The 144,179-nt window shown below is 42.6% G+C and overlaps 2 protein-coding genes across 7 annotated transcripts; one reads left to right on the top strand and one right to left on the bottom strand.

The window, feature by feature from the left end:
- Nucleotides 1-4,263: 4,263 nt before the first annotated feature.
- DNAL1 (dynein axonemal light chain 1) lies at nt 4,264-49,785 on the top strand. Of its 4 annotated transcripts, XR_008596581.1 has the most exons (10): nt 4,264-4,286; nt 5,414-5,509; nt 8,884-8,922; nt 11,837-11,946; nt 29,270-29,325; nt 31,657-31,712; nt 32,838-32,964; nt 40,980-41,126; nt 42,598-42,698; nt 48,744-49,785. XR_008596581.1 is itself a non-coding variant. In XM_054972685.1 (9 exons), exons 2-9 carry the CDS (start codon nt 5,507-5,509, stop codon nt 42,642-42,644), a joined length of 582 nt encoding a protein of 193 aa, XP_054828660.1. In that variant the 5' UTR covers nt 4,264-4,286; nt 5,414-5,506; the 3' UTR covers nt 42,645-44,009. The 4 variants fall into 4 exon arrangements, 3 of the variants coding, with proteins under 3 accessions (XP_054828660.1, XP_054828658.1, XP_054828659.1); XM_054972685.1 differs by lacking the exon at nt 48,744-49,785 and having other exon boundaries at nt 40,983-41,126; nt 42,598-44,009; XM_054972683.1 differs by lacking the exon at nt 48,744-49,785 and having other exon boundaries at nt 42,598-44,009.
- Nucleotides 49,786-55,051: 5,266 nt separating this feature from the next.
- MIDEAS (mitotic deacetylase associated SANT domain protein) lies at nt 55,052-133,842 on the bottom strand. Of its 3 annotated transcripts, none has more exons than XM_054970656.1 (13): nt 133,323-133,842; nt 91,011-92,675; nt 86,510-86,821; nt 84,667-85,006; nt 83,484-83,550; nt 79,081-79,223; nt 76,852-76,955; nt 75,136-75,211; nt 71,526-71,614; nt 68,495-68,644; nt 67,341-67,541; nt 64,477-64,694; nt 55,052-60,974 (listed from the first exon to the last, which is right to left on the bottom strand). In XM_054970656.1, the coding sequence occupies exons 2-13, from the start codon at nt 92,460-92,462 to the stop codon at nt 60,770-60,772; spliced, it is 3,357 nt and encodes a 1,118-aa protein (XP_054826631.1). In that variant the 5' UTR covers nt 92,463-92,675; nt 133,323-133,842; the 3' UTR covers nt 55,052-60,769. The 3 variants fall into 3 exon arrangements, with proteins under 3 accessions (XP_054826631.1, XP_054826629.1, XP_054826632.1); XM_054970654.1 differs by having other exon boundaries at nt 133,421-133,842; XM_054970657.1 differs by lacking the exon at nt 133,323-133,842 and adding an exon at nt 100,000-100,196.
- Nucleotides 133,843-144,179: the final 10,337 nt, after the last annotated feature.

Genomic DNA, 144,179 nt, shown 5'->3' with positions numbered 1-144,179 from the left:
CGACAATCACTAGAAGAAATTACACACATTAAAAACAACCATATGCAATTAATGTACTATCAAAGAATCAATGTACCATTGAAGAATCTTATCCCAAGTACTTACATAAATCACTATATCAAACAATTTTCACTTGATGTAGCTTTCAATGGACATTTGCTGTACCAAACATCTTACATCATCAACTTTTATATACTTGAGTTCAATTTCATTAAAGAGACAGAACATACATAGAAAGTATACCATACATAATCATAGGAAACAAGAATAATCAATGCTGCTATTCAAGCCATTTGGCATAAGTTAATTCATTGTATAAATCCATTCCATTTCCCTCTGAAGCAATTTACATTGGGGATCTATACCTTCATTGGGTTTGATACCTGATAAAACAGAAAATTTAAAGGTACAGCTTCCTAAGCGATTTCCCACAAAGTGGGAGACCAGGGGAGCGTCTAGAGATTTATTCTTTATTCTAGATCTATGCTCTTCCACACAGGTCTTCAGGGGTCAAATTGTACTTCCAATATACAATTTTAAACATGGGCACTGTATCACATAAATGACAGAACTAGTTTTATACGTGGAAAGAGGAGCATCTTGGAAAGGGATATTGGTAAGTGAATTCAATATATCAGAAGTTTTGACAGCAAACCTACACACGTTGCAATTACCACAAGGGAAATGCCCTTTCTGATTCAAGGTCATTGTATCTGTATCCTGATAGTTAGAATGCACCAAAATATTTTTCAAATTTTGTGTATGACAATACCCAATGGATGGCATTATATCGCAGCCAGGTAGGTCTCTGATAACATGCCAATATTTCTTAACAATTTTACTAATTTTAAAAGAAAGAAAGGTGTAATCAATAGCCCATTTAATATTATTACAATCCTCCTTATATTTTGGTTGCAATAAGGTGCAACAGTCCATTTGTATGGCTCTTTTATTTGCATTTAACACAACCCGCCTTGGATAACCCCTATCCAGAAATGACTCCATGAGTTCTCTACTGTCCTTAACAAAGTTGTTATGGTCAGTGGAGTTTCTTTTTATCCTTAACAGTTGCCCCAATGGAATGTTCCTTTTTAGGCGAGAAGAAGAAAAATGCAAGTATGACCTTCAATCCATTGGGTTTTTTATATGGATGTACCTCTAGTCTCCTTGCATCTCAGTCTTATATACAGTAATGTCCAGGAAATTAATGTAGTCAAAACTACCATCCCAAGAAAAGCGGATATTATCATCCACCTGATTTAACCACTAGGCAATACTACCAACTCTGTCTGCATTGCGCATGATCAAAAATGTCAACTATGTACCTTCTAAAGACAACTATATCCCCCTAAAAAGGGTTTTCTTGTCATTTAATATAAATTTTTGCTCTAAGTAAGTCATAAAAAGATTAGCAATGCTAGGTGCCGTTGAGGATCCCATGGCTACCCCTTTAACTTGAAAGTAAAATTGGTTATTGAATTTGAAGAAATTCTTTTCCATAATGATGTCTAACAAATCTAAAAGAAAAGAGGTAGCTGTGTTTCCCTATTTACTAATACAGATCTAATCACCTCCCTAGCTCCTTCATGTGGGATAGATGTATAGAGTGCGTTGACACTTAGGAAGCTGTACCTTTAAATTTTCTGTTTTATCAGTTATCAAACCCAATAAAGGTATAAATCCCCAAGGTAAATTGCTTCAAAGGGAATTCAGCACTAATCATACTAATTGTATGATTCAGCACTAATCATACTAATTCAGCACTAATCATACTAATTGTTTTCCAGGAACTATAGAATGTTGAGAGTGGGTTAAAAAGGGAAGGAAATTGGTCTGCTTAAGTCCTTAAAAATGTATTGTATTCTGGATAGAGAGAGGAGGGCTGAAGAATGTGTACAGTGAGGTGCACATTCTCTTACCCTGTATCTCCTTTCCCCCCTCCCTCCATTCCTTCAGAATCTCTGCCTTCCCAACTACCATCACTTCCGTGTGTCTGGGTTCAGTTTCAATTTGTTTGCTTTCAGCTACATGATCACAGCAGTCAGGCAGTTATTCAAGACCTCTACTGCATCACCAGAGAATTTGGATAGTGAGATACAGAGCTGGGTGTCATCAGCTATTAATGACATCCAATTCCATAGTTGCGAATGATTCCTCCTAAAGGCTTTAAATGCAAGTTGAATAACACGAGGAATAAGATTGCACTCCGTGGAACACTCAAGATAATTCCCACAATGAAGACAGCTGTTCTCCAACAGCAACCATTTGAGTCCTTTCCATGAGGAATCGTTTAAACCAGTCCAAGTCATATCCCGGGATACCTACTTCTGCTGCCAAACGCCTCAACAGAAGTACTGTAGCACAGACTCCAGGCGGAACAACAAAGAAGCTTAGTCTTTGTCTACATTCAGATGGAAGTCATCTACTAAAGCCACCACAGCTGCCTCAGTCCTAGAGCCCTGCCTGAAATCAGACTGCAAAGGGTCCAGAGCAGAAGAGTTTACCAAGAAAACCTGGAGTTTGCTTCCAAGTAGTCAGATTCTTTAAAATAATCATAGGATTATTTTTATTTATGTTATTTATAGTCTGCCTTTCTCAGTGGGACTCAAGTGTCCCTCCTTTGACACAGCTGATCCGACTGTCTGGATCCACACCATCAAGACCTGACTACTGTAATGCACTCTACACAGGTTTCCTCAAAGTCAGTTTGGAGACTCCAGTTGATACAGAACACCACAACTCAATTACCAGGAGACAGGCAGAACATACATACTCCTCTCATTCTGCAGTCACTCCACTGGCTACCCATTAGTTACCAGGTTCAATTCAGAGTTTTGACTATCACATATTACAGCTAGAGACAGTACATAGTAGTATAGTTTTCAGTCCCTATCCTTTTACCAAAGCATCTTATGGAACCATTTCCTTACATTACAGCCTTCATACCTAGTTAAAAAAACTCTCCTGTTTCGTCATTGCTTTCTCAGGGGAAATCATTACTTTCTGCAACACAAATTGCAGTTCATTGTCTGCCAGCAACTTTCTCAACCATGTCCTTCCTCTGGTCCAGTAGCTACATGGACATGGTTGAGAAAGTTGCTGGAGAGTAGCTAGCGTCCTGTCAGGAACTTTGGGATCTTTTGGACACACACAGTTCAACATCTGTGGTGGCAAGGGTCCCCTGTGGCAGCTATATTGGAAGGCAATTTGAGTCATACCCACTATGGACCAATGCAAAGCATGAAATAGATTTGATGAATGTATATATTGGGACATTACAGAACAGTACCACAGGAGAAGATTAATATTTACCCCTACCATCTCTATTTGGAATACTGACTCTACTTTCCTCTGTATTGTTATGACATGTAGTATTCACATACCTTTTAGTATTATTCTATTTATGTATGACTATTTATGGAAAATGTTAAATGACTGTTCATAGATCTTGAATGTGTTTCTACTCATCATGATATTTATGGATTATTATCAATGAATTTGTACATAAGTTGTTAGCATTTATTGTTATATGAACCGATAGTGTGGCCATTGTGCATTATTCCTTTAAATGATCTCTGATGGAGATTGTATATGTGTCATAGATGAATTTGTAAAACTCCTATTGTATAGCACTTGCACTTTACATGATTGGTAGTAATTATATTGGATGTATATATTTTGAATAGTGTAATTTGGTATATAGTAATCATTACGGGGACTCCTAGTGTCTGTTCGACTTAGCTCTTGCCCATAATTGCCATTTTGGTTTTCAGTACTTCTTCAGATACAGCTGAATGTTTATTCATGCTGGAATAAATATTATTAGTCTTTAAAGTGCCACGAGACTTCTGTTTATTTTTAAACAGAATTTCGTTTGCTCAACTATGGCAAAATTTCTTGATAAATTTCTGATAGGAATGTACTGAATTTCCATGAAAACGCAAGCCGCGTAGAACACACGCTCATTTTCAGCAAAAGCAAATCTATTGAAACTGTAATCTGTATTTCCTCTTTCGTATGCAGCGGTCTTACATTCCGCCAGAAGAAAGACCACGTAAGACCGGAAGTCAGGGGAGATGGATTTTTCTCGTTTCCCCCTCATCTCTATGGCTGTAGAGAAATTTCCGGCGTAGAGGCCCATCTATTTGCAGGTGAGCCTCTATGATCCGCAGCCGGTTGACTTTTCTTTCCCCCGCCCTCCTTTCCCTCAGGTGAGCATGCGCACGGGGCTTAGCGTGCCATAGCAACCAAAGCAGTAGACAATAGCAACCAGAATCATAATCATGGTAAGTCCGCTCGAAGGCTGTGGGAGAAAGGAAGCGACGGGAGGAGCGGCCTGGAGTTGGGCGAAGGCAGTAGGGACTTAGCGGCGGGAGAAGAAGCGCCGGTGGTTTGGGTGGGTAAGGAGATAGCGAAAGGAGAGGGAGGGGTTTTACCTGAGGGAGTTGTCTGGGGCGAAGAAGGGCCCGTTTGGAGCGGGAGAATAGACTCTGCTACTGGACGGAGCAGAGGGTCCTTTCAGTGAAGGCAAGAGCAAAAGAACTGGACCACGTCGCTTTTGTCCCATCTTTCTGTAACTGCGTTCAAGATGAGTTGAGGAGGAAACTGGCTGCGGAGAGGTGAGTTCGTGGAATAATTAAAGAAGGTGCTGCTTAGCATCAGGGCAAGTAAAAGTATGAGAAGCCGAAGGAAAGGTTCCCTTCGCCTCTTATTCTCTCCTTCCCGACTTGCAACGTGGATTCCTGTTTGCCCTCAACTTAAATTTCAAAAATTCTTCGGTCTACACCCACAGTAGCATTGCCACATTGATCTGATAATTTCCTAAGTAGTAGAGAAGCTGAGCCAACTAGCATTGTACGGTGGCTTTTCCTGACAGACAGCCCGAGCTCTGTGTGTGGTGTAGTTAAGACTTTGAGTGGCAGAGACCTAAATTCAAATGTCACTTCAGTTATGAGCTCTCCAAGTGGCTTTAAGGCAAGCCACTCTCTCAGTTTCAGTGTGGGGAAAATAATACTGACCTACTTTAGATGATGACATAAAGATTACTGAAGTAATGTTTAAGCACTGAAGAGCCTTGTGGTGCTTTAAAGACTAACAATTATATAGAGGCATAAGATTTTATAAACCAGAACTTATTTTTCCTGATGTACTCACCTAAGGGTATACACACACTGTGAGTACAGAGAGAATATAAAGGTCAAGCATTGCAAAAGATAGGAGTAGAACTCAATCTTGAATTAATACAAGTTCCTATTGGATTGGGTGTGAGATAATATATGTGAAATGCTTTGAACACTAAATTGCTGTCTGTAAGTGCTACACATTTGTTATTAAATGGCCTCTGAGGCAACATGAAATCTTTTCCTTTGATGCTTGAAACCTGATGTAATCCTAACATGTTATTGTTTCACAGGAGGGGCATTCATTTGAAGGAAGGCTTAAATAGTTTGTACAGACTATTCATTATCCAGGAATCATCTGAGTGTTGGGAGTCACCTTCAGTAGAATGGTAAATAGATACTTTGAAGGTTGCTTTAAAAAGAACCTGCATTAATAAGTGTGACTGAAATTCCCAGTTGTAGAAGAACTTTATTTAAGATGTGTCACAAGAATAAAAATTATAAAATCAAGGACTTAATGCTGCTGTGGTGTGTGGTTATGTTCTCCGTTCCATGTTCTGTGGAGGTTTTCATTATACTATAAGGCCGTAATAATTCTTTTTACCCAGGGCAGCAAACAGCCTGAATTTTTCCGGGTTTTAACTACTGCAGCTCATAGGAAGTGTAATGGCTAAAGCTACATCCAAATCAAAGCATAGAACTCTCTCCTTGTTGCACTTTAAAAGCCTTTAATGCACCAATTTCCTGTCACAAATATGCAGCAATACTGTTGGCAACTTACGTAGTTTTATTCAATTGACTGATAAACTAACAGTGCGATCCTAAGAGGAGTTACTCCAGTCTAAGGCCATTGAAGTCAATGGGCTTAGACTGGAGTAACTCTGCTTAGGATTGCACTGTAACAGTGTAGTATTTTGTATTAGCCGTGTCTTATCCTTTTTACTTATGAAGTTTTCAATAACACAGGTGATATATTTTGTGGGACTATTGTCTCCTTGTACATTCTTTTATGTAACATCTTATTTTCATCAGCAGCAAGTTTTCAGAAGTAATGGGCTGCAAATAGAAATATTTTTCATCCCTTTTGCTTGAAAGGACAAAGAATAAGAATCACCAGCTGAGGCTTCATAGGAAGCTTCTTATAAAAACCTTGGCATGATGATTATTTCATTCAAATGAGTTAGGTCAATGAGTCTCATGGCTTTTAGTGATTTGTGCAAGAATCTCCCATATATACTATAAATAAATATGCTTATCAACTACATCAAGCAATATAATTTGGTTTGTATTTTGGTTATCAATTGCTGTGTGTCACGGATTAAAATCAACTGAAATAATATATAAAGAACAGCAGTGGCCTCTTCATATATGTTAACATTTTAGGTTTATAGGGAAAAATTGGAACGTATCTGTTCTTATGTGTCCGTACATTGTTGATTGTTAGATCAGACTGATAAAGTCTGCAGATTTATTGAAATGATGTAGTAATGTTCTTAGACAAAAATGACACCTCACACTTTGATTCATGACACAGTTTACTTAGTATAAAAACAAATTATCTGATATTTCTGCATGACTGGGATGTGGATGCAAGTTATAGAGCAATCTAGATGGCATTGTTGTTGCTGTGAGGGAAATATCCAGACATTGCGGAGAGAACTTAATTCCTCTTAATGCCAAAAAATGGTTTTAAGCTCTAGAAAGCTAAAAAGAGTATGTATTTTTTATTTTGATGCTTAAGTTTTCTTTGTCCTGAGTATCAGTTTAATGCTGACTAAAACTGAATTGCAAATGCTATAGTACAATCCTAACAAAAGAGTTACACCGTTCTAAGCCCATTGACTTCAATGGATTTAGAAATGTGTAATTACTTTTTTCCTTTTTTATTATTTTATAGACATAAACAAACATGAACAATAACAGTAACTATCCAAAGTAAAATTACATAAAGTGTCTAAGGAGACTAAATAACAGGTGCTTTTTCCTGAAATCGCGTTTTATGCATAGCTTAATTTGAAGAGCAAAGATCTTATATATATAGGTTGATAATATCTCAATGAGGTAAGTTAGATGCCAATAACTCGTTGTTTGTAAGAAACTCAAAAAAAGGATTCCATTTTGTATATAAGTTTGATAATAATGACAGGTTAGTAGACATTAGTATATTTTCCGATATTTTCTCCATTATCAGTTGTTCCCAAATTTTAGAATACCACAAATTAAGAGCTGGTGGATATTGTGACTTCCATTTTATTGCGATTGCCATCTTTGCTGCCACAAATAATATTGAGGTTAGGTCACGTCTAATTTGCGGTACGGCCATGTCTTCCCAATAATTAAGGAAGATCAATTCTGGTTTAAAAGCTATATTGTAAGATGTCATAAGGGATATTTGGTTAATGACTTTATCCCAGAACTCTCTTATATATTTACATCCCCACTAGCAATGGTAGAACATGCCCATTTCCCCACATTTTTTCCAACAACATAGAGATTTTTTGGATGAGATGATTGCTAATTTTTTTAGTGTTAAGTACCAGTAGTGTATGATCTTATATGTCTGAAGTTTTGTGCTGATTACTGATGAGTTAATTAGTTTGGAGCGCCGTATTCGAGCCCAAATATCATCTATTAATATTGTTTCACAATCATTTTGCCAATTAGATTGAATTTTCAATGCCTGTTGTTTTTCTGAATTTAATAGTACATTATAGATTTTGGAGATAAGACCCTTATGGGAACCATTAGACTTATCTATAAGGTGCTGTAGATCTTACTGGATGTGACAAATATAATATGTCATCAGCAAAAAGGCTTGCTTTGTAATCTATATGTTTGAGTGTAATGCCTTGAATTGATTTATTATTCCCTATTGTTTCTGCCAGAGGTTCTAGGGCCAGTACAAATAAAATTGGGGAGAGGGGACACCCTTGGCGTGTTCCTCTGAATAACTTAAAAGTATTGGATGTTACTCCATTGGAGCTAATTTTTGCTAATGATTGCATGTATATTGCCTTAATTGCATTTAGGAATTTATTTCCGAAATTCATATATTGAAGTAAAGTCTGTAAGTAGTTTATTTCAAGAGAATTGAAAGCTTTCTCTGTATCTAGAGATAAGATCAGTGATTTCAGCCTTTGATTTTTACAAAAAAAATATTTAGTGTTTTGTAAAGAAATGTGTAATTACTTGAGCTTGCACACTAATAGTATGATTAATCAAAGCTACTGTATAGTTGCAGAGTGAAATGTGTTCTGCATTGGAGAGTGTGTTATCCATTGCATGTAACTTACAGCAAGCAAAGCCTTTGGAACTCAAACCTCTAAAAGAGTTTCTACTATACAATTACATCATTTCTTTCCTCCATGTGCTAAATGTGATGATAAAACCAGCAGAGTAAAACTGCCATTACTGTCCTTTTAAGACTAAGAACTGCAGGCATCTGAAGCTCTCAGCATTCAGCTGAAGTTTATACCTTTTTATACCCAGATCTCCCATGTTAGCTGTGATGTATTTACGTTATAAAAATATTCCCTATTCCCAAATTTGATGAAAAAGGTTTTTAAAATGAACTTCGTAATTTTCTAACATTTTACATTACCACACATTTCAGTAAAACTGGTCTTTCTTTGACTAGAGTATCTTGATATTGCAGTATGTGCATTTATTTAAATATGATTATTTAATCAGTTCAGACTTTGATTTAATTGATAGGACTGCTGCTATTTAATTGTATAATACTTGTTTTTATGTATTTGTTTAGGCAAAAGCAACAACTATTAAGGAAGCTCTAGCTAAATGGGTAAGTAGAAATGGGATTATATAGTTGTATGAACATTCTAGGTGAAGAATAGGGCTCCAGTCAGTTTTATAAAACTCTTTGCAATGACATAGAGAGAGTAGTTTGTAAGAAATGCATGCCTGAAAAAATATATACATGATATAGAGCTGTATTGATTCCATCAGCTTGCACTGTTGATAAGAAAGATGCACTTTTTCTTTGCATCTCAGTGAGAAAGCAGGGTATAAATATGGGAAATAAATATATAAAATAAACCAATTAACTGTTCTGTTAAAGGTGGCACAGTCTCTTGAAGTAAGAGGCTCCTCTAGCAATGGAAGAGCCTCTTGTATCTGCAGAATATACCAAAGGAACATGCTTAGCTGAACAGAGTAATAGGCTGTAACCCCAAACTCTTACATCATTAATTCACTGAAGTTTTAGATTTGAACTGCTGTGGTGTTCAGTGATATTTATAAAGCATCTATAATGTTATACTATTACATACATAGATATTACATGGTCAGTACTCAAGTACTCAGACAGGTAAGACAAAAAAGGAGTAAAAATCAAGGTTTTATAGGGTTGTACTCTGTCACTCTGCTCAGCTAAGGAGGTTAATTCCATGGGTGCTAAGCACATCCCACCAGTAGATGAACCTCTTGGATCAGCTGGACATGCCTTGCACCAATGGAAAATAACAATTTAGCAAAGCAAAACAGGAAGATGCAGCCTATTATGAGTAGTGAGGATGAGTAAAGGGAGAATCTGATGGCAGCAGAGGAGGCTAAGCTGAGACTAGGCAAACTTTAAATAGGCTCTGATACAGAAGTGTGTTATAGAAAGAGAAATGATAGATGTTATACAGAAGATGTATATCCACATATAGCACAGTAGGATCAACCAATCATTTATTACAGAGGGAACAGCAAGATAGAAATATTCAAAGACAGCAGTGGGATAAGGAGGTGAAGGAGGCTCTGGGATAAGGGCTTTGGTGGAATAGCAGAGGAGAATAGAAGAGACACATGAGAACTAGAGTATTAGAGAGGTAAAGGTTTTAAAGTAGGGATTAGAAAATTGTAGGAGTAGTAAGGAGCCAGAGTATTGATGAATATAGTTAGGGGAAATGTATTTGCGGCAACCTCCTGCCTAGATGGTTGAGACTGCTTGTTTGTCACATCTTTTGCCAGCTGTCCTGCCTTTCTCATATAATTATCTTTTGTAATCTTATCGCCACGAACTCAGTCGCTTTTTCAAGAAAATAAAATAGGAGAAACAAACCAGTGTCCATGAATTGAAAATGTTCCCATCCTGCAGGTTAAGCTTAAATTACTTACTTTAGTAACTTCCCTAATTATCTTAATTTAGAAATAACCAGTTAACCTTTTGCACTTTGGCTGTGTTTACTAGTACTATTTAATGTAGTACTGATTAGATGATATGCTAAAACTGAGTTGGATCAGGGGAACTCAACGTTTAACACATAACACAATTCTCACCTTTGAAATAGTAAGTTGGCTCCTGAGCACACACAGAGGCATGAGGAGCTTAATCATTTCCCCCCTTCCACTCCATGTGCTTTCAGTAGCAGAAAGGGCCATAGAAGGTAGGCTGCCTGTTCCATGTGTCTCCTGGGCCTACCTTTTCTAGCACAGGGTGGAAGCAAGGGAATGGTGAAGTTCCTCCTGCCTCTGTGCACGCTCGGAAGCTGATTTGTGCATGCTCCTCCCCCACCCCACCCCCATTACAAAGGTGAGTGTCAGGTCACATAGTAAACGCAAGTTTTATTTTATTTTACTGCATTTATACCCTACCTTTCTCCCCAGTGGGAAGTTAAAGAGGGTGTACATCATTCTTCTCTCCACCATTTTTTTCCTTACAACGAACTTTGTGAGGCCTGTTAGGCTGAGAGTTTGTGACAAGCCCAAGGCCACCCAGTAAGCTTCCATGAGAGAGGGAGGAATCCGATCTGGGCTGCCCAGATCCAAGTCCATCATGCTAGTCACTGCACTACACCAGCTCTCCCTCAACCCAACGTGCGTTTAACCGATCATCTAACCAGACCCTTAGTCAGTGCAGAGTTGTGATCTTTATATTTTTTCTGTCTACAGATGTTTTAACTTAGGTATTTTAGTTAGATTTTTTTAAAGGACTAGATAAAACCAGGCACTACAACGTATGCTATTTGTTTTGGTTTTCCGGGCATCCATTTTAATGTTTGAATTTTTCTTTATTATCTTAGAAGCTGGAAATGAATGCTAGGAACTAGAGTACTCTGTTAGCATCCTATGCTGTTATAATAGAATTTGGCACTGATATGACCTACCACATGTGTAGTTATGAAGCTGTATTGGTATAAAAACATATTTAAATGGTTGGTAGAAGAAAGAAGGCAAAAGAAAAAACACCTAATCTGGGTTGTGAGATGAAATAACAATACTGGTGGAATGCAAGAGTTCTCCCTGTATGTTTTTTTAGAAGAAAGTAACTAATTTCTGTATGAAGAAAACGCTTTTTGTGGAATGCTACTGCAAATTTAGAGTTCAGTTGAGGTCCGTTCATACAATCTAGATGTTTTTCATTTTAGTGTGCATTGTAGTTTACTTCTAGCAAACAGGTGAGGTTATTATGAGGGCCCTGATTGAATTGTAGAACAAATTTTCCAGTAGTAGGTTGCTTGACTGTGTGGCCATCCAAAGTTTTGGTCTGCTGTGACCCAACTAAATGCATCAAATTTGTCATATGAACTTCTTTCCAGCCACATGCTGAATGGTCATTTTCTCAGGCAAATTAGTTGGAGTTAATGTGCAGCTGAGTAACCATGATAGGAAATATCGACAAGAAAGACTTCATTCTTATTTTCTATTCGCCTAGGTTGAATGTTTTAGTGGTAGAACAAAGAAGTGTTTTCTTTCTTTCTCTTTTTCATCAGGAAGAAAAAAATGGCCAGAAACCATCAGAGGCTAAGGAAGTAAAACTTTATGCACAGATTCCTCCTATAGAGAAGATGGATGCATCTCTTTCTTCTCTTGTTAACTGCGAGTATGTTCTGTGTATTGAAAGAAAGGGGGGGGGATAATTTCCTTAGTGTAGAAATCAGCTATCCGTGCTTGCTGTTGTAAATTATCTTTTATTGGGTAAGCCGCTCCTCTCAAACTCAGCTCCTCAGCTGTATTGTGGAGAAAATAATAACACTAACTTGTTCGCCGCTCTAGATGAGTAACTAATCTGTCTAGAAGAGCAGTATATAGCACAGTTATTATTATTTAGAATTATTTTTGTATTTATCTCTATTTCTGGAGATAAACTTCTTTGTTCAGACCTCTTTGTTCCAGCACCTAGCTTCTTCATAAACTTTTCTTCAGCAACATAGTTTCAACTCAGACATCTTTATTTATTTATTTAGAATATTTATGAGCTGCCTTTTTATCCCACTAGATCATCAGGGCAGCTATCATGTCACGGTTTGTGCAAACCATGTTATAGCACCCAAATTATGGTTTAAGCTTCCAAATATACAGACCCACACAGTTTAAAGTTTTCCTTTTCCATTTGTTCAGCATTCCAAGCCCTGTTCAGCTGTTACAGTGTATACATATGCACACCTGTTTGTAAGAAAGAGCAAATGCATTTCACTTTACAAATGAAACTGGAAACCAATACCCAGATAAACACGGGGGTTTAATTCATTTGCTCAGCTGTACGTGAGTAGAATGTAACATGAGTTACTCAATGCACATATAAAAGAAAATAAAGTGTACACTGTATACACACTGTACATGTATTCATTGTAATTTATGAACATGTCGTCCAGTGTCTAGGTGTAGTGGTCTTTGGGCATGGAGCAATGTTTAGCAAATTTTGGTGTGCCAAACCATTATTAGTATAAACTATAGATTGCAAACCATGATTTCAGATTTGTGTTTGACAGCTAACCATTGTTAATTAATTCAGCCAAACTAAACTGTAATTTAGCTTTTTCAACCATAGTTCAGCATGACGTCTTAACTGAGCAATAACCAATATTTTTCTGTTTCTTATTGATTTCACTTACCTTAAAGGCAACTCACCCACAGATCTTTGTTGTTATGGGATTATGGCTGCTCACTGGACCCTATATCATGGCCCAAAAGAATAGAAAAAGCATACATAACGAACAAAAGAAAGCATATTATCAGAAAACTTAACCACTGTAAATAATTGTTAGTGAAAAGAAAGAAGACAAGTATGTGCAAACTCTTCTCCGTTGGATTCTTTCCCCGGATTCCTGAGATTTGATGAGTTTTACTTACAGTGTAGCAGAGCAAATTGCTCCTAATTCTGCTGCTGTTCCAAGTTGCAGTAGCCAATTAGATACTGACTGATTGAATATTTCCTTTCTGGAAAGCTGATATATACAGAATAAACTGAAATATTGCCTTGTAGCCCATGGAAACTCTCTGCTGACATAAGGAATTTCTATCAACAGAACAGACCTTGTTTGCCTCCCACTGCTGCCCAGAATGCTTCCAGGAGCACCATAGGGGAGTGGGTCTGCAGCAGAAGGGGGAATCAGTAAAAACAAATCACTCACCTTCTGTCTGCAACAATTTTCACTGGATCCAAGTTCCTTGCTGGAGTCCAGACAATCAGAAATCCCTTGCTCATTCTCCATGACTGTAGATGTTTTCTCCTGTCCCCCATCCCAGCTCAGACAAATGGTTCTTAACTTAGGTGAAAGACTAAAAACAGTAGCCTTCTACCTGTAGAAAGAAGGTTACAAATCCATAAATTAGGTACAAGCCAAAACAGGTGAAGGAGGGAGAATAGATGTAGATGAGTCTGCAGGACCCTGCATGAATGGTTAACTGGGCACTCCACAATCTTTCAGGGTGGGCAGAGCTCTAGCAGTGGTAGTGGATGCTTATTTTCCAAGTTTTGTCTTATAACACCTATAACTCTCCTAATAAACATTGTGGAGAAACTGTAGATAAATATTTCCATCCAGGAAGTGTCTGAGGACAGGCTGTTTCATCCAGTGTTTGCTCTAAGAAGCTGCCTGTGTGGAATTTGTGGACTTGCAGATATTAGAAACATCAACAGGTCTATTAGTAAGGCTTTCTGAAAACAACTAGGGGAGAGCTTGGCATCAAATCCAAAAGAATAGAAATCCGGCTTGTGCTTAGAAATCTGGTGCTTCTCCAGCTTCAGTTCTTTTCTTGCTTGCCGCTTGAACTTGATTACAAAGAGTTAGCTTCAGATTTCAAGGCTAATATTGCTTCAGAATGAGGATAGAACCTCAAAACAGCCGTGTTGTCTGGTTTTCCAAGTAACTTCCAGAGAGTTCTGGTGGTATATTATGGGAGAAGCCGTTGTTTTTTACACATTCTGGTTTTCCAAGTAAGCTGTTTGCACTGTTTTTATTATCTTTTCACCCTTCTCTAACAGTGCTGCATTTAGAAATAAAGCATGTGAAGTGATGGGGGTTCGAAAGTGCCTGCATGGGCTGGGTGACTTAATCTCTCCCCTCCCCCACCCCTGCTTCCAAGCAAAGCAAGATTGGATACTTCTTTACTTCTCTCAACTTCCTCACATATACATTTCTACTTCAAACCATTTTGCAGCTTTATCTACCAGCTCTGAGGCCTCCCAGAGCGAGACTTGCTTGCAGATCAATGTGGAGACCCTGCCCCCTCATAAGGGAAGATACAGGAAGTACTGGACTTGCAGGCAACATGATAAGCAAACTTTTTTTCCTAACTGCTAAAACAGTGGAAAGTATTTTTGAGCAGCTACAACTGGTGCTCTCAAAGCTTGACTCCTTAATCCACATAATAACTAAGATCTACAACATCAGCTCCTTAAAACCCAAGAGTACTGAGTGGACAACAGCTGAACTGACACTCCAGGGGGAAGAACATGGGAGCCATTCCAGCTGTTCCCTGACTGATAGTGAGGGAGGTTTCTCACATTTAGTTCTCCTTCAATGGGGAAGGCATCTGCACTCGTTAGGTCATGCCTCCTCTCACTTCTGGGTGGGCTATGCAACTTTTTGTGTATACCTTCCTGGGATTGTGCATGTGTGTCCCTCCAGTTTGAATAGCCCTGCCACTCCAGGAGAACACTACAGCTTAGTTCTAACTACCTAGAGGAAAAAAAGTGGGAAGAAACCTGGATGGACAGCGATGGAGAGTAATCCCTCCCAAAGGATCCAGGACCCTGGGTCTGTGGGGAAGAGAGAACGTGTGAAGGATAAACCCTCCCGATCAGAGGCCTTGGGCAAAGAGGATGGGCAAATGAGAGAAGCTAGTTCCACAGCAGTGCAAGCTGACTGATCAGGAGTTTCAGAGGCCTCAGATCTCTCCTTGATCTGATCTTCCTTACCCTCGCCAATGGCATCAGCATGACCACATGGGAAAGGCGAGGCAGGTCAGCTTCTCGGCAATGTGAAGGCTGCTGGGCCGAGCCAAAATACCTTCACACTGGGCGTTAACAGCCTCATGAGTAGTGAGTCGATATCTCATCTGATGGTTCAAGACCCTCGGTCCCTTCCTGGTGGGCCAAGACCCCAGAACTGAAACATTCCCAGCAAACCTTCTCCCCTTCTGGCAAGCTCAGACAGCCATTTCAGGGACCCCAGCTACAATGGGAGCCACAAATATGGTGACTGCACCATTTTTTCCTACTCTTTTCAGACTGCCCCTATGGAGTGGATGATGCAGGCTTGGAAATTGGCTTGGCTAAACTCACAAGTTGCAGGCCCCAGCATAAACCCCTTTTCTCCTGAAGTGGAAGGGAGAACTGGGTTTGATCAAGAGGGAACAAGGGGCAGCGGGTGAACGTACAGAGACAAGAAAATGCCTCCGAGCACACAGCCCCACTCCACAGCTCCGGAGTCTTCAGACTCTTGTCAACCCTGGAAAGAGTGCAACTCAGATGTGTTTCAAGGCTTAAAATAAAAGTGCTAAGAGGGTCAGATCAGACAGAGCCAGATTCCCCATCCCCTCATCAGTCCGCAAAGATTCGCATACACGCTCAGACAGGGAGTTCTCTCTCTCTAAGACAGGACTCCCATCACGGAGGACTCTTTATCTATTATCTATTAACCCTTCTACCATGACATCTGATAGGGAGGAGGGAGAGTGGTCAGGGGCAGAGTTGGAGACGAAGGAAAATTCAGCCAGGCTGTTTCAGCCAGAGCAGTTTCAGAGGCTACTTCAAAAGGTGGTTACCACTTTAAATTATCCCAGCCAGGAAAAAACTCCAGAAACCACCCCACCCTCCCTGAACGCTACAAGGTTTAAGAAGCCACCCCAAAAGATGTTAAGCTGTCCTTTTCCTGGGAACTTTGATGGTTATACATTCAGAATGGTCCATACCAGGCTATGGATCTACTCTGCAATCAATTGCAAAGAAGTTTTACACATTGCCTGATGAGATTATGGAGGATCTTAAAGTCCACTACAGATCGATAGGTCTTGTCCGTGGTGAAAGTCGGATACAAGCCAAGATAAACACTCTAGTAGTGAAGGTTTACTTGCCCCTGGAAAGACAGACAAAAATCAAAGAACTAATTACAACCTTACTATGTCACAAGAGAACTGACGTAATGACGCTGTCTTCTCATATCTATGATACACTTAGTGACATGGGCCAAGTTCTCCCTCTGAGGCGGAGGACATCTCGGGTGATTCCCACCGTCCAATCAGGGAGGCAGGAACTAATTTTCTTCCTCTTCCTGTCTGGTGTGTGGGACACCGTCTCTTCAGTTCTGTTCCTGCCTCCAGGGAGAGCAGTTCTTCAGTAGACTAGCTCTGCTGTCTTTTTTCTCTTATTTACCTTTCTTCTTCCTCAAACCATTTTTTACCTTACTCCTTAGCCTTCTCCTCCCATTTCTTCTTCTTTTACTCCTCTTGCCAAAGAAAGAAGAGGATGATATGGTCTCTAGAGAGTCATCGGACTCTGAGGAAAGCTTCATGGAGGAGAATATGGGCTGTTCCCACGGAGCCGTCCTACCGGCGGCAGGAACAGGCCCAGCCAGCACCAGCATGCCTCTTAGGCTGCGTGGTTCCCTGGCAAGGAGAATATAGACTGTTCCCATGGAGCCATCCTACTGGTGGCGGGAACAAGCCCAGCCAGCACCAGCATGCCTCTTAGGCTGCATGGTTCCCTGGTGAGGAGAATATGGACTGTTCCCACGGAGCCGTCCTACTGGCGGCGGGGACAAGCCCAGCCGGCACCAGCATGCCTCTTAGGCTGCGTGGTTCCCCGGCGAGGAAATGGCCTCAGAAGAGATGCAGGCCTCTAAACGGCCCCATCTTTCACAGAGGGAGCTTGTTAAAACAGTGCGCCTCTGTCAGCCAGCTAAGAACAGCACCACCTGGCGGAGCTCAATTTTGGCGGGAAACATCAACACGATGAGTGATTTCCCACCTAATCTCAGATGCGCTTGCCAATCTCCTGGCGGGAGAGACATGGCAGAAACATAATCCAGACACCCGGAGCTTTAGCTGACAAGCCCAGGAGGGCCATATAAGTGTTCCCCCAAGCATGTTACCTCCAGAATTCCTGTCAGAAATTAGACTGACTGTGGAAGAGATAAATGTGAATTAATAAGCAGTCAGATTAATAGATTGACATATATATAGATATATATAGGTTAACAAACAGAACATAGAGAAAATAATTAATTATAAGGACTAAATATAAGGAGCGATTAACTAACAATATTTTCTTTTTTTTTCTGACAAGTTTTGTACCAAACTGAATGTCTGAAGATATAGATGGGTCAAATTGATTGACTACGTGAGGAGAGATATATAGAACTATTATAAAAAGATAGAATGAGTAATATATATAGAGAATAAGTCAAATTGTTTGATATAAACGAATGTATGATCTATATGGTTTATGATATATAGAAATACCTGAAATTGAAAAATTGGGATAAATTGTTTATCTAAGATGGAAACAAAGGCTTACAGTTTGGGCATATAATGTTAAAAATAGTTAAGGATGTACTGCTTAGAATAATGGAGAATATATATTTGTTTTAGATAGAGGAAGCTAATAAAAGTAAGGGAAAGGGGACAAAGGGTTGGAAAGCTGTTGGAAGTCAACAAAAAGGGGGGGGAAAGGGAGGGGGTTAGAGATGAAAAAATTGGGGAAAATTGAATGTAAATGTGGAAATAATGGATTCTAACCCAATAAAAATTTTTCAAAAAAAAAAAGAAATTAGACTGACTGTGAGGGAGGAAATCCTGTCACTTTGCCAGTTAGAAGCACCTTGGCCCAGTAAAGATGCCAAGAATCTCCTCAGCTCTGGCGCCATGTGAATGTGCCCATGCCAACCTCCTGGCTGGAGATTTTACAGCAGGCTTTTTTCTCTTTGGATCTAGCCCTACCTTTACAACAGGATCTAGCCCTGCCTTTCCCTGTCAGATAGGTAATGTATAAAGGGCACAAACTTGCCGGTGTCTTTGAACCTTTTAACTTCTTAAGACTAACCAGGAGGGAGGAAATATATAATCTCTGCCAGGCTGAAACCTCTGTTAATAGTGGTGTGGTGCCTACCTCCTCCTCCCTCCATGAGTAAGCCTGTAGCTCTGTGGAAGAGCTTCTGTTTTGTATACAAAGGATCCAGGATTGTTCCCCATTAACTCCAGTTAAAAAACATCAGGTAGATGATGGGAAAAACCTCTTCCTGAGACCCTGGTGACCAGCTGCCAGTCTGAGGAGATAACACTGACAGATGGTCTGAGTCAGAATAAGGCAGTTTGTAATGTTTATCAGTCAGAGATCCCCACAGAGCAGGGGGATCGCCCTCAGATAGAGTCTGTAGTGACGAGGAGAAGGATAAATTCCTTCAGATGTGGAGCAGGAGGAAATATCTCTACCAGAACAGTCAACCCAGCTGTCTGAATCTGAGGTCTACCAGTATTTACTACCTAAGACATTCTCACCCTTAGAGCTGTAGAAATTACCCTTGGGGGAGTAGGACCCTTAAACTAGGAATACCAAATCCAACCCAGGGAAACAAGAGTCTCTTCCTAGTGAAGATTCCTCAGAAAAGGTCCTCCCATTTCCCGAATATTTGGGGAGAAGGTTCAAGGCTGAGTGGTCTAACCATAAGCCAATTAACAATCCCTGAACTTGGTTAAAAAAAACAAAAACACCTCACTAACTTTCTTTGCTATGAGTTGTTGCAGGTACCTGCGATCGAAACTCCAGTGGCTACAGTATATTGTCCAGTGGCTACACTTCAGTCATCTGGGCTCCAGTCAGAGGATGGGCAAAGATCAGTCAGAGACCACTTAGACAAGAGGAGAGAGGCCATGCTAACAAGAGTTCTCAAGGCCGTGGCCATGGCTGTTAAGGCTACAGCTATTGCTTCAATTGCCTCCAGAGTGTCAGGTGTATGGATATGAAAACTGATCCAACTCCTCCAGTACAACAGTAGCTGCCCCTACTGAAGGGGCAAACAGAAATGTAAAGGCCAATACCTTCAAGACAGACACCATCCTGGATACATTTACCTTTTTCTTCCAGGATTATGGTCTCGACAGCAGTAACAAGTCAGCACTGTTGGCTAAGAGCATGGCCAGCAGATTCACACTCTAAAAATATCATCCTTGCTTACGTCTTTCAGAGAGACAAGCTATTTGGGGATGCCCTGGGAAAGATCTGGGTTGAGACCTAGGACAGAAGAATGTGTTGCCAAAAACACTCAAACAGTCTGAGAGGCGATCCATTGACCCTCAGCCTTTTTATTCACAACACACACTACTAAGGTCCAGACAAGATTCCAAATGGCCATCCTGGGGTTAATCTAGGCAGCCCTTTAATACAGGGGGTCCTTTCAAGACCCCACTTGTAGTATAGTGGTTAAGTAACTGAACAGTGATGCAGTACTCTGCAGGTTCAAATCTCACTGCTGCCATGAACTTGCCACATGGCCTTGGGTAAACCAGTCCTCTCAGTCCCAGCTCCCCAGCTGTATTGTGGGGATAACGCTTACCTTGTCCCAAGATCAAACAGACAGTTCTCCACATGTGGAAAGAGATCCAACCTTAATACCCAGATCTCTAAAACAGGACTCGCTAGCTGTCCCTGTGAGAGGCCAACTACTCTTTACCATTAAGCCTGGGTTGACACACAGGCAGACCTTAGAAATAGTCTCACAAGGCTATTCCATACAATTCAAAAGCTACCCACCAGAAAGTTTTTGTCATTTCTCCCCTACGCAAAATCTTAACCCAAAATGTACTCCAACACCTTCTGGGCATTCAAGCAGCGGAGCATGTTCCCCACAATGAAAGAGGATGTGGGGGGGGGGGTCTACTCAATCTTCTTCACAGTCCCCAAAAAGAATAGGGACTGAAGGGTGTTATTAGACCTCGAGTTTTTTGAACAAGTTTATCAAATTGCATCACTTCTGAATGGAGACTCTGCGCTCAGTCGCAGTGACCAATCAATCAGAAGAACACATGACGTCTACAGATCTCACAGAAGCATACCTCCATGTACCAATTCTGACAGCCCATCAACAATACCTAAGGTTTTATGTAAAAAAAAAAAATCAGTTGGCAGTTCTGAGCCATCCCCTTTCGGCCTGTCCACCATGCCAAGAGTATTCACAAAACTCATGATCAACCCCATCATATGTCTCAGAGACAAGGGTATTCATGTTCACTTGTACCTAGACGATCTCCTGATCAATTCAAGCTCAAGAGAAAATCTCACCACAACACTCAATTCACCATTCAGTTCCTACAAGCTTGAACACCTGGGTTTGATCACAGTCGCCAAAAGGGCTTTATCTATCCCTCACCAAAGAAAAGGTGAGAAAGACCAAACCGCTGACTGAGACTGTCATCAGAGTGCAAAATCACTTCTTACGACACTACTGAAACTGTTGGGTTTGCTAGTGGCCAACTACAATGCAATACCTTTGGGGTCTATAGGCAAGACCACTTCAAACCTTTCTCAGATCTCATTAACAACAGATCATGGAGAAGACAGATCTTCCCATTCAGGTACCACTTCAGATCAAAACCAATCTGAGCCAAGGTCACCAACCAAATGCAAAGCAAAAGATTCATGATGCCTCGAGAACAACAAATATTTACAGATGTAAGAATCACAGGTTAGGCATGTCTTCCTATCAATGTCTTAGAAATGTGAGCAATTTGTCTGGTCCTGTTCCAGTTCAGAGATCTGTATAGACGAGGTTGCAGACAAAACATATATAAACAGCAGGAGGAAGACCTCAAGGCGGCATAAGGAGACAGCAAGGATACTTACCTGGGAGGAAGGTCACCTAGCCTCGATCAGAACTGAACACACCAAAGGCATATCCAATGTCCAGGCAGACTGGCTGAGGGGACAACAGGGAAATAGTCCCTTAAGAAAGATCTCATCCATTGGATAACATCGCACTTTGCAACACCTCATGGACCTGTTTGTGTCCCAACACAGCCATCAACTAGCTGGGTACATGACAAGGTTTGTTCCACCCACAAGCAGATGCCCTGACATTGCAGTGGCCATTACCACCCTTACCAGTAACAGACCATGCCTTTCCACCCTCCTCTCATCCTACTGACCTCTCTGGTCAAGTTACAGCAGGGACTGATTTGGCCCTCTCATTTAGACTTACTTTGCTTAACCGTGTGGAAATAGAAAGGAACACCTTCCTAAGATGGGGATATTCCTGAGAGGTAACCAACACTCTCCTAGCATTCAGAAAACAGTTAACGCTCAGAATTTACAACTCCTATTGGAAAGCCCTCACTCAGTGGACATTTTACACAGCCCTGACTAAACATCCATTTGAACCGGTCAAAGGCATTCCCCTGAGAAGGTTGAGAATGAAGACCATCTTCCTCATTATGTTCGTGTCTGCCAGAAGAATTAGTCAGACTTGAACTCTGTATATTTCACAATGGTAAGTTGATACCTCATACTGTCTTCCAAAAGCATATTCCAAATTCCATAGGTTGCAAGAGATAAGGCTACCATATTTCTACCTGTACCCTAAATAGACTAGGGAGAGGCTCTGACACAACCTAGACATCAGAAGGATGCTCAAGGCCTATCTGCTCCAAACAGTGCAAATCAGAAAGTCAGACTTACTGTTCTTAAATATATCTCTCCTCAATTTGGGGAAGAAAATGCCTTCAGCAGCTGTAGGTGCCAATAGCAAAACGCACTATCGAAACTCTTAAAAACTCTCTTTGTAGAGGTTCCTTGTAGAATACCAGCTCACTCTTTGAGGAGTGTTACTACCCGTGCAGCATTACACAGGAACACTTCTGTAGAAGAAGTCTGCAAGGCAGCAACAAGGTTGTCAGCCTCAACCTTGGTAAGATGCTACAAATCAGATCTATATGATTCAGCAGACATTGACTGTAGTAGAAAAGTACTACAGCGCATGATTGTGGACGAAGACCACATCCTACCCAGAAACTGGAAACTGCTTTGGGAGCACCCAAGATGTCCTCCGCCTCAGAGGGAGAACGGACCTTTGGACACTTACCATGAAGGGTCCTTCTCCTCTGAGGAAAGGAGAACATCTTTCCCTCCCTGGGTCTTCATCATCCCTGATTGGACGGTGGGAATCACCGAAAATGTCCTCCTTTCCTCAGAGAAGAAGGACCCTTCACAGTAAGTGTCCAAAGGTCCGTTCTATGCGAGAACACTGCAGTGGACACTGATCCCTTATCGAAGAGACAGAGGAAAAAAGACACAAAGGCACCACACTTAAAGAACTCTCTAGAATGGTGGACATCGCTATCCAATCTATCACAGGGAGTCCCCCTTTGCCAGACCTGTCAGATCATAGTAATGATGGATGCTAGCCTGAGAGGTTGGGGAGCCCCCTGCCTAGACAAGGTAGTTCAAGGGAAGTGGTCCCCAACAGAGAGACTGAACAGCATAAATTGGCTGGAGCTCAGAGCAATAAAACTGGTGTTGCTAGCCTTCTGGAAACAAGTTCAAGAGAAGTCTGTGCTGGGAAGGATGGACAATATAACTGCCAAAACACACACAAACCATCAAGGAGGAACAAGAGCCCTTCCTCTGCACCAGGAAGCTATCCAGCTCTTCTAGTGGGCAAAGAAACACCAAAAAGGCTTTGGGCTCAACATATCCAAAGAATGTTAAACACATGGCTGATTGGTTGAGTTGGCAAGACATGAACCAAGCAGAGTGGCCTCTGAACGACCAAGTATTCGAAGACATCACCAAATGTTTCGGAACACCAGTGATGGGCCTGTTAGCGTCTGCTAAAACAGGGAAGTACCAAGTTTCCTGTCCAGGTTGGATGAGAGGGAGGCCGAAGGGATAGATGCCCTGTATTGGACCTAGTCAAAAGGCCTACTTTATGCCTTTCCCCCACTGCCGATCATTACCAGAGTGTTAGCAAAGATAAGGCAGGAAAAAGCAGACATCATACTGCTGACCCCATACTATCTGAGGAGAATGTGGTTTTCCGAACTGATACAGATGTCGATCAGGAAAACTATGGAGACTTCTGATCAGGCATGATCTGCTGTCCCAAGGACCAGTTCTATCATCCAGATCCAATCTGGGTAAAATTGATGGGATGGAGACTGAACGGAATGCCCTTGAATAAGAAGGACTGCCTAGAGAAATCACAGACATTATATTCCAGGCCAGATGACCAGCCACTAGGAAAATATACAACTACACATGGGCAACTTTCTATTCTTGGTCTACTAGCCAAAATAAGGATCAGTGGAACCCATCTAGACCCAATACATTAAAGAGACAAGTAGCGGCCATTGCTGCTGTACTTAGCAACAGGGGATTAGGTAACTTAGCCTCTGATAAGCAAATAAGACATTACATAAAGAGGATGACACAACTAGCACCCCCTGTTCAACACAGGTTTTGCAGGCCCTCATAAAACCACCTTTCGAACCCTTACTATCTGCAGAATTAAACATTATGTTTAATTAAACATAACAGCTCATTCCCCCAGGGCAGCAGCCATGTCTGCTGCTTTTTCTACCAGGGCTCCCGTGGAGATTTGAAGAGCAGCAACATGATCATCTTTTAACACCTTTATTAAGCACTATAGAATTGATCAGCAGAATTCTGTAGAGGCTGCATTTGGGAGAAGGGTGCTCCAAAGGATGCTGGAACAGTAAATTAAATTTCTCTCACCCGAGCTATTCTTGGTTACGTAACCAGTTTGGATGCTTTCCCCCACTGAAGGAAAACGAAACATTGGGAAGAACTTACCTGAAGGTTTATTCTCTTCAGTGAGGCAAAGGCATCCAATTCTTCCACCCACGTTTCAGGACTGCAATTGTTGCAGTTAAGAAATAGCATTAAGGAAAAAAATATAACGTTTGTTTTTGGAGTTCTTTTAAAAAAATGTTATAATAAAAGGTTGAAATGACCATCCTGATCTAGGCTATTTTATGTCTGGAGGGACGCACATGCATGATCCCAGGAAGACATATATAAAAATTTGCATAGCCCTGCCTGGAGTGAGAGGAGGCATGACCTAACCAGTTTGGATGTCTTTCCCCACTGAAGAGAACAAACCATCAGGTAAGTTTCATTCTCCAGCCTCACAAGATTTGCTTGAATATCTGCTAATTCAATGACTACATCCCTCTTTGGAATACAAATGCCATGCCCAGCAACACCTGAGAACTTTGTTTAGCAGCAGGATGAACTGTTCTAAGTTAAAATCAAGTTGAGCTCCTTAATCACTCTCACCAGGCTTGTAGTTCAGCTGTCCTCTCATTATTAATTTGACAAAGTCTTCATAAAATCAAAGGGAATTTTCCTAGCACGGATTTTTATGCTCACATCTCCACTTTTCAGATAGAAAACTCCACACCTCTTCAGCTCTACAGCTGAAGGTAAGCACCTGAAGGAAGGACTGTTTAGCATTTTATCCTATGACCTAATCAGTTGAGATGAACCCTTCTCCACTTGCTCAGAGAACAGCACAGAAACTAACACAGAGAGCTCTCCTCTTAAAGTTCTGGAGGAGGATTTAATAAATTCTTTTACTGCTCTCCCAGTTTCAGAGCAGACGGCAATCATTGACAGATTGGAACAACTGAGGTCCAGACTTCTGGAAGTCAAGGACGAATGCCCATTACCAATACCTCAGACCTCCTTCATCAGAGTGATAAATGCTGAGGGGTGGTTCTGCTAAAGTCAACTGTAGTCCAACCTTCCTCTGATTCACCCAACCCAATAGAGGTACCCCTTGCAGACAGGCTGTTTCCGCTGCCTAAAGAATACATCTATACCCAACCCCCCAACAGAAGTAAGGGAATGGAGATGATGCCTAACCGTTTCCTTGAAGACTTTAAGTTGGGAACAACAAGTCTCTGGCTCAGATTGCAGTGGTCAAATCCCCTGACCCATGTCAGGTGTCTTTCCTCAAAAATGGTTGCATTTTTGTAGACTCTTCACGGGTGTAGAATAGAGAGCTTCAATTGACAATTACAGCAGCTGTCTTGGAACCTCTTGGGGTGGGAGGGAATAAACTCCATGACCCTGAATTCTTCTTGTCCCTGTGACATTTTGATATACTATGTCTGCAGGAAACATGGTCCCAGGTGTCCAATCACCCCACTCTTCAGGGTTACCGTGCCTTTGCAGTACCAGCTGTCAAAATTTGTGTCAAGAGAGTGGGGAGTCTGGCAGTAACGGTATCTGTCGATCTTAATGTTGATGTATATTCAGGTTCTATTGATCCAAGACCAACATCTTGGCTCTCTCCTTTGCGTTAATGTCTACATTCCACCTAAACTCTTAAAACCCAAGAGCACTGAAAATTTTGGGGATCTTCTGTCCATTACCCTTGACACTCTAGCCCTTCCATTACCCAACTCTCACCTCATGCTATGTGGAGATTTCAGTGCCAGAATAGGCCCTGGCATGAGCCCAGATTAACAACCAGGCTTTCAAACAAGCCTGTTTCCTGGACCAGACATTACAAGACGCAAGTATAAACAAGCTAGACCTAAGATTATTAGAACTATTATCACTCCATCAGTTACATATTCTCCATGGCACAAGATTTGATATCTCTGGCGGTATGTTTACATTCTTATCTACCCAAAGAGCCAGCACAATAGATTACGCAGCAGTATCATCCTCACTCCTGCTTCAGACCCTTTATTTTGAGGTTGGCAACAGAACCAAGAGTGATCAGTGCCTGTTAAGCCTTTTGTTTCAATTTTGGAGCAATATCTTGCTTAGTCCTGCCCATGAGGCCCTAAAGGGATCTCAGTCTTGTGTAAAGAGAATCAAGGAGTCCACATAGCTATATTCCAGTTTAGCTCCATCTCTGGTGAAGGCCGACCTCTGGTCTCTGAGCCAAGAATTAATGCAGGATGGTTCTGATGCCATCAAGTGTTTTGAAGGCATAACCCAACTCCTCAAACCTGTGCTCTCTATTAACAGACCCTACCTAACAGACACCCCCCCCCCAAAAAAATCTCAATTCATCTTTGCAAAGGATGGTTCGATCAGGAGTGCAGAACATTACAGGAAAGAGCTAGTACATTATATTTGACAGATTTGTCATCAGAAGAAAGGAACATCTGTCAGTCATCTCCTTAAGGTCAATTTATAAGAAGCTTGACATTGCTAAATTGTAAGGAGATGATCTCAAAGAGATGCTTCATTAATAAGTTAGGGACTGTAGACTTCACCACAGTGTTGCCTTGTGTACAATCTATTGCTTAGGTATGTGCTCCTATGTATTACCTGTTGCTTTAAATATGACCCTACTGGGTAGTTCTATGTTGTCTAATGTCAGCCCTAGAATTGTTTGTGCTCTTTTTCAGCATTTCTTCAACTCTGTATTGTAATTTTGCTAATGTTATGTCTTTGTAAACTTGCATTTATTTGCCCTATGGCATTGTTTATTGAAATGTCCTTAATATTGACTGTGCTAATCTCACACTATGTAATCCGCCTTGAGTCTCATTGAGAAAGGCAGGCAATAAATATAATAAAATATTGCAATGGCAGGAACTTGGCCTGGCAGCCCAAGAAAAGAGAGAGTCCCAGTTCTGGGAACTTGTTTCCTTTGGTCCAAGCAGATCCTTCCCTTTATTGGAGGCTCAAATCTCAGCAAAAGATTGGCATGCTCACTACAGCCAGGTATTTAGCTCCACAGCCCCCCATTCAGGAGAATGAGGCAGTGGTGGAGACACCACTTTTAAGTCTGTCCACCTCACCACAATGGTCTCCCATTGCAGCATCTGAAATAAGAGGCCTCATCTCCTCTCTTTCTGGTAAGCCCTCTAGTGAGGACCTGATCCCTCCTGAGTTGTTTAAATCCTTCCCTGACTGGTGGGTGCCCAATCTTTGCAAAGTTGTTTACCCAGATTAATCTAAATGGTGTTTTTCCCTTAGGGTGAAAACAAAGCATTGTAGTCCTGATATTTAAAAAGGGCTGCAAATCTGTTCCCCAAATTATCAACCAATTGGAACTGACTGTAGGTAAAATTAGCAGGCACTAATATTAATAAACACCTATTGTTCCTGATTCAAGAATTTCATTCCAATATATCTGCTAAGTTAAAGTAGGCCCCACAGGCTTTTTAACAGAAGAGACTCTAATTACTTGGGGGGTTCAAACAGGGATGTATTTTGGCCCCCTTGCTCTTCAGTCTCTGCTTAAATGACATAGTTCCAACCTTGTCATACCCTGACTTCTTTCCACCATCTTTAGGGGGTCCAAAAGTATTGATTCTCCTATATGCCAAATGACATGGTGTTGGTGTCCCTAACTTGTATTGGTTTAAGGAGGATGCTAAGCAAACTGGGCAATTTCTGTAAGGGGGAGGCCTTAAACATCAATTTTGCCAAGACCAAAGTAATGGTCTTTGGGAGGAGACCTCAGTGATTTAAATGGTCGATAGATGGCAATCCCATTGAACAATGCAGCACCTTTAGGTATCTTGGGGTGACATTTAGTGAAACACTCTCATGGAAAGCCCACCTAACCATAACAAAAGCCTCAGTGAAAAACACTGGGGCCATCTTTAAATTTAATACCTTGAAAGCAGGGTTTTTAGTTGAGCCAGCCTTGAAACTGTTCCAGTGTAAGGCCATCCCTCAGCTTCTATATGGTGCAGAGATGTGGGGTTGGAATAAACATCTGACCTTGAATCTGGAACCAATTCAAAACTTCTTTTTAAAGAGGATTCTAGCTTTGCCTTGGGACACTCCAGAGGCTTTAGTACCGGCTGAACTTGGGTTACCTTCTATCATTGCCCATTTGCACTTGGTCTTATTTAGATTCTGGAGAAAGCAAAGGAATCTCTGCAAATCCACTCTTAAGGCAAAGCAATGCACTGCTGCATTCAGACACTGTTCACTGCACTGGCTTTAACAATATCCTTTGTTGTTATTTCCTGATGGATGACTTTCAGGGTGTCTCCTTGCCCAGTCTCAGTATATGAGACTTGATCTTTTAGATGGATGCTGCATTGGACAGAAGTACATCTCTCTGTTCCAAATTTTCTCACTGGTACAAGTTATTCAAGAGGGACCATGGCAGAACCTCTTATTTGACCAAAATCTTTCCTAGTCCACTCCTCTGGCTTTAACTCCTCTGAGGTTTCAAACCATGCCCTCAGCCATTCTAGACGATCATCACACACAAATACCAATTGATGTCCGTTTTTGTATTTGTGGAGCTTCAGTCCCCAAAGACCTTCCGTATTATCTTTTGTTCTTCCCTTTATATACAGAGCCCAGAAATAAGTTTCTTGAAGTCTTTAAAAACACTGATTCTTCCCCTGTGGTGGAAAAATTAATCCTCCTTTCCAACCTGGATCTACACATCTCTGATAGAGCAGCACAGTTTGCCCTGGCAGCTAAGAAAATCAGGACTTGAGCTGTGCTTAATGATTGAGACTCCTTCATCAATGGATAATGAGGGTGCTTATGTATTTTAAGTAATTTTTATATGTTGTTAACATCATAGTTTTATTGTTTGGTGTTTATATTTTGCTTATGTGTTTTACTTGTTTCATTTTCTTGATTGTGATGACTTTTGGCCACATGCAATAATATTCTATGTCAGAAGCTTTCAGTGCTTGGTAGAATGAGTAACTGCTTGTTCAGATCTCCAAGAAACATGATGAAATATTTGTTCTGTGCATTTGTAAGTGGCTGGAGCTCACAGTGCAGTAATCAGGCAAACCCTTTGTAAAAGTTACTGAAAACTTACTGCAAACCCAAATCACTACCAGTTCCTAGATAGGTTGTATGATGAAAGATTTTAAGCAAATGTTACTTGTAAGGAAACATCTTATTGCTTCAGTATTTTTACATTCCAGTTAACATACAGTTCTTTGCCTTCCATGTAAAGAAAGCTGTCCTTATCTACAAACTGCATTGAAAAAATCGCCAACCTGAATGCGCTGAGTAAGTGATAAATGAAAATCAGTATGTATATTATAGCTGCTTTTTAATATGTATCTTCATTGATTCTCATTTGCTGCCATCAGACCCTCCAAACCTTTATGAGCAGTGAATTATCTGGCATCAGTTATTCTCACTGGCTGCAGTAGAAAACAGAGAAACAATCCAAAATCAAGACTTCATTAAAAAAAACAAAAACGAATGCCTCTGAAGTAATAGAATTTTAAGATGATGTTTAACTATTAATACTTTGCTGCTGGTTGTGTAGATACTGAAGTTCTGGGGGCACACACAGTCTGATGTGGTCTTGAGTGACTCTTGCTACTTTCCCAAACCGGTGGCATAGGAACCATGTCCCCATGGGACAATCCTGTGTCATTGAAGAGAGAATAAATATTCTAACAAAATAGCTGAGAATTATTGCATTGATCTAATCTCTTCTGAGGAAAGCTGCTACCATGTCTATGTTGAAATTATATTTTTTTATTTTTAATATCTAAAACAAGTTTGATCAAAGCAGCTTAGAACTAAAATATCAAGTATGTTTTATTCAGGCAGCAAGCTTCTTAACAAGAAGTATCTGGGCTTTGTTTACTGCTTCTGATTAAAGAAACATGTCCTTATAATCCACTTGTTGGTAATTGAAACAGACAGTGAGGCCAACTGTCATACCACAGATGACATACTATATTTTCAGTTTCAGGTTATGAATATTGAACATTTTTAGAATTATTGTCGAAGGCTTTCACGGCTGGAGAACGATGGTTGTTGTGGGTTTTCCGGGCTGTATTGCTGTGGTCTTGGCATTGTAGTTCCTGACGTTTCGCCAGCAGCTGTGGCTGGCATCTTCAGAGGTGTAGCACCAAAAGACAGAGATCTCTCAGTGTCACAGTGTCACAGTCTGTGACACTGAGAGATCTGTCTTTTGGTGCTACACTTCTGAAGATGCCAGCCACAGCTGCTGGCGAAACGTCAGGAACTACAATGCCAAGACCATGGCAGTACAGCCCGGAAAACCCACAACAACCATGTTTAGAATTATCTTGGTATAACTAGGGAATGTCTGATTGCGCCATTAGTTGGATTGCAAATACTCTAGCTCACAGGCAAATTTATCTGATGTCTTTCATTCTAAGTAATTATCAGAGATATTCATGGTAAAACTGTAAGATCTGTCAGCTACCAGTGATTCTGTTGTGTGAGAGAAGACGATTGGTAAACAGCAAATGATTTTTGGATAGACTTGCTCCTAGGTAGATAGACTGGCTCCTGAGAGCCAGTTTGGTGTAGTGCTTAAGAGTATGGGACTCTAATCTGGAGAGCCAGGTTTGATTCTCCACTCCTCCACTAGAAGCCAGCTGGGTGACCTTGGGTCAGTCACAGCTCTCTGGAGCTCTCTCAGCCCCACCTACCTCACAGGGTGTTTTGTTGTGGGGATAATAATGACATACTTTGTAGACCGTTCTGAGTGGGCATTAAGTTGTCCTGAAGGGCCGTATATAAATCGAATGTTATTATTATTAGGTGGTTCTGTTCTTCCCTTATTTAGCTGCTTCTCATCTCTGATTTGAACTAGTTGATCTCCTCAATGGTTTACAGTGCAATTTTCAGAGGAATTACTCTAGTCTAAGCCAATTGAAATCAGTGGATCTAGACTGGATGTAACTCTCTATAGAATTACATTGTTACTCCTCTTCCCCCCTTCTTAAGAAGAAAAGGGGAAAACCTTGTGATTTGCTGGCCAGTAATGTAAAGCAGTGTTTCTTCCAGATTCATATTATGTCTGTATGCTACTTCTTTTGACATCTGTAACCAAAATGTGTCATATGAGTAGTATCCATTAGTATCAGACTATGAAATGCTGGCTGAAACACTAATTTCATCTGGCAACACTGAGAAGATGCTATTATTAAACTATTTGTTATCAAGGTATTCAGGTCCCCCCATTTATTACAGTATTTTGGGCAGAAACAGATGACTACTGCTTGTATGGTTGCTTAGAAAAGATCCTACAAAGCAGTTCTAACCAAATGGGAATTTACTAATCTGAAATGTTGCCTGCTTCTGTAACTGTAGAGATGCTCACTTGATGGCCAGAACTTATGAGTGACTGACTAGCCACATAGCTGGAGCAATTACGAGGGACAATTTTATGCAGCATCTACATGCTGGGGGCCATTTAATTCCATTTTTTGTCTTCACTGTATCCTTTCCATTTTGCACAGCTGGAGCAATATAAATCACGCTGGCTTTTTCTGTCTTGGACTTGTGTTGTTTCCACATTGCTTAAATAACCAGTGCTGTAAATAAATACCAGTTTTGTTTCTGTTGCAGAAAACTTGCGGATTTTGTCTTTGGGAAGAAATAACATAAAGAATCTTAACGGTCTGGTATGTAATATATTACGTAGCCCAGTTCTATAATCTCTTTAAGGTGGTACATACTGGTCGGTGCAGGAACATCGTAAACACTGGAATAGCTGTACATATTCCTCACTAATGACATCACCTTCAGAAAATTATCCTAACAACTGTGCAGGTAGAACACCAGTCCATACATTTATTTGGAATTAGGACTGCTTTCACACAGATATACAAAAAAGAACCCCTGCTCTGTGGGGTGGAGTGGGCATAGATGACATCAGCATGCACTACCTCTATGCCTTGTGTTGCTGTCCCCACCTCTCCATTGCATGAGTACAGAAGTGCCAAGACACCAACAATCACACCCAAGCCCCTTTGCTGCTTGCGACCCCCTGCCCCCGTTTTTCTTCAAAGCTGAGCCATAGTGCTCAGAACTAGAAAGAAAAGTCATATAGAGCTGGGGGAGAGTACAGAGCTGAATTCCATCATTTTGAACGTGGAGCTGAATTGCACCCCCTTCCCTGTATTGGCTGCAGGCAGAGATTCCACGTGGAAGCTCCAATGCATCCACCCTGCAATTCCCCTTTAAGTCAGAACAAAGGAGGTTTTTTCCTTTGCTGCAGATTAAAGGCAAAGGTCCCGTGAGTCATGCTCAGAATTACTAATCTTTGACTGGAAGGCGGGGAGAGGCACAAGAAAATGCTAACTGCAGTACCTCTTGAAGCATCCAATAGGTCATCTTCCCTAGTTTCTTACCTCTCTGGTCACTGGACTATGTTGTCCTCATTGAGAGAAAGACAAAAGGCTAAACTCATTAGCTCAGCACATAATAGTCTCTCATGCAACAATGTGGAGTTCTTTGAGTTGATTAAGAAATTAGAGTCATCTACTATGTATATCTCCTTTTTTGTTTCTCTGTCTTGAATCAATCATGTTAATGAGTCCTGTATTAGGGTCTTGGTTTTCTTAGAAATGTGTTATCCTTCTCTCTTTTAGGCTTTTCTTAGTGTGTAGCCTGGTAGAAAGTGTAGCATGGACTTTGGAGGAGTAGTTTTTTGTTTTGTTGATGTAGTCTTAAGAGGTCATGAAGACAGTATGCATAATAATATAAACATTTAGGGCATTTTTTTGAGATGTATTATTGTCTTTTAGGAGGCAGTTGGAGATACGTTAGAGGAGTTATGGATATCTTACAACCTGATTGAAAAATTGAAAGGACTTCATGTGATGAAGAAGTTGAAGATTCTCTATATGTCCAATAATCTAGTAAAAGATTGGGGTAAGGCAGAGTCATTGTTCTGAAATATTTTGATGATTTATGGTGACGTTATGAATTCATATTTTGGTGAGTTAGTATTAGCTTATGTAGGTGAGGAAATGTGTTCCTGAAGTGGTAAAGCTATGCAATTCCATTTTAAGATTTTGGTGCTGCTGGTCAGCATCTTATAATCACTCTACAGGGGGAAATAAAAACATAATAGGCCGCCCACATCAAGGTTCTCAGAGCATAGCAATTGCGCTGGAATTTCTAGCAACCCTACTGCAACCCACCCATCATTACATGATACCGCTGTGATAGGCTGATGGAGCCATGCCCCATAAGTCCACTAGCACCGACATGCAGAACACCATGTGGTAGGGCATTCCAGGCCCATCTGAGTTTTAGCATCACCATAATTGATTACATAGGAATGGTTTGTTCACACTGACTGCCCCAGAAGCCAATCACTTTAGGTAGGCAGATGCCTCCTCAATCCCCTGCTTCACTTACAGGGTTTAGTACTGCCAGTGACCTGTTTATCTTAGTGACACTTGTGTGCCACTCCACCCTCCTTTCATTTAGATCACATGGCATATTAGCTGCTAGCAGCTATTAGAGAACCGTGCAACCATGCACAGAGACCATAGAGTCTTTGTCTCTGTGGCACTCTCTGCAGAGTTGATGGGAGGGGAAATAGTTTCAGTGGCCACAACTTGGGGAAGGAGATCCTCCTCTCTTGCTTACCTGAAAAAGATGCATTGTCCTTGCACCCCTAACTGAAGGGATGGAGGTTCGTGTTGTGTGTTTGTGTCCTGAGGTATAATAACTGTATGATTTCTGAGCACAGAATTGTTGCGAGCATGTTACAAGCAATGTTTGTTCTCATACTTGACTGTGCAAGTGCCCTTTATAGAGTACCCACACAAACATATGAGCCAGGGCTTGAAAAGCAGTATTTTATCATCGCCATCTGAAGAGAAGCTGTATTGTATAAAGTTGTTTTAATGTTATTTGAATACTGTTTTATCTGTTTTTAACTGTTATTTATGTAAATTGAAATGTTGTACTCCGCCCTAAGCCAGCCTGACGGGTAGGGCGGACTAAAAATCTAATCTAATCAAACAAACAAACAAACAAACAAACAAACAAACAAACAAACAAACAAACAAACAAACAAACGCTCTTGGTGAGTGTTCTAAGTCTTATGCAACATGAAGCTAGACAGATATAGCCCCATGCCCTATCATCTGTGCTGCGGGTGTCCTCACTGGCTGCAAGCTTAGTGGACATCCAAAAGTGTGCTATGCCTTCATGGTGTTGCTGGAGGGTGAGGGGAAGTTGCATATCCACTCCCTATAGGATCTCTGAGACTTCAAAAAGGTTTGCTAGGGGTGTTGCCACTGTACTGTTGCACCAGGGCTAGAAATGTGACAACAACTGGGTGTGTGTAACCAGATCTACTCCTCTCCAGTACCTTCTTTTTGTATACCATGCTGGCATGGTGCTGGAATAGCTTTATTCATCTTCGTTCTTCTGTGCCTCCACACATGGGACTGCGCAGGCGCAGGCCAGCCGCCGGAGAATTTTCTATAGCTTCTATGGCTCCGAAGGGGGCCGTTTGTCGCGCGCCTCAGCGACCGTTTTCCCGCCCAAACGGTCACATGCTCCTCCAGCGACCAACGGCCCCTTCCCTCAGTTCTCTTCTTGCTGCCGCTTGGAGAGAACGTGAGCTTCGTTGCTCTGTGCTTTGTGTGTCTTTTGACTTCTGGATTGATCTTTGGCTTTTGACTTCGGACTTTGGACCTCGACTATTCTTCGGATACTGATTTGGACTTTGGATTGGACTCGGTAATTACAACCCGGACTGTTTGACCTCTCTCTCTAGCGTGCCCCCGAAGATGGCCTCAAAGGCTCTCTTCAAGCATTGCCTCCAGTGCCACACGAAAATGGCCAAGACCGATGGCCATGAACTGTGCCTGTTTTGTTTGGGGGAGACCCACAATGTTTCGGCCTGTAAAATTTGCCAGGGCTTCACCAACAAGGCCCGGCAGGAGCGCAAGGCCCGACTGAACTCCTCCCTGTGGCAGAAGGTCATGTCCGGAGGCACTCCGTTACCTTCCCCCAAGGCCGGCCCTAGCCCCTCTGCCGGAAGGCCATCAAGAGCTGGCTCAGTGGCCTCCGCGAGGTCAGGGTCGAAATCGCGTCCCCCGAGTGCCTCGGCGTCGAAAGCGGCCTCACCGGCTCAGGGTTCGGCACGACCGCCCCGAAGCGCGTCCTCCACCCGATCGGATCCGAGACCAGCTTCGGAACCAAGGATCGTGGTGCCGAGTCCACGTTCGGAACCGACGACCAGCTCGATTCCGATCAGAGCGAAGCGGTCGAAGCCGAGGTCCCCTTCGAAGTCGAGGAACGCATCGGTTCCGAGGTCTTCTTCGGAGCCACCGGCCAAGAAGAAGAAGAAGGCCAAGCATCACCACCGGTCGCCGCGTCCCGCCCCGCAGGAGGATGTCATTGTGCTTCCTCACACGCCTTCCCCTCATCTGGGTTCCCCGGAACCGGAGGGGGTCTCGAAACCGGTGCCAGAACCGATGGCATTCGAGGTGGTGCCGGGCGAGTTTTCCTCGGGGCCGGAGCCGAGCCCGCGGCCGCGTCTGAGTCGTCCATCACCTGCCCGTCGTTCCCCGGGGCCGGAACCGAGCCCGCCACCGAGTCGGAGTCGACCATCTCCTGTCCATCATTCCCCCTCTGTTACCGGCCGTGAGCGGCGTTGGTCCGGGGAGAGTGTCGGCTCCGACCGTTCCTTTGCGTCCCGACATCGCCAGGCTTCCTACCTCCCCCCGCCGTACCACTGCCAGTGGGAAGGGGCACCCGCCGGGTTCTCCGGATCGGAACCGAGGCCTTCGACGTCGAGGCAAGCGTGGTTCCCCCCACCAATCCAGGGTGAGGAGTCACGGCTCGGTTCCGAGGAGGAAGACGTGGAGAGCCTGGGGGACTACCGTTCCGAGTCCTGGTCCGAGCCTTCACCGGTCGACGACGTGGTGCCGAGCACCGGCTCACCATACGAGGACCTGAGGATTTACTCGGACCAGATGGCACGGATGGCTCAGGCGCTGGAGATGGACATCTCCTCAGCAGCCCCCCAGACCAAGGACAAGCTCCTGAAAAGGATCTACGGAGACAATCCGGCGTCCATCGGCTTCCCCATGCTTGAGGGTATTGAGGAAATCGTGGAAAGGGTGTGGAAGGTGCCCTGTGATCAGCCTCCGACATCCAAGCGGACCGAACAGCTCTATAAAATTAAGCAGGGCACCTGGCAAGCGTTGGTGAAACACCCTCCACCATCCTCTCTGGTCACGGAGGAATTCAACCCCCGGTGCTCAGGCCACACTTCTGTGCCGGCCGACAAGGAGAGCAGGAAGCTTGATGCGCTTGGCAGACGGCAATACACGGTTGCTTCGCTGGGCCTTCGGATCGCCAACTACCAGACCATCATGGCTGGTTATCAACTCTATCTCTGGGAGAAGTTGGCGTCCTATGTTAGAGACCTCCCACCTGAACAGAAGGCGGTGGTATCCCTGCTGCAGACTGAGGCTGTGAGGCTGTCTAAGCAGCAGATGAATGCGGGGAGTCACGCTGCCGACACTGCTGCATGGGGAATGGCTTCGGCGGTGGTCCTCAGGCGCCACTCCTGGTTGCGGTCGACCGCCCTGTCTCAGGAGGTGCGTTCCAGGGTGGAGAGCGTGCCCTTTGAGGGGGACTCGCTGTTCTCCAAATCCACCGACGAGACCCTGAAAAAGAAGAAGGAGGACAGGCAGACGGCGAGGTCCTTGGGGCTGGCTCCTGCGGACAAGCCCACCTCCAGGCCACGGTACACTCTCCGGTCCAGCCCTTACCACTTCCAGGGCAGATACCAGCAGCAGCGGCCAGGCTACCAGTATCCTGCCTACCCGCAGCAGACCTACCCTCCTGCACAGCAACAGAGGAGGCGTAGACCCTTCAAGCCTCGCCCATCACAGCCGCCGGCCCAGCAGAGAGATCAGCAGGGCGCCGGGAGGCAGTACTGACGGGTCGCGCCAGCCGTATCCCCAAATTTTTCGGACAGACTGAGTCCACTCCTCGCTGAGTGGGAGTCAATAACATCTGACTCATGGGTCTTAACAGTTGTTGAGAAGGGATACGGGCTGGAGTTCGTTGAGCTGCCTAGATGCAGTTCACCCCTGACAGCTGTCAATAATACTATGGCCGAGCTGGATGCGGAGATCGTGTCGCTCTTGGACAAGGGTGCTGTGGAAGAATTGGCCTATGAGGACTCTGTAAGGGGGTTCTTCTCTAGGTTCTTCCTGGTCCCCAAGAAGGATGGGGGCTTACGTCCCATTTTAGATCTGAGGGGCCTTAATGCCTTCCTCAAGGTGACCAAATTCAAGATGGTTACATTGGCGGCTGTGATCGCCTTGCTGAAACAGGGGGATTGGTTTGCGGTCCTTGACTTGAAGGATGCATATTTTCACGTGGGAATACGGGAGGAGCACAGGAAATACCTGAGCTTCGTTTACCGGCAAAGGGTTTTCCGGTATAAGGTGCTTCCCTTTGGCCTATCCACTGCCCCACAAGTGTTCACGAAATGTGTGGCCCCTGTGGTCTCCTTCCTTCGGGAAGAGGGCTGTACCATTTTTCCATACCTCGATGACTGGCTCATCGTGGCTGACTCAGAGTCTAGGCTGGTGCAGGACATTGGCTTAGTACTTAGCACTTGTCAACGCCTGGGGCTCCTGGTGAACTTTGAAAAATCCAAACTGGTGCCCAGCTGCAAGGTTTCCTACATTGGTGCGCTGTTGGACTCTGTGGAGGGTAAGGCTCTGCTCCCCTTGGAGAGAGCTAGGTCCCTAAGGGGTCTTGTGTCCATGTTTAAAAGGAACCGTTTCCAGTCCGTGCGCACTATCCAGTGCTTATTAGGGCATATGGCAGCGGCCACCTCTGTGGTGCCCTTCGCTAGGCTGCGTATGCGCCCTCTCCAGAACTGGTTCGTGCGGAGGTACGATGCTCAGCAGCACCCTCCATCCCTCAAACTCTCTGTCCCGAGGGTCATCCTATCCTCCTTGGACTGGTGGCTGTCTGATGACCATTTATTTAAAGGGACCCCTTTTGGCTATCAGCGTCCTGACGTCACGGTTACCACGGATGCCTCTCTATTGGGATGGGGGGCTTATTGTGGTGAGGTGTGTGTGCAAGATGTCTGGTCTGAGAGGGAAAAGACGCTCCATATTAATGTGCTTGAACTAAGAGCCATTTGTTTCGCACTTGTGTCCCTTACAGCACTGCTGAAAAATCGCCAGGTGTTGGTGCAGACGGACAACACGACTGCCATGTACTACGTAAATCAGCAGGGGGGCACAGTGTCCATGGCCCTGTGCCGGGAAGCCACGCTCACTTGGCAGTGGGCAATCAGGAATGGCGTGACAATTCGTGCTATACACGTGGCAGGGTCAGACAATGCCCGAGCGGATACCCTGAGCAGGGTCCTTCTGCTGGACCACGAGTGGGAACTGAACGTAGAGTACATTGGGCCGATCTTTCGGATGTGGGGTCATCCGGATATAGATGTGTTCGCAACTGCGGCGAATACCAAGGCCCAGACATTCTGTTCGAGGGCGGGGAGCGACCCCCTCTCTATTGGGGATGCCTTCCAGTGTATGTGGACTCAGGGATTGCACTATATGTTTCCCCCGTTCCCTTTGATTCTAAGGGTCCTATGCAAACTGGAGGCGGACGGCACAGACTGCATCCTGGTGGCCCCGTTTTAGCCCCGGCAGTTTTGGTTCCCGAAGCTCCTACGGATGTCCCAACGGACATATGTCAGTCTGCCCCCTCGTCAGGACCTCCTTCTGAACGGGGACTTAGTCCATCACGACCCCGGGAAGCTGCACCTGACGGCTTGGCGGATCCTTCCTCCCCTGTAGGTTTTTCGGATGAGGTACAGAGGGTCCTCTTGAATGCTCGCAGACCATCCACTAGGCGCTCTTATGCGGCCAAGTGGCACAGGTTCGAAATTTGGGCACTTGCTAAAGGGGTGGTGCCTGCCAGCAGTCCCTTAGAGGTTGTATTCGATTACTTGTGCCACCTGCGTGACCTGGGCTTGAAGGTTTCCTCTCTCAAGGTCCACCTTGCGGCTATCTCTGCTGCTCACACCAGAGTTGATGGTGGTACAGTTTTTTCTCACCCTCAATCCCGTCAATTCCTTAAGGGCATGTTCAACCTATACCCACCTGTGTCAGCACCGGTACCCCAGTGGTCGCTTTCCCTGGTGCTCTCACAGCTTATGTTGCCTCCGTTCGAACCTCTAGCAACCTGCCCCTTGGACATGTTATCGTACAAGGTGGCATTCCTGGTGGCCGTAACTTCGGCCAGAAGGGTCAGTGAGCTGTCTGCGTTGCGGTCTGACCCCCTCCCTTCCTTGTGTTTCATCCGAACAAGGTGGTCCTGCGTCCCTGCCTAGGTTTCCTACCTAAGGTGGTGTCCGCCTTCCATCTCTCGCAGGATATTGCATTACCTGCGTTTTTTCCTCACCCTTCCTCGAAAGGGGAGAAGGCCCTCCATTCCCTAGACTTGAAGAGGGCCATAGCCTATTACCTGGATAGGACGAAAGGATTCCGGTCGGGCCCTCACCTGTTTGTGTGCTTTGGGGCCAAGGACAAGGGTAACAGGGCTTCTTCACAGACCCTGTCTAGGTGGATTGCAACGGCCATTAGCAAGGCCTATTCCCTGGCAGGGGTAGCTTGCCCGCTTCATGTCAGGGCCCACTCCACGCGGTCCCAAGCATCCTCCTCGGCGCTACTCAGGGGTGTGCCCCTGGCTAACATTTGCAAAGCGGCCACATGGTCCTCTGCAGACACCTTTGTCAGGCATTATGCCATAGATGTCAATGCCGAGCAGGATGTTTCGGTGGCCAAAGCTGTTCTACACTCCCTTTTTTCCTAAGGGAGTCTTGGAGAGGGTTTCTTGGCGTACCTGCTAGGTACCCTTGAGTGAAAGAGTGTATATATGTATATTTATGTGTCTATATATATATATATATATGTAAATATTGGATACTTATTTATCACTACACAGTTTGTATAGATGTATGTATGTATATCTATGGTGTTGTTGTTCTTGTTCTTTAATAAAATTGTGTTGGATTTCACCCCACCTTCCTTATTGTGTGAAGCTTGGTACACTCCCATGTGTGGAGGCACAGAAGAACGAAGATGAAAACAGGGTTAACATACCTGTAACTTATGTTCATCGAGTTCTTCTGTGCTGACACACAACCCTCCCTCCTACCCCACTGTGAATTCCAATGCACGACACTGTGATGGCTGTAACGGGAATTGGTGTTTTTAAGGTGTTATGGCTAAGTGTATTGGTCAAGCGGCGGCAAAGGAGAACTGAGGGAAGGGGCCGTTGGTCGCTGGAGGAGCATGTGACCGTTTGGGCGGGAAAACGGTCGCTGAGGCGCGCGACAAACGGCCCCCTTCGGAGCCATAGAAGCTATAGAAAATTCTCCGGCGGCTGGCCTGTGCCTGCGCAGTCCCATGTGTGTCAGCACAGAAGAACTCGATGAACATAAGTTACAGGTATGTTAACCCTGTTTAATGATGTATGTGCAGATTCGCCAGGGCATCTTTATCATGTGCTGGTGTATCTTGAAGTTACTCAGACATAGGGATTAGTCAGTATCCTAAACTGTTCAGAGATGGGTTTCAAGATTGGCCCCCCTATCTTAGAAAGAAGCCTTCAGTATATAATATTGGTTTAGATATCTGCTCAAGCAAGATTTCTCAAATCTTTAGAAAATATTAACTGTGTTGAATGTGGTAGTATAGCAAAGTAGTCACCAGTGTATATTGTCCCACTTATGGTAGTAAAATACTGTACAGTGCATGTGCTGGCATTTGCTGGCTGGCCATGGTGGTCTTGAAGAGGGGTCTTAGTGCACCCCCCCTTGCTTCATAACATACTACTCCAGTTTTGACTGGATCTTTTTATGGTTGCAGCAGAATTTGTGAGACTGGCAGACTTACCATTACTGGAGGATCTGGTTTTTGTAGGCAATCCCTTGGAAGAGAAATACTCCGCTGACTCACAGAGTGCTTGGGTTGAGGAAGCAACCAAGCGAGTGCCCAGACTGAAGAAACTTGATGGTGAGAGCTCGCTGGCATTCAGCAGATGAGATGGGCAGAGTAGTTATAACTCCTCGTTTCCATACCTAGTTACTTTGGATCTCAATGAGAATTCTTCTTAGTCTAGACTCAAAGACTGAGAGCCAAAACACACGAGACACCTTGCACGTGGAGGACACTTGTCCGTTTTCCACAAGGATCCATGGGTAGTGAGAAAGAACCTTTGCCAGGGAGAAGAGGGAGAGCTCCCTCTTGCCACTGCCAGCTCCCCTTGCTCTCCTAAAAGCACTCAGCAGCCTCCTCGGCTGCGAGGAGCAGCCGAGCCCCTCTGGTGTTGCCTCAGCAGCTGGAGGCAGAGAAAGAGAAGTGTCTGGGGCTGCAGTTCAGCTGGGCTCGGAGGGGGTGCGCACTGCTCCCAATTGCTCCCCTTGTTCCTGTAAATGCACTCAGCAGCCAGAGGGAGCTGAGGGGAGTGGCCACAAGAGAGACAAGGTGGCAGCAGCTGGGGTGTGCCCTTACACTGAGGTACTAGGAGCCAAGCAGGAGCTGGAGAAAGATTCACAGGCACTGATTGGGGGAAGAGCTGAGTGTCTGCGTCCTGTCCTTGCTCTTCTGGGGCTGCTGGTGGCAGGAGAATGGATGGCGCAAGCTCAGGGAGCCAGCATGAGGCTTGTGCCTAGCGTGCCTGGCTGAAGCACTCCTGCCTCTGGGGCGCAGTTGGAATCAGCGCGTGCTGCGTTGGAGCCCAGCTGAGCTGCAGCCACCCCGCTTCCCTTTCTCTGCCTTGAGCCACTGAGGCCTCACCGAAGGGGCTCAGCTGCTCCTCGCAGGTGAGGAGGCTGCTGAGTGCTTTTAGGGGAGCAAGGGGAGCTGGCAGTGGCAAGAGGGAGCTCTCCCTCTTCTCCCTGGCAGAGGTTCTTTCTTACTACACTTCCCATGGATCCTTGTGGGAAACTGATGAGTGTCCTCCGCACATCAGGTGTCTCATGTGTTTTGGCTGTGAGTGAATTGTGATTAGTATATTGTGGAATTGCCCCACATCTTGTGCTCGTGGATCTTTTAGATGGGATCTGACCTATTAATGCAGATACTAAGGTCAGGTAACACTGTGCTCTAATTCTCGGAGGACTGCTGTCTCACAGATTATTAAGCTTTGCAGTTGAAGTACGGGGAAGATACAGAAAAAGGCTTTTACAAGTTGCTGGAGCAATTTATAGGCATCAGGAAAGGCAGCATCTAGTTAAATGTGCTGGAATCTTAATTTGTGTCCTCTATTAACTCTGATTAAATCTACTTCTAACTTTTTCCTGTATTCTTGCCCCTTAGTTCTAAACTGTACTGCCAAAATATCAGGAGATATTCAGCTTGTGCATTACATAGTCTACTTTCCTAAATTAAGTCAGAACTTAGCTAGAGGTTGGTTAGTTTTGCTACATATACTAATTTTTTTCGGAAGTTTTTTAAAAAAATTATGCCTCTCTAATTTTGATAGGTATCCCAGTTATTAAACAGGAGGAAGGTGAAGAAGGAGAAAACTAGCACAACTCTTCTTTCGTCTCTGTTAAATTATTGATGTATCTCCAGCATTCTCCAGTATGTGAAACTTTTGTATAAATTTGTCTTTGAAGAAGATCTAGGGCATCATTTTTAACTGGCTTATCCCCATGTTGTTCTTTTTCATCCAAAGAGTTATTTTCAAAACTGGGGCTACAAATGAATCTGCTGTCCTTCACTTTTTTTTTCCTTAGGAGATTTATCTTTTTGTTAATAAGCAATTCTTGCAAGAATGGATTTATTTTATTTTCTAAAAACTTATGTTTCAGTCTTCCTAATTATGAACATATTTTCTATAGCATTTGTTCATCAGACTTTTTTAATTATTTGAAAAGTTGGGGGCGGGGGTAGGAGCAACATTTTGTATTAAATTTGTGTGTTTGTGTCTGTGCTGAATCTGATGTCTCGTTTCTAAAGAAAGGATCTGAAAACCATCATGCTGTAAATGTTTCACACAGTCTCATCTTTTCCCTTCCACCTGTTAAACTATAGCCATATAGGTGTTGGTGTCAGTTTTGCCTGCTACAAAAGGGATTTTACGACACAAATAAAAAACATGTTGCTAGTAGAAAACCCCAAACTCCCCATGTTGAGATGCTTGAATTATAACATTCTGGGAGTCATTTATTTTTTTATGTACAGTATTAGGTGAAAGCAATGTATTTATTTTAGATGAGTTGCTTCTTTCCTAAGCATTGGTTTGATTTGATGCACTGGTTTGTGTTTTCTTTTACATACTGTGTTTTAAGGAACAAGAGACTTTACAGCTGAACAACAGTTTATGCTGTTGCTGTGAATGTTCCTGAATGGCCAAGTCTTTTTTCACTCTGGAATCTGATTGTAATCTAAGGAGGGGAAGCAGTTGTCTAAAGAGGTCTAAGCTTGCAGCTTAGCTGGAAATCAGTTTTGGTTTCAGAGTTCAGTTTTGGATAAATCACAACTGAAAAAACTGAAGTTCATAAAGAGAGGAAAGTAGTTAGAATTAACAAAACTTGAGGATTGAGTCTCTTGTTGGTCTCGAAGGGGCCACTGAACTCAAATCCTGCTATTCTACTGCAGACTAACACAGCTATCCACCTAAAACTTGAGGAGCTCTCTGGTCACATGCAATATATTTTTTGAGTAAATATATCCCAATAGATGTCTTATTTGGATTATGGATTTTTTTGAAACCTGTTCTGAAAGAGTAATGGGGTAATGCTGTTTTCCATATACAACTTTTAACTAGGGATGTGCAGTTCGGGAGTCCAGTTAGGAAAAAATGTCTGAATCGGACCTAATCCATGAAGATTTGGGTTTTCTGAAATCCCAAATCAAAGCTTTCTGAAGCATTTGTAATGCTTCGGAAAACTTCGGGGCTGAGTTTAAAGGGCCCCACCGCTGCTTGCAAGCAGCGGTGGGGCCCTTTAAACATCACCCCAGCCCCCCACCCCAGCCCCACCCTGACTTACCTTGTCGGCGGCAGCAGTGGCTCTGGCCCTCCCCACCACCCGCGGGGCTGCGGCGCAGCAGAGGAGGCAGAATAAGCCCTTTCTGCCCCTCAAATGGCCGTGGCTCCATGGTGGCCATTTGAGGGGCAGGAAAGGCTTTCTCTGCCTCCTCTGGCCCTTCCTGCCTCTCAACTGGCCACTGTGGCACCACGGCCATTTTAGGGGCAGGAAGGGCTGGAAGGCGAGTCTCTGGCCTTTCCCACTGCAGGCTCAGGAGGTGGTGTGGCAGCAGAGGAGCCAGCTGGCTTGAGGCCATCGCAGCCTCGTGCTGCCGCTGCCGCCACTGCCAGCGCCCCCACGGTGGCGGCAACCTGCCGCCCAGCTGATGACCCTCCTCTCCCTCCGGCCAGGTAAGTGGGTGGGGGGGTGGAGCGGTTGCCCCAGGGGAGTTGCAGGGGTTGCCCCAGGGGGGGTGGGAGGTAGGGGTGGAGGGGTTGCCCCCCCTCACTTAAGTATGCGAATATTTACGGAGCATACCGAAGCGAGTAAAATACCATAATTCCGAAGCGGCTTGCTGCTTCGGAATTATGGTATTTCCGAAATGTTCTCCCGAATCTTTTCGGGCTGCACACCCCTACTTTTAACGTTACGGCTGGCAGTGCTGTTAGTTTTCTCCTGTTCCGTTTCTTCCTGTAACAGACAATGTCTTTCTTAATATGTGATATATAAGCATAAAAGCAAAGTGATTTAATGTGCACACTTGTATCTCACACACTCTGATCCCCTCCCCATTAATATTTGTACTTCAGTCTTTGAATAGCAGCACACTTTAAAATACAACATTTGTATAGCAACTGACTATACATATGGTACTATATCCCCTCCCTATACATGTATTAAACATTTGCTAATCGTTTTTTTCTCTGATTACTTGGATGGATTTCTGCAAGTTTATCGTCTGCTTAAATGGAGAATTGTTTTCCAGTTTTAGGCTCTTTGGAAGAAAAAGTGATCTGTAATAGGTTCATCTAGAATTCAATTGTAGTGTTATTCTAGAACAACTCTTTTGCTATAGTAATGTTAATTAATTCCCTTTAATTACTTTTGAAATTCAAAATTAGCTTTTAGGATTAATTTATTATCCTTATACTAGTCATGTGCATGTGCCACTAGCTTGATTCTACCCACCCAGTCCTGAAACATAAGCATTTTACTTCCAAAGTATATTTATCTTTCATTTTAATTATTTCTATAAATTTTGGTATACAAAAGTTTTCTTAAAAAGTAAGTTTCAAATCAAACTTGACACTTGGCATTCTTTTCCCAAGGGTGACCTTTTTACTAACATTCCTTTGTTTCTTAGCATAGGCAGTAACCCACTTGCTGACAAACTAGTTAGTCTCCTATGGACAAATGCATAAGATTGACATCAGACCTAGGGCTGGTGCTTGTTGCTTTAAAGTCAGTGAAACACTCTGTGGGAATGGTATTCCCTTCCCAAAGATGCATTAGTTAATTTTCCCATGACAAGCAGGACTCCAGTTAACCTTTTCAGGACACAAAAGTGGTGGTCAAGCAAGCACAGGAGGAGTGAGGCCTTGTCACTTCACAATGACTGTTAAAACGATGGGAACTATCTTTATATTAAGATGTGGCAGGCAATGCTAGGTAATCTCATAGTGGGCTATTTGTAAGCTTGCAGGCAATGCTTTTGAGTTGTAATTTATCAATAGCAATCCTATTGATAAGTTACAACTCAAAAGCATTGCCTGCGAGCTTATAAATAGCCCACCATGAGATTACCTACAACAAATAAAAGTTGCCTCCAGGTGATCAGGCAGGAATATTGGAACAGTCACTCCCCCTCTCTCTTCAGGTCACCAGTGTGCCCCAAAAGGCTAATGCAGGTGTGCGTGGGTGAGGAAGCTAATGAAAAACTGTAGAATAGTAAGTTTTGTGGGCTTGTTTGCAAGGCTGAGATACTGTTTACTGCTTGCACTGTGGCTACTACGCCTCTATTGGGGCAGGAAGTAGGGTTATTTTTGTAGCCAAATTTTAACCTTCTTAAAACACAGCTTTTAATAACATTCCTTTCAGCTGTACATTTTTGTATTTCTGCAAGCTTGCTAGTTTGGGGAGCATTATAGTTTAGTTATTGCTTATATATACTATTCATCAGTGTTCTGATGATGCGAGTTTCAAGTCTTTGTTAATTGACACTTTTTAGGAGAATGTTTTCCTATTTCTAAATCATATGCTTTCAAGAAAATAGTAGTGGGATGTACTGCTCTCCTAAAGCTAGGTTTATTTAGTGGCCAGTGTTTCCTTTTTCTTCCTGTAATTCTGAAAATCAAAATAAGCAAGCAAGAACAGAATTGTAAAGAAACTCTTATGGAGGAGATGAGATCTTTTGAGTAAGAGCAGCGCAACTGAATGACAAATGAAATTGCTGCTGTTAGCAAAATGTGTTTCTTTAAGTCTTGATGATGACTTTTAAAAAGTAATCCATTCTCCAGTTTCTATGGACAGCTGGTGTTTCTTGTGGGAGATTAGCTGTAAATTGCAGAATTACTTCTCAGTCTAGCACCTTATTATTGCTCAGCATCAGTTGTTGAGAGAGAAAAATGCCTGTAATGCCCAGCTACCTACAGTTGGCCTATTGTTTTAGTTCTATTGCCTGCTATTTTAATGTAAAGCTGCCATGGAGGAAAACTTAAGGAGGTTGAAGAGAAGAAAAATAAACATCTAACTTATTTGACCTTTGAAAAAAACATGCCATGTCTTTTCCTTGCAATATGATTTCAATTGAAACAGTGGGAAGAAAATATTTTTTGGAATTCCCATTGGCCAGCTTTGTCACTCAGGATTATGGGTTATATTAAGAAATTTGTGGGCTCTGAATTTATTTTGGGTATAGCTAAAGAAAAATTGTGGTTGTGTAACAAGAACGCTTGGATATCCAGACCAGACAGAATTCTTGTACCATTTTATTTCACTTCAGTTTTGTCCCTCAATAGCAGTCTTAATATTTGTCCATACATGACATGTTTTCATTCTGGGGCAAATTCACATCCCCACAAATGATATGCAGTAGGAGGGGAGAGGAAACATTCAGGCAGAATAGTGCTTGGTTTAGCTGCTGCTAAATAAAATTGCCAGAAGTTAGCAATATGGTGGTAAGTGGGCAAATTGTGTGAAGTTGAACTATGCAATAAAAGAAAAAAACAGCTGTGACAATGAAGGAAGAGAAGACTTTTTTACAAACTATGAAAGGTTTTTAAAGAGGTACAGGCTTATTGTAGGAGGAGAAAACCAGAAGGAAATGGTACAGGAAAGAGTGATGGGATATGATGTAGACTGTAATGCTTCCTAGCGAAAACAAATGTCTTTAGTAGATTGCATGAGAAAAATGAATGCACCATTATTCAAGGCTCCTAGTAAATAATGCAGATAGCTATCTTTCCTCTTGATGACAAAATATATCAGTGGTGAATATTTTTCTTCAACCACCTTTAAAAGCTATTAAGCCGTTTGTTTGCCTGTACCTTAATTGAAATGTCAAGTTTTTGGTTGTTGTGGGTTTTCCGGGCTGTATTGCCGTGGTCTTGGCATTGTAGTTCCTGACGTTCCGAAGAGCAATCAAACCCAGGATGAGTCAAACAACCAAGGAAAAACAGTCTCCTACAGGAAAAGTGTTTTTGCCATATATCAAAGGAATTACTGATCAGATGGGAAAGCTTATGAAAAAGCATAACCTTCAAGCAGTGTTCAGACCCACCCGAAAAATACAACAGATGCTACGATCAGCAAAAGACAGTAGAGACCCCCTCACCTCTGCAGGAGTATACCGTATACCCTGCAGCTGTGGACAAGTTTACATCGGGACCACAAAGCGTAGCATCCAGACAAGAATAAAAGAACATGAAAGACTCTGCAGACTTGGACAACCTGAAAAATCAGCAGTGGCTGAACATAGCCTAACGCAAACAGGGCACAGTATCTTATTCCAGGATACCAAAATACTGGACAACACTTCCAACTACTTTGTCAGACTGCACAGGGAAGCCATTGAAATTCACAAGCATAAGCAAAATTTCAACAGGAAAGAAGAAACCTTAAGAATGAACAGAGCATGGTTTCCAGTTCTGAAAAACACCAGGCTAACAAAACATTCTATCCCCAACAATAGCCCTGCAGAGAAGATTAGCACATCAAGTACCAATCCATATGCAAAAGAACCTCCTCAGGATACAGTGAAGCCTCCCGCCATTAGCATTCCACACCCTGGGAAACTCTTACAGGATGACTCAGCTCAACCCCACCCCTCCTGAGTAGATACAAATGACCTACATCTTTTCCACACTGTGACACTGAGAGATCTCTGTCTTTTGGTGCTACACCTCTGAAGATGCCAGCCACAGCTGCTGGCGAAACGTCAGGAACTACAATGCCAAGACCACGGCAATACAGCCCGGAAAACCCACAACAACCATCGTTCTCCGGCCGTGAAAGCCTTCGACAATATGTCAAGTTTTTGTTCAGTATTCTAAGGAAAACAAAGGACTGTGCATACAATTGGTAGAGAGAACGCATTCACCCACATTGTGTAGTATATTTTCAGATACTGAATGCATGTATTCCTTTCCTTCCTTAGGGCTGTTGCACATACTGAAGAATCCCTTTGTTGCACAGTATGTTGCACATACTGAAGAATCCCTTTGTTTCTGCAGTATGTCAGTTGTGCCCTTTTATGTAATATTTGAATGGAAGATGCATGCATGAAAACATACAGAGAACGCATGGGGGCTTGTTTTCCACATTTGAATACCCACAACACCTGTTTATATAAATAATGTGGCCAACATGTTATGTTACAGGGTCTCTTCTGGAATCTGTCTCTTCTTTCATACAATGAAATCTGAATGTCAAGAATGAGGTTTGCAGTCTTTCAGAGGTCATAGCAGCATTAAAGCGACATTTCTGCATAGGATGATGAGATTGGTACCGAACAGGCAGAATGGGGAAAGTAGCTATCAATCCTTTTTGACTACACATTAACTGAACAGCAGAATGACTGTGTATTAATGTTAAGTAAGTATCTATACTGGTTATCAGTGAAAAGATTCTTCTGCTGGAACTAGTCCAAAAAGAACTAGCACTTGCCCTGTTGAATGGACTAAGTTTACTCTCGTAGAACAAATCAGAACTCCTGTCACCAAAAAGGGGATGTTTTTAAAGAAGACTTTGCACTTTAAAATTATGCACTGGATGATGGTGAAAAGTAAAGAAAATGAGGGTAGTAGCTAGGGGAGCATGTAATTGAAAGGTCTTTTTTCATTGCTCTGTCAAAGCTTGAACTACTCTGTCTTGCCACATCCCTTGTGATTACATGACACAGTTTTTGATAATGGATGAAAAACACCCATGTCAAACAATTCAAGCCATGATGGATCTCACTGACCCAGCTGGTGAGAGTGGGTTACATTATTTCATGGAAGTGACAGCAAATGGGAGAGGGTTCACTTGCTTTCTAGCCTGTTGTCTGGCAGTAAGTAGCTACTGTATGTAATAATTTATACTGAGATGTCAAAGGACATTTAAAACAGGCAGCTCTCATCGATAAACCATTCTGAACTAGAAGACACTGCTCCTAAAACTCCAATATGGAGAACAATTTTCAAAAACTTATTGTGTTGATTACATATATATATATATATATATATATATATATATATATATATATATATATATATATATATATATATACACACACACACAGTATAATTTTGTAGCATGATCATATTGTCAAACTTTATTGTCAAGTTATTTAGATCTATTTATGAATGTTGTTTTGTGAAATTTGGTTAAAATAGTAATAAATGTTTTTTACCAACTAAGATCTTGGCTGTGCTGTTTATTATTTGTCAGGGTTGCCATGTAAAAAGAAGATTCAAACCAGGGTCAGGCTAAAACTGAGTTACGAACAATTGTAAAACATAACATTTCAACAGTTAAACTTTCAAAGGTGAATTTTTACATTTTTGCTCTTATAAGGAAGGAATTTAAACATCTGCGATATCAACATTAGCTTACTGCTCTTCAACTTTGTAATCCCAAAATGAAATTACTTAGAATGAATATATTACATTTGGCAATGCAGATATAGAAGAGTAATTTTAATTCTAGTAAGTAAAGTGAATTAAGGCATTTTAGAAAGCATTCTAAGAGGAAGATAGACACTGCCTTGTGCAACAGACACCTGTGGTATTACTTCCCAGCTGCTTTAGTGCCTTGTGGTGCAACTCCTAGTGGAAGCAGCTGTATCTAAAATATGTGGGTATTTTTACATTTCTTGCTCCTGTGCCTCTCACAGAAGCCCAGAGCAATGAAATTAAGAAGATCCAGCTGTTTCTGGCATGAAGCTAAGTGATGGGAAAAGCTTAATCTGATAATTCTAAAGCTGGCAATCTTCATGGCACACTCTTGGTGGAGCAGTGTGTTTGCAAAATTTGGGATTTAAATAATTATAGAGGTGGGGGGAAGGAATAATAAGAATACTGCTTAGTGGCCATAAATCAGTAGCAGACATGTTGAGATGCAAAATTTGGCAGATGGAGGTGATACATTGTCAAATGCTGCTCAGGGTGCCTGAGGGTACCTAGAAGCACGTTTTCTGTTTTAAATTTCCTGAATTCCTCAACATCCCAGATTGTGTACTATTACATTATCATTCCATTCTTCTTCCAGAGCTATCCTGTTAACAACCTTCACAGTTTAGGCTGTGAGATAATGGAACACCCAATGATGAATGGGGCTGTAGCCAGGTACCTCCCCATTCCAAGTCCAATGGTGCTTTATCACACTGGCTCTTTAAAAGACTGCCTGTGGAGTTCAATTTTATGGACTAATATCTAGAAGCCATTTTTTTGCTACTTATGTATATGTACATCTGTGGAAAAAGTCCAGATACACTTATACCTTTCTCTATGGAAGTAAGAATGTAGTAAGAGGATATGTCTGTGGGGTTGAACATGTTGGAGAGAAATTGGGAGACATGGAAAGGGTTAAGAACACCTTTTCATCTAGCAATTCTATCATTCCCACATTACCTTGGTGAAGGGAGGTTTGAAAAAGATGCTATACCTGTTCCAGGGCTGGAAAGCACCCCTTTATTACCTCTTTCCAGCTAGTTGGTGATTTACTCCTACTTATTCCAGCCATAGTGGCTTTACTAACAATGCCTTCACTAATTGCACTCAAGCACAGTTGTATTCACTGTTCAATGCTACTGCCTATTTATTCATTACCATACCAGCAAGATACAGATAGTACAACAGTTGAATGAACCACCTTTCCTTGTGGCTTATTGACTTTGAACAAATTGTAGTCATGTAATACAAAACAATAGGTATCCAACAGAAAGGACCTCAGAAAAATCATTTCTGAATTAATAGAAAGCAGAACTCAAAAAGGGGCACTACCAGCTATCTTCTGAGCTCTGCACCCCTCCAAGTAAACAAGACCACAGAATTCAAAAGCAGTTTTCAACAAAAACAGTCCGTGAGGACTTTGTTAAGCAAAAGCTAGACAAATTTTAATGCAATATAAATAGAATTTCTTGTTGAAAGAGGAGGATCCAGCGCTGTCTTTCTCCTCAGGTTTCAGCGGGGGACAAACCAAAGAGTTAGAAAGAGAGGTCAGGGCACTCTGTTTTCTGTTTACTATTGTTGACTGCTCTGACTGTCTTTTAATATGCAGATTGCTATTCTCAGGATTTCTTCCTCTGTCCTGACTTCCTCCCTCTCACTCCTTCTCACAAACCCAATCACTTAATGAGTGTTTTATTTATTAATGTTCTTTATAGTCCACCTTACAATAAAAATCAAGAGTAAAATACGATCAGTAGAACCTCAGAGCCGAAACAGACGTGACGAGTTACCTCAATTCAACCTGGGTTTCCTTGCCTCAAGGTTTGACGGGAATGTAGGCGTCCTTGCAGGTGCATCGCTGCATTTCTCCTTCCCCTGCTTGCGTGGCCCGGAGCTACATAGCCACACGTGCTCTGCCTCCCCCCCCAACCGTCGCACTGAGCGTCACTTCATCTCCCCCCCTCCCTCTCAGGGCATTAAAAACCTGGGAGGAGGGGCTAAAACTTTGTTCCTAATTTTTTAAAACTAGATTTTTTAAAACTAGATTTCTACGTCTGAATCCAATATATTGCGTATTCAATGTCCCATCCTATGGACTCCATTGACTCATACTATGTAACTCCCCTTGAGTCTCAATGAGGAAGGTGGACTATAAAGAACATTAATAAATAAAACACTCATTAAGTGATTGGGACTAATAGTGGGAATGTGGAAAGGGTGGCAGTGGAAGCCTGTATTTTTCTTGACTTGGTTTTAATGGAGTTTGGCTCAGTTTTACTGTCATGTTTCTGGTCAGTTGTTTATTTTATTGGAAAATACTTTGAGTAACAAGAAAAAGCACAGAAATATAGTACATAAATAAATAAGGACTTCTCACTTTCTGCTGTCCTTTCTCCCAAGATGCACAGTATACAATGCTGGGCAGCCTCTGTACAGAAATGTGTTCCCATTTATGTATTTAAAATATTTATTAGCCACCTTTCCTCTAAAAGTGCTCAAAGTGGCTTACAATGTAAAATAAAAAATCAGCAATTAAAAACAAAGTCACAGAGTATAAATGCATTTAAAATGCTGTCCTAAAGAAAACAGTCTTCAGCTACTTCCTGAAGCGACAGGGGCCAGGCTCATCTCCCTGGAAGAGATTGGTCCACAGCCATGGGACTACCATCATTACCCACCAAGTTTCTTGAGTTGATGGGACAGTCAGGAGGCCTCTCCATGTGAGCTCAACTCCTGGGCAGGAATGATGGAAGAAGATCGTCCTGCAGATACCATGGTCCCAAGCCATGTAGGGCTTGAAAGACTAGAACCAGCACCTTGAATTGGACTTGGGAGTGGATCAGTAGCCAGTATAGTTGCTGTAGTATTAGTCACATGTTCCTGATAGCTGGGCCTGATCAGCAGTCTAGACACAGCATTCTGCACTAGTTGCAGCTTCTGAACTTTCTTCAAAAGTAGCCAGAAGTAGAGTGCATTGCAATTGTCCAGTCAAGATATAACTAGGGCATGGATCACTGTGGCTGTATCTGACTAAACAAGGAATGGATGCAGCTAATGCATCAACCAAATCTGTGCAAATGCACTTTAAACTACTGCAACCACCTGGGTATGGTGACTATTGTGTCAACCAGTATTCCTAAGCTGCAAACCTGACTTTTCAGGGGGATTGTAACCCCATCCAAGACAGAGAAGATATCACATCTCTGGTCAGCCTTTCAACTAAACCAGAGAACTTGTCAGAATTAAGTTTCAGCTTGTTCACCCTCATCCAACCCATTACTGACTCCAAGCATCAGTTCAGAACACCAACAGCATCCTTGGAATTAGATGAAAACAGTAAATTGGGTATCATCTGCGTACTGGTGACACTGTAGCCCAAACCTCCTAATGACTTCTCTCAGTGGCTTCATGTAAATATTAAAATAATAGTGGGGATAAAATTGAGCCTTGTGGGACTCTATAGGTCAATGACCATGGGGTAGAGCAACAGCCCTCTAGTACCACCTTCCATGACTGACCTCCCAGATACCTCCCAGACTTAAACCACCGTAACATGGTGCCCCTTAGTCCCAGGGTTGAGAGGTGACTCGGAATACCATGGTTGATATTAAAAGATCCCACAGGACTAGCATGGTCATACTCCTATCTAATTCATTGTAGAGGTCATCAACCAAGGCGACCCATGCAGTCTCTGTTCCATAACCTGGCCTGAAGACGGATTGAAAAAGATCCAGAAAATCAGTCGAGCCCCTGGAACTGAGAAGTGACCACCCGCTCTAACACCTTGCTCAAAAATGGAAGACTGGAGACTGGGCAGAAATTCTTCAACATAGTGGGGCTCAGGGAGGGTTTTTTCAACATACGTTGAATTACTGCCTTCATGAACATGGATGGTACAATTCCTATTCTCAATGATGCATTTATCATTCCTCTTATCCCAGTCCCCTTCTGGCAGCCTTTAACAGCCAGGAAGAACAAAGGCTGAGAACAGAGGTAGTTGGTCTCACCTTTGCAACCATCTTGTTCACATCCTTAGGCTTCATAAGCTGAAAGTTATCATATAAATCAGACAAGCAGTTGCCACAGGTTCATCTTCTGACCATGCATCCATACTGGCATCTAACTCAGAGCGGATCTTGGCAATTTTGTCTGCAAAGTAGCAGATAGATCACAGCAAGCTATTGTGTGGTCATAGTTCAATTCCATGGGGCCGTGATGTAGAAGCCTTCAAAGCATATGAAACTACTCAGCTGGACAACTATGAGCAGGCGCAATGGTGGTGGAGTAATCTTGCCTTTTTGCTGCCATCACCACCACCACCACCACAGAACATGCTCTAATATAGGCTCTAGCTGTTGACCCTTCCATTTCACAGCCATCAGTTCCCCAGGGAACCATGGAGGCTGCTTGGCTCTATCAAGGGGAGGGCACTTTGGGGCAATATTGTCTGGGTCATGTCCCTATTCCATAGAGCGGTCAGGACATCAACATAGTCGTCTGCTGCCAAAGTAGGGAAATCCCCTGGTGCAGACAGGAAGCCATTGGGATTCATCAGACACCTGGGGTGGACCATCTTAATGAATTCACCACCCCATGCAAGAATCATCCTTGCTGGATTAAAATGTGATTTGGAGGACTGAGGCAATGAAAGAAAATGTATAGGAATCGAAATACCTAATAGGAAAACACATACCCCTTTTTTGCAGCATATAGATCATATTTAATTATGCCCAATAAAGCACCAGAGTAGATGAAAATTTTTTCCAGCCTCTTATCTTAAAACATTCAATTAAAAAATACTTGTTACAAATGCTGTTTTTAAACCTTATTTAATAAAAGGTTTAAAAAGATACAATGGAACATTCAGAAGTAAATAAGTTACATGAGTACATTAATCACATCAGCAAGACTTTTAGTGTATTAATATTTTGTAAAAAAAAAAGCACAAAAATAAATTGTCTGGTCTATGACATCTGTACACAAGAGGTATATAATATTTTTGTATGTACAGTATTTTAATATGTAACAGTCTTTTAAAAAGTGCAGCAAAAGGCCGTTCTTGCTCATTTGTTAAAATAAAAGCTCTATACTTTAATGAAGCATTTATACAATAGTTACAAAGAGACTGTTTATGTACAATACATCAAAAGCTCCGACGTTACAAATTAAACTTACACCCAAGAAAAGCCAATTTGTACCAAATGTGAGCTTCAGAACCACCAGAAAATTTCAAGATGTAAAGGGGTGGCTTTTTTGTTTTTAGAAAAAAAACCCCTCAAGCTCAAATACATTTTACAAAAATATATATATTTGTCTCCTCCTGAACATAAGCAGCTGGGGATCTTTATAGGTTCAGCTGTTGATATAAACCCCCCCGTTCCAGAAGGGCGGACAGGGGGAGAGGAAATGTAAGCAGCTGAAGATTAGGGCCACAGTCTCTCTGGCACTACAGCCAACCACAAAATCTTCACTCATTTCAACAGGAATCCCAAGCAGTTTTCTGAAATGCATAGCAGTTGCACACAGTGCATGGAGGATTTCAGCCTTTGCACTGTGGCAAATGTTATGGGATAAAAGCAGCAGCTGAACCCAAGTGGAAGGTTTTCAAACAGGCCCGTGGGGAAAAACAGTAGAGCCACAGGGGCAGAAATGTTTGTGCTATTCTACCTCTGAGACATTTAACTCCTATAAAGTGCACATCAGTGAATCATTTGTGTGAAGCTGCACGAGTGGGAAAGCATGCATGGAAAAAGATTCTTAGAATATAAGTGCTTGAGATAGCCACAAAAAAGCTCTAAAGGTTACTGAGACACACTAGACCGCAGCCATATGGCACTAGCAGAAAAGAGCTGGAAGCTGATTAAGACACGTATGGCTAAATGATCTCCACATCACGTTAGTTAAAAGAGATGTCTGAACTACAAGCTCTCTACAAAAATACAGCTGATCATACGAATTTAATAATGACTGAGGGAGAGAGCAACAATAGGCAGATTTACTGAAACAGCGACAAGTACACCTTTCCAACAGATAAGAAAACACTCATTTCCATCTTCAACTTTCTTATGCTTAACTGCATGTGCAGTACAATCCTCTGTATGTGTATTCAAAAGCAGGCTCAACTGGGTTCAGGAAGATTTACGAAGAAGTATGTATAAGATTGCAACCTTAGTGTATGATATATGGGATGCTGATTACCTAAAGTTCTATTCAGTGGATTGGCTCCTATGAATATATTTCACTAATATTAGAGCCTCCAACAGAACATGCTTCTTCCACTGGAAGAGGCTGTCACCATTTACAAAACAGACCCACAGCATTCAACCCTCTAAATGTAGTACAGCCAGGGAGTACTATGGTTAGTTGTTCTGTGTAGCCAATTAAAGGATGGAGTCATTTCCAACTTCTAGACATACTAGAGCATTGCAAAACCTTAATACAGCTGTGCCAAATTTAAAATGGCAGCATGCAGCTCACTTGCAATTTTGTAGGAAAATACAGCTGATTTCTATCTATCGTGTCTAATATAGTGTCTTCAAAATCATGTTACAAAATGCAACGCTTTGCATTTTTCACGCTGCTGAATGCTATCAAACTCAACAGAAAGGCAGGGGAAGAATCCTACCAGATTCTCAGAACTACTCTTGAGCTGACAGAAGAGCATGGAGTGCATCTTAGCATCAAGTGTTGTGCTTTTCAAAGAGCACAAAGTGCTGGAAAGGCTCAGTTTAAAAGGAGAGCTGACTTGCCACGGAACAAATTCAAAGGTTAGTTCCAAGAGGATTATTTCACTATAAAAGTGAACACTGATGCTGCCTTGCACCAAGTCAGACAACTGGTCCACCTAGCTCAGCACTGTCCTCCTGTGACAGGAAGCAGCTCCCCCAACTCTGCTGAGACTCTTGTAACTGGAAATGCCAGGGACGTCAGGCATGCAACCCAAGTGCTCTGGCAACTGAACCCTGGGCCATCCTTTTGCAACACAACTGCACAGCTAGTCAGATGACACAACCGGCTGTAGACCATGCACCAGCTTTCCTCCACATACAAATGCTCCTAGCACACAAGCTGTCAAAAACAACCTGTCTTCTGGAAAGCTCATTTTTTATGGGGTTTTAGTTTTAAGTCAGGGGACACACATGCGAACACGCCCCCCAGCTATTTTCAGTTACAAGGCAGTCAGGGCCAGCACAGTTCCTGCCACTCATGGTTATAAAGAAAAGTCTAAACATATGCTTCCTATACCTCCATTTAGCGATGTTCTGCAATGAAATTCTTCCCTGTCTGCACCTGGGGGGGGGGGGATTCATAAAGAAGTGGCTCTACAACTTTTTCTTTTAGAACACTGTTACCTGCATATTAGTAATCAATGGGGTAGATCCAACATTCACGGATCTTTCCATGGACATGAGAACTTCTGCAGCTCCTCCCTCAATCCTGCCTCTGGGGCTCCCTTCCTCCCAGGAGCAACACTTTAGGCTGCGTTTTGGACTGCCAAGAGAGGGGGAGCCATGAGAGTCACGTGTGTAGAAATACTGCATTGGATTCATCCTAATGTCTCCAAAGTACAGCCACTTACAATTACAGAGAAGTAATTATGTTAGTCTGCTAGGAAAAAAAAACAAGCATCTTACAAGACTACTAGCATTTTTATTCCAGCATACACTGTCTTGTACTAAAGCCCACTTATTCGGGCTGCAATGAGTGGATCCATCACTAGGCAGTCATTTTATGTAGAAAGTTTGAAAAATAAACAGGATCTATGACCTACACAATATAGGAAGTACAGGGCGAAATGTATTCGTGTAAAATTCTACTCAGGAATAAAGAGAGACCATTCACTGGTTATGTCAAGATAGCTGACATCTATAACGGGTGTGGAGCCTTAGGTCTTCTTAACAAAAAGGATCCACTGATAAGCATTTGCTGAAGAGGGCTCTAGTTTATGTATGTTTAAACTGGAATTTAAAAACCCCTTGGCCTAAAATAACACAAACCCCTATTTATTTTTGTCACATGCCGTTTTCTTTCCATAGAAAACAACAAAAAATCCATTATCTAAAACTGTGATTGAAGTACTTGTCTCAAAGAATGAAATTTAGGGGCATGGGGGTGGTGTATTGGGATAAAAATCACTCATAAGCTTTATTATAAAGTGCTTTTGAGAATCCTTCCTTTTTTCACAGGAAGACAACCTGGTAACATTTCACAGAACTGGTGCACATTATTAAATATGCAAAGTGTGTGCATGGGGCAATCTAGTCAACAGAAACCTTCTACCTAACATAAAAATGTGTCTCTAGGCTTTACACGTGTCTAAAACAGGCTCTCAGTGTTGTGGGCTTCTGCCACCATATAATTTTCTTTTACAAGGGGGAGGGCGGCATTTTTGTATCCCAAGGTACAACAGGAATATGGCTTGGGGGTAGTGAATACACCCCAGATATAATTTGCATAAGTTCTTTATCCACAGAATCATCAAAGGGATGGTAAAAACTAAAGGTTCTATGCCTCCTTTCCCTCCACTGATGCAACTTTTGATTCTTAAAAGCATAAAAGCCATGTCTGGCAACAGAAATATGCAAGTGATTGAAATTTGCAAAATGCACACTAAATGCATGTTCAGGTATTCAAATATTCTAGGAAATTCAGATATTTTAGGAAAGAACTCAAATTTTTCTGGATAGAAGTTTACAGAACTATTTACTGAGCATCACACAGACATGCCCATTTGGATGGTGAGAGTCTTTAACTCTTATTTTATCTTTAATTACTGTCAATTACTGAAGCGCCTTTTCCCTGCTCCATTCCCACCCCCTTCCTGGCCCACAACTGTCATTGTACTGTGCCACGTATACACAAGTTTAGAATACTGCTGTATTCTTTACAGCAAAATTGTGGATAAGCTCAACATTTATCATAGCAAATCTTAATGTGTTTGTTCTTTATTTTGTTACTTTACTATGCCAGTTTGGTGTAGTGGTTAAGAGCGTGGGACTCTAATCTGGAGAGCCGGGTTTGATTCCCCACTCCTCCACTTGAAGCCAGCTGGGTGACCTTGGGCTAGTCACTCACAGCTCTCTGGAGCTCTCTCAGCCCCACCCACCTTACAGGGTGTTTTGTTGTGGGGATAACTTTGTAAACAGCTCTGAGTGGGCATTAAGTTGTCCTGAAGGGCGGTATATAAATCAAATATTATTATTACTACTTATTGGAGGTCTTTGATTTTCTTCCATTTCTCCAATAAAGGCAGTGCTAAAAGAGAACATTCTGAATACAGACTGGTGAGAGTCACAGCCCAGCCAATGTACTAGGACTGAATAAAAAGCATTCAAGTTCTTCTGATGCTTCTTAGATAGCCTTTCAGAATAGATGGGTAAAAACAAGTACGACTTTTCTACTTTCATCTTTTAAGATTGGCTATTCCTTTATGGTATATTTATGAAGGAATGGGTAAGATGAGAAAGAAAAATATACCAGTATCATGCCCAACTTTTCAAAGACACAAAGCAAGGCAGTTTCATAGTGGGTTTCTCAATACTGTGACTTGACAAAAAGACTACAGCTGCTATAATATATGAACATATGAAACTGCCTTACATGAAGTTTGACCATTTGTCTACCAAGCCCATTACCATCTGCTCCAACTGGCAGTGGCTCTACAATATCCCAGGGCAGAAAAGTCTACGCTTGCCCTGTTACCTGAGATATTTTTAATCTGAAAATACTATGGACTGAACATGGGCCTTTGTGCAAATACCACATGTGCTCTCACAATGACCTACGGCCTTCCCAGCAGTCAAGGTCTGTTTTTATTTGCAGCAAGTATGCAAAAATATAACAGTGAAGGGCCAGCTTCTTCCAGGAATAATCCTAGCCATGCTATTTTCAGTGTCTTTCAAAGATTGGCTCTCTTGGGTCTTGGGGTGGGGGGTTGCGCTGTCCACAAAAAGCTTGTTCTGGCACCTAACTGGTGTAGGAAGTACATGATAGGAAACAGGTGGGAAAATGTATATTGGTTTTATCCCTAACTAGATGGATTGAGACCAGTAGCGAGCATTGAACTGGACAGACAACAGCAAAATGTAGCAATTGGAGGAAAAGTTATGGATTCCTTGAGTTATCTGGGAAAGTTTTTTGAAGTCACTTGTGTCAACTTCTGGACATATTTAACCTCTGCACATTTTTCTCCTCCTCATGTGTGCATGTCACACCTAAGGATTACTACAAAGATTCCTCGTAAGGACAAGGAAGGCCTGTTTGTACAGAAGGAAAACCAAGTCTCACTCCATAGTAAGTTGTTCAATTTATAAATAAAATGATTCATAAAATGTTGGCTCTTTTTTAAAAATAAAAAATTTCAAGGTCACACATTTTTCTTTTAATCCATCTGTTCAACTCCAGCTGTACTGAGCAAGGCAAGTGGAAGTGAGGAGTCTGGAATCTCTGTAGATGAGGAAAGGTACAGACGCAAGTGTGCCGAGAGTCTGGCTCCAGCCTGGCTATGCTCTCAGCCTCCTCTGGCCCTCTGCTAAACGTCTCCATCTTCATCAGAGCTGGAGTTGGAGCTGCTGCTGCTCCCACTGTTACTGCTCTGTTCGTGCTGTGCCCGGCTCCGAGCTGCTGCCGCCGCCTCAGCTTCCTCCTTCTCTCGCTGCTTAAGAGCAGCTGCCTTTTTTTCCTGCTCGGCGTGGCTCTTCATGTGAGCACTACGGCTTTTCACTTTGTAGAAGATTCTGAGGGAAAACAAAAGACACACCATGTAACGGTGTTTTCTCCATCTCACCTGCCCCCCGCCCCCAGTTTGCAAGGTTTCCCTGCCTTTCGTTAAGAAAACAGAGAACTTTTAAGAGCAAGTCTGCTAGGAGAGCAGCAGCTCTGCACCCACCGCAACTGCTCTGTTCATTCCATTCTTTGTGCCTACTCAAGACAGAACAGAGAACAAGGAGAACTGGATTCAGTTTGGATCTCTGATGGCCGCCTGCTGCACCATCTGTAATAAGTCACCTTGAGCCTGTAGTATACACTTGTGCCTCTTAACTTTTCTTTAAAGATGGAACATCTACATTTAGCCCTGGTGATTTCTCTTGCTACACACTCTTAGCACAATCCATATACAAATTTAATCTGAGGCACTAAAAAGCAGCACAAGAAGCTGTGGCCCTGGATCCACTGCCTGGATGGATCAAAGATGGTTCATCTAGTCCAGCATTTTGCTTCCAGCAGCGGCCAGCTCTATGCTCCCCGAAAGCTCTTAAAACATGGGGCACGACTGGAAGCAGCACTCCCTCGCTTGTTCCTGAGACGTGTCAATTTGATTATACTAACTCTCACTGTGGAAGTGTTCACTATTAGCTGTTATGGGTAACAGCCACTGACAGGTTTATGTTCTATGTAGCTGCCTTTAAGAGAAATAGATACATACAAATCAAGACCTGAAGCATATATGAGCAGAAATCACAGGTCCCAAATTGTGTCAAAAGGTCCCTAAAGACTAATTCTTTAAAATCTGTCACCAGATTTTTTTCATTCTTACATAATGCTTCAGTGTTAGTGGCTTCATAGTTTTCTGATCTCCTAAGCTGCATGTTGGTGCCCATTTGATTGCAGTTAAATAACCATGTGCATGAATCCTGCTTCAGTGACTGCATGGCTCCTCTCTGATAATGGGAGGGATATATATATATATATCATTCACTCATATATATGTATGTTTTATCCAGGGGTCATTTCATAGAAAAAGAACTGCATGAACTCATTAGCATATCTCATTAGCATATGCCACACACCCTGACATCACTGGAAGAGTGTCAGAAGGCAACACCCACTCCTCAGGCCCCTTTACTCAAAAATCTCTAGGTATTTCCTGAAATTTTCCTGAAAAGCAGAAGGAGTTTAAAGCAGCTTACCCTCCTTTGGAGAGCCAGCCCCAGTAGCCCGGCTTGCACTCACTCGCTCGCTCACGAGTCACAAATGAAAATAAAGCAGCAGGATGAATTTAAAGCAGCAGCTTACCCTCCTTTGGAGGGGAGGCGGCGAGGAGGAAAAGGAATCATGTGGGCGGGGCCAAAACCCACGTGACCTCTTTTCAGATCTACAGGAATGCCGTTCCGGTGCATTCCTCCTCCAAATGAGCCCTGGTTTTATCTGATAATAGATTGCATCTGATACAATATGATAACAATACATCCAATTGTCCGTATCTTACTAGGTAAGGGTTATGTTGAACTCCTTATGTTTAATGTTGCCAGCCACACACAAAGAATTGCATGTCATGCCTTTTCCTTGATCTGGTCTTCGAAAGGAAAGAGCAAGTGTCCAGGCCTAAATACAAAGTACCACAAAACTAGCTCAACACCTCACAGGGAACTCTGAATGCATGTTTCTTGAATAGCAGCCACACACACACCCCACACACACCCCTCTCTCTGTGCAGCAGAACAAATCTACTTTAGAAAGTTTAAAACTGAATGGAAAAGTTTAAAAAGAGGGAAAAGGTTAAAATTCCTTCTGGGCATGTCCAAACCATTGGGTATGCCTAAAGTATCTCTTGGATCACAGCCGCTGTCTAGTCAAATTTGCCTCTGGATTTCCCAGTTAATAAAGTTTAGTCCCTGGCAGGGGTGTGGTTACTCAGCTCTGGTACATGATGTTGTAACTGGCCCTGCTCCAATCAGCCCAGGGCCCCAGAGGCATGGAAGGTGGAGCTTGACAGCAAAGTGGGACATATTTTTTAAAAAGCAGCTTTGGTAGTTCTTTTTCTGGTGGCTGCAAAGATAGGTGGGTTTCTCAAGAATACGGAAAGTATCTAGAGACCATACATTTAACAACCACCTTTATTTTATGAAAAATGATGAGTAAAAGTCTTTGAAACTTGTATGCTTGAGTCCAGGCTTGATAATTGCATCTTACCTATAAAATGCAAAATCACACACCTAAGCAATTCTTTACTGAGCTTTTGGGGGCTCTTTCTCTTTCTGCTTCTCTGCAATAAAATACTTTAATAAATAAGAATTTGATTTAATGCTCCCCTTTCCCCATCAATGGGGTGATAAAAGGAAACCATTAAGCAGACAATCCCGGAGGGTCTAGAGAGCGCCCCCCCCCCATTCTCTTATAAACATACTGGGTAGAGATTCCATCCTCTTCCTTTCATCAGACTTTTTGTTCACCGAGTTTATGAAATCCTGGCAGAGAACCCAACTTTCCAACATAGCTATCCCCGCAGGCACTCTTTTTCCTAGTCTAGCTCCGGTAGTTTAAGAGAGACATTCAATACGTACAAACTGAAAGTGAGGCTGCTTCATGCTTAATATGCCTTCTTTTTCTGTTCTGAACTAAATCGAAAAGAGTCCAGTAGCACCTTTAAGACTAACCAACTTTACTGTAGCATGAGCTTTCGAGAATCACAGTTCTCTTCGTCAGATGCGTCTGACGAAGAGAACTGTTATTCTCAAAAGCTCATGCTACAGTAAAGTCGGTTAGTCTTAAAGGTGCTACTGGACTCTTTTTGATTTTGCTACTAGAGACTAACACAACGAACTCCTCTGTTCTGAACTAGTGTCTGCTGTTATAATAACAACCATGTCCTGAGTTTCTGTTGAAATTCCTCCTCTGAGAAATGCCTGAAGCATTTCCCCATCTCTATGGGAATCTCTTTATTTATACCAGCCGAAAGGTAACACATCTGCTCAGATCAGTCATAACATCTTTGCAATAGTAGGGGTACAGGATCCCCCCCCACCCCCTACTGGTGGCTACTTGTGATGGTGAGAACGGTCAAGGCACCACATCTGCTGAACAACAGTGCTGTCAAAAAGTTTCAGGGCATGCGAGCACCCAACAAGGCCACGGCAATTAAGAGAGGCTCCTCACCTCTTGCAGGCAGCCAGGGACCCTGAGAGGGTACACACACACACACACGGTTCAGCTTTTGTTAAAAGGCCCAAGGACTCAACTGCTTGCTTCAGGGAGCGCAGGACAGGGGTCAACATAAGGAGGAATGAATGAGTGCTTTTAACCCTCCTACCCTTCTGAGTTGACAGCCTCAGCTGGTAGCTTACCAGGGTATAAAGTGGGGCCACCTCTGACATCTGCAACAATTGGAAGGAAGCAGCAACTGGACAAGTATAACCATCTAAGCTGTTAATACATCTGTTACTTCCATATTCTTAACTCCTGGTAGAGAAGGAATGCCAGAATCTTTCCTTTGCACCTCTGAGCTTTTTTCCACCTTACCTGCCACATTTTTTACACGGAAATTCTTCCTCTTGGTTCTGGGCTTTGTTGGTGGTGTCTTGTTTGGGCTTTGGCTTTCGTCTTCTCTTCTGTGCAGGTGGAGAAGTCCTTCGATATTTAATGGGAGTCTCTTTTGTCCTCCTTGAGGCTCGACCTCTAGGTTCTGTCCCTCGAGGAACACCAGGCTCCCGACATCTTTCAGTAAGGATGCTGCCAGCCTGCACAGAAAGAGAGAATTATTATCAACAAGATACATCAAGAATTCCTAGAAGGAGGTCATATATGGAATTGTTTTATACTGAATCAGACCATTAGCCCATTTAGATCAACGCTGGCTATTCTAACAGAGTAGTTCTCCACGGCCTTGAGCAGAGAGGCTCCTTTCCCAGCACCTGCTACCTGCGCACGCGCACGAGCGCGCGCGCGCGCGCGCGCGCACACACACACACACACACACACACACAAGCAAAATATTTATGAAAAACTTTCAGATGCCTGACATTATTCATTTCAAATACGATAGGTATATTTATTCTAATGAATCACATCATAACTATGGGAGATCATTTTCTTTAAAATACTAATTTAGGCTCCTCCAGGAGGAAATTTTCCAGGTGTTTTCATTACTTTCATCCATCTCTGGGATTCATGCCATCATAAACTCAAGGCTGGACTACTATAATGAACTCTATGTGAGTTCTTTTTTTTGAGGGATGTCTGGAAGCTTTGGAAGCTGGTATAGAATAGAAAGGCTTGTCTAATAGGCAGGACCAGTGTGCCCGTTGAGGCCAGGTAGGCGGTGGCCTCAGGGCGCGGGGTGCCGGAGGGGGCACGGGGGGCAGGAGCACACACCACGGAGCTGCAGCCTCCTAGCCCTCCCACCCCGCACCGCCGCCAGCACACACCCCTGGCCGGGCAGAGGAGCCGCAGGCAGGTGTCTGCGGCGGTGCAGGGCATCCAAGCAGGAGAGCTTGGAGGCCACCCGCACACTGTCCCAGCCGCCCGCTGCAGCGATTGGGCCAGAGGCGCGCATGTGTCCATGATGACATCACACGTGATGTCATCACACAGGCTGGTGTGTGTGCACGCGCGTGGGCGCCCAGCCCGCCAGCCAGCCACAAGCACCGAAAACCCTGGCGCCGCTGCTGCTAATAGGCATGGACTGCCAGGAGCACAACATATCACCGGACTAGCATCTAGGCTGGCTTCCTATCGTTTTCTAGGCACCAATCAAGAAACTACTCCTAACCTTTCAAGCTCTATATGAAATACACTGGATGAAGCTGCATACTGTCTCCCCTAGTACATCCAATGTCATTACCTGACAGGGATCACTCTTAAACTAAACATACTTCCTCATATAACACCTTGCAAGAACGGAGGGATTAAAACAGTATCTGAGCATTAAGAAGAGGGAAATGGATAGGTTTAGAATTTTAACACAGAGCTTCGAGCATTCACATGTCCACGGTTTCCCTGACTCGCCACAATCGCAAGCTAAGCTTTTAAGTATAGTGAAAGCTGTGTTAACTGACAAGATTGGGGAACAAGGGGGCCCTTGCAGCCTGCTCCTCCACAGGCTAAGAACAGGTGACAGAGGAGCAGGCAGCTGTCCTAATGGGTTCCTGGCTACTGGTATCACTCTGGGCAGCAGTTGGTATGGTGCCTATGATCAGAATACTCCCCCTCACACAGCTCTGCAGCAGGAGGAAATGTAAAGAGCTGGAACAAATATTGTTGCAGCCTGTTAAATCCCCTTCCACCACACAGCTGCTCAGTGGTGTAAGGGAGCACACAGGAGGCACATTCTGGCCATGGCTGGAACGTATCTGCTGCCCTCCTCATATCATAGTATAGCAGGGGGTGATTTAAATCCCTGCCCACCACACAGCCAACTGGCAGCATGGGGGTAAAGGGAGCAAGGGATCCTGGCAGCAGGATTCTGCCCATGGATGCCTCCTGCAAGCAGGCGGCATCATTGGGCAGTGTCCATGGTCGGAGCTGTATGCCTGCTCTACTGCTGTCTGCGTAATCAAACAGAAGGCTCCTCCAGTAACCAGAACCAAACTACTCAGAGGACAAACCACAACAGGAAAAAGTACAGGAATCAATAATATTAACAATATATTAAAGTGCAAAGTGACTAGTATTTGAGAATAAATATGTATAATTGTGAATAAATATTGTCAATACTGTAAATTCAGTAAGAAGCCGTATGAGTCTATTAATTCTCTGTACGCATTGCTTAATAAAGTGCCAAAATGTCCTTAGAATCAATTGGAAATCCACAGGTAAGTCCTTAAACATGTATATTCTCAAGATTCTTTCATTCATCCAAAGATGAACGCAGCAGACCTTTCACATTCAATGAGGTAGGAGTTCCACAGGTAAGTATACCATATATCCAATATATCACTGATTCTCTTCTTTATCTTTACAGATGGAGTCCAGGTGGTAAGGAAGGGGACCCGAAGGACCCTGTAGCCCAACAAGTGGCCGGCTAGATATTTCAACTTGTTTCATGCAAAAGACATCATCAGGGGCTAATAATCCACCAATAAACAACAGTACTTTTATAATACACTCTCAGAGCATTTTCTCTTGGCGTTTCCAAACAACACATGCTAAGAACCACCCCTTGGAGGACAGAGGTGTGAACACCAATTCCCTGGCTAAAGCTGATGGTCTGGGATCACAAAATGTCAGAGAGTATCAGACCTCATTGCTTATCATACAAAATATTCTAATCCAAACTCACAAGAAACATTAAGAGGAAAAAATATACTACTCTGCTCTGAGCAGGTCAATCAGTTAGCCAAACAAAGTATAATTGCGTATCACAAGCCACTCAATGCAACATTTACCTGGTCTTCAGGGTGTAGAACCTGTGTGGGTTTGGAAGGCATTGTACTGCTGTTCTTGTCTTGAAGCTCTTCCTCTTCTATTATTTCTTCTTTTATGGTCAATTCTTCCTCTCTCTCCTCTTCATCCTCCTCCTCTTCGGAGTTTTCATAATCTTCATTGTATGTTCTGGGAGGAAGCGTACGTGTAAGCCTATGGGAACTCTTCATAAGGAAAAAGAAAGTCAGAATACTCTTTAAAATTCACTTCAGTATAAAGATATGAAATCAGAGCAAAAATCTGTATGAAACAAATTTAAAGGAGCTTCTTTTGGTGACATTTAAGAAGAGACTATGGTGTCTTTCACACACAAATAGGATTATGTGGTTTTCCTGTTGCAGGTGAGGCAACAGGGCTTCTACACGGCAGGTTTCCTAGTTTTCCTGCCCTAATCCCCTGGAAGTGGCCAGCCCCCTTCCTCTGAGTCATCAAAGCTTTTGCATTTTTTAAAAAAAATCAGCACTAGATTATTATTATATTGGTATATCATTTTAACAATAGGTACAGCAGGTTCTCTGAATTCTAAGCTGTCATATTTTTTAAAAGTAAGTATCTAGCCCTTTTCCTTGCAAAAACATGCCTTTTTCCTTGCATCTCCACAAGGAAAAGGGCTAGACATACTTTTTTAAAAAATAGAAGCTGGGAATTCAGAAAACCTACTGCACCTATCGCCACAATGGTATATTGATATAACAATATTCCAGTGCCAATTTTTTAGAAAAAAATTAAAAGCCCTATGGCTGCTGTGCGGACTGGGTCAAGGAAAATAGCTGCCATGTAAGCTGAAAAATGCTACACACACACCCCTGCCGCCCACACACACAGGAGCCATCCTGCCATTATTGTGATCTTCCCCAATGCTTCAGAGCAAATCAGGTTTGAGAAAGATTGGAGAATACCCAGGGAAATCCCCAGAGGTGCAACAATGCACCATGAAGCTGTGGGGAAGGAAGAATGAAACCACTTCTCAAAAGCACTAAACTCAAGTCAATCAATGTGGATGACACCTAAGTTTTCAGGCTTCACTACCTTCTTATCAAGTTTACAGATAGCCAACACAGATTTTCAACCAGCGCCAAACTGGGCATTCAAGCCACAAAGAGATCTGGCAGGTTACCTTGATATCTACTTCAGCTTCATCTTTAACAGCTCTTTCAGTGGTAGCATCAACATCCCCAAAGATTAGGGCTCCATTACGGCCTATTTTCACTTGCTTTTTATATGTATAATAAAACTCCACACACTGGGCTACAGACTTGGTTTTTATCTGCAATATTGAGATGAAAGAAGAAAAGGCAAGTCATTCGCATTTTCTTTTTAAAAGTACTTGGTTAGGCCTACCCATGTACTTCAATACAGATCACAATGAGACTCCTATCAGATGCTCCAGCCAAGGGCTACCTTGTTCCCAGCACTTCCTTATCAACTGCAGCCCTTCTTCACTCTTGCACAGCACACTGTAAAACTGCTCTTGAAAATTCCTGAATTTCAAAAGTGTGTCATATAGAGCCAAAGGTGTAGAAGAGATGCAAAAGGAGATTCAAAGCAAAAGGAGATTCAGGAGCTCCACTGTGCACACACAGTCATGCAGCTTTATTATGGTCAGATCTTAGGGTTTTGCATCATAAGGATTACAGTGCAACCCTATGAAGAATTACTTGAGTCTAAACCTGTTGATTTCAGTGGACTTAGACTGAGGTAGTGCTCCATAGGACTGCACTGTTTAAAAAAAAAGCAAAAAGGACTTATTTGTATTTAGAGTTTTATCTCATTCTATCTCAAGGATTCAGGAAGTTTATATTATGAAAATATACATTTTTACCCACTCCCACCTGTATATGTATATACATATATCATAGAATCGTAGAGTAGGAAGGGGCTTTACAGTCCATCTAGTCCAACCCCCTGCCCAATGCAGGAACAGCCTAAGGCATCCCTGACAAGTATTCATCCAGCTGCTCCTTGAAGACTGCTAATGAGGGGGGACCTACCAGGTCCCTAGGTTGCCAATTCCACTGTTGAATCAGTCTTGAGAGAGCCAGTTTGGTGTAGTGGTTAAGAGTGCGGGACTCTAATCTGGAGAGCCGGCTTTGATTCCCCACTCCTCCACTTGAAGCCAGCTGGGTGACCTTGGTCTAGTCACAGTTCTCTGGAGCTCTCTCAGCCCCACCCACCTCACAGGGTGTTTTGTTGTGGGGATAATAATGGCATACTTTGTAAACCACTCTGAGTGGGCATTAAGTTGTCCTGAACAGCGGTATATAAATCAAATGTTGTTGTTGTTATTATCATTATTATTATTATTAATGTGAAGAAGTTTTTCCTAATATCCAGTGGATACTTCCCCTCCTGTAGTTTAAATTCATTATTGCAAGTCCTATCCTCTGTTGCCAACAGGAACAGCTCCCTCCCCTCCCCTAAGTGACAACCTTTTAAATACTTAAAGAGAGCAATCATATCTCCTCTCAACCTCCTCTTCTCCAAACTGAACATTCCCAAATCCCTCAGTCTTTCCTCACAGGGCTTGTTCTCCAGGCCCGATCATCCTGGTTGATCTCTTCTGAACCCGTTCCAATTTGTCCACATCCTTTTTGAAGTGAGGCCTCCAGAACTACACATAATACTCCAGGTGCTACCTAGAAATGTATCCCCTATCCAATACGTATACTTTGCATTTTTGTTACCCAGGTACAGAACACGGCACTGATCTTTGTTAATTCACATCTTATTCAAATCTGCCCTCTTTTCCAGTGTGTTGAAAAGCATGGGGCCCACCAAGACAAAAATTCCTAGCAAAACCATCTAGCACAGGGGTGGATCCAGACCCTGTTGCTGGAACCAGAAACTGAAGAAAGGCTTCAGACTTTGCAGAACAGAGCGGCTGGATCTACCCGACTGTCCTTTCAGAATTTTAACTCTTCCCCAAGTGAGTTCTCTCAGGCTTCACTTTTCCATCCTTTACATAATAGAGAACTTGATGCCAGGTAGCACCCTAAAGTATGGTTCCAGGTGGGTAGTCGTGTTGGTCTGTAGTGGAACAACAAAATTTGGGCCCAGTAGCGCCTTAAAGACCAATTAGATCTCCAGGGTATGAGCTTTCGTGAGTCAAAGTTCCCTTTGTCAGATATGAGCTCAAATGTCCACATTAAATTTGGGAGATCCGTTGTTCCAAATTTGCAAATAAACTCAATTTCAGCAATCTTGCATTGTAATTTTCCTTTGAAGGTTTCTCTGTTTGAGAACTGCTACTTTTTAGTCAGGAATGGAATGTTAAGATTAAAATGGCAGATTAAAATGTTCTCCCACTGTTTTTTGAATGTTGTGATTTTTAATAGAAGATTTAAGTCCATTTATTCTTTTGCAAAAAAATTGACCTGTTTGTCCAATACAGAGTTGAAAGACATGTATGTATATATGTCATTTATAGTCTGCCTTTCTCACTGAGACTCATTGCTGAAACTTGGTGGCATATATAACGTTGGATGATGAAGTGAATGAGCCTGGTATAGCTGGCACTGTTAGGTCCAGTGACTGTATTGGCAGAGTGAATATGGGGGCAGTGCTATTAATTTGGTTTACTGAAAGCCTTGGTCCCAGAGTTTGTGTCCATATTGGGAAGTGCATTGTTGTGAGTGAGTTGTTGTTTAAGACTGACTCTCGAAAGCTCATACCCTGGAAATCTAGTTGGTCTTTAAAGTGCTACTGGACCCAATTTTTACTAAAGTACAAGCCTTCCTCCCAAATGTCTACCACCAATATTTTAAAATATACATTCCAACCTCAAGACACCAGAATCATCTATGTTATGTTTGTGACTGCTTTCACAAACATAATCTCAAAGTACAAAAAAGGCACAAGTACACAAAGTATGGTACAAGAGATGATTTTGCCATGATACAAACAAGGACAAAATAAGCTTCTCACACCACCCTTCATTTGTGACAGCATCCAGCCCTCTTCTGTATAAAACGTCTCCTATGAAATGATATTGTGATGACTGTGACATTTCTATTTTATCACATAACACAACAATACTGAAGCATTCAGACAGAGGCTGAAGAATACATTGCCAACAAACTAATGATGCCGACATCTGTTCCACAGATCAATTCTTTTGCAATGCGCAAGGTAAATGATGAACAACTCACAAGTTTCTGGACCAGGAAGAAGTCTTTCTTGTAGATAGCAATGCCTTTATTGAAAAGCTTCTTTTCCTGTACACTCCACCTATCTGATCCTGCGAAGAAAGAGGGTGGAATGTATCACCATAACACATTTTAAACTTCCCTGTCAGTTCAAGGTTTCACTGTTAAATCAGCATCTTCTACTACCCTATTTGAACTGTTTTTGATATTATTAATATCAGATTTTCCAAAGGTTTTCTCATTTATTTGACTGTCCACTTCTTTTAGGTAAATGCCAGTTAAAGTGCCTTGTTAGGCAGACAAACTATCCTTTGTTTAAAATGTTCTAAAACTTTTTTTTCCTTTTAATTATTTTTCTTTTAACTGGCCTACCTAATATTTTGGCAATAAGCAAGCCGAACTACATATGGAATTGAGCAGAAGTTTATAGGCTCATTTCCCTCTATGTCCAAACTAGCTTAAAGCTGCTTCTGCATGGTAGTTTTTCTCTAACTTGACTTCCAAAGCTGAGCCTTTTTTTTTTGTGCTCCCACATGATAATGAGCTGTAACTGTCCTCTTTCCTGGTTTCCTTGTTCTTAATATGCGCTCTCTCAAACCTGCTTAATTCAAGTCCTTTTGGAAATGATGCTATCTAAGCATGACAGCATGCTGTATAGAAGGAATGGTGCATATTTTTCTGCCTTGAAAAAAGTCCCACCCGCATCACTGCCGTTTTCCAGTCAACAGCCCCTGGTAAAAGCCATCGTCCCAGTTATCTTTTTTCCTCGCTAAGCCACTGGAAGTCTTTTCGAAGTCTTAAAAAACAATAATTGCTACAGCAATCTATCACCAATTTCTATTAAAATTCCAAAAATATCTGTTACAGTGCTAAAGTGCATGAAGAAAGGAACAAAAGGCGGCTGGGGGGGGGGGGCGGGTGTTGCCAGTGATGATAAGCCCCCAATGTGCAAAACCTGTGCATTTGCAGGGGCAGTGAAAGGATTTTTGCAATGTGTTGCAAGACTAAGTTCGTCTGTCTGCTTTGTGGTTATCTACACAAGAGCATGCAAACATTATTTCTACCTTTGGAACAATTTTTAAAACCCCACAATTTCTCTAATCTTTTTTCAGATTATTCTTGTAGAAATATCTCCCCTACCCATATCTGGTCCCACTGTGCCCGTTTTTTGATCCACACTCTGGGGCCAAGTTCAGAAATAGACACACAATTGTGTGCATTTTCTTAACAAGGCTCTGTTATAATTACTCAGTCTTTTTCGTAACATTAATAATAGCTTAGCCAACAACAACAACAGGGATCAAATACTTCTGCTAGCCAAGTTCCACTGTGACATCAGAGCAGGTCAACCAATATGATCAAGAACGGTTGGACAGAGGGGTCAGTGTTTGAGGACAAATGCAAGACTGAAGAGATCCCAGGTTGGAAAGGGTGCCAGAATTCTCAGGGAATGTTCCAAAAGTTCTCAATGCTGTTCTTTCAACAGCATATCTCACAATACAAACTGTGGTCTCCAATCAGTTTGCACAACATTGATATGGGTAATATTCTCTTCTCAAATATGCTAGTGTGTGTGTGTGCCACACACACAAATTAGCCGAGGTCAGGCTGCAGAGTATGTTATAAGTTCCATGACCTCCAAAAGCAGTTTTGTTAAAATAACTTTTTTGGGGATGGGACCTGTTAAAAAAAAACAGAATCTTTATTTCTTATGGAAGTGAATGAATAGTACATTTTGAAATGTACAAAGCAGGAAGGCACTGAAGTGCTCATCTTCAAAAGGCCTCATAGTCATTTTCAGGCCATAAAACAATTACAAAAATTAGCTGATTCTTTGGTATTCCTTACATTTGTTAGCTTCTTCTTGGGTTCCTTTTTAATCCAGGGACCATACAAATACGACGCAGTAATGCCAGGTGCAACTTTGGGGGGGGGCAAGAGGGAGGGGAAGTCTGAACCTAATTCTCCTAATAAAACAGAAATGATCATCTGGTGAGGGCCTTAGAAAATTTTCTCTAAGGAACAATGGTAATTGTTGAACAAGTGGTGACCTTTTGGAGTATAGAAGCCAGCCAACACATAAAATAAGTCATTCCAATCACAAATAGGAGCATTTCTAGAAACTCTTATTTTAATTAAAAATGGCTATATTCCAAGTCTTAGGGCCAGCTGGACATGACAGGCATCCACAGGGATTTACTGACAAATTTATCTAGTCATACATATGTTGTACGAATGAAGTTGCCTTATGCTGTATCAGACCACTGGTCTATCAAAGTCAGTTTGGGTAGCAGCTCACCAATGTCTCAGGCCAATGTCTTTCACATCACCTACTGCCAGATGCTGAGAACTGAATCTAGGACCATATGTATGCCCAACAGATGCTCTACTATTGAGCCATGCCCTCTCTAAGGAGTGTGTGTGTGGGGGGGAGTCTATGCTTTCTTTTATCTATAGAAAACAAAGAGCACAGGAAGGCAAACCCTGCTGCCCCACCTTAATTTGCTGTGCTGCATTGCTTGAAGCTGTCAAGTATGCAGGGTTGGATGAAAATGCTTCAAATAATGAAGCATAGCTAAGGCACATGTAAATATGTGAATGCACATACCTCTAGTATAACACTATTTCATTTTCAAAAGTATATGTCTTCTCTCCCTTCCCCTCTCAGATGCACAGACACATGCAATATATTTAGCACCATTTCTTTTTTTAAATAACATGCTTTATTAGTTTTAATTCCAAATCAACCTACAAACAGATCAAACCAAATCTTACAGGATTAATACATATTTATACGATATATTACACTCCATCTCTACAGTTCAATTGTATTTGTGTAGTCTTTTCATTACTGTTAGCCTATTATTTCTATAAGTCTACTCTGTTTAATTTTGATAATCATTTTCTTTTCTCGCTATTTTGGGTCCTATCTTCCTAAACTATAATTAAATTCTTATTTTGTATTTTAATTCAATCCACCTATAAAAGGGGATCCATCTTTGTTTCCAATCGTGTCTGTTTTTTTCTTTTATTAATTCTGTTAGTGTATCCAATACGCAATATATTTAGCACCATTTCTAAAAGCAGGCTGTAGTGAAGTGAGCTGTGAGTTAAGCATAAGTTGTCATAGATACTCCAAGACAACGCTGAAAGCTTTTTAGTTCTACAGGGAAAACCACCATGTGCGATGAAGCAAGTGATGAATTGACATGGCCCTTGTTAGTACCTTGGCACCAAATTACACACATTACTGGATAGATCTCTAAATTTGGATATGGATTTGTTTCCAGCGAACAAGGAGTGGAGAGGAAACCTGTGAATTTCATGTTTGGCCCAATTTCACGTGTACAAAGATGGATGGGGAAGGAAATAGAAGAGCAGCACCTAAACAACCCCGAACAGTGCAATTCTAAACAGAGTTACTCCAGTCTAAGCCCACTGACTTCAATGTGCTTAGACTGGAGTAACTCCTCTTGGGATTGCACTGTAAGAGTGGCTACCGTATTGCTGCTCTTCCTTGGATCAACATGGCTTCATATGTAGGTGGTACGTGACGGAGTCGAGAAGAAGAGGAATAAAAACCACCATGCCCATGTCCTTGTTTTCAGCATACCTGTATAGTGATAGTCTGCCAGTGGGTGGTTTGGAGACCACACAGTCTTCTTCAGCAGCAATTTGGTCAGAGCAACCTATGGGATAAAACATACAGAATAATTGGTTTTATAACAAAACACAAAATGGTAAACAGTTACCTTGTCACAAAGTGTGATCTCCAGTATTTATCTCAAGTGTTTCATTTACTGCTCAGCCTAATATTGAGGTTCAGAGTGAATTAGGCTTGTTTAACCATCCCTGTAACAATTTTTTTCATGTAGGTTCCAAAGGAGCAGTCACATTTTTATGTCACAGAAAAAAAATGATAGCAACATGCAAAGCCAGTATTAGTGCACTGAGTGTATCATAACCAGAGTGTAACTATTAGCATTAGAGGAAATTACATGTCTCTTATTTACCCTTCTGTCCTGGTTATTATTTTAAGAGGTGAAATCCTTATTCATACTCTCAGCCATAAGTAGAAGGCCTTAGCAGCATGGCACTTGGCAAGTTAAATGTTCCTCTGCCTCAGTTCACTCACCTTTACAGGTAACTGAGATAGAGGGACACTGATTTGCCAAATGCCACCCTATGAATGGCAAGGCTGACTAAGATCCAGATCTTCCAGGTCTAAACATTCTTATCTAGTAGATTATTTCCCCCCACTCCTTTCTAACTTGGATTTAGTATTTTATGTCTAATCTAAATGTTTGATTCTCCTACACCAAAATCTCATTTGACAGCAATCCTTATTAGCACACCCAAGTACAGAGACTGTGCCTCAGTTAATGATGTTTGGCACAGCTAGTTAACAACCAATATTTAATCATTCAGTTTACTCAACTAAACAACTTTCCAAAGCAAGCACATAATCAATGGCTAAATCCATTCATGCACTTTTCCAAAGATCACCGGAGTTGCTAACACACTTTTAAAAAACCCTTTAAAACCATAAGAATTTAATCCTATACTATAATCAGAAAAGGGGAGGCTGTTTTATTTGATACTTTCCACATGGAATGACAAAATAAAGCTTTATAGCTACGCTGCACTAATGCATTAGTTTTGTAGCTTCCTCTTTATTAATTTCTTCTTTAATCGCTCTGTGGCGCACAGTAGTAAGCTGCAGTACTGCAGCCCGAGATCTGCTCATGACCTGAGTTCGATCCCGGTGGAAGCCAGGTTCAGGTAGCCGGCTCAGGGTTGACTCAGCCTTCCATCCTTCCGAGGTCGGTAAAATGAGTACCCAGTTTCTTGGGGGTAAAGTGTAGATGACTGGGGAAGGCAATGGCAAACCACCTCATAAAAAGTCTGCCAAGAAAACGTCATGATGTGAGGCCCCCCCCCATGGGTCAGTAATGACTCAGTGCTTGCACCTTTACCTTTTTACTTTGTTCGCTAATAAAGCAATCTTCTGACAAAAACAGACAGTAGCAGCACACGGCTTAAACCTACCACACACTACTAAGAATGTGAGGGCCAGAAGGCAGATTACTATCAACTGTGGAAGGAAAATGGGGGAACCAAAGGAACATTCTACCCCTCCACCAAGGGCATCAAAGAAATGCACAATAAGAAGTTTATCAGGACAAAACTTCAGTTATGCTAGAAAGTGAAAGCCTAAAAGGCAATATAAGTTTGGCTTATATCACTACTATCAATTAGTATTACTACAATCAATAATAACCGACCTCCCAAGTCCAGTCAAATACAGCAACAACAGTTGGAGACTTACCAAAATGTCTCCTTTTGCTTCATGTAAGCAGTGAAATGCCAGCTCCTGATTGGTACCACCTCCAGGAAATATACTTGAGCAAGCAGCAGTCAGCAGATTTTCCACTGTGACATCATGAAATAAGCATCAAATTAAAAAAAATAAGGCAGGTAAAAAAGAACCAAAACGTCCATTCAGAGATGCCCCAATTTCCACCTTAATCTTAGTTATGCACAGACTACCACCACCATTTCCTGGGGGATGAACCACTCCCAGGCTTTAATGCTGCTTTCTTCCAATTAGGATCAGCTAAGGCCTCCTGCATCTTACCACTATGATTTCACTGCCTGTCCTATTTACATAGAACAGGACAAATATACTGGCATGCATAATGAGCAGCATGAAGCCCGAACTCTTTCACTCGGTAAGAAAACTGTGCCTCTAGGTCATTTTAAGCACTAACTGGCTGACCAAAGGAGGCAGGGAGGGAGAAAAGCCAAGAATCCATTTGCATTGCATGGCAGCATTTTGAAGCTGTCATAGAATTTAAGGTGACTGAAGAGATGCTCTCAAATGCAGCACCAGTGCATTTCCCCCACCCTCAGAGAATCCTTTAGTTTGCCATTCAGCAGGTAAAATGCTTTGTTAACAGTAAATTTCACAAGAATATTCCAAAACTTAAGTAAATACAGGTTGGATACAAAAGGTTCCCTTTTGCAAATGGTGGACCTTTCCATTGTCTCAAAGAGCCTAGCTTTGGCAGAAAGAGGTGAGCTCTGCCACTGGAAAGCTCCTTGCACCCTTACCTTTAAATCCAATTCGCATCATATGCTTGGCTCTCACAATTTAGAGTTTCAAGGCATAGAATCCAATGTTTAGTGCATCTGAATATCAGTTTGAATGACTCAAGAAAAAACAGCTAGTTTGTAAGAGCAGCAAGCATTGTATTTTATTTATTTATTTCATTTATAGTCTGCCTTTCTCACTGAGACTCAAGGTGGATTAAACAGTGTGAGATTAAGTCAAGGACATTTCTTTTTTTTTCTTTTTGATTTTTTTTCAACAATATGCAATAGTAAAAAAACAAATATATAACCCTATAATTATATAAACAGTATGAATATAAACATGTGCTCGAGACAGCATATCAATTGCCTTGGCAGTATTTACAATATATGTGGTAAGGGAAACGGAAGAACATAAAATTTAATAAATTGCTATAACTTTGAGATTATCAGGTATTGACTGCAAGTATTTGTTTTGCTTTTCCATATAGAAGGACATTTCTATAAACAATGCCATAGGGCTAATAAATAAAAGTTTACGAAGGTGTAGCATTAGATCATCTCAATAAGATCTGGGAGATCCAGGTTCAAATCTCCACTCTGCCATGGAAGTTCCCTGGATGACCTTGGGTCAGTCACACCCTTCACAAGGTTATTGTGAGAACAAAATGGAGGCATGGAGATCAATGTTGTAAGCTGTTTGAATCTCTATTAGGCAGAAAAGTGGGGTATCTAAATAAATAAAATCAATACTGACAGGATTTATTTTTCCCCTAACTGATTTTTTACAAAACACAAATTCGGAATGTAAGCGTTCCCATAAAATAAGTGTAGGAAGTAGACAAAGGAAAATTTATGGTGCAGCAGCAGCAGCAGCAGCTAGGATATGTCTCACCGCACACTAAAGTATTTTTCAGGGTTATCAGTGTAGAGGGCTCTTTCAGATGGGAAAAAAATGTGATTTCTATCATGTATGGTACATGGGCATCTTAGGTTACAAACCCACCTAAATAATGAGTCTTTTCTGTGGTGGCCCCTCTCCAAGAAGCCCCAATAAAATCCTATTTTCTTTTTAGAAACTACTGAAAATCCATTGAGTTAGCAGCAGAATGTTAAGGATTTAACTGAAAAGAATGACCGATTCAATTGGTCTGTTGATTTTTTAAATGATGCATATTGATAGTTTTTACTGTTTGCAAGATGCTTTGCAAGGAAAGCAAGGTTAAAAATATAGAAATGAATAGTTTAGGAGAAAGAAAAGGCTTTCAATTTCTCTAGCTGTCAGATCTATTCTCTATCTTATCTCCTCCTATGTTTGGTGAGCTTAACCTTTACACTGGATCAATGAACAACAGCATGGTGGACCATACAGCAAGTTTACAAATATGCGCTCATAAAAAGATAAACAACACACCAATCACCCCTGCTGCTTATCACTGTAACTCAAATTTTCAAAGCTTCTTACCATTCTCTTGGACAGATGCATTGGTTTCAAGTTCCTCCCATGGCTGCCACACTAGCTCTGCCTTGGGCTTGTCAGAAGCTGCCAGAGACCAATCTCTAAGAGGTGGGATCTCCGCTTGAAACCGGGATCCCACGTTGATACGCCTATAAAATAAATATTCATTTAAGATAGTGGGTCATGATGTGACAGCCAGGAGTTGCCACCCTGTAAGACGAACAGTCACAGGAATAATAATGCAAACAACGAAGAACCAAGATTTAAAAGCCACCCGAAGCAAGTATGTGTGGGTTTGCTCTGATACAATATTAAACCACCATCTGAAACTGCTTGAACAAGTGCTGTGCTTGCATGCTTTCTTCCCCTTGCACACGTGGGTAGTTTAGCTCAATCCATGCCAACAATCTATGGTTTCAGTTCTCCAAAACATGGTTTGAAGCTGATTTGGAGGAGAAGTTCAATTCAGAGTTTGCTGGTTTGGATGTAATGGCAATTTAAGGTATGAGCAGAATCAGAAGTCACTAATCAGTTCTGATCACATGTGGGAAGGATGGAGGGTATAAGTAAACTACCTACTTTGGTTTTATGTCTGAACCAACAATACAAATCTATACTATTATATTTATTATTTCACATATACCCTGCTTTCTTCTCAATGGGGATCCAAAGCTGCTTACATCATTGTAATCCACCCTACGAAGTAGATTAGGCGGACAGTGTATGTCTGGCTCAACATCACCCAATGAGCTTCCATGGCAGAGTGGAGATTTGAACCTGGGTCCCCCCAGCTCCTAGTCTACATCACATTGGCTCTCTGGCTCTATATAACTGCTAATCACAGAAATTTCCTCTATATAACTGCTAATCACAGAAATTTCCTTTTCCCACTCCATACTCGCTGAACAAAAGTTGTGGAAGGCTCAAAGCCCCAGTTAAAACATAATTTTGTTTTGTATCTGTGAGCCAGCGGCTAGAGTGGAAATTTGAGATTCAATATTCTGCTAAATTCAAAGCTTGCTAATTTGAGCAAGTTCATTTCACACCACTCTGAGCTCCCTCGAGGAAGGACGGGATTCAAATTTAACATCAATAACATGAATACATACACACACAGAGTTTATGAGTCTTTTTAAAAGGTATACAAAAATAATTTAGGGGGGGGGTTCTCCTGTTCCTATTGCTTCTGCATTAAATATGTGTAATTAGCAGAAGGCCTGAAATCTGCCATCTCCAGGGAGTATAGCTGAATCTCATCATATGACCACTGCAAAGCTAAAAATATGTTATATAAAGAACACTCCAAGTTGCATGTGTTAGTGTGAATGGCAGGCGGATAACCTTCTGTTAATCTGGAGACTGGCTACACTGCTGATTTCAGCAGCTGTTGCCTAGGATAATACACAGATTGTTCTCTTGCATGCCCCTTTTGCTTTCTTGATTCATCTTGAAAAGAAGGAGAGGTAAGTAACCATTTTTTTTTCTCCTTCTAAGTGAGTGCAGCAAGGCACTGAGGGACCTAAGGAGATAAAGCTGGACTAGGGAAGAATTAGGACAAAACTCAGTCACTCTTCACATTCAGTGTCACTTCTTGGTATTAAAAACCCTCGACAACTTAGAAGCATTCCAGCCCTTGCAAGGAAAATATGCACAAGGAGGCAAGTTTCCATGCACAGACTGAACACACATCAAGCTGCTCTATATGGAGTCTAGCCTGACACTGTCTAGTTTGAGCAGCAGCAGCAGCTTTCAGGGCCTCAGGTAAAGCTCTTTTCCATCACCTACTACTTGATCCTTTTAACTGGAGATGCCAAGGGTTGAACTTGAAACCTTCTGCATGCACAGCAAGAGCTCTACCACTGAGCCACAGCCCCTGTCCCAACAAAAAAGCCCAGTCACACAGCAGGTTCCTTTGCTGTATTAGGAACTGCAGATGCATTCTGTATGAAGACCTAAAGCTGCACTGTGGTGTTCATTTGGATTGCATCTGATGAAGCTTCTCCATCATGTTATACCAGAACACTAATCATAGTGCCATGCCTGACCATCAGGAGTACAGCTGGCAGAGGTGTAAGTTCCTTCAACAATGAGAAGCACTGCTCTGAGGTCAGGAGGAGCTATGACCCCACTGCCTTGTAGCTTCCAAGGTAGCTCCTGAGATCTTACCCCAAGCCTACTTTTGCCCTGCTGCTCAGTACTAGTGATGCACCAAGGGGATGAAGCTGCACCAAGGGGATGAAGCTGCACACCAGCAGCGTCGCTGGATGGAGAAATGGCTCCTGCTCTCTCTGCCTCCATGTTCCATAGGCACTAGTGCGGAGGTCTGATCGTCTCTGAAGCAAGCCAGGAAGGGAGGATCCTTGCAAGTGCAGCATCTTCTGTCTAGCCCCCTCCTCCATTTGAAGCCCTTAGGACTAGGGCAAAAGCATGGGTCCTTTAAGGGTGCCCCCTATATACGTTTACTCAGGCATAAGACCCGCTGAATGGGATATAAATGTACTCAAATAAATCTGCTTAGAATCAGGCTGCAAGATTGCCATCCAAAGGACACTTATTAGGCAATGTCTGCACCGAATGCTGTGAGACTTTCTTCCAAGTAAATCTGTTTAGGATTATCCTGTATGAACAATTTAGTAACACATTAATTATACTCTGAACTAGCCACTGTCATGTAATGTATTAGGAAGCAGAAATCAGCATCTACCCAATGTTTATCCCACCCTTCCTCCAAGAAACTCAAGGCAGTACACCTACTCTCCCCTGCTCCATTCTATCTTCACAACCACATGAAAGAAGTTAGATTGAGAGACAGCAACTGGTCCAAGGTCACCTGATCTGCTTCCATGGTGGAATGGAGACTTGAACCTACGTCTCTCCACTCCTATACGTATCTACACTACTTTAATCATTACCATCTGATATTCAAGAGATACTGTCCCCCTACACAGGATTCCTAATAGTTCCTTAGTTTCAAATTCTTTATTCTTATTAAAATGCACATACAATTGTTGCCTATCTAACAGATGTGAGGCCAGATGGTGCAAAGAAAATGCTTTGCAATGCCTCTGCCCCATCTTGACTTGAGTCTGGTATCTGCAATCCACAAGAGTGCAGTGAATGGCATGGGGAGAAATCCCTGGGCTCTAGTAAAAATAGAAAGTAAACCATACAATTGAGCTCATTCATACATTACACAGTGAAGAATAAACTGCATGAGCGCATCTATCAACAGCCAGAGGAGTTAGCCGTGTTAGTCTGTAGTAGCAAAATCAAAAAGAGTCCAGTAGCACCTTTAAGACTAACCAATTTTATTGTAGCATAAGCTTTCGAGAATCAAGTTCTCTTCGTCAGATGCATGATACAAACTGGTCAAATACAGAAGAGGAGGAGGGAAAGGGGAGAGAAGGGGACATATATCAGAAGGGGACAAGATGCAATTAGCGGGGAGGCAACCAAAACATTCCTTTGCTAGTAAATGTAAACATGTTTAGTCTTAAAGGTGCTACTGGACTCTATCAACAGCTTCTCTTTCTCTTAAGAGGAATGCAGACTGCTGTATGTAATTAAATGTAGAGTTCAGGTGTTTGGCAGGATGACTGTTATATCAGTACTTTGTAAGACTGCGATATACAAGATTAACAGCAAAGGATTCATTAGAGTCATAGTGCACAGAATATGAAGAAAGAGATTAAGACTTTTATGCATAAGATAGTGGTAAGATAGCAAGGTCTTTCAGGTAGCTTATACAACATACTTTAGTTCTTATTTATAGGGTATACTGTTTGCTAATTGTTAATTGTTTCGACTTGTATAATATCTACATGAATGGTAGGATGGCAGAATGGCAATGGTAGAAGCAAATCTTAGTTAGTCAATTAAAATAATGATGAGTGACAGAGAGCCACCTACTAATGGAAACTGCTAAGTGGTCCACAAAAACCTTATTCAGTTGATAAATTATGAACAAGACTACGGTTAACCTCTCGTCATAGGAGAATCTCAACTGCACAATCTCTGAAGAGGCAAGACTTCATCAAGGGCTGCATCCACACATCACTGGATATTGTGCTATAGCAATCATCTGCAATTGGACTGGTTTGTTCACACAGCACAATCCAGTTGCAAATGTTTGAGTGCAACGATAACTCAGCATCCAAGGAAGTGTGCATGCAGCCAAGGAAAGTTTGGACTTAGACATAAAGCAGGATATGCTCTGATGTAAGGGGAAGCAGCTGGAGAAGGATGAAGTGGAAAGTGACCCCGTTCCTCTCTTTGGGGGGGAAAATTAACACACATTTTATATCTGGCTTAACTCTCATTGAGACGTTCCCCCTAAAGTGGACAGGAAAAGATGCTCTGCCAATTTGAGCTAGGCACCTGTCATGTACTTATTTTTAATTGATACTTACGGTTCAATGCTGACTGGAGTAGCCTCTCCCATTACTGAAAGAACAGGAGGGGTGACTTCTGCACTATCTGCAAATAAAGATGAAACAGTTTATTCACTTTCTTAACTTCCACTCAAGGAATATAGAGCTAATGGAGTCAAACTGACAATAAGAGGTGGGAAAAGATAGCTAGTTTGGTTTTCAATCTCCTGTAACTTTACACTTCATGTCTACCTCAACTTGATGATGATGATGTAGATTCGATTTATATACCACCCTTTAGGACAACTTAATGCCTACTCAGAGCAGTTTACAAAGTATGTCATTATTATCCCCACAACAATCACCCTGTAAGGTGGGTGGGGCTGAGAGAACTCTGAAAGAGCTGTGACTGACCCAAGGTCACCCAGCTGGCTTCAAGGGGAGGAGTGGGGAATCAAACCCAGTTCTCCATATTAAAGTTCTGCCACTCTTAACCACTAACCAAAATTACTCTTAACTGACCTGCAGTGTTTCACTAACCCTACCACCTGCAACATTTTGCAAATTACAATTGGAAACTGTATAAACTGATAGTGCTCGGGTCATTTTTAACTCCAGTGGCACTGAAAAATAAAAGGAAACTGTAATTGGCATATACAGTCAAATTTTACAATGTTTGATTTCTTAGATTTTCCTCCTAGGTGTCTTTGCTTCAGTTCCCTGCACTCCCAAAGGAAATACTTAAAAGTATAGATTGTTTCTCTTTGTGGCTAGTGACATGTTCAATAAACCGCCAAGGTTTTTCATTTTCAGTAGGATCTAGCTGACAGCCGATTATTGAAGTACATTTTTTGTTCTGTCTGGGGTCTTTATTAAGAAATGTTCAACTTATTCTCTCTACCATACAAACATTTTTGCCAAATGATACTGCCTATAAGGGACTGGGGGGGGAGAGCAAGAACAAAAATCTTGAGACCATTTTGCCACATTTTTGCTTTCTAGCACCCCTTCCGATGCAGCTTTAGCTACTGTTCCAACCCAATTTACTAACGAAGGAAGTGTGCGCATACATCTTAATGCCAATGGCTGAGCCAGATCTGTATTCCCCTTGCCAAGAAATTCTCAAACTTATGGCAGTCATGATTCCCCTGCCAACTTTGATGTTCTCCCCATTCTACCCTCCCCCACCGCCCAAACCCCAAAGAGAGATGTAGAAACTTACTGGATCTCAGCAGAGTCCTGTGTGAACTTTTAGGAGTCATGGGGGGCGGAACTGAGTTACCACTCGCAGAAAGAATAGCATTGAAATACAGCCCTGAGCCCTCTCGCACTGGGCTGAGTATTGGAGGGGGAGTGTAAGGAGGTAGCTCAAAATTCCTATCAGAAGGCTGATCTGCCAGGCGGACAGGCGAGCGTAAGTGGCTCTGATACGGTGTGATGTTGGAATAGACTGGAGGAGCAATGAAGGCTTTTGGTGGAATGAAGAGAGGCTCCGGCCTGGGCCGTTGCTTTGGTTTCCGGGCAAACCCCTCCATTTCTTCTTTTGGAACAGCACCTTCATGCTACAAAAAAAAAAATGTGTTTTACTTCTCACTGCTCATGCTATAGAGAGCAATCCTAAACAAGTTCACTCAAAATCTTATTGATGTCTGCTCAATGGGGCTTACTCCCAGAAAAGTGATCTTAGGACTGCACTGATAGCTTGCTTATGTCTCAAAACTAAAGATAAGCCAAACAGAAACAAGTCACAGCTTACATCAATAAATGCTTATTTTTTTAACCTATGAGGGTATTTATGAAGCACCACCAACAAGGGACTTTAAAGGAAAAAAAAAACAGACCAGCCTTTGCTTTCAGAACTTAGGTTCTAACTGGCTCTACTCATTCACTCCAAGACAGTCACAACACCATCTCTGCTTCTTGGTTTCTCTAAATACATTCACCTTGTGATTTTTTTTCACTGAGCTGTGGTGACAGACTCAAACAGCCTCACAGAATAAACAAGAGGAAATTACAGTTTGATCAACAACAGACAAAACAGCCTAGACTTATGTTCTGGGCTAAGTAACTAAGAGGATATAATATCACAGCATAAGAGACACAAAAGGCAGCCTGGTGGACCAAGACCAGGCCCACATAGGTTTGTGTTTTTTGTCTGTCTTATTTGTTTAAATGGTTTTGGAGTTTGGAATTTCCCCAAAAATGTGGCATAGAAATGCTTAACGAACAAAGAAAAAAAAATCCATCTAACAACTGCCCACCCTACCAAGGCTTAAGTAAGCTAGTTGGAGTGAAGTTGGCTATGGTTTTCCACTGTATGCACAATTTATGTAAGCATGAAAAAAATTTCATGTTCTACTGCTAGGTATGACTTTCATGTAGGGAAAGCACTTTTGCAAAGGAAAAAAACATGGAAAGACAGGTGTACACCTTCACACACCACAATCTAAACATGCTCTTCCAAAGTGCTCTCTCTGTATGAAGCTGTAATATTTGAAGGTACCCTAAAAATCTGGAGAATTTAGAAAAAATGTATTGTTTGTATAATTAAAAATAAATTCTGTATCGATGAGCCTTGCTTTCCCCTTTCCAAGTTGACAGGAGGTACTGGTTTGCCATTTTAACATGAGATGAAACAAAAGCCAACACGCCCTACAGATAAACCACCAGGTGGCAGAGAGAACGCTAGGTATAGACCATTCTGGACCAGGATTACAATCCCTTTTCAATGCTAGAAAATCAAAATATACTCCAGGGTCTTGAGAACAGAACACATGATGCACGTGGGTCGTCATTACAGTCCCAAGAGATTACTCAAGGTCAAAATCCATTACAACCTACTGCTGAGTAAGGATAATCTGACTAGTAACCCACCCTTCCACCTACAGCTAAACAACACAGACTTCCTTGCCTTAGTGGCACACACCAAAAGAAAAAAGGCTAGCAAATCACAACCGACTTAGCAGAGATGTGCCCAGACCTAATAAGGTAGAGGCAGAAAGATTCCTTTAGCTAGTTCACAGGATTATTTTCCCCTTCCCACAAAATTCTGAAAACAGCCTTACCTGAGCAGACATGTCCATGTTCAAATTGCGATTGGACCTTCTCCTAGTGACTATTACAGAAGGTTTGCTTTCAGAAAGGCCACGGTCATTTGTCATGAACCTCTGAAACTTTCCTTCTTCACCTTTCTCCCTGCCAACATCTTGAGAGTCCAGTCTCCTCACTGGTACAGACACAGGAATGATGAGAGGTACAAGGCTGCTGTCCTCACGGGTTCTCTTTGGGGCTGGTGGAGAACTGGCATATTCCACAACACTCCTGGGTGCTGCTGCCACCGCCTCACTTCTATTCTTTTCTTCTGAAGCTTCTGGGTTCTTGGAACAAAAAGGCCAGACACATTAAGATCTCCAAAGTTTTCCTTCATTAAGTACTTTTAATATTTGCATCGAATTTGGCAGGCTGATAGAGTCAAACACTGACTCTATATATAACCCTACACACGAGTCACAAAATCTAAAACCATCTTCCTGCCAATATCTAAAGGTACTTCAATTTTGCCAGCAGGCAATCTGACCCAAGGAAGGTTGCAGAATTTGAGGAAACTACCAAGTCAAAGGAGAACATATTAAGAAGGGGTATAGAAATGATTTAATAAAATTAAATGAGTTACTAGCAAGAATAATCTACAGATTAACATTTCATAAACACAATGTTGAGTTTGCTTGAAAGATAAAACAACCAAGGAACTTAATAAAGACCTCTCTTCAGAAGTTACATAAAAAAAGACTTGGCTATAAGCTCTCACTGTATGTGACTTATACAGGGAAATTTCTTTTAAACTATTTATTAGTAGTATTAGCAGTACTGATGCACTGCAAAGATTTTTGTACAGTGGAAAGCTTCTGAACATAAAAAGACAGACTAAAATCTGGGTCATAACTGTCCTTCAAAAGGTTCATCACGCTGTGCATCTCTTGAATCAGAAAAATGTGAGACATATAACCAGGATATATGTACAGTCCTGCAACCACAAAGAGAAGTGGCACATGCAAAGTGTTTGCACATACTGTCAAGAACCACAGAAGGTCCACATTTTTTGCCATTTCCCTTACCCACAACCTACAATATACATATCCTACATGCTAGAGGATCAAGTGAACTGGCCTAAAATTGGATCAAATCTTGATATTGCTAAGGCTATTTGAGGGGCACTATAAACTAAAGGAGTAAATGACTAATATTTTATAACAAATATCGTTTGGCAGTACGCAGACCAACACCCAGGAAGAAGTCGAAGAATCTTTGTTGATTAAACAAGTGTAGGAGTGGAAACTGACACAGTTAGTAATAGAATTTAAAGGAAGATAGTGAGTCATTTCTTGAAGAAGGTAATTCCAAATGGGTAGCCATGATAGTCAGTAGCAGCAGAACAAGACAGAAAGACTAGCAAAATTTGTTCCAGAATAAACTTTTCAAGTCACAGCTCACTTTATTAGATGCACTGGAGTATAAATCCATCCGGCTGATTCATATACACAACAGAAGAAATGTTAGGGAGAAGCCTGTTCAAAACAAGACCCAATATAATCATGGTCTCTCACTGTAACATCCATTGTTTGTGTTGTGAATATAATCGGCCACCTCTTGTATAGAAACACACAATGCAGCTATGCAATGGGAAAAGGAACATCAGAGAGTTTAATATGCAGCGGCATCTCTCTCCCTTACGCAAGTAATTTACAAATCCAATGTATACATTCTCCAAGAATGTTAGGTTATCATTTCCCATATTCACACGGCGTTACTTCTAAGGGTATCAACTTCTGTCTGAACTGGACATTCTGCTGACTTCTCTGGATTCATGCTCTGCTCTCTGGCTGTCTTGCAGAAATGGAACTTCATCTTAGCAAACTTTTATAAAAATTAGCAGTACCACTAAGCACACTACAGATGGCTCATCTGGATAATGAATGTTCCGGGGCAAAAGGACACAGGGCAGGCTTACGCATGTTAGAGCTTGAGATTCCTGATTAATCCACACAGTTTAATCCACACCAAGGCTGCTTTTAATTAATTTATTTTTATTTAAAATATTTATATGCCTGCCTTCCTCCTAGAAAAGTCAAGCAAAAGAGCAACAGAAAGGGCAGATTCATTGATCTGTATCACAAAACAGTAAAAGCCCTACACAGGTTTGTGTGAAAGACTCCCCGTAGCTGCTTATAAAAATGCCACTGTCCTTGTCTACTTCTGATGAATCACACAACCATTTCGGAGGCAGAAACAGCAGTTAAGCAATTTTTGCTCTCCTCACATATAACAAAATAGTCTCATGAAATTACCACCAAGTCTCATGTTCTGGAAAACATCACACATATTTCCTGTTTGTTGCACACTTTGAAATAAGCACAAAACAGAGGGCTCCTGACCATACCCAAGCATATAAACATAAGGTATCAACCAGAACAACCTTGAACAGTTACACTGACTTAGGGTTTAACTATACTTAGGACTGTACTGTAAGCTTATCACATCTTTCAGCACCCACACAGCAACCAACTCTTTTTCATTTTTTCAAATTAAAAAATTATGCAGGTACGAAAAAAAATCCTCCTGTGAAATATTTTTTCTTTTAGAATGAGTGAAATGCTTCTTAAGGCCATTTTTTCACATTAAAAATGCCTGGGGGCTTTTTTCAATTTTTCCAATGGAAACATTGGGAAACGTTCGAGAGCTCTGAAAAAAACTCGATTTCATCCCCTTTGGAATGAGTGGAATGAAAGAAAAGGTTTTACTCAAAATGCATTGTATGAAAAATTTTTATGTAAGACAATCTACAGCATTAGATAATGATAACTTCTATGAATACTGTAGACATATACATTTCAAAAATGTTTTGTTTCAATTTATATAATTTTGGCTACAATATGCTACATTAAAGAGTTATGCATTTTCCGTGTTATAAAATTTAACTTAATACCCAAGTTTGCTGACAGTCCTACTCATATGAGTGTTCTGTCCAAATAATCGGAATTCAGTTTCTACCTTCAGCTTTTCTTCCCTTAATTCTCAGATGGCAAAATTTAAGATAAATGGGCTAAAGTAGCATATGGTGCAGTAGTATGCAGCTCTTCATATGTTGGATACATCTGCAACTTTACTTTAAAAAATGAAGACATTTAGATTTTCAAATTCCATAAATATGCCAAATAGCAAATTTTTATGTGCTACATTATTAAATTAGAAGTTCTTTAGGTTTGATAAGAAAATAAGTACTGCATATCTTTCCATTCTCCCCATATTTCCATTTTTCCAAGGGCGGGGGCTAGTTTTTTCAAATGACTTCAAAGCATCTGAAAAGTTTACATCACTAGTTTCTGTCCGAAGACAGGGCATGCTCTTCCTCGCTATTCAAAAGTGGTTAGAAGCATGGAAATAGTTCCATTTTCCTTGTTCTGGCTCTGTTTCTGTTGTTCAGATGTATCTCTAAAACATGAGCAATGTTTTACATTTTTGTTGTGATCTGCATCTGGATTCCCTATGAGAGGAAAGCAGCACAGACATATTTTACGGAAAAATGACATTATTTCTCTAAGTATTATTTTTATATTAATTACATTTCAACCCTGCCCTTTTTCTGGAGGGAATATATAGGATGTCCCATTTTATCTCCACAAGACTGGGGTTAAATGCTTATTTGTCCAAAACCACATACTGAACTTCATAGCCAAGTGGTGGTGACCCAGAATACTCCAGTCCAATATTTTATTATGTACATATTGGGCTCCACTTCTTCTTTTGTCCCCGACTCTTCTTTTAGCATACTGAAGTACATAGATTTACTGGACAGGTACCATATCCATTCAGTCAAATGACTGCCCTGTGACCACTAGAAATCCCATTCAAATCCTCTCTAGTTTCCAATGCATTAGTCAAAATTGCCAGCTTTTCCTTTCTGTGGGCTACAAGCTTAGTTTCTTTCCTTTTAAAAAAAAGATTCTAAAGTTTTTGTTGAAGCTATCAATTTTTAACTTAGAGCCTATTTAGGCCCTGTAGACATGAGAGAAAGGCTGGGGAAGATAGCACTTATCTCACATATTCTCCTCAGCTGAAACAAATGAGACTTCAGTCCCATTCCATGGAAGGGAGTGGCAGAGCTAGTTTGCAACTCAGATATTTTTCTTCAGTTCCAGAGGGGACAAGTTACACCTCAGGAGAAGGGGGGAGGGGATCACACATGTACCTTATTTTTTTCCTTTCCAAACTGTGCAACAGCTAAACGTGGAAAAGTTTTATAAGGTCACCATCTACTAGGCCCACATGACACTAGCATAATCACCATCCCCAGAGCAAAACATGGTAGACAGCTGCACTCGCCAAAACAAGAATTGCTTGTTTTCCAGCAACTGCATTTACCAGTGTGTGTGCTGGAACACAATTTGCTGATAACAGCAAACTCTTGCTAGCATGATGGTCTGAGGAGATGAGTGAGAGGAACTAGTAATGGATGCTAACTTTAAGGTGTTGCATATTGGGAACGGAAACAGAGGACACACCCTTTACCTTGACGTTTTGAAGAGAAGCCAACTCCACTGCCTTCTGAGCCAGGGTCAGCAAATTTGCTTCTTGGGAAATACGTCGCCTTCTCCGGGTGCTCTGGATGACACCACCTCTAACTCCTCCAAAGTCATTAGTTCTCTGGCTAACACCATCTGTTGTGGCCACCTGCTTTTCTCCCTCTCTAGTACTTTCGTACGTGCCTGGTTTCTCCACTTCACCTCCAGCTGGCATCTCCCCATGTTCTATTTCTACTTTGTTCAGCTGTGAGTAAGTCTCTCTGTTACTATTGAGTGTTTCAGACTGGTGTTGAAATTGGACTTCTGGATGCTGCTGTGGTTGCCAGTGATGTGGCAACATATTACCAGAATATTCCTCAGCTGGCCTGGAAGCCAATACTTCCTCTGTGGCAGATGGTGGCAGGACACCTTCCTTAGAGAGCCTTCTTGATCTTCTTGGGAGGGAGATCTGAGCTTGAGGTAGTACAGTTTGTGGGTTCTGTTCCGTTAGGGCTTTCAGCAGCTCCTGATTCCTCTCAGGAACTTGGTGGAACTGATGGGCAACCATGTGATGCTGGGGGGGCTGGGATGGTGCCACCACATGAGGCTGTGCTACAGAGGCAGCCTGCTGGATGCCAAAGGCTTGCATGGATGCCTGTTGGTGATGCTGCTGCTGTGGATAGAAGTTCTCAAACAGCTGCAACTGTGGAAGCGCTTGTTGCTTCTGCTGGGTGGTGAAAGCTGGGCTGGAAGAAGTGGGAGCCTGCTGAAAGACGTGCAACAACTCAGGATGCTTCTGGCCCTGGTGGCCAAAGGCCACTTGGAAAGACTGCAGAGGCAGAGGCTGACTCTGTTGTTGCTGTTTTTGCAGCTGCTGGAAAGAATTCATCTGGGCCTGCTGTCTAGCAAGTGTTTGCTGATCCAGCTGAGCTTTCTGAGACATCATCTGCTGGACAGCATCTCCATACAGGTCAAGCTGGGACACCATCACACCTTTCTCGTGATTTCTTTTCATGGTATCAGGGTGGCTGTAGAAACCTGGGATGCTGGCATTGGGGTGCCCCCCTTTCTGGCTGCCTCCATAGACCATTCCATGGTTCCATCCTCCAGGCGGATGTTGCCAACTGGTATCATCCCTCTCAGCCACCTGGTTCCCCATCAGGGAGTTCTGCCACTTGATAGCAGCCACTTGCTGGGGAGTCATTCGTGACTCACCTCTATCTGGAGCATAAATAGAGTTCAGCAAAACTGCATTGCTGGGGATTCCGGCGAAGACACCTGATTTGGAAAGCTCCATAGCTTGAGAGGAAGGCACACTCCCTCCATGCCCATAATACTGCCCTCCTTTTAGCTGCTGCTGCTGCTGCGCCTCTTTCATTGGGACATCTTGCTCACCGAAAAATGCAATCCGCTTTCCAGCCCTCTTGGTCGAAGATTTAGGGTGAGCCTGCAGACTCATGGCACAGGATGTCCACCCAGGAACAACAACAAAAATCAGATAAACAGCCAACCCATTGCTGCTGCTAGAGCAGAAGATAAAGGTGATAAAAAAGAAGGCAGCAAAGAGTTTTCTTCACTCTCCAATTAAATCCATGTTGAGGTGTATGAGATTCAGATTTCAAACTGATAGCCTTCTTTATCCTCTGTAATTCAAAGGGATTCTGAGGTCCACCTGAAAACAAATCAACAGATAATTAACTTCAGATAAACATTTCAGGATCTTAAAATGTATATGGAACTACTGTGTAAAAGTTTGTCAACTGTTACTGAAAACCATTTATAGCTATATTTCTGTCTATCTTCCTTGATCCATCCCTCCTTGCCCTTCCCCCAAATTCACAGATAGAACATACTTCACCTGTTGGTGATATTTTACAAACTGCACAACAAATTACTGTCACAGCTTCCAGCCGGGTTTCAATTTTTGAGACCCAATGTAACAAATACTAAGTTTCTGCTCCAAGCCTTTCATCTTCTTCCTTTTCTTTATCTATATGCTTCTCTCTTACAATATCTCCTCCAATTTTTGGGGTCTTTTCTCACAGTGAGAATGCTTTTGTAAAGACAACTTTTACTATATGCAATTTCAACATCTGATATTTCCTCATCCTCTTTTTTTGCTCTTGATTCTCCAAAGTTCAACACAACATGAGACCTCTTCCTCAAGCCCTCTAATGATGCCAGAGAACCTGGGTAGGTCTTGGCTACCCTGAGTTTTGGAACAGACAATAGTAGTATCTTTTGTTTACTCTGCCGTTGCTTGCTCCAAACACCAAACATAGTAAGCCTGCCCCCACCCAGATTCTGCATATGGTAGAAAACAGAGAGGGAGGCAACCACAGACAATATCTGGGTCCAAATCTATGGACCCTAGATTCTACCACAAACTTTCTGCCCACATTATGTACCACAAAGATTTTTAAAATATTCACAACAGAGAAATTCTTATGTACTAAAAAAACATTGTAATGTTCATTCATCAAATGAAGTATTTTCAGGCTTTTTAGACTTAATAATCGAAACTGAGTATAGGCCTCTCTTAATGAAATATTTTTTAAAAATGTGTCAAATATATGCTACTATTACATTATACATGCTATCTGCTTTGCAAGTTGCACACTCCTTCCCCAGCTGAGAAGCTATGTAGGAAAAAGCTATGGATCATTTTCTAAAGTACTGGAACTATACAGAAGCGTGTGGGAAACAAGACAAGTTAATTGTACAGAGAGATCTGGATTACTTGGTAGGTTGTTCACATTTCAGCAATACGTGGTTTAGAAGATTATAAAGCAGGACGATATATAAATGGGGCTTAGTAAAAAAAGGGTCTTCTAAGCTTCTCTTTCTTTAAAGCACCTCTAATTTTTTCAGTCTAATTTTGAGCGCCCTCTCAAAGCTTTACTTATTGTTTGTCTACATCTTTAGATTCCATAAAGAAATATGCCAAAAATCCTTCCATATGTTAGTTTTTAGGATTTCGGGGAGCTTGAGTTGGCCAACAACATAACACCCATTTAGCCATGATCCACTTAGCAATTCCACAAGATTCTTTCTTCATTGAGCATGTATATTTTTGACACACACAAAAATTAAAATAAACTTCAATCGAAAGCTCAGCACTACTAAATGTTGCTCAACCCCAAAGAAAAGTAATTATATCCTAAAGAGCGGCAAAAAGGAAATGAGAAATACTGCACACAAGTCACACAACACAACTTCAAAAATCAATACACAACCAAAGTACTAAATTTTAATCCTCCACATAAAGATGATGAACATCAATCTCCCTAAGAGTTATGATGCATATCCCTAAAATCAGTGTGTTTGATTTTTAAGCAGAAAAGCCCCTGGTTCAATCCCCTGCATATCCACTTAAGATATGGAGAGCCACTGCCAGTCACAGATAATGCTGACCTTAACAAGCCAATAGTTTGACTCAGCAGGTAGCAGCTTCATGTGTTTTATGAGGCAGCTGCCTCAATCCCCACTCACAAAAACTTTTAAAGCTCTTAAAACCTACACACATGGCTTCTCAAACAGAAGTAGCCTGTCAAACTATTTTACTTCATCTTCAATTTTTTAAAACTGGAGACAACTGTTGGCTTTCTAGAATTACTGTAAGGAAGCCCTTCATGTGCTTTAAGAAGAATACGGTACACGGTGTAGTTACTGAATAAAAGCCAAAGAAAACTTGCAGCCTACTACTAACAAAAAATCTTTTCTATACTTACTCTAAACCTTGAAAAGTAAGGTTTGATCAGCCAGAGTATAGCGGCTGTTTTGGATGTTAATAACCAAAATACTACCTACAACTTATTACTTACATAGGGTTTTTTTGTTTCAAATTAAAAAATAAAAATAGGTTTATAAATGTATAAAAAACAGGGTTGCACTTACCTGTAACTGTTGTTCACTGAAGTCTTCTATGCAGGCACACATGGGACTGCACATGTCTACCAGCTGCTTGGAAGATCTGTATAACTTAAGACATCCTTGAAAGGGGTATCCCCCCACACACACCTATGGCTGTTTCCTGCCCAAACAGGACTTTTAAAGCTATACAGATCCTCCAAGTGGCTGGCCTGCACAGACCCATGTAGGACTGCACAGAAGACTGAAAATTAACTGATGTTACTCAACAAGCAGAGCTAAGTACTAGAATGCAACATTCCACTTCATGAAAAAGTGTATATCCAGGTTGCTGGGTGTTTGGGTGTTATGGAAGACCTAACATGAAATGGATTGACTCAATAAAGGATGTCGCAGACTTCAGTTTGCAAAACCTGAGCAAGATTGCCAATGATAGGATGTTTTGGAGGTCATTAATTCATAGGGTCACCATAAGTCAAAAGCAACTTGACAATACATAACACACATAGTGAACAACGCCCAAATACAATTTGTCTGTTTTTCCAAAGCAAAACAAAACAAAACAATCCAAATATGAAACATCTCATTTGCTATAACAAAGTGGTTTGATAGGAAATACTTTGCATTATAAACAATACAGAGCAAGAAAGTCTTTTGGTAGTCTAATAAGTAATCATTTTTCAGAAGCTAGGTTTCTTAATCAAAATTTCCTCTATTAAGAACCAATTCTTGTAAAAATTTACTGATTTTCCCATACACATACTTATTGACAATTAATTTTAGTTCACCAGGCTTCATTAGAATAATAAAGACAAGTTTAAGTTTCTAAGAGGAGTTATTCTAGTCTTGCAGTCACCAAATTAGGAGCCCAGTAGTGAAAACAGCAACTTTTTGACATCATGGGTGGCTTTGAATAGAACATGTGCATTGCACATGCTTAGAAAGAATCAAGAGGGAGGCAATGGGAAACCACTTCTGCTCATCTCTTGCCTTGAAAATCCCTTGAGGGGGTCACTATAAATTGGCTGTGGCTTGATGTCACTTTTTATTATTTTTGTTGTTGTTGTTACATTTGTCAGCAGCGTTTGACACAGTCAATTACGATCTTCTGACTCACCGCCTCGCCGATGTGGAGATACGAGGGACTGCCTTACAGGAGCTTGTCTCTTTTCTCCACAGTCGGGGACAGAGGGTGGCGCTTGGGGAGAAATTGTCACCCCGTCACCCATTGGTGTGTGGGGTCCCACAGGGGGCAATACTCTCCCCTTTACTGTTTAACATCTATATGCGCCCCCTTGCCCAGCTGGTGTGAAGTTTTGGGCTTGGGTGCCATCAATATGCAGATGACACCCAGCTGTATCTGATGATGGACGGCCGGCCCGGCTCAGCCCCAGATGTCCTGGAACATGCATTTGCAGCTGTGACTGATTGGTTGAAACAGAGTCGACTGAAACTGAACCCAACAAAGACGGAGGTCCTATACTTGAGCCATGGGGGACTGGATTCGGGACTCCGGCTCCCGACCCTCGATGGGGCACAGCTTGTGCCTGTTCCAAGGGTTAGGAGCCTGGGGGTGATCCTAGATGCCTCCCTGAAAATGGAGGCACAGGTCACATCGGTTGTCAGATCTTCTTTTTTCCATCTGCGGCAGACCAGACAACTTGTCCCTTAACTGTCTACCTGTGACTTAACTACAGTGATCCAGGCAACGGTCATCTCTAGGTTGGATTACTGCTCTACGCGGGCCTACCCTTGTGCCTGACCCGAAGATTACAGCTGGTGCGAAATGCAGCGGCGCGCATCATTATGAAAGCACCGAATAGGGTGCATATTACACCAATATTGCGTGAGCTGCATTGGTTGCCAGTGGAGTATCGGATCAGGTTCAAGGTTTTGGTATTGACCTATAAGGCCCTGTGCGGACTGGGGCCAGCGTATCTGAGGGACTGTCTCTCCCCGTATATTCCCCAGAGGACCCTCCGATCAGGAGAAAAGAAATTACTATCAGTCCCTAGCTCCAAGGAGGCCCGCCTGGCCTCGACTAGAGCAAGAGCTTTCTCAGTCTTGGCTCCTACCTGGTGGAACACTCTGTCTACTGAGACCAGGGCCCGGCAGGATTTACTATCTTTCCGCCGGGCCTGAAAGACAGAGTTGTTCTGCCAGGCTTATGGCTGAGGCTGGGCCTCCACTGGCTGGAGGATATAACATCTACTCCCCTCCCTATGAGAGCTGCCCACCACTGTTCTGAAGCTGCTGCCATGTTTCAATTGCACTGCTGCACTTTCTGTAATCGCCAAAAAAAAAAACAGAGTGCTGCTATTTTTAATATCTTTATACAATGCTTTTAATGTTTTATGATAATGTTTAATGAAATGTTTTAAATGTTTTAACTGCTGTTATCCGCCCTGAGCCTGCTTGCAGGGAGGGCGGAATATAAATATGATAAAATAAATAAATAAAATAAAATAGAGAGAAACAAGGATGGACTCATTTCCCATCCCTTCTGTGGTTATCTGAGCAATTATTATCAGTGAAGGGACCAGCTGGTCCTCAATTTTCTCTTGTGTTCATCTGTCTGTACAATTTCCATGTGTTAGTTGCCTTGAACATATTACTGGAAAGATAGGATATAAATAAACCAAAACTGAATAAATATCAAGAAATGAAGGTACCACTGATACTATGCCCCTTAAAATGGAAGGTACTTTATTTAGAAAGTGGTGATGTGGCCAGAAGCTTCTGCAATGGCTGTCCACACAAAAATCCCCCAAAGAACAGAAAGTGCTAAAAAGCTGGATCTGGTCAGCTCGTTTTTTTCACAGGCCTTCCACAGCAATTAGAAGCCATCATTCCTACTCTGGAATTTCCCAATGAATAGCCACACATGCTCAGGAATTCCCCAGAGAACAGCCTTCCATTCTTCTAGGAATGGTTTAAACTGTGCTCTGTGGGTTTTAAAATAGCCTTTTGGCATCAAGCAGTAAAGCAGGCAGAAGGAGAAAGATGAAGGAAAGTACCTAAATACTTTTGGCTGCAGACAGGCAAGAAGAAAAGGCAAACCAGAATAAAGAACAAAAGGATTATCTGCCCTGTCTCTAATAATGCCATACACACAGAAATGGTGAACTGCAATGTGAACTTGAATCACACACACAGTTCACCTTATCAGAAGACACTGGGGAAAAGGGTTGAAAAACTTTTACCTATACTAAACTGCATTAAAACAATAAAGTTGATGTGGAGAATACTGGTAATGCATGGTAAATACTATTAATACTGACTGATGCTTATTTTCTACATCAGCCATATGTACACAGCTTGCTGTATAAAGAACACACAAGCCTAAGAACTATAAAAGGGACTGAAAGACTGTATTTTTGGCAATAAATTCTGCTGCCTGGTGGATCTCATTTCCAAAGAATGATAAAGGTAGTACACAAAGGGCTATTACCCATCTTATAAATTGTCTGTACTCCTATGGCAGTGATTGATACGAGAGATGGGCATGAACCGAAATACGAACCAAAGTTCATCACAAACCAGGCCGGTTCATGGTTTGCGAACCAGCAGTTCGTCAGAGCCCATTTCTGATGAGCCACCACAAACTTCAGGGCGTTTGGTTCGTTTTTTGGTTCACCACTGCAGACAGCCTGGTGCCAATCAATCAGTTTCCTAGGCAATGGGGGTTGCGCTTTCTGCAGACCTTCTGCTGACCTGGAAGTGGTGATTTGCTGGTCTGGAAGTGATGTTTTCACGAACCAAACAAACCCAATTCATGAACCAGGACAGGTTCGTGAAAGTTCGTGGTTTGTGAAACGTGACGAACCACAAACCACATGGTTCTTTTTTTTCTGGTTCGTGCCCATCTCTGATACTACTCAGCCAGATGCTTCTCTCACATATTAAGATTAATTAAGATTTATGCTGGCTTGACATCAGTAACTTGCCAGAACAACCTGAATTTGGCATTTTTTCCAAGACGTGCAACACCACGAAAAGAAATAGAATGATCATCCCAGTGTTTCTCTTCTACTGTACCATAAGGTACAAAATCAAACAACTCGGCGGGGTGGGGTGGGGGGTTGCTTCTCAATATAAAGTATACTAAAAGAAAAGGCAGCATTAGATTGGCTTCTTCAGCAAAGCCTAGATATAGTTCTTTGAAAGATCTGTTCAATATGGGGTGCTGGAGGAGAGTTTTGCCAAGGACAGCCAAAAAGACAAGCAAGTGCGTACTAAATCAAAACAAGCTTGAATTCTCCCTGGAAGCTAAAATGACGAAAATAAGACTATATCGTACTTTGGTCACATCATGAGAAGACAAGATTCTCTGGAAAAGTCAATAATACTAGGAAAAGGGGAAGGCAGTAGGAAAAGAGGAAGACCTAAAACAACATGACTTGACTCTATAAAAAAAGCTAAGTCCTCCAGTTTGCAGGATCTGAGCAAGTCTGTTAATGATAGGACGTTTTGGAAGTCTTTCATTCATAGGGTCGCCATAGGTCAGAGGTAACTTGACAGCGCATAACACACACACAATATAGATTTACAGTGCAATCCTATGGTGAAATCAATGGGCTTAGACTTGAGTAACTCTCCATAGGACTGCACTGTTAGACTCCTAGAAGATAATACAAACAATAGAACACAAAAGCAAATGTGCTACACAACATATGTAATAATGTATTGTATTGTATTATATTTTGATTTCATCTGGAGATTCCATAAGCAAGTTGGTGCATGACTGGCATTTAATCTTGCAAACAAATCCACAGAAGATTCTTTGTAACCTATCTGTCCATACATATCTATGCTAGTCATTTGGCATACTGTGATAACCTAAAAGATATGAAGAACCACCTTGGTACATAAGTTTTGCAGCCTGGTCACAATTCTTGCTTGAAACCAAGCAAGTGGCTATTTATAAGCTTTCACTGAATTCCATCATAGTCTCTTATATGGAATGCAATTACTGCATTTCGCTTCAAAACCTAACAATGCATTTAATTATACATATTTGAAAATAAATATCTGCCTCAGTTCCCATTAATAAAAAGTCTTCTCAGTCCTGAAAAATCTAAAAAGTAAACTTAGACAAGAGGGTTGGAGAAAGAGAGCAGGCATACAGGAGGATTTCTGCAACTTCCACTTTCTTGCACAGCTTTACTTCCTTGCAAGTAGCTCATAGGTCTGCAGTTTCACTGAGTCATTTCCTCATCCATTTATACTTGTGGCTTTCACTCCTGCCTCTGCATGCTGGCTGCCAGCAGTGGAATCCTGCAATTGGATCAGAGAGCCAGGGCGTTTCTTCATCAAGCATAAAATGCTTTCAGCTTGTTTTTCTGCTCCTCTTTGGCGGCACAAAAATATCTTGGGGAGAGAAATAGGAGATGGAAAAATTCTGCTTTTGAAATGCAACTGATATACAATCTACTTAAACAAACATGTATAAAATTCTGGCAGGAGACCAGACCACAGCAAAATAATTCATAGCCCAAAACTGATCCCTCTATAACTTGGCAGCTCTGTAACAAGTTCCCTTTTTGTATGTCATTTATTTTGCTTTTGTATCGCTGCTATAAGCAGCAGACTGCCCAAGTCTAACCATGGAGTACAAAGCAACAAACTGATAATATTCTCTGATGCTACAACAGCCATAACACAAAATATTTATTTCTGAGAGATTTGGGGCAGAAATCCAATTCCCCAATCCAATTTCTCCATCGTAGGTGTATAAGCAGCTATCTGTTAATTCATCTGTTAATTTATTCACTTCAACTTCATTTTTTCTTGCTTCCTGACTCAAATCTACAACTTCTGCTTGTCCTCTCACATGGAGATTCGTATAAAAATGTTCTTCCTTTGTGCATCAATCTGATCCTCTTCCCCATCAATGAAATCTATTTAAGTGTCAAAGATTCCTCTCCCCACCCCCCACCCCTTCAGACAAGTAGTTTCTAAGAATTAATGCTTTGGCTATTAACAGCACTTTGCATTAAATCAACTTTTAATGACAGCAATTTCCCAGGAGTCCACTTTCCATTTCTGTTTTTCAATTTCTACCACAGTTCTAGCTATTTAATGGAAGAACCTAAGCAACTCTTGATAACACTGGTGTTAATGCTGTACTCAAAATATATTTTAAAGAGTTATTCTGCACTTAAAAGAGTTTAGATCAGCTAGCTACAACACATAGTTTTGAAGGTACCTCTTCTCTAGTATATACGATATAAAATGATCCCACAAAACTATTTATACTGCAGGTAAAATATAATCCATATCTCATTTTTGTTTATTTATGTGCACACAAATGAACTCATATATAAACCAACAAAACAACTTGATAATGTGGGAAAGACCCTTTATTCCATTCTGGCAGCCAGAATTATAACATTGGTTTTGTTAATAAAAAATATGCCCATCACAAAATATTCAGTGCAATAGCTTCCTCAGAGCACCTCCTGAACCCATGTGGATTACTTTCTTTTCTAAAAAGATCACAATTCAAGATTTGAAGTGTTTTAATGGGTGGCTTTAGATAAGCATTCCGCAGTTGTAAAATGGGAATTCAAGTCATTTATCTGCCTCACCAAGGTGTTGCAGGGCAAAGAAAAATAGGCTGTGGCATGCTGTGCATTTTAAAAAGCTGGAAGCAACTTGATGGCATGCAACACACACTCTTTTTACAGAAATATTCAACTTCGTAAATATCACTTATTGCCTTCTTTTCAACATATGTTAGAATTAATATATTTTGGACCTTTGGGAGGCCCAACCTTTTGGAGCCTGCAACACTTTTCAAATTTTGATTATATACATAAAATGTGTACAGAGACTTGCAGAAAGTAATCCATGGTTTTAAGAAAAACAAATTTTAAGACAGCTTCCTGGATAATGGAACACTAACGGGCACATTTCAACAGCAGAACAAAAGGTTCATTTGGATACAATAATCTCCTAGAAAATACAGTGAAATTAAACTATAATTTAGTTACCAAAAGGAATATACTCTTTGTGTATGCAATAGAAATTAAGAATTTAGAAGCCTGGAGATCAACCACGGCATAGCAATAAAGCCAGTCGGTGTAGCTGATACACTGTGGTGGGAGAGACCTGGGTTGAAATGAGCTGGGATGGCCAGAGAGTGACCTTGCACAGAAGATAGTCTCAGGCAGGCAGGCAGCTGCGTTGGTCTGCAGTAGAACAGCAAGATTTTAGTCCAGTGGCACCTTAGAGCCCAACTAGATTTTCAGGGTATGAGCTTTTGAGAGTCAGAGCTCTGAAGAACGGAGCTTTGACACTTGAAAATTTATGCCTTTATACTTTTGAAAACCTATACCTTTACTGATCTCTAAGGTGCCACTGGACTCAAACCCTTGCACAAAAGTTACTCTCGGCATACCCGACCTCACAGAACTGCTAGGAGGAACCATGTTTCTAAAAATGTATGAGAAGAAAAATAATTTTATCAACAGAAAAAATAGATGGGTAGTTCCTGGTACAAGCATCCCTGAGGCCATGCAATAGTGGCTTGCCCCAAACCACTCATCATTTAGACTAAGTCCCACATTTGGGGAAAAAACGGTGCCTTATTTAATAAAGGCAGAGATACTGTAAAGATGTATTGAGTTCATATATGTGCAGTGAGCCAAACAGCTTTTGTAGCCTTTCTGGCCACTATGGATCTCTCTCAGGTTGTGAAAGGCCCTACACGTAACAAAGATCATACCTTAGACTTCAATCTTTTGTACTGAATCTTAGAGGAAGGTCTGGTCAGGGGGCTGGAGGTTCAGTGTATATAGCATGGTCTGATCACTTGCTATTCAAGACACAGATGAATGTGGCATTGGCACTCTGCAAGAGGGAAGGGGTTGGCAAAATTGGTCCACCCACAGCAACTGGTTTTCAGAACACCCTAAGGGATTTTGAGATCCCAGCAAGTATTTCTGCAGAGGCTACAGTGAGAGCATGGAATGAGAAGCTCCTGCATTCCAATGACATGATTTCCTCTCGTCATTCACATCCACCTTCTAGGCGTAATTCAGTGGTTTCATTTACTACTGAGTTGAATAACTTGAAGAGAAGGCTGAAAGACACCTTGAATGACGATGGCAGAAAGCTCAAGCCAAATTGCACAGAGTGGCTTATAGAGCTTACTGGAAGACCTATGAGGCGGCAGTGAAGAAATCTTACTTCACTGCTATTGTTGCATCAACTAATTCACACTCAGCTCAACTTTTCAAAGTAGCTCTGCAGTAATAATAACAACAACAGTACACTTATATACCACTCTTCTAGATAAGTTTAGTGCCCCACTCAGAGCAGTGAACAAAGTCTGTGTTATCATTATCCCCACAATACAGCTGGGGCTGAGAGGAGTGGCTTACCCAAGGCCACCTGCTGAGTTCTTGGCAGTAATCGGATCTGAAACAGCAGAGTACTGATTCAGAGCCCAGTCACTTAACCATTATGCCTCTGAATTCACATGAATCAATGGTAAGTTGTGACACCTTTGCAAAGGTTTTTCTGCTGACAAAATCTCTCAAATACATTCTGATTTGGATGCTGGTTGTAACACAGTGATGACTCCTGAAAAACACCCAGTAAATCATCTGGTCCATTTATGGATCATAACCACAATGGTGTCAACAGGATCTTAGGATCATTCTTCCTGGGCAAAAATATCGAGAGCTGTAGCAGAACAATACTAGGCCTTCTTGGATAAATCACCTGACTTAGAACCATTTCAATTTGGCTTCAGACAAAGCTACATATGAAAAGGAGACACACTGGTGGCTTTAGCTGATGATTTCTGCTTGAATGCAGACGAAGACTATGCCTTGCTGTGTTTACTGGACCTACTAGCAGCCTCTGATACAGTGGATCATGCCGTCTTATTGAGGCACTTGGAAGACGTTGGGATTAAGGGATGTGCCTTGGACTGGAGAAGACCCGCCTTTTTTGTTCTTTACAGTCAGGACTCAGAGGGTCACTTTTGCAGACTAACTGTGACTGGTGTGAAATTTGTATCTCTTTATCCAAATCATCTCGTAATTCTATAGAGAACCTGAACCAATGCCTTATTTCTGGCTAAGGGTGAACAAGTTGGAACTAAATCCTGATTAAGACAGAGGTAACATTGGTTCGGAAGGCTGAGAAGGACACTATGTTCCCCATTGTCAGTGGGGTCCAACTAACAATTGCTGATTCAGTCAAGAGACTAGGGGTTATACTGTACTCAGCATTACTGGTGGAGAAACAAACCAATGTACCTACCAGCGTTAAGTACTGTAACAAAATCTTCACCTCTAGCTTAAAAATTATCTTAGCTGAGAATGAGCAGAAAGAGGGAGGGGAAGCTAGAGCTTTCCAAGCTGTACCCAGCCTGGGGCTTTAGTCATGCAGATGCCTTAACTGGCTGAAGACAAAGGCATAGGGACTTCTCAGTAAGCTAGAGCCTTCTAAGTTAAAGAGCCTACCTTTACAGAAGCAAACTGATCTCCATATCAGAAGGAGCTGTTTGAGAGCTGTTTGCATCTACTCCTCCCTCCCCTCCCCTACTCTATATCTGACCAGTTTCTTCTTGCCCTCCGTGCATCTGACGAAGAGAACTGTGATTCTCAAAAGCTTATGCTACAATAAAGTTGGTTAGTCTTAAAGGTGCTACTGGACTCTTTTTGATTTTACCTTAGGAGAAGAACTGGCTACGGCATGTATACAGACAGGGACAGAGAATTGCATTTTCACGTTTCTTTTGAGATCTCATACTAAAATCTGTTGCTATGGTTAAAAGTATGAGTATGAACTCCCCCCCTTTTAAAAATGCTTTAAAAAATTCTTTAATATAGCTATTCTTTGTATCATATAGACTTCCACTGCTCAAACATGCTATTTAATACAGGCACCACAAGAAGGGGGTGGTCTGTTGGCAATCTGCTAACCACCTCCCCCAATGGTGCACAAGTGCAGCAAACAGGTCCTGCGGTAACCAGGTGCTGGGTAGCAGAAAACTGGTTATGAGGCAGGGCCTTAGAGCAGAAGGCCTACACAGGGGAGGGAGGAGTCTTGGTCCTCCCTGTGAGCAATCCTATGAAGGCCAAGTGCTGGTGGCAGGTACCAGGCGAAAGAAACAAAAGCCCCTCTGATGGTTGGGAGAAACTAGGTGGGTGGTACATGCCAGGCAGGCACTTAGACTGCCTCTGGTTAATTCCAAGATGCCTCAGAGGGCAGGATGGGTAGTACTCAAGGGTCAGTAGGGCTGTTCCGCCTCACAACCAATCTGGCCACATGGGTCCATGCTAAGGTTACCTTGAGTCCGAACTACTGTAATGTACTACACACAGGTCTTCCCTTGAAGTCATCTCGAAAACTCCAGCTGGTATAGAACATGGCAGCCCAATTACTAGCAGGTGCCAGGCAGAACGGACCTTTGGACACTTACCATGAAGGGTCCTTCTCCTCTGAGGAAAGGAGGACATCTTGGGTGTTTCTCACCATGCAATCAGGGAGGCAAGAAGTTAAATTTTCTTCCTCTTTCCTGTTGGCTCATGAACCACCCCTTCTCTCAGTTCGGTTGACTCCACGCAGCAGTAATTCTCTGGTTTGTTGTTGTTGCTAGATTTCTGTTTAGTCTCTGAGCTATTTGTCCTGAAAAATGATTGATTATTCTCTGTGTGAGAAAGGATAAAATGAATATGCAGCACTAAAGAGGAAAAAGTAAGATAGTAAAGGAGATGAAGGACCTGGGAGGGCAAGATGTCCTCCTTTCCTCCGGGGAGAAGGACCCTTCAAGGTAAGTGTCCAAAGGTCCATTCTCCCTCTGAGGCGGAGGACAGCTTGGGTGCTCCCAAAGCAGTTACTCCTATTTGGGTGGGATATGGGCCTCATCTTGAATTATGTGCTGCAACACTCTCCTTCCGAATGCCGCATCCACCGAATTATAGAGATTTACCCTGTAATGTCTCACAAAGATGGAGACTGAAGACCAAGTGGTGGCCTTGCAGACCTCTTCGACAGGTGTGTTATTTCTGAATGTTGCATTTGTCGTTGCACTTCTCAAGGAGTGAGCTGTAATTCCCTTAGGAAGTACACTTCTGCGATGCAGGACCTAATGCTGTTGTCAATAGATGTTGCTGACATTTTCTTCCCTGTGTTAGGGGGACCCACATTTATGCAAAGCGAATCTGATTCTCTGATCTGTTCTGGTGAGGTACGCCCTGAGGGTTCTCCTGACATCCAGACAGTGCCACTCTTTCTCCTTGGCATATCTAGGGTCAGGGCAGAAGGATGGAAGATTAATTTCTTGGGATCTATAGAACTTAGAGTATGTCCTGGGGACATACTTGGGCTTGGACGTTGTCTGAGCCCCTGACGTGCTCTGCTTGTATGGATGACAGATGAGGCTCTGCCCATGTGAGTATCCTGATCTATTCCTTGAGTAGTCTGGATGAACGAGTTCTTCCTTGTTTGTTGATAAAGGCTTTCGCCAATGTATTGTCCGTGTGAATCAAGACATCCTTTCCAGCTACCTGGTTGGAGAATTGTGTCAGGGCCAGCCTGATTTTCCTCATCTTGAGGAGACTGATGGGGGGGGGCGGATTCCTCCACAGACCATCATCCCTGAACCAGGCAACCCTCCAAGGATGCTCCCCATCCAGTTAGGCTGGCATCTGTTGGATCACTTGAGGCGTTGGGAAGCTCTTGCCCTGGTGAAGTTTGTTGTCCTTGGTCCACCATAGGAAACTCTCCTTGATTTTCTGGGGAACTCTCACCATGGTGTTCGCCTTGATCACGATGTGGTAGAGGCAGAAGAAGTACAGCAGGACCCTGATGTGAAGGCGCCCCCAATAGATGGCCTTGCAGTTTGCCACCAGTGTCCCCATTAGTTTGGACAGAGTCAGTAGAGGAACAGAACTCCCCGAGCTGTAGGGCTTCAGCTATTGAGCATAGCATTTCCATACAGAAGTGTTTTAGCTTTATGAACCTGTTTACAAACTTCAGGTCTAGAATTGCCCTCCAGTCCCCATTTCTCTTCAGAACTGTAAAGAAGAGGGAGTAGACCCGTTGGCCTCTTTCTTTGTGGGTTACTGGTTCTATTGCTTGAATGTCTAGCAGATGGTTGAGTGCCCTCTGCATGATGAGTCTTCTTTGGTTTTTTTTTGAAGGGGTGAGGTCACGAATCGATCCAGTAGGTAAAAGTCAAACTCTACTGAGTAGCCTTTGGAGACCACTTCGAGGGTTCAGGCGTCCACCCTTGACTCAACCCATGCTTAGTGGAAGTGGAGTTGTCTCTCCTCCCAACCGGGCCCCGAAGCGAGTCGGGATTTAGGGGTCTTGTTGTCGAAGTTATGCCTGTCTCTTCAGGCTTGGTGATGACTGTTGTTCTTGGCTCTGAAGGGGCCTCTTTTGAAGCTCTGTCTGGGGAAATTCCAGGATGAACGCTTTAAGTCTTGTCATGGTCTGGTGAGGGAGTGGTGGGAATGAAAGGACTGTTAGATGCACTGCCTATCCAATCTCCTGAGAGTTCTGGGCAGCACCTTTTTCTTTTCCCTTATTTCCACCAGGATCCTTTCGAGTGTGTCCCCAAAGAGCTTGTTGCCCTGGAAGGGGTAGGCTATGAGAATGAACCTGGAGTGGAGGTCAGCCAGCCAGGCTTGAAGCTACAATAATCTTTGGGCCACTATTGCCGAGGCCATGGCTCAGGATGAAAAGGATATGGCGTCCACCGTGACATCTGCTGCAAAGGTGCTGGCTTTAAGGATTCTGTTGGCTCCTTCCAAGAGATGTTGACTGTTTCCCGGAAGCAGCTGCAGTAACTTACGCAACCACACCACAGAAGCTCTGGTTACAATGGAGGCTGTGATGGAGGCTCTAATGGTCCTGAGGACGATCTCCACTTTCCTGTCCAGGCCATGTATCCCTGGCCATCCTCTGATAGGAGGCCCAAGGATTGCAGAGCGGCCACCGGGGCGTCAATCTTCAGCCCCTGCAATAACTCATTGGCAAAGGATGGTAAGGCATATAATATTTTTGCTGCATTAGAACATTGTTTGTTGGCCTATGGCATTTTCCATTCAGCCTTCATTTGTCTCTCAAAATACTCAGGGAATGGGAAGACCTTTTCTGGTGTGTCTGCTCTAGGGAAGAATTCCCTGTACCCTTTGGGCCTTGTGGATGCTTTGCCCGATTTGGGATCCTCCTCATCCTCCCCTTTTGGTACTTCTTGCACGTCAAGAGCTGCCAGGAACTTTGAGAGAAAATACAGATAGTCCTCCATTTTAAACAGCCTATCTGGCTGCTCCGGAATGGTGACCTCCCCTTCCTCCTCCTCTTCTGAGAGGAACTCACCCTCCTCCCTGTCATCACTGTCAGAGGACATCTCTCCAGCCCAGGGAAGCCCCCTGTCCTTATTCTTGACTTGGGTGGACTTTTGAGCAACCTTGGTAGGCCATCTGGCAGCCACTCATCTGGATTTGTATTTGGGCCTGGTGCATGGAGGGGGAGGGAGGGGGGGACAATTTGCTGCTGGCCCTGGAAAGAGGTTGACACAGCTTGGAGAGCTCATCTCTCATGCTCTGCTTTAATAAAGAGAGACAGTCAGCTGAAAACGTGAGGGCCAAATCGCCAGGTATGTTACCCATCCTGGTAGAGCCACTTTCATTCAAAGGCAGGTGCTGATCCCAGCAGGAAGTGCCTGCAGAAGTATCTCCTGGCGGGAGGCTGGACAGAACGTCGACTGAAGCCATGTGGAGCTTGGTGTGCTTGTGGCCGCTTTCCCCCGCTTTTTCTGCGTCCTGCTGGCTAGCGTTGCACTCAGCCTCCAGGCAGACTTGCGCAGAAGATCCAGCCACTGTCTGCTGCTGCCGGGCCTGTTTGGCAGGGATACATGGCTCTAAGGCCAGAAAGTTGCTGGGAGCCCACTCCAGCCGCAAAGGTAGGACGGTACCGGGAGGCTCGGAATCCGATGCTGCCACCATAGCAGGGAAGCCTGCTTCCTTGCCTTCCTCTCCCATGAAGCTTCCATCGGAGTCTGCTGGCTCCATAGCAGGGCTGCATGCACTCCCATAGAATAGATCACCAAAGGCAGGTATAGAGGGGACAGGAGGAGGAGGAGAAGAGTAAAGACTAAAGAAAAGGCAGTACAGAGAAGTGTAAGAATCAGATAAGCTAAAGTGAAAGTAGAATAAAGGCCTAATAAGCAGCAGAGAGATCTGCTGCTGCTACTGCTCTCCCTGGAGGCAGAAAAGTACTGAGAGAAGGGGTGGTCCATGTGCCAACAGAAAAGAGGAAGAAAATTTAACTTCCTCCCTCCCTGATTGAACGGTAGGAAACACCCAAGATATCCTCCGCCTCAGAGGGAGAACATGTATGTGAATCACATCCTGCAGTCACTCAATTCGGCTGATCATTATTGGGGTCAATTCAAGATACTTGCTATCAACTACAAGGCCCCTTCATGGCCTAGAACCTACATACCTGTAGGACAGTATCTCCTCCTAAATTCCACCATGGTAGCTTCAGTCATCTGAATGGAACCTTTTGAAGACCTTGGGGGCATAGGGGATAGCTCAGTGAAAGTCAACCCAGAGCTGCAGCACTGAAAAAGGCAAACTCCATCCTAGGGATTATTGGGAAAGGAACTGAAAATAAAATGGCCAATACTATAATGCCCCCATATAGATCTTTGGTGTGGCCTCATTTGGATACTATGTGCAGTTTGGGTCACTGTATCTCAAAAAACATATTGCTCAGCAGGAAAAAGTATAGAAAAGAGTAACCAAGATGATTAAGGAGTTGGTGCACCTTTGTTATAGGGAAAGGCTAAGGATCCTGGAACTTACCAGTTTAGAAAAGATATAACTGGGGGGGGGGATGCTAGAGGATTATAAAATTATTCACAAGAGACAGAGGGGGGGGGTGGAAAGAATTTTTTCCCTCTCTTTCAAAACACTAGCACTCAAGGGCATCCAATGAAGTTGATGAGCAGCAGATTCAAGATGAACAAACAGAAATACTTCTTTACACAACAAGTGATTAAAATGTGGAACTCACTGCCAAAGGATGCAGTGAATGCCAAAGGCACAGACGGCTTTAAAAAGGGACTAGACAAATTCATGCATACAGGTCTATCAGTGGGTACTAGCCATGGTGATGAAAGAGAAGCAGTAAACCTCTGAATAGCAGTGTCAGGAAGCAAGATCAGGGGAAGGCGTCAACCCCTATGCCTTGTTGCTGTCCCTTCAGAGTAACTGGTTGGCCACTGTATGAACTAGGATGAAGGTTCCTCCATACAAATGGAAAGATCAGCAAATGCCTGTTCATGCTCATTCTACACTGCTTGCACTATGATGGCCTGGGCAGTTTACTGTTCACGCTATCATTTAATTATGTATTCTTAATCTTACTGTATTGGTATTGTCATTCAATTCTGTACTCATATTGCATTTTTCATTCAATGTCTTATTTTATTATTACTGTTTTTTTTCCTTTCTGTACTCTGCAATCCGCCTTGAGTTTCAGCGAGAAAGGTAGGTATAAATAAGCTAAATTTTAAAAGTTGGGCTTCTAAGAAAAATGCCACATAAACATCAGAAATTTGACCCTCTGAATTCTATGGGGCTTACTTATAAGAAAGCTTGCATCAGAATGCAGTCTTACTTCTTTAAGTAATGTAAAATGCTACAGCCCAAACACTGCAGGAATCAAGTTGAAATCATCTCTGTTTCAGCTCTACTGGTTAACCCAGCTTCCAAACCCAGTTCAACTTTTTCCTCACATGATCATCTTCATTCCCTCAAGCAATCACAGCAAACCATGCTGTATTCCCAACATTTTCCAAAGCAAGAGCCAACAGGGAACCAACTGCAGGCTTCTCAGTAGTGGTCCCTATGTTATGACTGAGCTTTCCTAGAGAAGTCTACCAACTGCTATCACTTCCTTCCTTTTGCCATTCATTGTTCATAGAGACTTTAACTAATTAGTTTATTTCCCTACCGCTATTTACATGGTTTTAATTCTTCTGCTATTAAATTTTAATTTTACTAGCATTGTTTGGATTGCAAATGTTATAGCTGATCTGTAACCACCTTGGGCATTTTGCTGAAAGGGCAGGATATAAATGAGGTCAAGAAATAATTAAGTCATCACAGTTATTTCACTGTCTAAAAGGTTTAACATACCAATAGTTTTCCCTTTACATTAACTGCCCTGTATTTCTAGAATTTTTTATAACGGTATCTTTGAAAAACAAGCCATGGTTCATGTTCTCCAATTCTTATATTTTAGACTGAACATTTCTTCTGTTTCAAAAGCCAAGTTCATGACTTTACATCACATAACATTAAACTCCATTTGACTACTGATCTATCAAGAGCCTCTTGCAGTTCTGCCTTCTCCTTAATTTCATCTGCTATTCTACTTCCATTTGACCTCACAAGCAACCACAAAGTTATAAAGACCCTTAACAACATTCAACTGGTTTCTGCTCAGCTAGGCTAACAAAATTGATCTCTTCTTTTAAGAACACACAACCTGAAGCAGTGTGCAGAACACTTGGCAACATGGCTATTAATTCTAATTGCCCTTTTCAAAATGTTCATATTCTGTTCATTCTCTGAAAAGAATATTGCATGAGGATATTTGTTTCCATCTCACTTAAATTTTCATGTTGTCATTGTGGAAGAACGTAATAGAAATTCAATACATATTGGAAGTATTGTGTTGGATGATAAGACTGCAGCTAATTATTTACCTGGTTATGCACAGCAAGTAAGAGTCACTTTCAGGCATGAAAACATTTGTGAATTAGCAGACTGTTGGTGCTTTTCTTTCCTCAGGACCACTTAGGGCCCAAAATGTCTTCCATATTCCATAGATGTGTGTGGTCAGAAAGGCTAGTTTTAAAAAGTTACCGAAGCTAGTAACTTTTGTGGACTTGTCAGGACAGTAAAATTTCTTGCTTTTATTTTTTTTTTAATCACCAATATTAAGATTAGTTAAAGTGTCTGCATTGCTTGAATCTGAACAATGTGCTTCATCAGCCACTCAAATGAAGAAACTGGATTACCAATATTTACCATTTTTTCTTTATGAAGCCAACCGCTTTATGGTCCAATCTAAAAAATAAGGATTAGCCATTCTTAACATTCAGTCAGGCTAAACTCTGCAATTTGTATTTTAATCCCATTAACTTTAATGAAGATAAGCTATACTAAATCATAGATCCACAGGATCTAATGCATCCGGTGAACAGAACTGTGGCTCTCGAAAGCTTATGCTACAATAAAGTTGGTTAGTCTTAAAGATCCACTGGACTCTATACTAAATCAGTGTTTTTTTATTTAATTCATGACCTAGCCAGCTGCAGTCAACAATTCATAATACAATATATTAAAATATGGATGCAATACAGAAGACTGTGGAATCTAATAACATACCAAACACCATACAATATTGTTGGGGAGGGGTCATAGTTCTGTGTTTGGTTTTGCATGCAGAAAGGCTCCAGGGTCAATCCCTAATGTCTCAGTTTAAAGAGCATTAAGATGCTATACCGAGATAATTGTTACAACTCAAAGTAGGAAGTGCTAGGATCACTACCCCGATGCAGTAAAAGAGTTTCACAGCATGTACTGGACACTTAGCAGTCTCCAGTTGAGATAGACAATCATGTTAAATTTGAATGTATTTTTATTTAATATACAAGAGCCCTCTACACACAACCCCTCCAAGGTGTTGACTGAACACCGAGGAGGGACACTGGGCACAAGTGAGACAGTCCTGCCCCTGACCCCACATGCTTGCAGGCTGGCTTCACAGAGTGAATGAGTAGAGGAAGTGTCTACATGTACCCACCCTCCCTCCCTCCCTGTGACTGGAGATACAGTCTACTGAACACTACCAATCACAGGGAGGGTGCATATGTGCAGATACTTCCTCCATGTTTAGGTGCTATGCTCACAAGCTGGCAATCATGAGGAGGCAGGGGAAGGTCCAGCACACTCTTCTTCTCCATGGGAGGGATTTTATGTACAGCAATTGTATGCAGGGCCGGTGCTACCATTAGGCCAACTAGGTGGCCGCCTAGGGGGCAGACCTCAGAGGGGCACAGAACTGACCTGAGGGGCACAGTTTTATACAGATTAGTTTCTTTTTTAAAAGCAACTGACAATTTTTATTTGTATTTTAAAATAAATACAACAGTGCTATAGAATATAATTAATTATAACATCTTATCAAACTTTTTAGATAAAGTATCAACAAAAAATTTACTGAAGACCTGCAAGAATTTGGAAAAATCATTGATGAACAATGGAAACAAAGAGGTACAACTCAAGCCTAGGATAAGGATTCCATTCTTACTCAGGTACTTTGTTATCAATTTGAATCACTAGTATTCACAGATGCTGAAGAAGAGAAGCCATTCTGCACTAATGTTCCAGGAAGCACAGAGGAAAAACAGGTATTATTTATGGGAGACTATTGTGGTCCTCACTTCTTACTAAAATCTATCAGAACTAAAAGAAATGGAATACAAGTGAAAATAGAGTACCAGTGGGGGACCCACATGGACTTGTGTGGGGGCAGCTCATTTCCCCCTCCTCCATCATGTCCACTTTCCCTTTCCTGCCCCCATAGCCTCTCCCCCTTTTCCTGTTTCTTTCTGTCCTTCCCACCTCTAACCCGAGTTCACTTTTCCCCCTCCCCTGCTCAGCAGCTGCTCACCTATAGCCCAGTTCTATGGTGCTGGCTGAGGTGAGCCCAGTTGCATGATAGGGATCCAGCAAGGACTTGTGGGGGGTACTTCACTTTCCCCTGTATCCCAGAGTTGCCAGGAGATTGGGGGGTGCAGGTGTATCCCTTGTGCATGCACCTCCACTTCCCATCACAACTTGACATATTTGGGGCCAATTCTTAAGGATTTGGCCCTGGTGTGAAGTGTGCATATGTTCCTACCCCCCATGACAACGTCACTCTCCAAAGTGATGTCATCAAGGCAGGGGACAAAGGTGTGTGCATCCGTTTGCCAGGGATGCCTACCAATGGAAGGTGATTGCTGGGTGGCTTACAACAGTCAGTTTGGAACTTGACAACCATACTGTATTCTCTTCCCCACACTATTTACTTTTTCTCTCCTCCTGGCAGCCTCCATATGCTCACCATTCCCTATGTCCTTCTCTTCTTCAAACCCACTAAACAACTGACCTTTTATCTGCCCCCCATCTTCATCTATATTTATTAATTTACTTCATTTATATAATGCCTGTCTCCACACTGGAGACTCAAAGCAGCTTATTTTATTCCCTTTGCCACCGTATTATCCTCACAACAATCCTGAGAGGTTGGTTAGGCTGAAAGTGTGTGACTGGATCAAAGTCATCCAGTGAGCTTCCACAGCAGAGAAATGATTCGAACCTGGGTCTCCCAGATGCTACACTGAAACTAACCCCTACACTACATTGTCTTTTGTGGGGTGTCTGCTGTTGAACATCAGGAAGCAGCAGGGTCTGTATGAGTTATGCAGGCCATGAGGTATCAAGTCATCTGGTGGTTGATTCTGGGCCTAGCCCCAATGAGTCCTACCTCAAAGGCCAAAAACAGCCCTGGATAGGGCCCTGTCCCCTCCCTGCCTTTTTCTGACAGAAACCAAGCCGAGAATATTGGTGGTTATGGTTGCCTGTTAGCAACAAAGACTGAGGGTGTCTGGTTAAAGCTACAGGTGTTTCTCTTATAATTTTGTAGGGTTTTTTTTTTAAAAAAAACAAACAATTTTTTTAATGAATATTTCAGATTTTTCTGCAAACCTGGGGCATTTTTCAAGTGTTTACAAAGATCTGACTTCTCCATTCATGGCTCCACTCTCCAAATTTAAGTATCCACAGATCAGGGCCACTTGACTATTAGTATATAAGATGCTATAAGCTCCCACTAGCACCAGAGGTCTCCAATCTTGACACTTGTGGAATTTTGAGAATGGGTAGTGGTCACCGCAACGAAATTTGGTCCATGAAGAACAGAACCTGTCAGAAGATTGCTACTATGGGAATGGGACCAAACACAAAATGTTGGTATGTTGTACAAAGTGTTAAAAGATTCCAAACCAAGCATGAGACAGAGGCAGATTTTTCCAATTAGGTGCTTCCAGGTAGTAACACCTCTTGAACTCTTCTGGCGCTTTTCCCTCTCCAATGAGGTGAATAAAAGCCAGGATTAGCTCCTTGCTGTGGGGAAGAAGCAAGTGGTTGACCAGAGTCTGAGGCTCACCCCCGGACGTACCAGGAAGAGGGGGTAGGAGACAGTTGGGGGACAACTACCCAGCCACCCCAACAGACACCCTGGGCCAGCACGGACCAACAATAGAAGGGGGGAAAGAGGCACCCCAGCCACTGGAGGGTGGAGCAGCTCCCAAGCCCCAGAGGGTCAGAAGGAGCAGCTGGAAGCCAGCTAGCTCCACCCTCCAGTGGGAGGCTAAGAGCCCTGACAGGGGGAGTAAGGACAGCCAGGAGGGGACCAGGGCAGAGGGAGAAGGCACAAGAGATAGGGACAGCCAGCCATCAGACAGACAGACAGCAACCTTACCGGCAGGGCAGCAGAAGCAGCACAGGGCCACGCCCCAACCTGCAAACAGGAAGGAAGTGAATAATAGAGACCAGCTGAGGCTACTGGAAGCTCCGAACAGAGGAGGCTTGACAGCCAGCCAAGAGAGCACAGTTGTAGCTGCCCAAAGCAGCCAAACTAGCTACCCCAGGTGCAGCTGCTTGAGGTAGCCAAGGCCAATGCTAGAGGGCAAAAGAGGGGTGTGGCTGGTAGGTGGGGCCAGGAATGAGGGAAAGGATATAAGGGAAGTCCACCCACAGGGCAGGGTGGGTTGCTGTGTAGGAGTGTGGTGGAGTGGAGCGGAGCAGGGAGAGAGAATGAGAGAGCAGCGGAGAGGAGGTGGAGGAAAGAAGATGAAGAGAAGGAGGAATAAGACCGACAGCTGGATGGGGACAGCTGTCATGGAAGGCAGCCGGGACAATGTCAGGTTGAAGGGACCTGCGAGTGGAATGAGAGAGTGTGAGGGTTAGGTATATCCCCCCCCTCCTTCCACAGAGCGAGATCCTGAATATTCCCTGAAGGTCCTTTAAGGTGGAAGTCAGGCAGGCCAGCGTCCCACAGGGTGGTGCCTATGGCAGAACCTGACAGTGGGCACCAAGAAACATACCAGTGGAAGCCATGGGGATCACTTCACTAGTCAATAAGAACTTTAAGCACAGCCCCTACAGAAAGAGCATCCATCTGAAACTGCCAGCTATTAAGAAATACAACCAAGTCAAATTCATAAATGTCGGTATCTTACTGGAGATTTTATCTTCAGTTTCATTATTTCTCCTTGACGTTTTTGATTTTGCTGCATAAAAATGATCCACTCATCCACTGTGTAATTCAAATTTGGTATGTGGCATTAAGGAAATAGCCTTGGGAAAGGTCATAAGCTAGCAGTTTGCAGCTCTTGTCTTGTGTGAAACTGCTGTCTCCTCTGACAGATGCTGCTGAGAACAAAGAAGTGAACTTGGGATAAGTGAGTGCATATATGTATGCATTAAACTAAATCTTGACAAAATTCACTGCATATCTTTTTGTCTACACCAAGTCTGCCTCCAACCACACGGTCACATCAATCCAATTAATGAAATTCAACCAATTCAAGGCTTGTGAATAGTTAGCATGATTAAAATTCCTGCTGGCTGCCTGCAAACAGCCTTTTCCTTCCCACTCACCACCCACTGCTCCCTGAAGTGGGAAATGACAGCAGCACAGCCTTCCTACACACTGGAGGCCTGGCTGAAGGGGAAAAAAAACTCTTGTGCCATGAGATCTCCAGGCAAATATTCTGCACATTATGAACAAAAGGTACAAATTAGCCAAAGAGCAGGAAGGAAAGAGGGGGGAATGATACTCACAATCAGGAAGTAGGAAAGAAAATTAGAATTAAAATCCAGCAGTTCCACCATTCTGAACAATGACTGAAATCTGATGTAATTTCAAACCATGGTTTGCATCTACATGAGTGATGCTTGGGCTTGCTGTTCCCTCCATACATGCTGCATTTCCCCCCTCCCTTTCTGTTGGGCAAACAATGATGTGCCCAAACATCATTTGGTTTGCCTGGAAACCAAAACTGCAATCCAGGAGCAAACCAGTTCAGCTATAATAGCAAACTATGGTTTGCCTTGAAACAGTGCCCAAGAATCTGGAGCACAGACTGCACCACCTAGTTCACATAGCCATTAACCCATTGTTGGCTTTATGCCTAAAGTAGCTAGGTCTCTCCATTTGTCAATAGGCAGCAAAGCACTTTAAGCGTTCAGAAAATCTAGATTCAAGAGGGAATAAAAAACATTCATTCACTTAGCAGAATGGTGGTCAACAGTTTAGTCAAGCATGCCATAAAGTCAACCCTGAAGCAGGAGACTGTTCCATTCTAATGCATGCTAAAGTACACATGTACCTTCCCATACTGATTTGCTTTGCTCAGGACCATCCAGCAAGTTTCATGTCTAAGGGTGAATCTGCACCTTCTTTCTCCATATCAAAAGCTTAATGCGGTCCAGCTACTAGACCACACTGAACTGTAGAAGTCTCCAAAATGTGGATTATATCATTGTCTTTTTTTTACTTCACAGTTTTGAGGCTACCACAATACTTGCTGTTGCACAGACAAGAGGCCTGAGACATTATTAATTACAGAACATAGTTCATGTTGTTCTTATGCCATCATACCTTTCTAAAAAAAAAGGTAATACCAGCTCCATGCCAAACATGTGTGCCATATGTCCTTCAACAAAAACATATGGGTTTACCCTTCTTTATTTTAGACATTAACAACACGGTTGCCATTTCTTTCAACCCCTTCAGCACACTCTAGCAACTGACACATTAGAAAGAGGAACATTATAGTAGCATTAGAGGGGCAAAGTAGCAACTTGTGTGACTCAGAGAGTGGCTTTCAGCCAAGCACCTTATAAAGAAACAGGTTCTGTGCTTTTAAAGCAACATGTCAGGGTAACCTACTCTCTTCTGCCTCCCACCCTCATCTTCGTAACTGCTTGTAAACAGTGCAATTTTGTTGTGGCTTTTTTAAAAAAAAATGATTTGAGGGATTTCTGTTGGTTTCTGCCAGTGGGGTTTTTTTTTAAGTGCCAGTACTCGTACATAAGTTTTCACCAATTTCTTCCTCAGGACTTGGGAGAGCCTCCCCAGAAGTTGCCAATACTTCATACTGCTAGAAAAAGTAAACTGAAGTGGACAGTGGTCAACGTCTGACGCTGTAAGTACAGGCTTGCTAAGAAGACGCTGTGCTTAGGAATAACCCATTTTTAAAGAATATTTTAGAATCTGTAAAAGGTATCACTGCAGAAAGAAAAAACAGAGTATCAGAGTCTGAGAATTCTGTTCCCTCATTTTATTACAAATAATTGGCCAGTCCTATTCTGAGGTTAAGACAGTATCATAAGAATGACCATGATAAAAAATAACACAAAACTGAAACAACCCTACCAACAATCTCAACTTAACAACCAAAACAAAATTTGGTGATGTCACATTAATAGGAGTATTGGGGGGGGGAACCTTCCCAAATAAATCGCTGTAAGATTTTACTAATCATGTATATAACCCTGTATACATACAGGAAAGGGAGCAGTACACAATGGAAAAGAGGGGCAAAGGAGCCCACCTTCTACAAAACTGAAAAGCAGCATAGGTTTCACTTCAGCAGAGACAGATCTGTGGTATTTGTTTTGGCTAACTATATGATGTTTTAGAAATAACTCCGACAAATGAGATAGGCTAAAGTGAGCAGCAAGTATTTATTGTTAGGAGAAATACTAGTAATTTGAGCAGTCTAGTGTACGGATGAGAAGAACCAGGAGAAAGTAATCTACACAATTCTGACACAAATGTACACATTCTTTCCTTTTGGAAACTGGTTAAGTGCTAACGATTAACAGAGCTGTTAACTACACTATTTTTAGGCTCTTCTTGCTGGAGCTGCCAGGGATGTAGTTGCTAGCAACAAAAAGCTATGTTTATGACAGCCATGCAGGAACTGCAGCTGGCTCTGGATTGGGAATAACGTGGAGCCGGCTCTCCTTGTACTTGTATTCATATAGGGTTACATCAGTTTCACCAACAGCAAAACAAACTACCATACAAAAGCTGAACTGTGGAAACTAGAGACTCCTCCCAGGTTTAAAATCTCTCTTCATTTCTGCGTGAAGAATGCAGGCCTCACAGTAATGTAACGCCATATTTACTTGGTAAAGATAATCTTTGCTCCCTCTTGGACTTTCCACTCCAGTACAAATCAGCATCTGGGCCAAGGGTGAGAAACAAGACAGACACAAGTTTCTCCACTATGTGGCAGACTAGAATTTGAAGACTAAACAGGCTAGCGCAAGGCTGTTCCCCCCCTAAACTGGTAGTAAATGTATCAAGAGGTGAAAATAGTTAATAGTTGCAATTTCTATTGCTATGTGGATAAATATTGAAAGAGATTGTTTTTGTGCACTCTGTATTCTAAAAACTCCTGTAGTGAAACTCCGATTAAGATATGTTTTGTGTACTCTGTATTTTAATAACTCTAGTAGTGCAAAATCTTACTGTTCCTTTGACCCTGTTATCCCCCCCTCTTCTTTGTGTACCCCTCTTTATTCTGAAAAATTAAAAAAAAAGAGGTGAAAAAGGAATGCAGAAATTAACATATGTATTTGTCTGGGAACAGGTGTTTTAGCAAATGAAATGAGAAAGATTCTAGATAGGACTCCCATCATCCTATTCTTATCCCAGCCAACACTTCTGTTATGTTTTATTTTTAAAAGATTTTTTTTCAAAATGATGCATCACAACAAAGTGGTTAATTTAATTTAGCAATAGTTCAAGGTCAAGTCACTCAAGCCCTCCTAAAGTCACACACGGGTATGCTAGTGACTAACCCTATAACTGGCACTCTCATGTACATGGCTAGTAATTAAATTTACATTGGACTCGAAACTGAAGTAAGACTTGGTAAAGGAAGTGTGAGATTACTGTCATGTGATATGCAAAGAAGTTCAACTTCTCCAGCACAGGAATGGAAGCCTGGTGGCTGGTGCTATAGCCAAGAGTCATGCACACTCTAGTTGAATGCTTGTACGGGTTAATTTTCATCTTTACAAAGAAGCAATGTTTGCAACACATTCACAGAGTTTTGTATTCTCGACTTCTGTCTACTCCACAAATAGAGATGTGATGAGGACACCAGGGGGTGGGGGAGAGGAGAGGGAGACCTTTTTTTCAATGTCACATCTCTATCCATAAACATATGAAATTATACTTTCCCCGCACAATCACCTAGTTTGACAACTATCTGGAGAGAGCTGTCTGGGAATAGAGAACAGACCTTTGGACACTTACCAAGAAGGGTCCTGGGTGATTCCCTTTGCCCAATCAGGGAGGCAGGAAGTTAATTTTCTTCCTCTTTCCTGTTGGTGCTTGGAACACCCCTTTTCTCAGTTTGGGTGACTCCAAACAGCAGCGGAATTATCAAGAACTGGTACTGCTTGAGTACAACTTTCACCTGGTAATTAGACCTGCTAAATGATATAGAAATAGAAAAGAGGAAGACAACACGTAAAGACAGACACTCTGGAATAGTCACGAGGAACCTGGGAGGGGCAAGATGATCTCCGATCCTCAGAGAAAAACCCTTCTCGGTAAGTGTCCAAAGGTCCGTTCTCCCTCTGAGGTGGAGGACATCTTGGGTGCTCCCAAAGCAGTTACTCTCAAAAGGGTGGGTTGAGTTCCTCGTCCTGTATCACATTTTGAAGCACTCTCCTTCCGAAGGCAGCATACCCTTAATCGTACAGGTTCAGCTTGTAATGCCTCATGAAGGTAGAAACCGAGGAGCAAGTGGCAGCCTTGCAGACTTCTTCCACCGAGGTGTTGTTGTGTAGAGCTGTGTTAGTGGCTACACTCCTGATTGAATGAGCTGTGATCCCCCTGTGAATCTCTCTATTGCTTGATCTGTAGGCTTCTACGATACAGATTCTGATATTCCTCCCGATCGTTACAGCCAACATTTCCTTCCTAATGTTGGGAGAAGTGTTAATGAAGAGAGCATCCAATTTTCTGATAGGTTCTGTCCTGGTTAGATAAGACTTGAGAGCTCTCCGCGCATCGAGATTATGCCATTCCTTCTCCTTGGGATGTGATGGACTGGGACAGAATAAGGGGAGATTAATCCCCTGTATTCTATGAAACTTTAAACTTGCCTTGGGTAAGAAGGTTGGATCTGTGTGGACTACTTTATCTTTATGGAAGATGCATAAGTTAGGTTCGATAGACAAGGCTCCAAGCTCTGAGATCCTCCTGGCCGAGATAATGGCCACAAGGAAAACGGTCTTTAACTTCAGTCATCTTAAGGCTATGGCTCGAAGGGAGGCCTAGTCACGGCTGATAAGATGGCATGTAGCCTCCAGGTAGGAAAGCGGTGGACAACTGGTGGGCTTAGCATGGTGGCCCCTCTCAAAAAGTGTTGTACATGTGGGTGCTTAGACAGAGAGAAGCCCTCCACGGGGGAAGGATGGACAAGAGGGCCGCAACCTGTTTTCACAGTGTGGCCGGCTTGAGGCCAGAGTTCAGCCCATCCTGGAGGAAACTTAGGACTACAGCCAATGAAGGATGTAGGTGGTCTATCTTCTTCCTCTTTGACCATCTGAGGAAGGCTTTCCAAGTGGTGTTGTAAATTTTAATGGCTGATTTCTTTCTAGAGGCCAAGAGGGTGTGCACCATTTGAGTGAGGTAGCCTAGTTTGGTCAGGGTGTTCTTTTCAACTTTCTATGTGGTCATTCTGGATGTGGGTGCCAAATCAGTCCCTGATGGAGTAGATCCGGTATAGACGGAAGGTGAAGAGGTGAAGATGAGGACATCGACTGGAGTGTGGAGAACCAGTCTCCTCGGCCAACAAGGTGCAATCAGGATCACTTCTGCGTTCTGATCTGCTCTCTCTCAACAGCTTGGGTAAGACAGGGATCAGAAGAATGGCATAGAGTAGGCCCTTGGGCCAGACAGAGATGAGACCGTCGGTACCCTCCGCCTGAGGGTGGAGGTACCTGGAAAAGAATCTGGGGACCTGATGATTTAGATGGGAAGCGAACAGATCCACTATCCGCACACTGAAGTGGTTCGACATTGTCTGGAAGATCTCCCGCTTGAGGGACCATTCTCCTGGGCAAATGGTCTGTCTGCTCAACCAGTTGGCTTGCAAGTTGTCCACGCCCTTGGTATGTTCTGCTTGAATGGAGGTCAAGTGAATTTCTGCCCACAACATGATCTTTACTGCCTCTTTGTGCAGTTTGGAGGACCGGGTACCATCCTGTTTGTTCATGTAGGCCTTGGCTGATGTGTTTTCCATGCAAATTAGCATGTCCTTGCCTGTTATGCTCCTGGAAAAGTGGGAGAGAGCCAATCAGATTGTTCAAATCTCCAGGAGGTTGATGGGGAGCCGAGATTTCTCCTCGGACTAGAGTCCCTGGATCGGTTGTCCCACCAAGGTCGCTCCCCATCCTGACAGGCTGGCATCCGTGAACAGTTGTAGTCTGTGAGGACTAAGGAAGCGTTTCCCCCGACAAATGTTGGCACCACCACTTGAGACTCTCCTTGACTTTCCAGGGAACCTTTACTAGACTGTTGAATTTGGATAGGATCTGGGGTTGGAATGGTCAGAGGAAGGAGAGAAACTCCCATGAGTGGAAACGTCCACAATAGATAGCCTCGCAGTTGGCTACTAAGGTCCCTATCAGCTTGGAAAGTGTTGAGAGGAGAAGAACTGCTTTGGATCACGGATCTGACAAGCTCTTTGGTCTTTTGGATCTTTTCCTGGGAAGGAAGAGACAACCTTCCTTGGTGTTGATTATCAAACCTAGATGCATCAACCTCTGTGATGGGAGGATGGAGCACTTGTTCAAGTTTATCAAGAACCCATGGCGTTGCAGGAACTGAATCGTCTCCCAGGTGCCTTGGAGGGCTTTCTCTCTTGAGCTCACCCTGATAAGGAGGTCGTCCAAGTACAGATATATGTGTATCCCCCTCTCTCTGAGGTGAACAATGGGATTGATAATTACCTTCGAGAAGACCCTGGGTGCTGTAGCCAGACCAAAGGGTAACACTTTGAATTGGTAGTGAAGGTTGTTGATATAGAATCTTAGGAAGCACCAGTGTGCTGGATGAATGGGGATGTGGAGATACACCTTGGTGAGTTCACCTTGGTGAGTTCTATGGAAGTGAGGAAGTTCCCTGAACAAAGCTCTTCCGAGATGGAGCGAAGTGTTTCCATACGGAAGTCCTTCTGCCTGATGAAGTGATTTACAAATTTTAAGTCCAGAATAGCTCACCAGTCCCCATTTTTCTTTGGTACAATGAATAACAGGGAATACACTCCAAGTCCTCTCTCCTGAAAAGGAATGGGTTCTATGGCTTGGATGTTGAGAAGATGTTGTAGGGCATTCAGAAGGATAAGCTTTCTTTGGGGGTTCTTGCGAAGTGGAAATCTCAGGAAACGATCTGGTGGGAGGTGTTTGAATTCAATTAAGTATCCTTTGGAGACTACATCGAGGGTCTTTGCATCCGTCTTTGATTCTACCCACGCTCAATGGAACTGAAGTAGTCTCCCTTCCACCAGGCCCTGAGGCGAGTCAGGATTTTGGGGCTTTGGCTTCGAAGTCTTGTCTGTCCCCTCAAAACTGGTTAGGTCTGTTGGTCCTAGAGCCGACTGAGCCTCGCTTGAAACTTTGTCTGCTATTATTCCAGGATGAATGTCTGGGTTCCTGTCGAGGCCTGGCCAGAGTGTTGGGAACAAAATAGCTGGGTATGAAAGATGAGTCTATCTGACCCTCTGAGTATTCTGAGTAGGGCCTTCTTCTTGTCCCACATCTCCACCAAAACCTTTTCCAACATTTCCCCAAACAGCTTGTCGCCCTGGAAGGGATAAGCCATCAGGATGAATTTGGAACAAAGGTCTACTGGCCAAGCTCTCAACTATAGGAGTCTCCTTGTGACTGCTGCCAATACTATAGCTCTAGAGGAAGTGGTCAGGGTGTCCAAAGTGGCGCCCATCTCAAAGTTGTTGGCCATCAGAATCCTACTGGCTCCCTCCAAGAGACTTCTGTGGTTTCCAGGGAGCAGTTGGATGAGCTTATGGATCCATACCACCGAGGCTCTTGATACGTTTAAGGCTGTGGTAGAGGCTCGTATGGCCATAGCTTCATGAGCCCTCCTGAGGGCAGATTCAGCTTTCCTGTCCAAGTTGTTTTTCACGGTGCCTTGGCCATCCTCAGCCAACAGGCCCGAGGACTAGAGTGCTGCACCAGCGCATCAATCCATGGAACCTGCAACAACTCATTAGCATACACAGGTAATGCATATAACTTCTTGACAGAGCTAGAGTATGATTTACTGGCCGCAGGGGTAGGCCATTTGGCCTTTAATTGTCTCTCAAAATACTCTGGGAATAGAAACACTTTCTCTGGAGTATCAGTTCTGGGGAAAAACTCCCTGCACCCTCTGGGTCTCGAGGTCTTACTCTCCTTGTGGTTCTCCTCTTCCCCTTTGGCATTCTCCTGTAAATCCAGGACAGCCTGGGCTTTGGTCAATAAATACGGGTAGTCTCCGCTTTGAATAACCTGTCAGGTTGATCAGGGATGTTGATCTCTTCCTCCTCCTCCTCCTCGGCAGAGAGGAACTCCCCCTCCTCTCTATCTTCACTATCGGAAGATGTTCCCCACCCCTAGATCTTGCTCCTGCCCCTAGACCTCCTCAAAGTGGATTTTTGGGCTGCCTTGGTAGGCCATTGTTTGTCAATTCGACGGTGCTTGATGGGAGAAGGGGGAGCTGACATTGTCTCGCTTGTGTCCCTGGTTTGGGACTGACAAAATCTTAAGATTTTCATCCCTCATAGTCTGTCTTAAAAGGGAAAGAAGGTCACCCTGTACATTACCAGTCATAGGATGATCAAGTTCTGGATTCGGCAGAGTCCAATCCACACTGGAAGGGCCTGGCATACCTTCTTCCCGGCGGAAGATGGTAAGTGCATCATTTCTGGCCTTGTGGCTTTTGATGTGGGCGCCACTGTCACTTGCCACTTTTTGTGGCCTCTGTTTCGGCATGGTTCTCTGCCTCCGAGCAGAGAAGTACAGTAGATCCCGGCTCCTGTTGCTTCTTTCAGCCTCTTTTGCTGCCAGTACACAGCTCTAAGGCCGGAAAGTTGCCAGGATTCCACTCAAGCTGAGAAGGCAAGATGGTATCAGTGGGATCGCTGTTCAGTACCACGGGTATGGCTATAGTAGAGTTCTCCTCCTCGCCCTCCATAAAGCTCCTGTCGGAGTCGATGGGCTCCATGTTCCCCTGAGCTCTCCAAGGGAAAGGCGAAGAAAAAAGGGAAAGCAGCAGAGTGAGCAAGGGGAGAAAGAGTAGAGAGAAAAATAGAAATAAAGAGTGAAAACGAAAGTGAAAGGCAGTACAGAAGACTGAGTGAGCAAAAGTGGCAGAGCAATCTGCCCCTGTGACTGCTTTCCCTGGAGGCAGGAAAGAACTGAGAAAGGGGGTGTTCCAAGCACCAACAGGAAAGAGGAAGAAAATTAACTTCCTGCCTCCCTGATTGGGCAAAGGTAATCACCCAAGATGTCCTGCGCCTCAGGGCCAAGCTACAAGTGACGAATGACACTTGAACGGCAAGTGGGTTGAGTGGAGGGCAAGTGAACAGGGACAAATACACTTGCCGTTCAAGTGTCATTCGTCACTTGTAGCTTGGCCCTTAGAGGGAGAAGGATGAGGTCATGTCATAATATTTCAGGAAAGGACATCTAATAACAATTATTACTGGAAGAAAGTTCCTGTGGCCTGTTTTGTTTTTCTCAAAACTTCAGGCAAGTTACCAGCCTTGCTTGCAACTAATGAAGTTAAACAAAATTTCAGCATCTCACCTCAAGCTTAAGTCCCCCAACCCTGCTCAACTTTACATTTTAGGACTATATCCAACTAACATTTTGATAGCTATAGTTCCCATGAAAAGAAGCCTCACTTTTTTTTTTAAGTCAGATCTCGAACAGCACTCAAAGTTCATCTGGAAACCAGCGAGAACTGCAAATGGCAAACATTATGTGAGATGTCTAAGCCAAGTAGCAACATTCTGCAGCCACTGGAGTATTCAAAACATCCTCAAGGAAAAGTAGTCATATAAAGTTTTCATTACACTAGTCCAACTGTAGACTGCATGATAGTATACAAGCAAATGCAGCAAGTTTCACAAGAATGCAGTGTGTCACCTCATAAATGGAGAGACTGCTTCCAGCCATGGCCATCACAAAGGAATCTAGAGTAGCCTGAGGTGACAATACCTTAGTGGCAAAAAGATGAACACATCACACAACTGTAGAAGCTGAAAGTTATCTGGCTGCTCCTCCTATTATTTCAACCATCCAGATACAGCGGCAATCAGTTGCCTTGACTGAAGTGGTATTTAACAGCCACAAATTTCGTAAAAGGTGAGGTTTATCACTCAAAATAAAGAGTCAGTCACCTCAGGGGAATTTAATAAATAAAATGGGCATCATCCAAAGTACCTTTAAGTACCATTGTTTTCAATGGAAGAAAGATTATTACATTCTTGAGACTTCCATTGACAAAATCAAGGTCTAAAAGTGTTGAATTTTGGCTAGATTGTGCTCAGTACATATCTATGGAAAGGGCAAAGCTATACAAGCCAACAAGAATCCATGATATGGACCCCAAGCATGTAATTTAGCTGCAAAAAGCAGCCCCTCAGCCAATGGGTTGGGGCTAAATCATGAAGACGGGGAAATTAAATTCTCTCCCTTCCTGGTTTCCCATGCTGCATTACAACCTGGTAGCAAGAAAGGCACAATATAGATACCCATCCTTTTCCCTTCTGGAGCTTAAAGCCAAACAAAGTGAAGGGGGTAGACCTTTTAAATAGGAAAATGGCACAGGAGAGTAGATCCCCCCCTAAAAAAACCACCCTTATTCACCAAACCTGATTGATATTAAGCCCACTGCCCATGACTGCTGCTTGCAACAGAGTGTCACTTTACACACTCATCTGTAGACGTGCTCATTTTCATATGATGAAGGTGTTTGTATAAATATTTCTCTGCATGTGATTTAAAAAAAAATTACTGAAACATCCACAGATCTGTGACTCTCCTCCAGGATACTATTGCTGGGACAGGATGCATGAGAGGGATTGGATTAATGTCTTTAAAAAAAAAAACCTGTGTACTGTCTACCTACTAGTGCTTCTGTTCAAGTATAGGAAAAGGACTTTCCTCTGTTACCTACTTCTAAGGTGGTAAAGACTTCCTTAAGACAGAGAGAGGAAGTAATGAGAGTGTGTGAACTGAAAAAAGGGTTATGCCAAACAGCTGCTGAAGGAGGAATTGGGAACAAACCATGACTGACAGGAGAGGAGAGAATAGAAGAACCCTTGGGAAAGAAAAGGAACATCTAAACCAGGGGTCCTCAATCTGGTGCCAATGGATGCCATGCTACCTACCGACTCTTTTCCTGGCACACGCCAAGTGTTTTTAGAAAGTAGGTGGGGCCAAGGTGGGTTTTTTGCCAAGTATGGCTTCTGATTGGCCATTGGAGATCTCATTAGCTGTGCAGATTTTTAAAAAATACCTTCTGGTAGCAGCTACTACAACACAATGATTGCCACTGCCTGAGTGAAGGTGTATGAAAGAAATTATTTTTAAACAATATGATCATTTTAAAAAGCATCCTGTTGAACAGAGCTTCTGCCTGAAATGCAGACAAGTTACTATTAGAGTTATGCGTGATCTCACTCCTTAACATTTTGTGGCTGGCTCCGCCTCTTGTGGCAGCTACTTTGTACTTGCACCCACCACTCACACCAGAATTCCAAAGGTGTTCACAGGTTCAAAAAGGTTGGGGACCCCTGTTCTAAATGATTGTATCAGAGAGATGTACAGGGAATCTATACATGTGGGATGGTAACCACAATGTAAGCTGAACATGTAAATTCAAGCTAAATTTCAGGTGTCATGTACAGTCTGGCTCTAAAAATGTTCTGTGAAACCACCACTTCTCATGTCTGTCACCAAAATACAAGTCTCTTATTTTTAACTATTGGCACCAATTCTAGCAGAAGTTCTACATCCTTTACTATAGACTTCCGGTTTGGGATCCATGGAGGTCTAACGCAGCTCAGGGAGCTGAGCTGTCCGGGCCGCTGTTTGTAGGGGCTGGAGGGGCGCAAACTGCCCATAACCCCCTGTTCTCAGGCGGAGAACAAGCAAGTACGCTCAAGACCTCGAGAGTGCGTTGATCTCGGGTGTGAGGGGGGGTCTACGCAACGATCCCCCATCCACCCTTGAGGTCCCACTCGTAGACGGGTAGCCAAGATCTCTGCAGCGGCTCTGGAGTCAATTTCTGGCATAAGACCCTCATGCCCAAGCTTCAGCAACTCAAGAAGGGATTTTGAACCGATTGGATAATTGAAGCAGTGATTACAACCCAAGAGAAACGTCTAAGAAGGTAAAGATTGCTATCTCTCAGTACTGGACAGATTACAATAAGAAATAAAGTGATAAAGAGAATTAGAAAACTGCGAGAGACTTAATAAATAACTGAGAAAGTTCCAGCAAATAAATTGGCAAAAAGTGACTTTTTAAAGAGAAGTTAGCGCGGAAAAACGATTATTGTTTACATACCTGTGGCTAGGAGGAGATAGTGGACTGTGAGAAAGCTTTAATATCGCGAGAACTGCTGTGCAATGGAGAGGAACAGGAAGTGCGTCAGAACCATAAAGAGGCGGGCGAGAAGCGGTTTGTAAACAACGGAAGTGGAATATCGCCATTTGGAAGAAGGGCAAAGTTTTGGCTTCAAGGAAAACGGAAGTAGGACATCTTGGATAAGGGTAAGGGCGCTTGTCTCAAATAAGACCATAGAGAAAAGATGCCCGACATTTTGGATATCGTAAATATTAAATTTTGAGAAAATAATCTAAATTTGGACTTTTAAAATAAAAGAAAAGAGTAATTTTGCGCCACGGAGTTAAGAAAAAGAGTGGACTCGTGGGAGCGAGGTAAAGCTAGCCCCACGATGTCGAAAAAGGACTGGCAAACCACCACTTCTCATGTCTGTCACCAAAATACAAGTCTCTTATTTTTAACTATTGGCACTAATTCTAGCAGAAGTTCTACATCCTTTACTATAGCGTCATGGGAGGGACTAAGTAATATTCTTTCTTACAAACCAGACCCTAGTTTTACTGCTAAACCATATTCATAATGTACAATATCTCCATCCTGTACTTATTCATAGTTCTGCACATATTCTACAACTGTAGCATGTAGACATTCTACTCCCTCTCATGACAAACGAAAGATTGTCTGAATTTCAGATTAGTTCCCTTTCTGATCTTCTGTAGGATTTCAATAAACACAAAATACAGTGGATTAAAATCAATACTTTTCATGATTTAAAGTCACTTCTTTAAAAATAAATTAAAAACACTTCAAAATTCAAATTTACCCAATATTAGTATAGTAACTTTTAAAACATTAACTTTTAAAAAATGGAATCTAGCACAGACACTTTAAAATTGATAGACCTCTTAAAGCTCAATTTATAATAATCTCTTAAACATCATTAAAATTCTTTTCTATATATAGATCGGGGGAAGACAGTTGACTACTGTAGTCAATATGATGCAACCAGCCATGTACTAATTACTACAGCAAATTATGAAATTTTAGGACTATCAACCAAACAATACAGACATTTTGCTTTCCATTTCATAGTGAAACCAACTGCAAACCAAAAAACATTTTAAACTACAGTTTTTAAACTGTTGTTCCAACCATGTTCCTGCTCAGGAAATTCATGAACAACAAAATCAGAAACCTGATTTAGATCAAATAGGTACTTTTTTCTCTGTAACTATATATAATTCCTTTCATTTCACTCAAATCAACCCTAATAAACAGCATGCAATGGTCTGAAAGTGCCACAGGGCCCAGTGTCCTGAAGTGAGGCAACGGACCCCTCAGCAGCAAAGTGGTACACAGGCTACTGACAGGAAAAAGGGGAAGAAACAGGTTGGGGAATACTGCAGTTCCCTGTAACACCTAGCCAAAATCATGATAGGCAGGCAGTACCAAGCATCTAGAAATCAAAGGCAGGCAGCCAAATGGATCCTGGCTTGGGACAAGGGACTACAGAGTTAGAGCAAGTCACAGTATTGTAGCACCTTCCCATATTTTTTAAAGGTTGAGAAAGACTCTGAACCTTTGATAGACAGCTTAATAAACAAACACTGACAATTCCTGCAGCATACAGGAAACAAACAGGAAATCCTGGTGTAAGATGACCATTATGTAAGCCTATTCTACTGGTCACATGAGTGCACATTCACGATTCCAAGCTAAAGAGTCCCCTCAGGAGCTACACCAACTATTGCAAGAAGAATTCTCAATATAGGAAAAAACTATATTCACTAAAAACAAAGAGAGGATAAGCCCTAGAGCCATTTATGGGTACTATGTATCCACTCACCTGCCACCTCACTGACTCCAAATCTACAGAGATATCATTCTCATGTTAACAGCCCTCTCTCTCTCTCTCTGTGCCAAAATTAATTCCATGGCTCTGCATCTATGCACTGGTGTGCTACAGCAAGATTCCCTAACACTCTATTGGAACACAGCTGTATACTTTCGGTCAACAAAGTCTCTCAACAAGGAGGAGGAGGAGGAGATGCTGTTGAGTTGCAACCGGGATGTTGCAGGCAAGAAACAAGCAACACCCACATATTAATGCAGACTGTCATCAAGTTCATTCTTTAGTGACCTGAGGCCTGAAGCCTGTGCAAGCTGTGTACAGTTTCTGAAAAGAAGGAATATGTCCAGGAGTCATTGCAATCACACCTATGAGAATACAACATCATCTCTCTTCCTCATTCCAAATGAGTCTTTGAAAGAATCAGCACAAAAACAAGACTGATCACAAATCCAGTCCACTCCCACCCTCCGGTGCTAATGAAGATGGACCACTGGAGATACTAAAATATCTTAAAATAAGGTTATCAGTGCAGAACATACAGCATCTCTTTTCTGTGACAAATCACTACCCCACTTTACTTCCATAATTCGTATGGAATAAGAATGCTTTTGATTTGATCAGGTTCTTTACAGAACACACATCTTTTGAGCATAAACTCACACACACTCTAAGATATTTCTTGAAGTTTATCCTTCCCCCTTCCCGTTTTTCCACACCTGAAAAGCATTTGCCTTTCAGGCAAATTACCCTAAACTTTCTACATGGATGGAACTGTTTCCACATCAACTTGTCTACTGAGAAATTTCTGCATGTCTGTCACAGAAGACTTGCAAGAAGGGCTGGCCATGCTTGAATCAAGAAGGTATCCTAGACACGTGCAACCATTCCCGGAGGTTGCGCACTGCAGAAGGTACTTAAGGAGTTGGGGTAGCAAGTTGTCTTGTCTGTTCTTACTGATCTCATGGACAACCACTAACAATTGTCAGAAACAATCTGAATTCCATTTCTTTGGTGAACAATAAAGCAGACCCAAAGACTGACATGGATGCTTGGGGGGAGAGGGTTGGTGTGTGGCAGATTGTAGATGTAATATGAAAAGAAAGCATTTTTGCGCCAGCACTGTAGTGCATGAGATCAGTCTCAGTGTCACTATCAATTCCTCAATATATTATACAAGGAGAAGCCTATATTCTCAGCCACTCCCTGCTATTTGTAGTGATGCTGAACCACACAGTTAATTCAAGCGATTCCAAAGTTATTTGCATACATATGGAAAATTACATGTGAACTGTTAATACATCAGGTCAGCGCATCTATTCTCGAATTCCCCCTAAAAATTTGGAACTAAATGCTTCTATCGGCAAGTTACTTACATGAGTTCGCAGTTCACACAACAGAGCTCATGGCCACAGAGGCACACAGGGAGAATACCTGTGGTATTTCCAAAATAGTAACATCTCAATGAGCCTTTATTACTCTTAGGTCTATATTAGAAGTTGCCTGTTCCACAGCCAGACCCAGGTACACTTCTGGGATGCAATACTGTCAAGTACAAGGGCCAATTATGTACCTCTGGTTAATAGCAAACTTCTCATTGATTTCCACAGGAACTAGAGCAGCTCTGATGATGTCACCAGCAATAAGGATGGCCATACGCCCTGGCAAGTCACTATGACTGTGATTAGACACAGCTTTCAACATTACTACCACCTCTGCAATCCACCGGCCACTGAAGCAAGATGAGATCAGGGTTCTGACTTGCAGAAATCACCTGGTTCTTTTAACAACCCTTTAAGGTTTGTGCACACAAGTCGATGTACTCATTTGCAGAGGGATACATTCTACAGGTCCGCTGTCAGTTGTGCTGTTGACTTGTCTCCACGGAATGCAGGGACGATGCAATTTATGTACCAACCAGACAATGGTATTTTCAAAAACAAAAAAGAGGCCTATTAAAAAAGAGGAACATCCTATCTTGTAATCCGATTTCCTGCACAACGCATTCGAGGTCTTAGAAGCCCGAGTGCATGAACTACATGGTTCACACACACAACTTTTATGCTTATGAATTAACAGAAGTGTGACTTTCGGTTAACCCCAAAGATTTATATGGCACTTGCAGCCCCCATGTACACATAGACACTCTATACTGGAGTTTCCTAGAGCTGTGTTGGGGGGAGGAAGGAGAACGATGTCACCCTGGTTTGGACTCATCCGGTAACTAGGGATAAGAGACGACTAACCGAGGGAAGGGGAGGCTAAAATCTCTCAAGGTTTTGACCTGCCTCAGACACAAGCACGCTTTAGCCCCCTTCCTGTTAAGTTCTATTGAACAGCCTGGGGACTACAGAACTGAGGCGGAATCACCGGGAGGGGGACGACGACGAGGTGAAATAGCGACGCATTTTAGAAGAAAATGTCATCAGATATCAAGAAGCAAAGGCGATTCGAACTCTCTCCTCTCTCCGCTTCCCAGCTTTCAAAAGCAACGAGGGAAGAGGATTTTTAGCTACACCACTCGGCGTAGATCTTATTTCCCCGTTTTGAAGGGAGGAAACCTCCTCGCCGCGGCCGCCCATTAGCAGCGCCGAACTGCGTAGCTGCACAAACAAGAGCAACGCACGCATTATGCACACGGCTTAAAGACACAGGAAAGCGAACAAAAGTTCCCCCAACCACTCGATCCCCCTCACTGCAAATCTTTCACGGCTGCAAGAGACCACAGTTTCGTCCCCTCCTTCCGACCGGCTGCGGTTCCTTTCGGTGCTGGGCGTTGCAAAAAAATTAGAGGCCCTCTGAACCCTGCAAGCACCCTCGATTCCAAACTTACCTCCCTCCTCTCATGCGCGAAATAAAAGGAAATTCCCGTCAGTCCTCTTTGCCTTAGATCCCCTAGAACGATCCCCTTCCGAAAAATAAAATACACACCCCAAGAAAGCCTGGGCCGATCTCCACAAGGCTACCCGGAAAGCCAGGAGTAAGTTTTCTTGCAACCGCGAATATTCCGTGCAGTTGTCAGCCACGCTGCTCGCAGCTTCCCTTCTGCGCACAAAAGTCCTGCAGTGTACCTGGCTCGGGACCCAGCGCCCCACTTCGCTCTCGCTCTCTCCACCAACCACACGTTGCAGTGTCAGGATTGCAAGTCTCTCTGAGTCACAGATCTGAGATCACAGCTTGGGGAACAGAGGGAGGGAGGGGGGACCCTCGCTACGAACGAAGAGACGCTGCAGCGCTGGGGAGGGAGAAGTCCTTTTCCCTCGCCCTCTCTCTCTCTCTCACGGCGGGGATTGCACAACAGGCAAGGCAATTGAGAGCACCCTCCTGCAAAACACATATGTCGTGCAAGAGAGGGAAAACCAGCTCTTCCACTTCATCAGCACAACTGCCTCCAGATCAGGCTCCCCCACCCTACAGCAGGCCTAGATCACGCCCATTTCCTGTTGCCATATAAGGCGAATAAAGTTTTTTAAAAACCGCCCTGTAATTCAACACTCTCTGTGTATGTGTGTTTCTGTGACTGCCCATAACTCAGTCCAAATGTTTGGTTGGCAAGAGGATCCAGTTGCTTTGACACGCATTAGCATCTCCGTCGAGCTACAAGGTCAGGAGGGGAAGAGCCCGATCACGTTACTGGAAACACTCTTTTGCCAGGAATAGTGCTGACTGACTTTCCCACTTGGAGAGAGACGTTTACTTTTTGTCCCTACTTTTATAAGCATGGCCAGTAATGGTGCGTCTGCGTCAGAAGCAATAGGCAAAACAAAATAAAAAGTTAAAATACTGAAAACTCAGCCTTGGGGATAAGCAGTGGGGCAGGCAGAAATGTTTCAACGTGCCTCAACGTTAGGCTAGCCAAATATTTCCTGCTTGCATGGTTCGGTGGAGCCCGATCTTATGCAAGTATGTTCCATTCCCACTTCCTTTCCACTAGGTTTACTCCCTAATAAGCGTGTATAGGATTGCAGCCTCACACTTGCACAAATGATACACTTGCCAAAGAGATTAATTCAAGCCCCATTAATCAGTTTAAAATTCCACAGTATTTTCTGTTATTTTTTACACTGATCTATGTAGAAGCAGATGGTGTAAAAATGTCAGCTTTGAGAATCAGGCCTCCTAGATGCTTTCCCATAACTCCACTATTGTGCAACATCTCCAAGTCCAGTTCCTTTAAATATAAATAAAAGGCTATTGATAACCGCAACCAATGCTTCGAGTTCTATATTGACTCTGTTCCTCCCACTGCATTTCCCCCCCATTTTCAGAGTGCATCTTTCACAGCACACTGCAGCAATCCTTCCTTAAACAGACTTTTACTACCAGTGTGTGTATTTGGGGGTTAGGAAAGTACACATTGCAAAGGGAGTGCAAGAGGAAGAAAGCTACAGTGACAGAAACTTACAGGAAGAAACCAAAGCTCTGCTGTGCTGCAAAACCAGATTCATAGCAGCCAGGAAGGCACTGTCTCCTGTACCATCTTGCAGCTGCATTCACCACATTCCTCTTCTTGGAAAGTGCCAAATGGGAAAGCCCAGCGCTTGTTTAACAGATGCTTGCCTGTAGTCAGAGGGCTCAGAACCCCACTTTAAAGAAATGCAACTGGAAAATCCATATTATACAGTTGTAATAAATTATTCAAATTAGGAGACCTCATGGTGGCTTTGAATGGGAATTTACCATGATGAACGTACACACTGAGCTATAAGGAACTGCCTGTCACAGCACTAGCCTATCTCTGAGCCCAGGGTTGATAAAAAGACAGACCACAATCCACCAGGGATCCACCAGCTGGATTCTATGCCTTTACCTAGTACTTGCTGATTACTGATGGTTAGGAAGTATGATGAACGAGATGGATACTAGATTGATCCAGCAAGGCATGTCTTATGTTCCTAAACAGATTCACAGGTGGAATCCTAATTCAAGAAGAAAGTAGACCCCTACAGATTATATGACACTATCATTATAAATTTGTCATAATCCATACTAGTACGAGGACTGTATGGTTGTCAGGAAAGAATGGAGGGGGCTTCCATCTTGGGATCTGGAACGTATGTTTATTGAGAACTCTGGTTTTAATGTATTTAAAATGTTTTTATCCTTTGTATTTATTTACACAGTTGTAACCCGCCCTGAGCCTCCTTGCAGGGAGAGATGATGATGATGATGATGATGATGATGATGATGATGATGATGATGATGATGATGATGATGATGATGATGATGTGGTAGAAGCACAAAACAAGAACTCAAAAATATCTACAGAACCAGTAACTCTCTAGTCTATTCAATAGTGAGTGTGTATACAAAATCTTCTGATTAAAATGAAACACTAAAATGAAATTTAATTTTCTAACTATTCTGTTTCTGTTAACCTGTCACAAGTAAAAATTTGAATACCAAGAACCCTGACATAGGTAAAATATTAAAATGAGACCACAAGATAATAATGACTAGGTAGGCTGGGACCACCTTTAAAATAACTGAGTAGGCCAGGCCCACTTTGAATTTTGCCCAGAAGTCACTTAACACAGATTGATTATGCACTAGTAAGAGATCTTGAGCATGCATTCTTGTTTTATCAACTAAACCACTGGGATAGTCTCTCTCTCTCCTGCGTCTGTCTGGCCAATACTATGGAAGTAGCTTTCCAGAATCCCAGGTAGAGTTGGTATGTAACCGTGCAACACAAGATCTTCTGACCTGAAGAAGCTACAGCGACTTAACATGAGGCATGCAAAATATGTGCTATTGCCTATGGCTGCTTTCTTGTAACATGCTGTAGAAAAATGACACATGTACTATCCATGAGTATTGTAAAAGTTCTCCGTTATTTCACTAGTTCTTTGCTAAGTCTATACCTTCCCATAATCTAAACATGTACTACAGCACAGATTTAACTGGACAACTTTTGGATTGTAGAGTTAAATGCTTATATGTAATTCTAATGGACCAAAGCCACTGTTTACAACCTCCCAGTAAGTGAAATGAAACAGCCTAGTGGCATACATTCCAAACCATCTAAAATCCTAGGTTCCTGGAAAGCATGCCAAAGTTTCTCAGCTGTAGATCAGAGGCTAAGTGTTCAGCAGCAAATGTAAGTGCAAGACCCCCCCCCCCCTGCATGATTGTACATTATGTGAAAGGGATTTTGATGTTAAAAGAAGCATGCCTTTATTAAAAAGGCTTACAGAGTACAACTTTTCCAAATATATAATTATTCATATATAACTTGTAAAAGAGCCAGCAGGAACACTTATCATTGGGCACTTTGTTCCAACAATCAGTCTTGCAAAAGAGCCAAGCCTGAACTCATGCAAACAAGGAATATGAAAAAGGTTTTTTAAAAAAAAAACAGTTTTTATGAGCTAACATAGCTGTAACTATAAGGCTTTTATTCAAGAATGGGCAGCACAATTCTGAAGGCCGCCAAGGAGAGGGTTAGGGCAACCAGCACAATTGTAGCAGCACTGGTCTGTTCTCTATGGACAATCCGCAGAGGGAAACAACAACACATGCCGCTTTGGAAGACACAGATGACATAGCAAGGGCTCCCGAGTCCACAGCAACCCCAGCAAGATCCACCAATCTTCCCATGGCAGCTAATGATGCCCTTGGGAGTGGCACACTCAGAAGCAGCCAATCACCAACCACTAATCTGGCCACTGCCCTTTGATGTTACTTCCAACCCTCCATGGAGAGTCAACAGGCAGGGAGGAAAGAGCCAGCAACAGGGCAACCACAACAGAGTCACATGACTTGAGAGGCCAATTCCCCAGCTCACAAGCGAAGGGCACCTGTGCAGTGGACTGGATGCCCTCCCCTTCCCCAGTAAGGACCTGACTGGCAGCAAAACTGCTGCCCACATACAAACATCTCTGCTCTGAGCCACACACATTCTTCCTCTTTAAAAGTAAAAATGTGTGTACGTTATGTGCCTCAAGTTGCCTCCGACCTATGGCGACCCTACAAAAGAATGACTTCCAAAACGTCCTATCATTAACAGACTTGCTCAGATCCTACAAACTGGAGGATGTGGCTTCTTTTATTGAGTTAAGTCATCTCGTTTTGGGTCTTCCTGCCTTCCACTTTTCCTAGGATTATTGACTTTTCCAGAGAATATTGTCTTCTCATGATATGAATAAAGTACGAAAATAGGAAGACAAAAAAAGACAGAGGCCAGCCTTGATACACATCCCCACTCAAGATCAGCATTCTGGCCACTGGGCCAAGAGGAGTTCAAAGTGAGCATACCAGGAAACTCCAGGCACCCCACTGCAGCCGTGGCATCACCACCAGCCACATGGGACCAGGGAGAGAATATTGCACACAGAAGTATGGTTCAGTGGAAAGGCACTGGGATAGCATGTCCATGGCTCCTGGTTTCATCCCCACATGAAAAGAGGTGAGAAGCAGGCAAAAGCCCTGGAGCAAACATTATGCCACCCCCCCCACACACAACAATATAAGGGGGAACATGATGACTTAGCTCATGGGCCACCACATATATCCATTGGTTTGGCTGGGAGACTGCTCCACCACCCCCATCCTCACCATACCTATGGCAGCAGCTCCCTTACATCTGCCTTGGGTACATCTGCCCTTGCACCAGAAGTGTTGTGGGAGAGTATGAGACCCAAATATCCCCCCTTCCCAGAGCAGCCACACACACCCTTGGACTACCCACCAGCCCACTCCCCATACATACTGCACACAGCAGCCAGCAGAGTAGGGGTGCTATGTGTGGGATCAGCCGCCAAGATGCCACTGGATACCTATGTTTTGCAGCTGAACAACACAGAAGGCCAGGGGCACCTGAAAAACCAACTACAGCCATCCTATCCAGCATGGACATCCCTGAGCCAAAACCTACTCTCTTGGATATGCAAAGAGGCAGCCCTAAGGGAAAGTCACAGATGGGAGAGGAGGTGGGGCAGGGAGGGGCTTGGAGCTAGTCTCAAAGCACAAACAGACAGGGTCAATCATGAAGGGGTCCAATGACTTGGGTTGCCAACTCTATCTGTTCAGTATGGCTCCTTTACTTTTGGGAGCTGCTCCCAGGGACCATGGGGAGACAGGCTGAGCTTGTCCTTAGGACAGCATGCATCTGAGCGAGACAGACTCCCAGATTAAAAAGCAACCCATGAAAGGATGCTCCAGGAGGCAGTCCGTAGCCCGTAACTGGGCAGAGTGGCAGAAACGGCAACAGTCAAGCTCCTAGGTCTCCCTGTTGAATCATCATTTACTCAGGGCCAAGCTAAACATGACGAATGACACTTGAACGGCAAGTGGATTGAGTGGAGGGCAAGTGAACAGGGAGAAATACACTTGCCATTCAAGTGTCATTCGTCATGTGTAGCTTGGCCCTCAGATGCAAAACAGAAATCTGTCATAAAGGCAAACAGCACAAATACCATGCCTGTGTGCCCTGGCAGGCTCCTCAGTCTCACCCCCATGCCCCTCTTTGGCACATGCAGTTGCTCTGAGGGAGAGCTCTGCTACTGTAACTGATCTATCCTCTGCGGCTGTGGCTGCTACTGCTGCATAGGGCTCAGATCCTGCAATAAGTTCCAGAGTTGCTTGGCCAGCTGATCCACAGAGCACATTGGGGCAGTACAAGGCACTCCAGTTATATACCCTGTCCGAGGGGAAGCTCCTTGGCAGTGCTAAGTGCCCATCTGGGTCTCTCCTGCCACCAAAGGGCAATGTTGCACACTCAAAGTCTGCACAGCACAGCACTCTGAAGCAGAGTCCCGTGCCGCATGGTCTGCCTAATAATTTGTAGGGTGTCCTGGCTGGGGTTTATTGTTAAGGGAAAAATCCCTTAACATGCAATGAACTACAATACTATCTCGCAGAGAAGTGGCCTCTTGAGCTGTTCCATTATATTATGGTTCTAAACGCTTTTAAAATCCCCTCTTGAACATGCCTGTTCTTGCACATTCTGAGAAATGACAGAAGCATGGAGGTTTTCCTGACCAACTCCAGCAGCTGAGAGCCACTATGGGGAATGCACGTGAATGGCTGTTGCCGACTCTTACCCATGCGTTTGTGACAGTAAATGTGCTTGGGTTCCATAAGCAAAAGTCCTTCAGGGAAGTGAACTTTGGAGTGGAGGATCAGTGGGAAAGAAAAGAGTAAACCACATAATGTGCTGCTTCTGCACTCAAAGTGACACACACCCTAAGCAACTTTGCTTTAAGAAGCGTGTGTGCGAGAGAATGTGTGTGAGACATAGGGCTACCAGTTCCAGGTAGGAAAATTTCTGGAGATTTGGGGGTTGGAGTCTACAGAGGGCGGGGTTTAGGGAGGAGAGGGGCCTCAGTGGGGTATAATGCTATAGAGTTCACCCTTCAAAGCACCCATTTTCTCCAGGAGAACTGCTATCTGTCGCCCGGAAATCAGTTGTAATTCCAGGAGATCTCCAGCTACCACCTGGAGGCTGGCAACCCTAGTGAGACAGATACTATCAGGATTCAGCTATATTCATTTGTGTCATAACTGTAGTTCTGTGTGGTCTCTATCTCTAGGAACATTCTAAAATTGTAGAGACAGTATTGCCGCTTTCATCCCACTCAGTTAGAGACTTCTACATATGTCTTATACGGCAGGGTGAGTACTTTCTCATTAAGTGCTCTTCTAACTGCAATGACAGCAACTCATGGCAGCTGAAAGACATGAGGCATTCAGAAATGCAGTATTAGAGCAGCATTTATAAGATGACAGAGGTTTATTTAATTATTTAAAATATATACATTCTGCTTTTGGCCTCAGTGAGTGGCTTATACAAACTAAAAACCTATAATATTAAAAGAATATGATTAACACTCAATATTTTTGGCAAAGAAAGCAAGTTGCCTATTACTGCTCTTCTTCTCTCTTTACCAGAGAGCTGAAGGAAACCAACTATAGTTCTGTGTAGTGAAAAGCCGGCTACAGAGGGAAGGAATAGGGAAAGTAAAGGTTTCTGCAACAGTTTGCAGTCATTAACGTTATTTTCAACTATGCTTGGCTAAGTTGCTAGTCAGAAAATTGTAAAGCATGCAATCCCTGGCTGCAGTAATATCAGTGTAATGGAGATTTATGCTTTTTGCACATTAACAGTGCTTTTCAGAAAACTCTCTTACATGTCTGAGTTCAGAATTTAATTACACGCTAGAAAAAAGCCTCCGTTTGTTTAAAATAGTTTCAGCATAAGCTGGCAAGTACAAAGTGTAGCATAGTTCTCACAGGTGTTCATGAGATTGCCACTCTGCTATCTTTATATTCACTATACATAATAAATTCAGCGTATTTCACACAAACATTTTTTTCTTTTTGTGTGACAAACGTGAAACTCCCCCATGTAATAAAATCACAAGTTACCATATGTATATAGTTTTTGAAGATGCAATTGTTCGATGTCTGATTTCATGAAACTGCCCAATACCAAGTCAGACCACTAGTCTATTAAGGTCAGTATTGTCTACACAGATTGGAAGCAGATGTACAAAATCTCAGGTTGAGATATTTAACAACCCTTACTACCAGATCGTTTTAACTACAGATGTGAGATTCAGCCACAGATCTTCTGCATACAAAGCTATGGCCGTTCCTATCATATAAACACACCTTCCTATTCCCAAGGTTATAGTCACATGAAAATTAAAAATAGCAAAAAACTAATTGTGACTTTTCTACCTCAAAAATGGCCACATTCATTTTTGAAGGAAGTTCTTTGTACATCACTCTCAGTATTCAGCACCAGACTGAAATCAGACACCAGTAACAGAATAATTGGCTGATTAGTTCAGATTCGTGAGACACTTTATCCCACTGCATTTCGCCCCAGATACCCCCTAAGGGTTTCCCGGTCACAAAGTTATAGTAACAGAAGCCGCCACTTCTGTGCAACTCTGAAAGGTACAATATCCCTCTCCTAATACCAACGCTTGCTGATAGCTAAATCACAGTTTATCAACAGGAGAGAGGGAGAATTGCAAGAAAATAAAGCTCAATAGCCACCTTACTGGTGTCCAGAGGAAAGAGCCACAGTGGCAATTCAGTTGTCAAGCCCTCAGGGCCAGGTTGATAAGCCTTCGCTGGCAGAGCTCCAGTACTCCCTTTGGCGTAGGTCACCAAGTCCTGCCAATTTACTCACTCCCCCAAATAGATACACTGAGTAACTAATCAGGTCATTAGACTTTCACATCCCTTCTGTGCAAGTAGCAACAGATGACAGGAAAAGCTACCTCAGTTCTATTAAGTTATCCATAAAGCTCTCAAAAGTAGGTTGCTTCTTTTAAAAAAAACCATTTGTAATAACTAAATCGCCCCTGGAGAAGAAAATGGCTTAAATCAAATAGTGTTTTTCTCCTATGCTCACCAAAAGCTTAGACTACACGATGTTAATATTACTGTTAATTAATTGGCCATGAAAACTGTGGCCTAGAGAAGAGCCTGAGGGCAGGTGATCCTATGGCAGGGTTAAATAGGTCCCCATGTGAATAGCAGAACATCTAGGCATCCCACATAACCTATTCAGGGAGTGGCTTCAGATGTTAGAGAACTCTCTTCCAAAATTATTGGAAACTAACTACATCTTACTCAGAGCATGGCTGTGGAAAGCAGGGAACAGAGAAGAGAAGGGGGAGCTTAACTCAAGGAACAGGTGTGGAGCTGGGGTATAAAAAGGGAGAAGCAGGAAATGGGAAGATTCTGGCTAGAGGGAAAGGGCGCAAGAGGGGAAGGGGGAAAACCCAAGCTAGCCAGGAGACAAAGGAGGCAGACTGCCATGTTAAATACAAAATTCATATCAATAAATACTAATTGTGATTTTTATTAAGATGTAACAAGATTTTTAATTATTATTTGTATTTATAATATCTACACCTTTCTTTGGGGGTTTGCCTGCTTGGTATTCCTTTGTATACTCTGATTCCAGGTGGTATAGGGCACAGGCGTTCAACATGGAGGTCACAGGCCAAATGTGGCTTGCCTGACCCAGGGTGTAGCCCACCTGTGACTTTTAGCAAAAAAAAAATTTGTAGGTTCAAGTTTAATTCCACCAGAATTACATCATGAAGCTGCGGTATTATGCAGAATTATGGACAAAAGGAAAATAAGTATGACTAAAACATCTAATGTACTTAAATTTGAGTCACGTCCAATACTCATATGCTATGCATGGACCCTCTCAACTCTGTTATTCCGTGACAATGTTGCCACATTGGAGTTATTGAGTGTCTAAGACCTGGGGCAAGTACATGATGCAGAAGCTTGGAGATCATGTGGCACATTAATGAAAAAAAATGGATACCCATATTATAACAATGTGATTTGAGCCCAGAAGCAAAGTGGCAACCAATAAAGAACTGTTATTTGTTTTATTTATTTATGTCATTTATAGTCCGCCTTTCTCACTGAGACTTAAGGCAGATTTCATAGTGTGAGATTAGTACAATCAGTATCAAGGATATTTCCATAAACAATGCCATAGGATAAATAAATACAAGTTTATACAAGTTTACAAAGACATCGTATTAGCAAGGATCCAATACAGAGTTGAAGAAATGCTGAAACAGAACATAATCAATTCTAGGACAGACAATCCCATTCAAAGGCAACCCCATGTAGACTGCATCACAGTAATATAATCTGGACATGAATGGTAAATGGCTAGATCCCATTTCTTGAGGACGGGTGCTAGAAAAACTGATATGCACTACTATGAAGATGACCGCTGAGGTTCTCTCCAACTTCCAGAATTTATGTTTTCTTTTTAAAAAATTTAAAACGTAACCTTGTAAATAATTTTAGCTCTTATGAAAAGCAAGAAACACAAAGACTTTTTAAGTCTTTTATCCATAGCAAATAGAATATATATACAAAATGGTAAGAACATATAATTGCCACATGGCTTTACAATTTGGCCACCATCTACCTAACCACTGCAACATGCTGTGCTGTTTTGCAAACTGTTCTGAAGGCAGTTTGAACGTGACAGTTCAGTGGTTAGCTGCTGCTTCTATCAGAAAACATATTACATATTGCATAATTGCTGCAAAGCTTCCTTGGCTCCCCATATTTTTTCAGGTACAATTCAAAATAGTGGTCAACCTTTAAAACTCTACAGAGATAGTCATAACTCCATGGCATTGAAAGGAATTACAGCTTCTACAAGAACCTTCCTAGCATGTTTACATAATTGGGAGAGGCCCCCTACTTCAACTGCTGAATTCCAGGCAGAGCTAGAAAGCACAGGGCTCTCTCTATCTCTCATGATAGAATTTCTTGCCCAGTGAAGCTTGTCAGGGCAGGCCTCTCATCATCTTTAGGAGGCCAGGCACAACATGTTTTATTTCACCTGCTTTGGGCGAGTACAATTAATGCTAGACATGTTTTGTAGGTTTCTGACCTGCCATTTTTAATTTAATTTTATGTGCACTTTATATATTAGTCATCCTGAGAGTTCCTTGAGGGCAGAAAAGTAGGATACACACACACACACACACACATAAAATACACACATACACAACAGCATAAAAAATGGGGGAGTGAGTTGGAGAAGGAGAAAGATAATTAACCACCTTACACCTTGTAGTGACTTGGGAACGATTATGTAGCCTCACACCCAAAGGAGATTATGTCATGAACAAGCAATGGTAATTGGCCACTAACAACTAGACTTGAAAATGGACACCACCCC

The sequence above is a fragment of the Eublepharis macularius genome, chromosome 2 (genome assembly GCF_028583425.1).
Source record: "Eublepharis macularius isolate TG4126 chromosome 2, MPM_Emac_v1.0, whole genome shotgun sequence".
Taxonomy (NCBI): Eukaryota; Metazoa; Chordata; class Lepidosauria; order Squamata; family Eublepharidae; genus Eublepharis; species Eublepharis macularius.
Note: the sequence above shows the minus strand (reverse complement) of the source record. Positions and strands in the feature narration are given on the sequence as shown.

Bases quoted from the DNA above. Each gene is read 5' to 3' on its own strand.
- DNAL1 (XM_054972683.1), top strand. The intron at 29,326-31,656 runs GTAAGTGATAAA...TTTCTGTTGCAG, and splicing joins CGCCAACCTGAATGCGCTGA to AAAACTTGCGGATTTTGTCT. The intron at 31,713-32,837 runs GTATGTAATATA...ATTGTCTTTTAG, and splicing joins TAAAGAATCTTAACGGTCTG to GAGGCAGTTGGAGATACGTT.
- MIDEAS (XM_054970656.1), bottom strand. From the start codon at position 92,462: ATGAGTCTGCAGGCTCACCCTAAATCTTCGACCAAGAGGGCTGGAAAG. The intron at 79,224-83,483 runs GTAAGTATCAAT...TTTATTTTATAG, and splicing joins ACTCCAGTCAGCATTGAACC to GCGTATCAACGTGGGATCCC. The intron at 60,975-64,476 runs GTAAGGTGGAAA...GTTTTCCCTCAG, and splicing joins CCGTGTAAAAAATGTGGCAG to AATCTTCTACAAAGTGAAAA.